The sequence below is a fragment of the Lontra canadensis genome, unplaced genomic scaffold (assembly GCF_010015895.1).
Source record: "Lontra canadensis isolate GAN:19392208 unplaced genomic scaffold, GSC_riverotter_1.0 scaffold240, whole genome shotgun sequence".
Classification (NCBI taxonomy): Eukaryota; Metazoa; Chordata; class Mammalia; order Carnivora; family Mustelidae; genus Lontra; species Lontra canadensis.
In genome coordinates, this window is record NW_022631234.1 from 469,469 (window position 1) to 613,647 (window position 144,179).

General features: G+C 41.6%; 1 protein-coding gene and 4 pseudogenes across 1 annotated transcript; 2 read left to right on the forward strand and 3 right to left on the reverse strand.

Annotated features, from left to right (window-relative positions):
• Window positions 1-14,266: 14,266 nt before the first annotated feature.
• LOC116862402 lies at window positions 14,267-15,242 on the forward strand (annotated as a pseudogene).
• A 3,887-nt stretch (window positions 15,243-19,129) lies between these two features.
• Window positions 19,130-30,857, reverse strand: LOC116862403 (annotated as a pseudogene).
• A 1,438-nt stretch (window positions 30,858-32,295) lies between these two features.
• LOC116862413 (butyrophilin-like protein 1) lies at window positions 32,296-46,481 on the reverse strand. The gene is made up of 9 exons (XM_032849693.1): window positions 46,273-46,481; window positions 44,172-44,519; window positions 40,820-41,101; window positions 40,505-40,705; window positions 40,231-40,251; window positions 40,112-40,138; window positions 36,872-36,898; window positions 33,462-33,488; window positions 32,296-33,057 (listed from the first exon to the last, which is right to left on the reverse strand). Exons 1-9 carry the CDS (start codon window positions 46,400-46,402, stop codon window positions 32,390-32,392), a joined length of 1,731 nt encoding a protein of 576 aa, XP_032705584.1. The 5' UTR covers window positions 46,403-46,481; the 3' UTR covers window positions 32,296-32,389.
• An 8,403-nt stretch (window positions 46,482-54,884) lies between these two features.
• LOC116862404 lies at window positions 54,885-61,081 on the reverse strand (annotated as a pseudogene).
• Window positions 61,082-87,726: 26,645 nt separating this feature from the next.
• Window positions 87,727-97,258, forward strand: LOC116862405 (annotated as a pseudogene).
• The last annotated feature ends 46,921 nt before the right edge of the window (window positions 97,259-144,179 follow it).

A 144,179-nucleotide genomic window follows, 5' to 3' on the forward strand; every position in this document is an offset into this window, starting at 1 on the left:
GTACCACCTTTTTAAAAGCCAAGTTGAGCATCTAGGCTTTCTACCAGTAACTAAAACTAATTGAATTTAAGCTAGAAAATTACTAACATTTTCAGTTTGGTCAAATTAGTTAATTTAATTAAAATGTGACTGAATCAGTTGTGAAGCTAGAATGATCTTTTTATAGAACTTGTGTTGGTAGAACATCAATTCCTATTTTTGTCCAGCTGATTTCAAAATAGCAATGATAATACAGTAACCCTGAGCTTCTAAATAGACATTTTACTGAAAAAGATACAGGAAATAGAAAATTTTACTACTCTGTTCATTCCTGTTTTTGCATTATAAATAATAACCTGATGCTAATAAAATTTGTCATTAAGGGACCATTAGGGAAGAAACAAATAAGTATGGCTTATGACTTGATAGCTGTAGGATATCATTTTAGTAGCTGAAAGTGTCCTAGGTCTTTTTTATATTAAGAATATAAGTATACTTAAAATATGACTTCTAACCTTTTGAAATGTGTGAGAGGTGAAAAGAAATGGGGTCACTTATGTTGAGATGTTTTAAAATGGAGCCCAAGGCCATTAAGGAGGTGGGTCTTACCCATGTCATCACTGGGTGGAAAAATGAACTTTTGAAGAAGGCCAAACTGGGAATATGCCAGGGGCTCTGTAGGAACATCTGCAACTTGCAGCAATAATGGACTTTTGCTCAATGATGGCTCTAGCCATCAGAGAACCAATTCTGTTTAGCTGAGATTAGGTTCCTACCACCAACACCAATCATAACTATTTTTAACAACGTATATAAGCATTCCCTGTTGTTGTAAAAACCCTCATTTTTTTGTTCCCTAGTGTGACACAATTTGGGTTACTAACTGAATTGATGTTCCTGAATTGCAATTCTAAGACCCCAAATAAGGGCTTTTGTTTTATTTCAATTTTGCTTCTTTTTACAAGTGACGAGGGGTAGTTACTAAAGCAAGGTATTATTACATCCAAGTTTTAACTGCAAATAATGAGTTATTGGGTGCTCTAAGAGGATGCTAACCATCCTGGAGAATTGTTACCTTAGACATCTGCTCTACTGTGGATGAGAGACAAAGGAAATGTATGTCTTCCTCCTTTCCAAGCATATACCTGGAGGTGTTGAATGGATAGGAAAAGAGCTGCCACTCTTCTGTAATACAGTGTCCACACACCCTAGGCCCACTGCAAGATTTATTATCAGTGATGTCAGATCTGCAAGGGGCTGAAAATAGTCCCTATATTTTCAGGGGGACAGAATACTTTGTCGAGATGAGTAAGCCTGTTTAGTGTTTTCCAATTATGCCTCAAAATGCTTATACACCACTCTGTTGGGTCTTTGAGCACAAGGGTCCTTTGTTGTAGTATGCAGTGAGGGAGTGGACATGTATGGAAAATAACATTGTGGCTTTACACAGAATTACATGCAGAGAGTCAAAAGAATGATGTTTATCGTAAGTCTATAGCAACATTATGGCAATAATGTAGGCTTACAGTCCTTTGACTTGCCTTCCTTTTAAAGTATCCCCCTGATCTCTTCTCAGTACCCTGGTTTCCCAGGCACAAAAGTGAATCCAGTCTCACTAGGAAGCTGCTCCCTCCACGTCTCATCTGTCCGTGACTCTATAGAAGTGTCAGTTCCAGCAACTACCTTTTCTCCTAGTAGTGATGCTCTGCATCTTTAGAGCTTTTCTTTATCGTTAGAGCTGAAGAAAATCCCCGTGCTGGAGGACCCATTCATACAGTGGTGTGAAGGTGCTCTGGGTGTTCCATAATAGTTGCTGCTGAGAACAGTGATGGTTTGTTTGTTTGTTTTGGTTTGGTGTTTTGAGAGAGAGGGAACATGGAGGCAGTGAGAGACAGAGGGAGAGAGAGAATCCTAAGCTGGCTCAATACCCACCATGGAACCACCACAGGCCTCCATCTCACAACCTGGAACATTATGACCTGTGTTGAAATCAAGAGTCAGATGCTTAACCAACTGAGCAACCCACGTGCCCTAAGATCTTGATAGTTCTGATCAATCATTATTTGTTGCTGAAGGAGATTTGGATTGGTTGGACTGTCAATACCTGATGTGAAATTGGAAACTTGTGTTTATGAACACTAAGACGGTGGATGTGTGTTCAGTGGATGGTGACTTAGTTTATGTAAATACAGGGAAGGGAAAGCTGTGTTGCACAATGTGTGAACCAAGGCTTTAGAGTATATGGAGTCTTTCTACTGTCGACACCAAACATATTGAGCAAGATCTGTTCAATTCACTATGTATGATATAAGTCACCTCCTCTTCTTGCATGGATTATAGAATTTGCATTGTGGGGAGGGAGGCAAGATGTCAGAAGAGTAGGGGACCTCATTTTATCTGGTCCCCTGAATTTAGGTAGATAACTATCAAATCATTCTGAACTCCTATGAATTCAAACTGAGATGTAAGGAAAGAATTGCTGTAAGATATAAGGAAAGAATTTGCTACAAACCAAAAAGTGACCATTTTTTGCAAAGTAGGAGGTCCAGAGAATCTGAGGGGATATCTCAGAAGATAATCAGTAAAGGGAAGTAACCTCTGTAAACTGTCTACTAGAAAGTGATATAGCTCCAGAGCCCAATAATAGAACCTTTATAAATCTGCTCCAATGAAAGACAACCGTGCCTGAAAGGTGCTCAGTTTGCAAGCAGGGCAGAATCCTAGGTGTGACAGTGTGGTCTTAGAATCTCCAGGGTCACAGAAAGAACAGGGGTGCATGAGCAGACAGAGTTCCTAAGCTTTAGAATGAAGAAGGCAGTGAGGGTCAGCAAACCCAGGGGAGGACCCTCAACTCGGTTCGCCATAAAACATGAACTGCAGCATGATCCGGTGGTAGCACTCCGGTAGGCGTCCTGCAAAGGAGAGAAAAGTTGCAGCCCCGTGACTTCCTCTAGCAGGGATGTCATGGGAGTGTGCACAATTGGGCAATCCCTCAGAGTGTAGGGGTATGCAAAGGACAGAAAACTTGTAGCCATATGCCTTCCCCAGGAAGGACAGCATGGAGGGGTGACCACTCTCTGTGTGGGGACCCTACAAAGGACAGAAATTCAGGGAGCTTTTGCATTCTGCTGGGAGGATCCGTGCAAGCACACACCACAGGAGTCTTTAGACTTTGGCACACACAAAAGTGAAGACCACTTATCCCTACGGGTTTAGTGAAGAGAGGGAACTGCCATCTCTCGGCACCAGGACTCAAGATCGGGCAAGGCCTTATTTGTTTTCATCCTCTAGAGAGATGCAGAACACCTATGGGGAACAGAAGCCACATAGAGCAATCAGGAGCAGCTCAGCCCAAGTCCGGGCCCTTGACAAGGGGCTGTGCAACTCTGCCCAGGCAAAGGCACCTGAGATTCAACGCAGCAGGCCCCTTCCCCAGAAGACCAGATGAAACAACTGGGAATACCAAGTTTACAGAGCACACAGGACTGCAAAACTCTAGGACTAGAGGAAAATAATATAGAGAATTTAAGGTGTTTTCTTTTTTTTTTCATGATTTGGTTATCTTTCATTAAAAACTTTTCCTTTTCTTTTTTCTGTTATTTCCTTTTTCAATTCGTTTCTTACTTTATTGACTCTTTGTTTTTGTCTTTTTTTTTAAAGGCAGACTGCCATGTGCAGAGCCTCATTTGGGTGTGTCTGGGGTATTGGAAGCTTGACTACCCTATGTTCTCCTACAAATGAACCTAGAGAGCTTGTTTGGAGGTCTAGCAGGTACTCGTATATGCTTGACCCAAGATGGTCCTCTCCTCTTTCGGGGAAGGTCATCCTCTTTGACTGAGTGCACAGCTTTGGGAGGGATGTACATGGAGTGGTGAGGGAGGAAGTGGACACCCGCCAGCAGCCAGATCAGCTGAATCAATCCTGGCGAACATTGGGGTGACAGATGTTGCAGTCAGATCGCCCTCACATCTTTAAGTCTTTTTTAATGAACATATAATGTATTATTTCTTTCAGGGGTACAGGCCTGTGATTCATCAGTCTTAACACAATTCATATCACTCACCATAGCACATAACCTCCCCAATGTCCATCACCCAGTCATCTTATCTCTCCCAGTGTCCACCACTCCAGGAACCCTCAGTTTTTTCCTGAGATTAAAAGGCTTTTATGGTTTGTCTCCCTCACTGGTTTCATCCCATTTCATTTCATTTTTTTCCTCTCATCCCCCATGATCCTCTGCCTTGTTTCTCAAAATCCGCACATCAGCAAGATAATATGATAGTTGTCTTTCTCTGATTGACTTATATCTCTTAGCACAATACCCCCTAGTTCCAGCCATGTCATTGCAAATGGCAAGATTTCCTCTTTTTTTTGGCTGCGTAATATTGTAGTGTGTGTGTGTGTGTGTGTGTGTGTGTGTGTGCCTGTGTGTAGATATAGATAGATAGATAGATATAGATAGATATAGATATAGATGATATAGATATAAACGTATCAATCACATCTTCTTTATCCATTCTTCTGTTGATGGACATCTAGGACCTTTCCCTAGTTTGGTATTGTGGGCATTGCTGTTATAAACATCGGGGTGCATGTGCCCCTTTGGATAACTACGTTTGTATCTTTGGGGTAAATACCCAGTAGTGCGATTGCTGGGTTAGAGGGTAACTCTATTTTCAACTTTTTGAGGATCCTCCATACTGTTTGCCAGAGTGGCCGCACCAGCTTGCATTCCCACCAACAGTGTAGGACGGTTCCCCTTTTTCTACATCCTCGCCAACATCTGTTTATTCCTAAATTGTTAATTTTAGCCATTTTTGACTGGTATTAAGTGGTATTTCATTGTGGTTTTGAATTGCATTTCCTTGATGCCAAAGGATGTTGAGCATTTCTTCATGTGTTTGTTGGCCATTTGGATGTCTTCTTTGTAGTTCCTTCACCTCCTTGGTTAGGTTTTTTGAAAGGTATCTTCTGGTTTTTGGTGCTACTGTAAATGGAATTGATTCCTTAAATTCTCTTTCTACAGTTACATTGTTAATGTATAGGAAAGCAACTGATTTCTCTGCATTGATTTTGTATCTTGTCGTATTACTGAATTGCTGTATGAGTTCTAGTAATTTGGGAGTAGAGTCTTTTGGGTTTTCCATATAAAGTATCATGTCATCTGTGAAGAGAGAAAGTTTGACTTTTTCTTTCCCATTTCAATACCTTTTCTTTCTTTTTGTTGTCTGATTGCTGAGGCTGGGACTTCTAGTACTATGTTGAACAACAGTGGGGATAGTGGGCATCCTTCTTGTGTTCCTGATCTTAAGGGAAAGGCTCTCAGCTTTTCCCCATTGAGAATGATATTCTTTGTGGGCTTTTTGTAAATGTTTTTTTATAAAATTGAGGAATGTTTCCTCTATCCCCATACTCTGAAGAGTTTCAATCAGGAAAGGATGCTGTATTTTGTCAAATGCTTTTTCTGCACCAATTGAGAGAACCATATGGTTCCTCTCTCTCCTCTAATTAACGTGTTCTATTACATTGATTTGCCAACGTTGAACCACTCTTGCATCCCAGGGATAAATCTGACCTGGTCCTGATGGATAATCTCTTAATGTACTGTTTGTAATGGACTCTTTTTAGGCATTGTTGGATCCTGTTAGGTAGGATCTTTTTGAAAATCTTGACACCCATATTCATCAGGGATGTGGGTCTGAAATTCTTCTTTTTGATGGGGTCTTTGCCTGGTTTGGGGATCAAGGCAATGCTGGGCTCACAGAATAAGTCTGGAAGCTTTCCTTCTGTTTCTATGTTTTGAAACAGCTTTAGGAGAACAGGTGTTATTTCTTCTTTGAATGTTTGGTAGAATTCCACAGGGAATCCATCATGTCCTGGACTCTTGTTTTTTGGGAGGTTTTTGATCACTGCTTCAACCTTGTTACTGGTTATGGGTCTATTCAGGTTGTCAATTTCTGCCTGTTTCTGTCTTGGTAGTTCATAGGTTTCCAGGAAGGCATCCATTTCTTCCACATTGCTTACTTTATTGGCATATGTTTGTTGATAATAATCTCTAATAATTGTTTCTATTTCCTTGGTGTTCATTGTGATCATCCCCTGTCATTCATAATATTATTCATTTGGGTCCTTTCTCTGTTCTTTTGGATAAATCTGGCCAGTGGTTTATTGATCTTATTAATTTTTTCAAAGAACCATTTTCTAGTTTTGTTGATCTGCTCTTGGCATTTCTGGTTTCTAATTCATTGACCCCTCCTCTAATCTTAATTAGTTCTCTTCTCGTGTGTGCCTTAGGCTTCATTTGTTATTTTTTCTTCAGTTCCTTAAGGTGTAGAGTTAGGTGGTAAATTTGGGATTTTTTCTATTTTTCTGAGGCTTGGTTGGCTATGTATTTCCCCCTTAATACTGCCTTTGCCATATCCCATAGGTTTTATAATGATGTGTTTTCATTCTCATTGGTTTCCATGAATTGTTTAAGTTCTTCTTTGATTTCCTGGTTGACGCAAACATTCTTGAGTAGGATGATATTTAGCTTCCAAGTGTTTGAATTTTTTCCAAACTTTTTCTTGTGGTACAGTTCCAGTTTCAAAGAAAGCATTGTGGTCTGAGAATATGCAGGAAATCATCTCAGTGTTTCAGTATGGGTTGAGACCTGATTTGTGACCCAGTATGTGGTCTATTCTGGAGAAAGTTCTATGTGTGCCTGAGAAGAATGAGTATTCTGTTGTTTCAGAGGAATGTTCTGTATATATCTATGAGGTTCATCTGGTGCAGTGTGTCATTCAAGGCTCTTGTTTCTTCTTTGATTTTCTGCTTAGATGATCTGTCTATTGCTGAGAGTTGAGTGTTAAGGTCTCCTACTATTAAGGTGTTATTATCTATCTATCTATCTATCTTTTTTTTTTTTTTTTTGGTAACATTTGGCTTATGTAGTTGGCTGCTCCCATGTTGGGGGCATAAATATTTACAATTGTTAGATCCTCTTGTTGGATGGACGCTTTATGAATAATATATTGCCCTTCTGTATCTTTAACTACAGTCCTTATCTTAAAATCTAATTTGTTTGATATGAGAATTGTTACCTCAGCTTTCTTTTGAGGTCTGATTGCATGAACAATGGTTATCAATCCCTTCACTTTTGATCTAGATGTATCTTTAAGTTCAACATGAGTCTCTTATAGAAAGCATATGGATGGGTCCTTTTTATCCAATCTGCAACCCTGTGCCATTTTATGGGAGCATTTAGGGCGTTCATGTTGAAAGTGATTATTGAAAGATGGGATTTTATTTTCATCATGCTGCCTGTCCTTGTTTCTGTAGATTGTCTCTGTATATTTCTGTTCTATATCACTCTTGGGGACTTTCTCCTTTTATCAAATTGTCCTTACTATTTCTTGCAGGGCTGGCTTAGTGGTCACATATTCTTTCAGTTTCTGCCTGTCCTGGAAGCTCTTTGTTGCTCCATCTGTTCTGAATCACAGCCTTGCTGAATAAAGTATTCTTGGCTGCATGTTTGTGCCACCAAGACCATGAGTGATCCCAGTCTGGGTGGGTGAGGTGGCAGCTGTAGAAGCTGCCTTGTTAAAGGCCAGCCCCCCAGATCCACAGGCAGAGGTCCTCACAAGAGCCTGTCCTGGTCCAGCAATTTCCCCTTAAGCTCCTGGATTCTGTTTGAATGCTGTTACATTGGGCACTTCCTGTCCCACCACCACCCCTCTGAAAACTATCACTAGTCCCTAGGGGCAGGATGTTTTTGCACTGGGATATTATTTTACTTCCCAGTGGGTAGCTTCTGTTGGGCCCCTCCCCCTTCTGTTTATCCTCTGATATTGGTCTTCACAATCACAACTCCATCCTTTGTACCTCATGACTGAAGGTCGTCTGTCCCCATAAAGATCCAGACATATAATCTTACATCTCAGGCTGATACCATGGGTGTTCACACAGCTAGGTAGATATACAGCTAAAATCAGGGCATTAGTTGAAATGGAGTCCCCTACTCCTCTGCCATTTTGCCTCCCTCTATCATGATGGCATTTTGACAGGGATTGCATTAAATGTGTAGTTCGCTTTAAGTAGCACAGACACATTAACAATATTTGTTCTTCCAATCCATGAGCGTGAAATTTCTTTTCATTTTTTTGTGTATTCCTCAATTTTTTTAAGTCTTTTTCTACTTTCATTTTTCAGGTTTACATTTTATCAATATATTCTGCCTTTTTGGCTTCCTTTCACTGTATTCATTTAATTTTTGTGTGTATATAAGTTTTGCTTTCTTTACAATTTTGGGATTTAGTGTCTTCTAGCAAATAGACTAAAATACACCCAGGACAAGTGGATCATCCCATTTTGTCCATCTGGGAAATTACATTGTCTTACATTGTCTGTTCTTCCTCTCTTTTCTTCCTTTCTTTCTTTCTTCTTCTTCTTCTTCTTCTTCTTCTTCTTCTTCTTCTTCTTCTTCTTCTACTTCTTCTTTTTTTGGTTTTGACTTCTTTGGATTTGTCTGGTGTGTATTTCACATGGGTCATGGTTTTTTTTTTTTTATTTATTTCACTTGTTCACCCATTCTTCTCTGAACAAAATGACTAGAAGGAGGAATTCACAACAAAAGAAAGAACTAGAGTTAATGCAGTCATGGATCTAATCAATATTCATATAAGTAAAGTGTTGGAGATGGAATTCAGGATAATAAGTATAACGTTACTAGCTGGGCCTGAATAAAAGAACAAAAGACACTAGATAGTCTCATAGTGCAGAAATGAAATCCAATCAGGCCTAAATTTAAAATGCTTTAACTAAGATGCAGTCTAAACTGGATGTTGGATGAGCTAGGGTAAATGAGGCAGAAGAGAGAGTAAGTCACATAGAAGACAAGTTGATGGAAAGGAAAGAACTTGAGGAAAGGAGAGAACAACTAATGGACCATTAGGGGAGACTTTGAGAAATCAGCAATGCCATCAAATGAAACAATGCTTAGATTTTGGGAGTCCCTGAGAGAGAAGAAAGAGAAAGAGAGGGCCAGAAGGTATATTTAAGTAAATTATAGCTGAGAACTTCCCTAATCTGGTGAAGGAAACAGGTATTCAAGTCCAAGAGGTAGAGAGGACCCTCCCAAAATCAATAAAAATAGATCCACACCCTAACATGTAATAGTGAAGCTTGCAAATTTCAGAGATGAAAGCAAAATCCTGAAAGCAGCTCAAGACAAAAGGTTCTTAACCTACAATGGTAGAAACACTAGGCTAGCAACAAAGCTACCTTAATGCAACAGAATACACGTTCTTCTCACTTGCACATGGAACATTCTCCAAAGAGATCACATCCTGGGTCACCAATCAAGTCTCAAGCTTACCAAAAGACTGGATTAATTCCCTGCATGTTTTCAGACAACAATGATCTTGAATTCAATCACAGGAGGAAATTTGGAAGGAAATGAAACACTTGGAGGTTAAAGAGCATCCTACTAAAGAATGAAGGGTCAACCAGGAAATTAAAGAACTTTAAAAATTCATGAAAACTAATGAGAATGAAAACACACTGTTCAAACCTTTTGGAAATAGCAAAAGCAGTCTTAAGAGGGAGCTGTATTTCAATACAAGCGTCTCTCAAAAATTAGAAAAGTCTCAAATACACAAGCTCTCCTTACACCTAACAGAACTGGAGAAAGAATAGCAAATATGGCTTAAACCAAGCAGGAGAAGAGAAATAATAAAGACTAGAGCTGAAATCAATGAAATAGAAACCAGAGGAATAGTAGAACAGATCAATGAAAGTAGAAGCTGGTTCACTGAAATAATTAATAAGATTGATAAACTCCCAGCCAGACTTTAAAAAAAGAAAAGAAAAAGGACCCTTGGGCACCTGGGTGGCTTAGTCAGTTAGGCACCTGCCTTCAGCTCAGGTCATGATCCCAGGGTCTTGGGACCGAGTTCCATATCAGGTTCCTGGCTTTGCAAGGAGTCTGCTTCTTCCTCTGCCCCTCCCCCCACTTGTTTTCTCTCTCGCTCACTTACATGCTCTCAATCACAGAAATGAATAAATAAAGCCAAATAAATTTGTTTAAAAGAAAAGAGAGGGGACTCAAATTAAGAAAACCATAGGTGAAAGAGGAGAGATCAAAACCAACACCAAGGAAATAGAAACAACTTTAAGAACATATTATAGCGGCTATATGCCAACCAGCAAGGAAATTGAAACAATAATCAAAAATATTTTGAAAAACAAGAATCCAGGGCCAGATGACTCTAGGGGAATTCTACCAAACATCTAAAGAAGAACTAATACCTACATTTCTGAAGCTGTTTAAAAAAAAAAAAAGAAACGGAAAGACATTTCCCAATCATTCCATGAGGCCAGTTAAACCTGGATCCCAGAACCAGATAAAGATCCCACCAAAGAGAGTTACTGACAAATATCCCTGATAAACATAGATACCAGAATTCTCACCAAGGTACTACTCAATAGGATGCAACAATACATTAAAAGGATTATTCACCATGACCAAGTGGGATTTATTCCTGTGATGCAAGGGTGGTTCAATGTTCACAAATCAATCAATGTGATAGATCACATAAATAAAAGACAAGAACCATATGATCCTTTCAGTTGATGCAGAAAAAGCATTTGATAAAATACAGCATTCTTTATTCATTAAAACTCTTCAAAATGTAGGGATAGAGGGAACATACATCAGTATCATTAAAGTCATCTATGAAAAGCCCGCAGAAAATATCATTCTCAATGGTAAGAAACTGAGAGTTTTTCCCTTAAGGTCAGGAACATGGCAGGGATGCCCAGTCTCACTACTATTGTTCAACATAGTACTAGAAGTCTTAGCCTCAGCAATCAGAAAACAAAAATAAATAAAGATCATTCAAATTGGCAAAGAAGAGGTCAAACTTTCTCTCTTCCCAGATGACATGGTACTTTATGTGGAAAACCCAAAAAACTCCACCCCAAAATTACAAGAACTCATACAGCAACTTAGCAACATGACAGGATACAAAATCAATGCATAGAAATCAGTTGCATTTCTATACATTAATAATGTGACTGAAGAAAGTGAACCACACACCATACACAAAAATAAACTCCAAATGGATGAAAGACCCAAATGTGAGGCAGGAATCCATGAAAATAGATAACAAAGGCAATAACCATCCAACCTTGGCCAGAGCAAGACATGTCTCTAAAGGCAAGAGAAACAAAAGTGAAAATGAACTATTGGGACACAAACTGAGGGTTGTGGAAGGGGAGGTTGGTTGCGGTATGGGGTAACTGGGTGATGGACATTAAGGAGGACACACGATGTGATGAGCACTGGGTGTATATGCAACTGATGAACCACTGAACACTGCATCAGAAACTAATGATGTACTATACGTTGGCTAATTGAATTCAAATTTTAACAAAATGCTTTCCCTGTGTTCAAAGATTTTTTTTTTACCATTGTCTCATCATTTTCATTATTTTTAAGTTTTTTATTATATGGAGAGGATATTTTTGTTTTTCATGTTTCCACTTTTTAGAGATATTTATTTATTTATATATATTTACCATTTTTTTATTCCCTTAGACTGCTTTGTTGAATCACTGTTTGTTTAGTATCATGTTGTATAGAGTCTACGTGTTTGTGTGTTTTCCAGTTTTTTTCTTGTGGTTGATTTCTAGTTACATACCATAGGGTTCAAGAACAGTTGCATGGTATGCTTTCAATCTTTTTAAATTTACTGAGGCTTGTTCTATGCCCTAACATGTGATATACTCTAGATGTTCCATATACACTGGAAGAAAATGTGTATTCTGTTGTTTTGGGATGGAATGGTCTGTATATATCTGTGTTGTCCACATGGTCTCATTTCTCATCCAAAGATATGATTTCCTTATTGATTTTCTGTCTTGATGATCTATCCATTGATGTAGTTTGGGGATAAAGCCCCCTACTCTTGCTGTGCCATATCATCTTGTCTCCTTATGTCCATTAATATTTGCTTTATGTATTTAGGTGCTTCAGTGTTGGGTGCATAGATATTTAGAATTGTTATATCTCCCTGTTGGATTTACCCCTTTGCATTATGTAATGTCTTTCTCTATCGCTCATTACAGTCTTTGTTTTATAATTCTGTTTTTTTCTGATATAAGCATTTCTTCTCTGGGTTGTTTTCATTTTGTTTTGATTTTGTTTGTTTGGTTATTTTTTTGATTCCAAACGCATGCATCTACGTTTTCCATACCTTAGCTTTTACTCTGCATGTATCTCTATATCTGAGATGATCTCTTCTGGACACCATACAGATAGGTCTTGCTTATTTATCCATTTTCTACCTTGTCATTTGATTAGAACATTTAGGTCCTTTACATTTAACGTAATTATTGACACGTATGTCCTTATTGAAATTTTGTTATTTGTTGTCTGGTTGTTTGTAGTTTTATGTTCCTGTCTCCTTATCTTCCTCTTTTCCTTTGTGATTGACGAGTTTCTGTAGTGTTGTTTGGCTTTCTCTTTTTTTAATTTTGTGTATCCACTACAGGTTTTAGGTTTGCCGTTACCCTGAAGTTCTTATATAATATCTGCGTTATAGCAGTGTATATTAATTGGACAGTCACTTTAGTCTAAACACATTCTTTACACATCCCTGGGTGGCTCAGATGGTTAAGCGTCTGTCTTCAGCTCATGTCTCATCCCAGGGTCCTGGGATCCAGCCCTACATCCAGCTCCCTGCTCAGCAGCCTGCTTCTCTCTCTCCCTCTGCCTGCTGCTCCCCCTTCTTGGCTCTCTCTCTTGCTCTCCCTGTCAAATAAAATAAATAAAAACTTTTAAAAATAAATACATTCTTTAAAAAAAAAACCTCTCTTCCTTTTTCCTTATCTCTTCCATATTTTATGTATATTCTATCATATTTACATATTTTTGTGTATTTTACATCTTTTTACTCATAACGTACTTATGCAATTTCTGGCCTCTCATTTTCCATTTCTTTCTTTCTTTCTTCCTTCCTTTCTTTCTTCCTTCCTTTCTTTCTTCTTTCTTTCTTTCTTTATTTATTTATTTATTTATTTATTTATCTATTTATTTGACAGACAGCAATCACAAGTAGGCAGAGAGGCAGGCAGAGAGAGAGAGAGGAGAAATCAGGCTCCCTGTGGAGCAGAGAGCCTGATGTGAGGCTCGATCCCAGGACCCTGGGACCATGACCTGAGCCAAAGGCAGAGGCTTTAACCCACTGATCCACCCAGGAGCCCCTCATTTTCCATTTTTAAAGGTCAGTTTCACATTTATTGTAAGACTGTTCTGGTGGTGATAAATTCCTTTAGCTTTCGTTTCTCTAGGAAGATGTTGATTTCTCTTTCAAATCGGAATGATAGTTTTGTCAAGTACATTCTTCTTGGTTGTAGTTCTTTTTTCCTTTCAGCACTTTGCATATATCATGCCACTCATTCTGGCTTGCAGAGAGCTTCGTTTATTTTGACACTGTTAAGATGAAGGGTTCACTGGGCTATCTTCTACTGCGGGGTAAAGTTTTTTCCTTGTCTGCTACCTGGAAAGATGTGGAATATGACAACACACACACACACACACACACACACACACACGGTCATAGTATTCTTTTGGCTTTTCAAAATTTTCCTTCCTCCTCTAACCAGCATTACTCTAGCTGGTGGGCTGAGTTTTGCCCTGGCAGCCTGCTATGAGCCGTCAAACGGTACAGTGGGAATTTCACCATACTCTGAGCCCACACATATGCCCCTCCGGTGAGCACAGCCCCTCCCAATAGATTCTCATCCTGTAACCGAAATATCAAAACAAAGGTGTCTCTGAGAATTCCTTAAGGAGCTCGTAAGAGTTGGAGCATGCTGATGTCCACCCAGAGGTCAGCTGCACAGTGCATGTGACAGTGGGCACCTGTCCCAGCACCGTCTGAGTAGGTGATCCACTCTACTTCTAACGTCTGAGATTCCAAGGAAAGTGAGGAGGCATCACTCCCACCAAAGCCCTGAGCTATATAAAGGCAAAGGACTCACACATAAGGAAAAAGACATTCTTATAGACACTTTATACTCATTAATTAACAATGACTAAATAAGAAATTAAAAGAAAAGCAAGTGCAGAGTAAGCTCCCCCCCGTAAGTGCCCCTGTATGCGGCAGGGGTGTGTCTCCTGGCAGGTCCCCCCAAGTAACCCTAGAAACCTGGGAAATCTGGCACAGATGCAGTCACAAACCGCACAGTTCTATCTTTTTCCTAGCGAGCTGTGAGCTGTCTGAGGGCCCTCTGGGGCGACACCATGGAAGTAGTTGAGGCCACCGCGGCTCAGTGGGAAACTCTGAAATTTAATGGCACTGGTTTGGGGGATGGCCAAGGTCAGGCGGTGCAGTCTCGGGGCTGTATACCTGTCCCAGGGTCACGGCCATCACTGCAGTCAGATGGGGTGTCCCCGGACACCAGACAGGCCACGGAGGTTCAGCCTGCCAGGGAGCAGCCACCTGAATTCACGCCACAGTCAAGGCTAAGACCTCCCCTAGGAGGGAACTGCATCACCGCACAAGAGCAGCAGACCCCGGACTCTCTAGAGACTTCAGACTCGGATTTGGACTTGTACAGTGAAACAGATTCGGGTAGTTCAAGCGCCTCCTCATTCTCATCATCTTCCTTTTGCATATTACTTCCTCCACCACTGTCAGGCAGAGAAGATGACTGACAAACTGAGAAGGAAAACAAGAATTTTCTTCTTAAAATAAAAGATGAATTACTCCATAATGAACTACCTTCTGTTGAAGAACTCACTATTATTCTGCGTGAAGATACTGATTTAAAGCCCCTTGGGATGGTTTCAAGTATTATTGAGAAATTGGTAATAATTCCATTTATGATTAACCTACCTCCAGTTAATGGAACTGTAATTATTATTATTTTTTTGAGACTATAATTTTTAAAAGCAATCAACAGGCAGCAGGAAAGATATTTGAGATATTTGAACCTGTTGCACATCCATTTATGTGTCATGGTTTAATTCTTCAGAGCACATTGAGAGTAAAGGTATGAAAATAAAGGACGCTATGTATTTTGCTCCATCAGTGAAAGACTTCACTCAGTACATATTAACAGAAATGCCCAGAGTGTCTCAATCGCATTCCTCAGTCCCTGCGATGTCAGTGAATCATTTGCAGAGAACAAGTGTGACCTGGAAGAATGTACTCATTCTCTCAAACCCATGTAGGTCAGGTCCATCCAAGGTCAAGGCTGAAATGGGCAAATCCTAGGGGGAGGGATGCGAGTGCCAAGTTATGGGAAAGGGCCTGGAGAACTGGCACTTTGGCCTCTCACCTTGCAAACATCAAGGGAGAGAGGCCTGGGGCAGAAAAAGCAAGGGAGACCCTGACCAACCCTGAGAGGCTGATTGGAATCAACCTGTGTCAGAGTCTCCGTCAGAGAAACTTATCTGCACAGGCTGGTCTGTAGGCTGAAACCATGAGGCCAGGATCCTGCTCTCTGCTGACCTTCACCAAATAATCAGGCCCACCATTCACCAGGTGCCATTTCACTCTGAACATTATGTACTTTATTTCAATAAATAATTTACTCTAATCCTCAGAAGAGAGTCTTTTCCTCATTTTAAATTTGAGAGACATAAGCTCAACAATAGGAGAGCACGTGTCAAGGGTCATTTGGTTGTGTGGCCAAATCCTACAGGAGCCAGGTCACCCCAAGCTCAGCTGAGTTCTAAACAGAGGGCATCAGATTGGGAGCATCAGCAATAGGAGTGCTCCAGAGATCAGACAGGCAGGAGGGGAGACAGAAATCATATTCAAACTTCTACTTTAAAAATGGAACTTCTATTAGAAAGCTTTGAACTTAACTCTCTTAAAATGTTGCTTGAATTTCTTTTTATAATCTGTATAATGTCTGTGCATATTTATTAGCTGCACATTGAAAATATATTCTGAAAGGAGTAGATGATCCAAAGAGTTCATTATTCTGCTTGTGTTTCTCCAGTGTTCCCAGCACCATTTCTTTTTTTTTTTTTTAAAGATTTTATTTATTTGACAGAGAGAGATCACAAGTAGAGAGAGAGAGAGAGGAGGAAGGAGGCTCCCTGTCTAGCAGAGAGCCTGATGTGGGACTCGATCCCAGGACCCTGAGATCATGACCTGGGCTGAAGGCAGAGGCTTAACCCACTGAGCCACCCAGGCAGCCCCCAGCACCATTTCTTGAAAGGACTATCCTTTTCATTGGGTGTTCTTGGCTTCCTTACCTATTATTGGTTGACCACATGTGTTGGGTTTTAATTCTGGACTCTCTATTCTGTTTTATTGGTTAATATGTTGTTTTTGTGCCATTACCATGTTGTATTCTGTTACTATGGCCTTGAGGTATGCTTTGAAATGAGGAAATGTGCTACCTCCAGCTTTGCTCTCTTTTTGCAGGATTGCTTTGGCTATTTGGAGTCTCCTATGCTTCCACACAAATTTCAGAATGATTTCTTCTATTTCTATAAAAAACGCCTTTGGTATTTTGATTGAGATCACATTGACTCTGTAATGGCTTTGTGTAATATGGTCATTTCAACAGTAATACTGTTCAATTCATGAACATGGGATGTGTTTCCATTTGTTTGTGTCTTTCAACTTCTTTCAGGAAAGGCTTGTAGTTTTCATTGTACGGGTCCTTCACTTCCCTGGTTTCTTATATTCCTATTTTGTTGCTTTTGATGCTGTTTTCATTTTCTGATGCTTCAACATTAGCGTACAAGGATGCCACTGATTTTTGTAAGTCAATTTGTAATATGTCATTTTATTGAATCATTGATTACTTTCAACAGATTTTTTTATTGACTCTTCAGATTTTTCTGTATGTAAGATGATATTTACAAAGAGTGACATTTTCACTTCTTCCTTCCTGATGTGGAAGGCTTTTATTTCTTTCTCTTGCCTAATTGCTCTATCTAGGTCTTCTGCTACTATATTGAATAGAGGTGGTGAGAGTGTCCTTCCTCGTTATGTTCCTGTTCTAAGAGGAAATGCTTTCATTTTTTCTTCATTAAGTAGGATGTTTGCTGTGGGTTTCCTGTAGGTGGCCTTTATTATGTAGAGGTATGCTCCTTCTATATCCAATCTATTAAGACTTTTATCATAAAAGAACAGTATATTTTGTCTAATTTCTTTGGACAACTTTTGAGATGATCATGTGATTTTTACCTTTCATTTTCTTGGTGTATTGAATTACACTTATTGATCTTTGTAGGTTCAACTACACTTGCATCCTACAGATAAATCCCATTTAGCCATGATGTCTAATTTTTTTAATGTATGAACTCAGTTTGATAACACTTTGCTGAGAATTTTTCCATCTGTATTCATCAAGGATACTGGTTTATTGCTTTTTTCTTGTGGTGGTATCCTTATTTGGTTTGCTATCAAAATAATACTGCCTTTGTAGAGTGAATTTGAAATTGTTGCCTCTTCCTTAACATTCTGGAAGAGTTTGAGGAGTATTGGTATTAATTTTCCACTGCATGTTCATTAGAATTCACTAGTGAAGCCATTTGACCATAAGGTTTTCTTTTGGGAGTTTTTGGGGTTTTGTTTTGTTTTTAAATTTTTTAATAAACATATAATGTATTATTAGCCCCAGGGGTACAGGTCTGCAAATCACCAGGTTGATACACTTCAAAGCATTCACCATATCACATATCCTCCCCAATGTTCATAACCCAACCACCCTCTCCCTACCCCCCGCCCCCAGTCACCCTCAGTTTGTTTTGTGGCAGTAAGAATCTCTTATGGTTTGTCTCCCTCCCGATCCCATCTTGTTTCATTTATTGTTTTCCTACCCTCCCAAGCCCCCCACATTGCATCTCCACTTCCCCATATCTGGGAGAGCATATGATAGTTGTCTTTCTCTGATTGAATTATTTCGCTAAGCATAAAACCCTCTAGTTCCACCACATCGTTGCAAATGGCAAGATTTCATTTTTCTTTAATGGCTGCATAGTATTCCATTGTGTATATATACCACACCTTCTTTATCCATTCATCTCTTGATGGACATCTAGGTTCTTTCCATAGTTTGGCTACTGGGGACATTGCTGCTATAAATATTTGTGTGCACGTGCCTCTTCGGATCACTACGTTTGTACCCTTAGGGTAAATACCCAGTCGTGCAATTGTTGGGTCATAAGGTAGCTCTATTTTCAACTTTTTGAGGAACCTCCATGCTGTTTTCCAGAGTGGTTGCACCAGCTTGCATTCCCATCAAGAGTGTAGGAGGGTTCCCCTTTCTCCACATCCTCGCCAGCATCTGTCAGGCACTCCAGCCAGGGCTGCCACAATCTCATTACAATAACCTGGGGAGGACTTTCCTGGGAGGATGATGTTGGGCCCTGAGCCATGGCAGAACAGAGGGTCAAGTTCTGGTGGTTGTGGGCATGGGGGTCCTGGAGGCCACTAGTTGGCCCCTTGTCCTCTAAAAATAAAGGCCCCTCAGAAAAGCTGGGGGGATCCAACACCAGGCTGGTTGATGGACTTCCATGCTAAACAGTTCCTGCTGCTGAGACAGAGTTTGTGCATGCCAGGGGACAAACAAGTCAGAGCAGCAGTCATCAAAGAGCACACTGTAAGGAAACTGGTTTCCCAGGTGGAAGTCCTTCACTGGCTGATGGTAAAAATGCTTGCTCATGCCCATTAAGCTGGGTGGGTATAGTGTTCTACAGTGTGGTGGACTTCTCAGGTTCTGCCCACCTGAAGGTGCTTTGAGCAGACCTGAGAGGACATTGCTGGATGCTATAGAGGCTTTGGGGTAGGTGCCTGGGGAGGCAGAACCAAATTTGGGGGGCTGTATGGGTATGGAGGCAGCCTCTGGTCAATGGACAATGTGCTGATATCCGGGGGACACCCTGAGTGATGCAGGACAAGGCAGGTGACATTGTTGTCAAAAACATTTTGGGTGGCTGCTCTTGGGTGTCAGCTGGGCCTTTGGGCAACCTCAGGCAGCTGAGGGGCACATGGTAGTGGCAGGAAGGGATTCCAGGTGAAGAACCTGGGTAGGGGGTTACCTAGCACAGGAGAGGAAGCAGAGGGGGAGGAATTGGAGGATGTGAGAACCAGAGCACTGATTGAGGAGGGAGAAGGCTGACAGTGAGGGATAGCTGTCAGAGCCTTGATGGGGGTGGGGCATGCTTCAAGAAGCCTAGGGGTTCAGATTGCTCAGGGAAGACCACAGGATGGGTAGCTGAGCAGGGAGTAACGTCCTGACTCATCATATCCCAAGCTTGGTCCAGGCACTGGCTCCCACTGATCCTGAGGTGGATCATGCTGTGTCTTAATTTGGAGGTACTGATGCCCTCACTCAGGCTGGGGTAGACTGTCTCCTCAGTGCCCGGAGGATGGGAAGTGCCAGGGGAAAGTGCAGGTTGGTGAGATCAGGCAAGGAGCTTCCTATGTTCGTGGCTGGTGGAAGGACAGGCACATTGGCAGGCTAGTCAGAGAGCACATGGTGCTCTGATTAACATCAGATAAGTGTTCATTGCAAGGAGTTCACAGGACTAAGATCAGGAAGAACATAAGAACAGCTTCCAAGCACGGCATGGCTTCAACAATTCTTTGTCATCTAACAAGTTCTCTTCAATAACAGGGACTTTGGAGTGCACTTTGCCATTCAGAAAACCTCCATGGTGGCTGTGCAGGATACTAGAAGAGGCGGGGCCTCGATAAGTGTCCTGAGGGCTGGAGTTCCTCACACTGGTGTGAAGGCAGAGTCAGTGCTTGTCCTATTCAGTCAGATGGTAGTAGAAAGCCCTGTCCCTTCTCTGCAGGGACATCGTCCCAGGGCACATCCTCCACCAGCTGGGCTCTGGGGGAAGAGACAAATAGGCAGGACCATAGGGAGCGATGTCTTTCTAACAGGGATAGTGATGGATGATGTAGTGGGGACGCCATTTTTCTGGAATCTCACTGTAACTGTTCCAAAGCTCCTGGTGCCCAGTGCTCCACAATGAATACAGAGGCAAGTTGAGGGGGCTCTTGGAACTCAGCCAGGTCAGAGCTCATCTGGTTATCAGTGGGCAGAGAACAACCATAAGGAGAGCTCCTTGTGTATGCCAGTCACAATGTGGGGGCCTGTAGGCCCCATGTGTTCCTCAACCCCAGGCTCTCTGGTGTCTGTGCCTCCCCTACAAGCCTGTCTTCCTGCCCTTCAGCCTCCACCTGTGCCTCTCAGATGACTAGACTGGACTGTTCAGGTTGTCTACATCTTCCTAAGTCAGTCTTGGTCAGTTGTGTGTTTCTAGGAATGGACCCATTTCTTTTAGATATATAATTTGTTGGTATGCAATTATTCATAGTCTTTCATGATTCTTTCATGTTTTCATATTCCTGTCCTATCCATTATAATAACCCTCTTTTATTTCTTCTTCTTTTATTATATTATATTAGTCACAGTACAGTACTATGTCTCTTTTTTTTTTCTTAGACTATCTAACTTTTTGCCAGTTTGTGTTCATCATCATCTAGAACCAGCTTTTAGTTTCATTGATCCTTTCGATTGTTTTTCTGGTCTCTATTTCATTTACTTCTGCTCTGATTTTTATTATTTCTTTCCTTTTGTTAACTTTGGGCTTAATTTGTTCCTCTTTTTCTAGTTCATTGAAGTGTAAAGGTAGATTGTTTATTTCAGATCTTTCTAATTTTTTTTGCTCTAAACTTCCTCTCTGCACTGCTTTTACTGCATCCCACAAACTTTGATATATTGTATTTTGATTTTCACTTACTTGAGACCATCATTTATTTCCCTTTTAATTTCCTCTTTGACCTATTGATTGTGTTTCAAACTCAGACAAGTTGAGTACCCAATGCCCAGTAAGCCAATGTCTGAGACGAGGGTTTTGAGGTAAATAAAGTTTCATTATCACAGCGAAAGAAAGTCCAGTGAGAAGACTGGCTATCATTCCCAAGGCTGCATTGCTCTCTGGAGGAAAAGAGACAGCCACTACTTGTTTGGGGAAGGAGGTGAATGTATGAGAGGAAGATGAGATTTCTGGAAACCTTGAGAGGGTGGGCCTTGAAACAATCTGAAGCTCTATATTGTTCTGGAAAATAAGACACCCCATTCAGGACCTGGAATGATCAGGTATGTCAGATAATTTGGAGACAAATGTTTCTTTCCACTCCCCATTAGGTTCCTGTAATCAGTGGGTAAACAGGGAGTAGGGGTAAAAAGCAAAGTAAATGATTGATCATGCATGAGGTTAAGAGATGCAAAAACGTCCTCAGTAGGGAATAAAATATGACATGCAGCTAAGGTAATACTGCAACTAATACAATATATTTCTGCATATGCTTTCAAGACTAGTCCAAGAACCAGGTGTCTGGCCTCAGTTATTTAAAATTTTGTCATCTCTTTCCCACATATTGTTAGGTCTTCTCAGTTTCCTCTTGTTCATTTTTACTTTCATACCAACGTGGTCAGAGAAGTTGGCTGATATGGTTTCAGTCTTCTTAATTTTCTTAAGATTTCTGGGTTCCATCAGGGGATCGATCCTGGAGAATGTTCAATGAGAAGAATATGCATTCCTCTGCAGCTGGAAAGAATGTTCTGCCAATGTCTGTCATTTTTTTCTGAAGTGTGGTTACATTCTGTTTCCTTGCTGATTCTCCATCTGGATGATCCATCCATTGTGGACGGTGGGGAATTAAGGTCCCTGCTCTTACTGGATTATTGTCTATTTCTCCCTTAAGATCTGCATTTGTTTAAAGTATTTCAATACTCAGGTGTTAAGCACATGTATTTACAACTGTTATATCTTCTTTTTAGCTTGAAGTCTATCTTGCCTGATGTACACATGGCTACACCTGCTTTCTTTTCAGTACCATTTTCTTGGGTTATCCACATCCATTCCTCCACTATAAACCTACATTTGTCCATTGTACAGCAAAAGACTCTATTGAAAGGATCACAAACTGGGGTCTATGTTTTTAATTTATCAAGGCACCCTCTGTCTTTTGATTGGTAAAGTCAATCCACTTATGTTTAAGTGATTATTGATACGTAAGGACTTACTATTGTCATTTTATCTTATCTTTTCTGGTTGCTTTCTATCTTTAATATTTCTTCTTCTTTGTGTTTCTGTCTACTTTTATCACTTGCTGGTTTTCCATGATGATTCCATACTTTCCCCCTTTTTAAGGTTCTCTCTGCTCTAGATCTCTAGATATTGTTTTGTCTTACCAGGAGTTTTGTATAAACTGTCTGATAGATTAAATGGTACTTTTCCTGCTGTTGGCAACTTTTCTTCATTTGCCTACATAGCAGTTCTCATTTTCCTCTACCCCTTTTACATTTTTTTGTTTTTGTTTTGTTTGTTTTTTTAATTTTTTAATTAATTTATTTTTTTTCAGCATAACAGTATTCAATGTTTTTGCACCACACCCAGTGCTCCATGCAATCTGTGCCCTCTCTAATACCCACCACCTGGTTCCCCCAACCTCCCGCCCCTCCGCCCCTTCAAAACCCTCAGATTGTTTTTCAGAGTCCATAGTCTCTCATGGTTCACCTCCCCTTCCAATTTCCCTCAACTCCCTTCTCCTCTCCATCTCCCCTTGTCCTCCATGCTATTTGTTATGCTCCACAAATAAGTGAAACCATATGATAATTGACTCTCTCTGCTTGACTTATTTCAGTCAGCATAATCTCTTCCAGTCCTGTCCATGTTGGTACAAAAGTTGGGTATTCATCCTTTCTGATGGAGGCATAATACTCCATAGTGCATATGGACCACATCTTCCTTATCCATTCATCCGTTGAAGGGCATCTTGGTTCTTTCCACAGTTTGGCGACCGTGGCCATTGCTGCTATGAACACTGAGGTACAGATGGTCCTTCTTTTCACTACATCTGTATCTTTGGGGTAAGTACCCAGTAGTGCAATGGCAGGGTCATAGGGATGCTCTATTTTTAATTTCTTAAGGAATCTCCACACTGTTCTCCAAAGTGGCTGCACCAACTTGCATTCCCACCAACAGTGTAAGAGGGTTCCCCTTTCTCCACATCCTCTCCAACACATGTTGTTTCCTGTCTTGCTAATTTTGGCCATTCTAACTGGTGTAAGGTGGTATCTCAATGTGGTTTTAATTTGAATCTCCCTGATGGCTAGTGATGATGAACATTTTTTCATGTGTCTGATATATTTTTAAAAGATTTTATTTATTTATTTTCAGAGAGACAGAGAGAGAGAGAGAGAGAGAGCACAAACAGGGCAATTGGGAGACAGAAAGAGAAGTGGGCTCCCCGCCGAGCAGGAAGCTAGATACGGGACTTGATCCCAGGACTCTGGGATCATGACCTGAGCTGAAGGCAGATGCTTAACCAACTGAGCAACCCAGGCATCCCCTGATCTTGTTTAAACTTGGGTTATAACTTCCTCATGTATGATGCATCCAGTCAATGGGATTTGTACTGACATAGGCACTATTGCCATTTCATACCTATGGTAGGCAAGTGGAGGTGCTGATTAGAAACATGGTAATATAATCACCTCTACCGGCTCAGCCTGACTTTGGACAGGAAGGGCAGTGCATCTGTCTTTGTTTGTTTGTTTTTAAATCGCATACACTAGTTGTTGCTATTTTTTTTTCATTTTCCATAGCTTTGGGAACTTAAACTATATATTAATATTTTAGTGTATAATTTAGTCTTTTTCTTCCATCAGATTTCTGAACCATTTTTTTAAGATTTTGCATTTAATTTTTTTTAAATTTTTTTATTTTTCCAGCGTAACAGTATTCATTATTTTTGCACCACACCCAGTGCTCCATGCAATCCGTGCCCTCTCCAATACCCACCACCTTGTTCCCCCAACCTCCCACCTCCCCCTTCAAAACCCTCAGATTGTTTTTCAGAGTCCATAATCTCTCATGGTTCACCTCCCCTTCCAATTTCCCTCAACTCCATTCTCTTCTCCATCTCCCCTTGTCCTCCATGCTGTATGTTATGCTCCACAAATAAGTGAAACCATATGATAATTGACTCTCTCTGCTTGACTTATTTCAGTCAGCATAATCTCTTCCAGTCCTGTCCATGTTGGTACAAAAGTTGGGTATTCTGGAGGGGATGACGGATTGCATGAAGCACTGGGTGTGGTGCAAAAACAAGGAATACTGTTATGCTGAAAAAAAAATTAAAAAAAAAAGTTGGGTATTCATCCTTTCTGATGGAGGCATAATACTCCATAGTGTATATGGACCACATCTTCCTTATTCATTCGTCCGTTGAAGGGCATCTTGGTTCTTTCCACAGTTTGGCGACCGTGGCCATTGCTGCTATAAACATTGGGGTACAGATGGCCCTTCCTTTCACTACATCTGTATCTTTGGGGTAAATACCCAGTAGTGCAATTGCAGGGTCATAGGGAAGCTCTATTTTTAATTTCTTGAGGAATCTCCACACTGTTCTCCAAAGTGGCTGCACCAACTTGCATTCCCACCAACAGTGTCAGAGGGTTCCCCTTTCTCCACATCCCCTCCAACACATGTTGTTTCCTGTCTTGCTAATTTTGGCCATTCTAACTGGTGTAAGGTGGTATCTCAATGTGGTTTTAATTTGAATCTCCCTGATGGCTAGTGATGATGAACATTTTTTCATGTGTCTGATAGCCATTTGTATGTCTTCATTGGAGAAGTGCCTGTTCATATCTTCTGCCCATTTTTTATATGATTGTCTGTTTTGTGCATGTTGAGTTTGAGGAGTTCTTTATAGATCCTGGATATCAACCTTTTGTCTGTACTGTTATTTTCAATTATATAAGCTAAGAAACCTAGATGAAATGGATGCATTCCTGGAAAACTATAAACTCCCAAAATTGGACCAGGAAGAAATTGACAACCTGAATAGACCGATATCTAGTAATGAGATTGAAGCAGTGATCAAAAATCTCCCAAAAAACAAGAGCCCAGGACCTGATGGATTCCCTGGGGAATTCTACCAAACTTTCAAAGAAGAAATAACACCTATTCTCCTGAAGCTGTTTCAAAAAATTGAAGCAGAAGGAAAACTTCCAGACTCTTTTTATGAAGCCAGCATTACCCTGATTCCCAAACCAGGCAAAGACCCTACCAGAAAGGAGAATTTCAGATCAATATCACTGATGAATATGGATGCTAAAATTCTAAACAAGATCCTAGCAAACAGGATCCAACAACACATTAAAAAGATTATCCACCATGACCAGGTGGGATTCATCCCTGGGCTACAAGGATGGTTCAATATTCACAAATCAAGCAATGTGATAGAACAAATCAATAGGAGAGCAGAGAAGAAACACATGGTCCTCTCAATTGATGCAGAAAAAGCATTTGACAAAATCCAGCATCTGTTCCTGATTAAAACTCTTCAAAGTATAGGGATAGAGGGAACATTCGTGAACTTCATAAAATCTATCTATGAAAGACCCACAGCAAATATGATCCTCAATGGGAAAAAGCTTGCAGCCTTCCCAATGAGATCAGGAACACGACAAGGATGCCCACTCTCACCACTCTTGTTCAACATAGTATTAGAAGTCCTAGCAACAGCAATCAGACAACAAAGAGAAATAAAAGGTATCCAAATTGGCAATGAAGAAGTCAAACTCTCTCTCTTCACAGATGACGTGATTCTTTATATGGAAAACCCAAAAGACTCCACCCCCAAACTACCTAAACTCATACAGCAATTCAGTAACATGGCAGGATAAAAAGTCAATGTACAGAAATCAGTGGCTTTCTTATACACTAACAATGAAAATACAGAAAAGGAAATTAGAGAATCCATTCCATTTACTGTAGCACCAAGAACCATAAGATACCTGGGAATAAACCTAACCAAAGTGGTAAAGGAACTGTACTCGAGGAACTACAGAACACTAATGAAAGAAATTGAAGAAGACCCAAAAAGTTGGAAGACCATTCCATGCTCTTGGATCAGAAGAATAAACACTGTTAAAATGTCTATACTGCCTACAGCAATCTATACTTTTAATGCCATTCCAATCAAAATTCCACCGGCATTTTTCAAAGAGCTGGAGCAAATAATCCTAAAATTTGTATGGAATCAAAAGAGACCCTGAATCACTAAGGAAATGTTGAAAAACAAAAATAAAACTGGGGGCATCACATTACCTGATTTCAAGCTTAACTACAAAGCTGTGATCCCCAAGACAACATGGTACTGGCATAAAAACAGACACATAGACCAGTGGAACAGAGTAGAGAGCCCAGATATGACCTTAAACTCTATGGTCAATTAATCTTTGACAAAACAGGAAAAAATATACAATGGAAAAAAGACAGTCTCTTCAATAAATGGTGCTGGGAAAACTGGATAGCTATATGCAGAAGATTGAAACTCGACCATTCTCTTACACCGTACACAAAGATAAACTAAAATGGATAAAAGATCTCAACGTGAGACAGGAATCCATCAGAATCCTAGAGGAGAACATAGGCAGTAACCTCTTCGATATCAGCCACAGCAACTTCTTTCAAGATATGTCTCCAAAGGCAAAGGAAACAAAAGCGAAGATGAACCTTTGGGACTTAATCAAGATCAAAAGCTTCTGCACAGCAAAGGAAACAGTCAAAAAAACAAAGAGGCAACCCATGGAATGGGAGAAGATATTTGCAAATGACAGTACAGAAAAAAGGTTGATACCCCCTTTTACATTTTTGCTGTCACAAACTCTTTTCCTGGTATGGGTTTGTTACCAACTGTAGTAGCTCTAGTTATTTTTAATAACTTTAACCATTGCTGTTTTCATTAAGTGTTTAATGCCCTATTCTAAAATAAGGTTACAGTGTCTGACTCTGTCTGCCAGCTTACTCAGCGTCTCTGTACCTTCATCTTTTCATTACAGTATTAAAGTTCCGCTCAATATGTCTTGGAGGTAGGACTAGTGGTGGGGAATTCCCTCAAGTTTTCTTTGTCTGGGAAAGTCTTTATTTCTCCTTCATGTCTGAAAGATAAATCCTGGATACAGATTTCTTGTCTGGGAATATTTATTTGTTAATGCTATGAGTACATCATTCCACTCTCTCCAGGTCTACAGAGTTTCTGCTGAGAAATCTGCTGATGATCTCTCCTATGGGGGCTCATTTTTATATTAATTTCTTTTATACTTTCAAGATTCCTTCTTTATCTTTGACATTTGACAGTGTCATCAGAAAGTGTCTTGGAGATGGTATTTTTGTATTGAGATAATAAGGTTATCTATTAACTTCACAGACTTCTATGTCCAGTTCTTTCCCCAGGATTGGGAAGTTCTGTGACAACACTTTTGTAATAACAGCTCTGCCCCTCTTCTCAGTCTCTTCTCCTTTTGATATACCCACTATGCTTAACTGACTCTCCTAATGGAAACTGGTAGCTCTTGCAGGATTTCTTCATTTTTTAAGCTTGTTTTTCTTAAGTAATCTCTACATGCAACTTAGGGCTCCTGGTCACAACCCAAAGATCAAAGGTCAGATGCTCCACTAACTGAAGCAGCCAGGCACCCCAGGGTTTCTTCACTTTAAAAAGTAATAATAAACCTTAGTTCTCTTCACTTCCACTTGAATCATTTCTAGATTCCACCTTTCAGACCATGTATTCTCCCTTCTACCTTATCTGCTCTATTTCAAATGTTTCTAATGCATTCTTCATCTCATTTACTGAGTTCAGCTCCAGAATTTCGGTTTAGTGCTCTTTTAGAAATTTGGTCTCTTTGGTAAAGTATTCCTTCTATCCATTCATTTTATTACTGAGTTCATTGAATTGCCTGATTCTCTTGTATCTTGTTGAATTCCGTTCTGGCCATTATTTTGAATTCTCTGTTACTTAAATCACAGTCTTCTGTAAATGTAGGTTTGGTGGCTGGAGAATTGTCATTTCTTTTAACGAAACCATATTACCATGATTTTTCTTGCTCTTTAATGAGATTTTCCTCTGCCAAATATTTTGAAGTAGCCAACACCTTTCGTATGTAGGCAAAAATCTGTTAATTATGATTCTAACAGTTCATGGGTGGGAGGTTAGAGGCCCTTCTTTAGTATTACAGCAGGTGGCAGAAGAGCACAAGTTTTTGCTTTCTCTTACCATAGTAGCCCTGGTAGCTCTATAGACCAGGCTCAAAGAAAAAAAAAAAAAAAAGGAGGAGGCTGGCAACTCTATGGGGGGCCAGTAGGTACTATGTCCCTCTAGTTTGGGGCATTCCCCACACTCCAGGAGGAGGATCCTCAAGTTCATGAGTCCCAGGGAGCTGGGAGCTCTCTTGCTGAACTCTCAGGGCAGACAGTGAATAAGTGTTTCTTCTTGTCTGCCTCCTTCCTTCCCTTGCCTTTTCTTTTCCCCCACCGCCCTCTCCTGGTCACAGATGTCCTACCTCAGAGGACCCTGCTCTGTGGCTTCACAGTTATGGGGTCCTTCAGTCATAGCCCAAAGGGACAAGTAGCCTTTCACTCACCCCTATCCATCCCCCACCTTCTTGACCCCAGGAATCACAGGTGAGCAATACCACCACTGTAAAAGCCAGGGTAACAGACCCCACCAAGATGCCTGGGCTCTGGTCTCCCTGAAGACCAATCCACACCCTCTCAGATGTAAACATGGATGGATCTCATTGGTGTCTCGTGTGCTGTCCAGAGGAACCTTTGTTGGGTTTTGGAACCCTACTAGTTGTAAACAGAAAGGGGGAGACAAAGGGAAAGACTCATTCTGCCATGATCCTGACCTCACTTCTCCCAGGAATGATGGTTTTAACCATTCTTTCTGGAATTACATGGGCAGCTGGTCCACTAGTTTCAAAAGATTCCTCTTTTTTGTGAGGATAATTCCTATCACATCCATACCTTCCTTTCCCCTCCATTTCAAAGGAAACATACCCATAGCCCATCTAAAAGGAATCCACTGCTGGGTATTTACCCCGAAGATACAGGTGTAGTGAAAAGAAGGGCCATCTGTACCCCAATGTTGATAGCAGCAATGGCCACGGTTGCCAAACTGTGGAAAGAACCAAGATGCCCTTCAATGGACGAATGGATAAGGAAGATGTGGTCCATATACACTATGGAATATTATGCCCCCATCAGAAAGGATGAATACCCAACTTTTGTAGCAACATGGATGGGACTGGAAGAGATTATGCTGAGTGAAATAAATCAAGCAGAGAGAGTCAATGATCATATGGTTTCACTTATTTGTGGAGCATAACAAATAGCATGGAGGACATGGAGAGTTAGGAGAAGGGAGTTGGGGGAAATTGGAAGGGGAGGTGAACAATGAGAGACTATGGACTCTGAAAAACAATCTGAAAGGTCTGAAGAGGTGGGGGGTGGGAGGTTGGGGGAACCAGGTGGTAGGTATTAGAGAGGTCATGGATTGCATGGAGCACTGGGTGTGGTACAAAAACAATGAATACTGTTATGCTGAAAATAAATTAAAAAAATGTTAAAAAAAATAAAAAAAATAAAAGGAATCCAGTGTCATTAAGCCACAAGGTAGACTGTAAGAGGAGATGAACATGTCAGATAAAATATTAACACATAGAGTATTTTAAAAAATATACAAAGATCCCAAAGAGTATATTTATGACTTTATTGTTGGGATAAATATTTTGATAAATTTGAAAATTCCTCTACCACCCTTTCCCACGTCCTTTGAGCAGTGCAATGCTCTCCCCCAACATACAGTTCAGTTTAGATGTTTGTATCGTGCAGTGTCTGGTCAGGAGGCAGAAACCACATCACTCATGTTAACAGGGAAAATTTGATAAAAGTATTATTAATAAGGACGTATTTAATTATGAAAGAGATAAAAGAAAGCTCTATGGAAACCAGAATTAGGAGATATAGGAAGCAGACTTTACATCTAGAGCTGAGGTAGAGCATCCAAAAGACGGAATACCTTTGAAAGAATAAGACTGACATTCTCTTTATTGGACAAGCTGGGACCAGAGTCCCCAGGAACGAAAGAAATTCACCAAGACGCTGCAGACCAAGCCTGTTGGGTAGGAAAACTCTCACTAGAGCACTGACAAGATTCCCTGGGAGGCAGCACTCTAGTACACAACCTGCTACAATGCCATACTCATTCACCCAAAGGCAAGGGAAACTAAGTCTTCTCCGGCCACTCTCAAGTCGCATCGTAAGGTCAAGGGGGAGACAACACCAAAAGTGGGACACCTAGGTGGCTCACTCAGTTAAATGTCTTCCTTCAGCTCAGGTCATGATCCCAGAGTCTGGGGATGGAGTCCTGCTTTGGGTTCTCTGCTCAGCTGGGAGTCTGCTTCTCTCTCTGCCTGCCACTCTCCCTGCTTGTGCGCACTCAATCTCTCTCTGACAAATACATAAATGAAACCTTTTTCTTAAAACACAAAAAGAAAAAAGCTTTTTCTCCTGCTATGTCTTGCTGTGTTTCCTCTGGTGCTATGTAGGAATTCAGTGTCTGCATAGACAAAATCTGACTTGCATACGCCTCCCTGGATGAGACTAATTGAAAAACAAAGGAGGAATGCCCAGAAATTTATGTCTCCATTGAAATTTCTTGGCTGAAAGTGGCCACATTCTTACGGCAGCTCAAAGATCTCATCTAGGAAGCAAATGTTTAAATTTCAAGGAGAAACAGGCACATGTGGTACTCATGTACTTCATGAACTCCTACCTCCTTGCCCTTACCACATGCTGTCCCATATATTACTGTCCTGACCATTAAGGCTACACTTTCTTCCTTGCTTTGTTCTTGCACATGCTGTATTGATATGACCCCAATGAAACTGGAGACAAAGCTTGGCTGGAGGCCTTTTGCCGCTAGAGTGTCTGGTCCCAGGCCTCTCCTTTCTCCAAGGAAGGTGTCTGGAGTAATCTTTTCATTCGCCATCTCAGAGTTTGCTGGCCAAACCCAACAGTGCACTAACTGACAAAGGCGGTGCCAAATGTGCCACATGGCAAAAAGGAAACATTTATGACTTCCAGTGTCAACAATTAGGGCACATACAGTGTATATTTGAATCAAAAGACAATGAATTGAAAAGGGGAAGATCTCACACTTTTAGTTCCTCAACTTCCACATACACCATTTACTCACATTGGAACTTGCATATAACAACACAACAACTCCACATTTTCACCCATCTACAGGGCTACACTTAAAAGTGAAAAAGTTCTCACTCTTTCCTCAAAATGGAATAAACAGGCAGTCTCAGGCATTGAATCAGTTATATTTATTCCTTAAGTCTAGCCACACTCATTTGACTATTCTGTTACCTAGAGATTACATTTAAAATATTACAATGGACAACTTGCATAAAATCACATTGGTAAGAAGGGAGAAGGAAAATAGATAATTAATACAAATGACACATCTACATGACAAGATAGAAAAATATGCAAAGGGACTCCAGTCCTTTCCCTATTTTTGGTCACAGGCAGGAATTGAGATCTGTGACCTCCTTCTTCCACTTCCAATTCTGTGTCTTCTCATCTCTCCCAGAACCACGACAGGTCGGTGTTCTCTACTTCAGGAGGCAATAAACCTTTATTCATCAAGGTCTGAGTCCTCAACAGTCTGCCTTCCTTCTGTTTCCTGTGGGTTCCATCCACCATTACAATTGAACTAGAAGTACTGAGAAGCCGTACATAGATCCTGGAACTGTGCTCATGATCAAAACTTTCTGCAATTCACCCAGGGTCTGAAAACACTCTTCTTCATTTATCTCTTTATTCTGGTAGCACTTCTGTTCTTTCCAACTGCTGTTGACTCACGAGGAAACCCAAACTCTCATTTTTCCATTCCCTGAATTAATGCAGCACCAGTATTTCAGAAAAAAACAAATATTTACTAAGGTTCGTTAAGATAAGTATGTCTCATCCATTCCGGAATAGGAAGCCTATACAATAGAATACTACACTCCACTCTTCTTCAAGTCTATTAGCCATACATTTCTTCAGAAATGTTCAGATGGACAATGTTTTTTAGTCAGAGTGCACATTTCCTAAATAGAGCTGGTAACCCACCCATAGTCTCTGGGTTCATCTGTACAGCTCAAACTATATAAAATAAAAACCATTTAATTCTTCAGAATAATTCAGACCTCATCTCATTTCATATCAAAACAATACAAAGGCTCCATGAAATAATGCTCATGATCAAAAGAAACATGACTTCCAATAGCACAATTCAGCCAACCCCAATACAGCTGAAAAAGTAAACATTTATCTTCTAATACCTGAGCATAAGGCATGAACCGACTATTCTCATAACCTCACCCCAGCAGTCTATACCCAGAAAAGAAGTCTATACCCAAAAAAATGCCACCCGGTCATTCAGGACTAACTTCAGAGGCTATTACCCCTGGGAATCTGCAGCTCCAGGAGGAGCCACCATGAGGAATCTGGGACAGTGTTGGAGCATTATGGGGACATAGCTTCAGGACCACAGGGGAGTAATGGAGATTCAGCCCCTGGGAGATCACCATCAACACCACAGCCTGAACTGAACCCTTGCACTGAGAGGCTCACAGGCTCCTCTGAAGAACAAAGAGGGTTGTTAATGGGTAAAGGGGTCTGCACAGGCCCACCTACCCTAGAGCAGATGGTCAGGGACACATCTCCTGACCTCAACCTGAAGTATGGAAACAGAGTCCCAGAGGAGGAAGCGAGAGAGAAGGAGAAAATGTGGGAACCATCAGTCATGTTGTAGAATGAGACATCCCCTTCCTTCAGGTCCAGGAAAACCCCTACCCTCTGGGGAATTGGCACAACGTGTTCTCCATTAGCAGGGTTGGAACAGAATCTACTTTCATACATCCCCACAATCCAGAACCCCTTTTCTGGGGATTCCTGGTACCAGCCTTTCCTCTCCACATCTCTCCTACAGACCCCCAGGGCCCACTCACTTCTTTCTGCATTCCTGATCTCCACCTCCCAGTAACAGCACCCTGATGTGATGCCTTCATGACCCAAGACACTATAGACTCCATCATCTGAGCACTTGGGCGATTCCTTGAAGGTCACACTAGTCTTGTCATCAGAGACAGCAAGCCTGGAATGGGCAGACTCTGGATCCAGACTGACAGTCACTGCAGAGACAGTTACCAATCATTCAAGGACTTGTCCTACACATAACAAGGCACACAACCACCACCCCACCCCCAGACACCTAGCTGCATGCAGGGAGGACTAAACCTCATGAGATGAGAGCCTTCTGGCTCAAGCACACAGCCTCTAACAGGAAGAAGAGTGATCTGGGGGGTTAGACATGTCACAGGGCACTTGATGGCCAGACAGGACACCAACACTAAAGAATACCCATTTATATCCAGTATCAGTCACACCCAGTAATCCCAGCCACATGACTTTCACCACCCCATCCCACCCCACCACCATTGATGATGCCAGCATCTGTATCACCACAGCAAGCTGAAGGAGATGTCAGCAGCCATGGGATAGCAGTAGGAGCTCCCAAACAATAGAAGTAACTCACAGGCCTGGATCTTCTCCTTCCGCCAATCTACAAGAAAACCACATTGCACAAATGTGAACAACAAATCATGAGGACTTGAGGAAACTGTACAGGCCAGTGTTGGTACCTATCTCTGAAATACACTGAACCAAGAGTTATAGGGGAAAATGTTTTGGAAGCATGCACCTGATGAATTTATTGTTCATGCACGTTTATTTTCTCTCTCTCACACTCTCCTTCCCTTTCTCTGTCTCTCTCTGCCCTCTCTGACACACACACACACACGCACACACACTCTCTCTCTCATACATCCACAGCCATCATGCTACACTGTTCCCATGAAACCGAGGCCATAAAGCTTAACACCACTGAGGGACTGGGTGCTTCTAAAAAGAAGGCTCTTTGCACAGATTTCATTATCAAAGTAAGCTTTCTCAATCCCTAGCCACACATCCATCCTGAAAACTAAGTTTTCTTTTGAGAAAGAACTGAGGAGATCAAAATTTCTGAGGCCTCCATTTACTTATAACGAACTGGCTGAACTGAACTTGCAGGTTGACTCAAAACCATGGTAGGGGCAATACAGCTGGGTGGAGCTGCACTTGGAGGATGACTCTCAGCCATGGGTGAGGAGAGCTCAGGACATGGCACCAGAGAAATCTTGCCCCATCCAGATGTAATGGAGAAAATTCAAGGAAGGAGAGAGAAGTTCAAAGTAAGAAATTAATGAATTTGCGTCCCTTTATCACGGAATATTGCAAGGAAAAACATCCCTGTGTGTAAGGGGAAACCCAAAAACATTGGTCTAGTCATCTGCTTCTCCTTATAATCACCTAGAGAGATCAAAAGCAGCAGGAGACACCACACATGATCAGCCCCCAAATATGGTTGTGTCCTATGTCCCAGAAACTGAATATGTTTTGGCAGAGAGGACTTTACAGATGTGAGTAAGATTAAGGAACTGGAGATTCGAATGGGGCAGGGATGGAATAACAATTTCTCCATAAACCTAGATGGAACCTCAAACCCAATTATCCTAAGGACCATATCAAGCTACCCTCTATAAAGTGAGGTCCTGAAATGAGCAAGAGAGGAATACAGGGACCCTGTCTCTCAGTGACGCAAAGTATGAACTCCTCCACCTTCATACTCCCCTTTGGGAAGAAGAAAGGAAGCTAACTGATCACAGCAAATGTATATCTGTCATAAGACCCTGAAAAGTCTGCATGGTAAAGCTGTTACCTCCAATAGGACAGAGACTCCAGAACAAAATTAGAATGATTATAAAATAAGAACAGGACACTTTCTTGAATATTTGCCAACAACATGGGACCCCTATTCTCCCACAGGTTTATTCAGATAAAGTAGTATGCCCAGCTCTGTTGATTTGCTTATACCAACAGATCACATGAAGTGGGTGGACATGTCACATTTTGAGAAAAGGGAACTTTACTTGTTCTTCACTAAGACATTAGCTGACAGCAAACTCTACATTTCTATATGACAACTGACACAGATTAGCAAAGAAGAGGAATCAGGAGGAGGAGAGGAAGGAAGAGGAGAAAGGGAGTTGGTGTTCTATTCTGAGACTCTACAGTGAACCCAGAGCTATGCTGTGCACTTCTGTCGACCAAACACATTCTTCACCTCATTTCCACAGCAAGCTGTTCATTAGAAATTATTCTTCCAATTTCATGAATAAGATCAGATCAGACATTTGGTCACATCACATTATGAGCCCACCAATGTGAAAGTGTTGATTCTATTGTAAGGGTATCTGTCCTTACAAAATAAAAAGAATGTATATAAGGTATACTTTGAAAAACAGCCATTTCAATCCAGCAGAGAATGGGGTGATGCTAAAAGAAGACTATTTAATCCACATTTTTAACTGATAAGTCCCAAGATTCAGTGAGGCTCTCTAAAGAGTTTTCCTCACACATCTGGTCCCCATAGATTCTTACACCCCTGACTCCTCCTTCTCTGTTCTCACAGGCTGTATCCCTCATCATAAATAGAAACAGCCAGGACAGAAAAGGCACATGTTATGGATTCAAACGGCCTAGATTCATAACCCACCCCAGTGCTAGAGGGTGCTCTGGATAACTTTCATTGCATTAGCAACACTAGCATCACACTCCTCCCCCCAACTACTAAGGCAAGGGTGAGATGGCCTCCTTATCTGAAGCAAATCCAGTTAGAAAATTACTTCCAATATTAAATATATATTTAATATTAAAATAAATATAAGTCTTTTCAGAAAACTCTCAGATGAGTATTAAGGAGTTTATTACTTTTTGCGCACCCAATAACTTGCATGTCCTTTGTGTACTTCCAGCTCTAACCACCATGGCTTTCATTTGTGGTCTCTCTTCTATCCAAAGCCACCCAAAGTATCTCTTCTACTCTCAGCCACCCAAAGTGTCTCTGAGAGGAATCACAGGCTCTCTACTTTCCTTCTCATCTCCACTCTTCTCCAACCAGCTATTCTTTCCCTGATTTATTCCCAAATTTTCTCTGGTAAACAATTTTCACTCCTCTGAGCTTCTCCTATTGAAATCCTCACACACTGTCCCTAATAAATCTAACCAGTACTGAGCCCATCAGGCTAACCCAGAATTCTCCTAAAAGGAGAGATAATGGTTGTGAACAACTATAAGTTACTGTCCTTTAAAAAATTAATTTCTTAATGCTATATACAAACATGTACATAAGATTTTGTATATAATGGCCAGTATCTCACAAACCCAGGACACCCTAAATATCCTGGAGGCTCTGGATCTGAGAATCAGAACAGCTGACCTAAAGATAACTACTTCCAAAACAACCATGGAGGTTTAGAGGAAGATACCTGGCTTGGATAAGGAGTCAGAGCATGTAGAAGCAAAAGGAAGACTATCTCATTCCAGAGAAACGGCAAAAAACAAACAAACAAAAAAAAACCAAAAACCAAAAACAAACAAACAAGCAACAAACCAGGAAAACCAAAGCAAGATTGAAAAGAGATAGGAATTTCAGGGTAAAATGGATTCAGAAAAAGGATCGCTTATGGAAAAACTGCATCCTAAGCAGGCAAGCATGATTTCTGAAATCTTCCAGAGACAGCAAATTCTGAAGTACACTGTCAATGCCATGGTCCAACTGCCCTTACAAATGACCACTCTGTTGTCACTGCACCAACAAAACTCTCTGTTGAACAAGGTGTGTCCAGAAGGTGTTGCTAATTCTAACAACAACCTACAGTAGAGGATGGGTCAGAATAGAGGCAGATCTGTGTTCCCATGGACAGTCCCTGCAGTCTTCAGAAGGACACAACAAACATAACAAGGAGATCAGGGACAACAACCCCATCCTGGTGTTGGGTCCAATGACAGAGAAGGTGGCACAGTGGAGGCTGGGGAAGTAAAGCCATGGGAAACTGAGTCACTTACCTGCATACAGTTTTGCCTTCTTCAGGGCTGAAAGGGAAGACACCCTGGTGAGACATGGGCCAGAACAAGTCTGCATATTATTGATCTACTGGCACTTGATTCCTCTCTGTGCTTCAGGTAACACTATAACAGAGTAAGGAGAGAGGCTAGAGAGGAGATACCCTTCTGACATGGGCAGACAATAGGATGTTCTGGGAGTTCCCTGGACCGCAGGTCAGAGAGTTGGCATTGCAGGCTGAGTTCCATGCCTGCCAGTTGCTGCTGTGTGACTTTTGCCAAGTTAGTGTCCTGAGTCTTAAAAACCACAACATTAAAATACAAACTCTGAGAAACAAACAGGGTTTTGGAAGGGAGAGGGGTGGGAGGTTGTGTGAGCCTGGTGGTGCATATTATGGAGGGCATGTGTTACATGGAGCCCTGGGTGTGCTGCATAAACAATGAATTCTGGAACACTGGAAAGAAATTAAAAAAAAATAAAAGATGTCAAGAGCTTCTGCACAGCAAAGGAAACAGTCAACAAAACAAAGAGGCAACCCATAGAATGGGAGAAAATATTCACAAATGACAGTATGGACAAAAGTTTGATATCCAGGATCTACAAAGAACTTCTTAAACTCAACACACACAAAACAGATAATCATGTCAAAAAATGGGCAGAAGACATGAACAGACACTTCTCCAATGAAGACATACAAATGGCTATCAGACACATGAAAAAATGTTCATCATCACTAGCCATCAGGGAGATTCAAATTAAAACCACATTGAGATACCACCTTATACCAGTTAGAATGGCGAAAGTTAACAAGACAGGAAACTACGTATGTTGGAGAGGATGTGGAGAAAGGGGAACCCTCTTACACTCTTCGTGGGAATGCAAATTGGTGCAGCCACTTTGGAGAACAGTGTGGAGATTCCTCAAGAAATTAAAAATAGAGCTTCCCTATGACCCTTCCATTGCACTACTGGGTATTTACCACAAAGATACAGATGGAGTGAAAAGAAGGGCCATCTGTATCCCAATGTTTATAGCAGCAATGGCCATGGTCGCCAAACTGTGGAAAGAACCAAGATGCCCTTCAGCGGACGAATGGATAAGGAAGATGTGGTCCATATGCACTATGGAGTATTATGCCTCCATCAGAAAGGATGAATACCCAACTTTTGTATTAACACAGAGGGGACTGGAAGAGATTATGCTGAGTGAAATAAGTCAAGCAGAGAGAGTCAATTATTATATGGTTTCACTTATTTGTGGAGCATAAGAAATACCATGGAGGACATGGGGAGATGGAGAGGAGAAGGGAGTTGAGGGAAATTGGAAGGGGAGAAGAACCATGAGAGACTATGGACTCTGAAAAACAATCTGAGGGTTTTGAAGGGGCGGGGTCTGAGAGGTTGGGGGAGCCAGGTGGTGGGTATTATGGAGGGCACATATTGCATGGAGCACTGGGTGTGGTGCATAAACAATGAATTCTGATACACTGAAAATAAATTATAAAAAAAAAAAGATGTTGTTTATCCCATACAGCTGAATTGGCATCTTTAGGATAAATAAATAAATAAATAAATAAATAAAGGATACATGTAGTTGAATAGTAAAACCTATTTGTGGAGCATAACAAATAGCATGGAGGACATGGGGAGTTAGGAGAAGGCATTTGGGGTAAATTGGAAGGGGAGGTGAACAATGAGAGACTATGGGCTCTGAAAGACAATCTGAAGGGTTTGAAGAGATGGGAGGGTGGAAGGTTGGGGGAACCAGGTGGTGGGTATTAGAGAGGACATGGACTGCATGGAGCACTGGGTGTGGTACATAAACAATGAATACTGTTATGCTGAAAATAAATTAAAAAAATGATTAAAAAAATCAAAAGCACTTTTAACTATTAAACTTCTATTCTCCTACAGACAAGAAGACTTAAGGTCAACCAAGAAAAACAATTTTAACCAGAAGAGACAAAATTAAAAAAATAAACAAATAAATTCAGCAGAGTTCAAAGAGACAAATGAAAATAACATAGAACTGAACGATTGATTATAACATTATAATCTAAGGTGAAGAAATTCTTAAGTTATTCATTCAATTTTATGCACACAAACATTGCAAGGCCAGTTATCTATATGCATTTGATTTTCTGAACAATAGAAGAGACACAACTTCTGTGGAAACACTGAACCCATAAGAGTCAGGTAGATCTCCTGGGGCCAGTGGAGAATAATTTTAATCTCTAAAGAAATGTCATGCTTAAAAAAAATTGGGAGGTACTTAGCATAAATACAGTCAACATCTAAATCTGTTTCTTCTCTTTTTATGGGGTCCAGCAGGATTCAACAATATGTCAAAACATGCATTTCAAATAAATTTTTGATAAAAAAAAAAGTATTCCTGCAAAGAACAATACACTATGTCCAACTATTCTTGATTACCAAAAGAAAATACATAATACTAACAAATTTCATCCACAGAATTTTTCTGAAATGAATCCCAAATCAATTGCATCCCAAAATAAAGAAATTTTCACATGGAAAGTAAAACACGCAAAATTTTTATTCCATCTGCTTTCAATTTGGTTTAAAGGTAAAAAATTATACAATGTATGAAAATATTTTAGGGAATAAAGTATACATTATTCCATGAATGTAAGAAATCATTATTACATCCTATGATTTCCAGGAAAGAGAGATATGGGAAATAACAGAAAGGGGCGATGAAATAAGGACTGGGATGTTAGGTGAGCTCTATGGTAAAAGTGGTCAGATGTTCTCAGAAAACACATCACTGGATCAGTAACAAATTATCCCATGACATTCCCACCCAAGCTCTGCCCAGTCCTCTACCCAACACTTTGTGATCTGTACCTCCAGAAACTGGAGAGAAAAGACTCTCCCACGATGGTGTTGTGTGGAGGGATCACAATCCTCAATTTAATGACCCCCATTTATTTATATAGTTTCTCTAAAATATTCCAGAGTATTCGTGTTGACTGAGAACCAGTTGCATTGAAAACTAAAAGCTACAAAGGCGGTGGGTAGATCAACCCAAGATGCATGACAGACTCCAGTGACCACCATCACTCCAGGTTTCAAAGCACCATGTGGGAAAAAATAGCCCAGATGGGGAAAGCCCATGGAGCAAGTTCTGCCTCCCACCAGTTTCCACTTGTCTCTGCATGAAACAGAGAGAGGACACTATGGCTTAGGGGCAAGAGATCCAAGGATATCCGGACAGTCACTCACCAGCCAGGTAAACAGATTTCCTCCAGTCTGAAAGGCAACACAGGAAACAGGTGAGCTAAGAACCAGAATATCTCCTACAAACGTGACACAGAAACTTCTGGGAAAAAGACACAACATACCAAGATCTGCCTGGAGTTCATCTGAAAAAAAAAAAAAAAGTGGAAAAATACACATAAACTCCCATCACTAAGAGCAGCAAAGACTGCACCTGGAAAACCCACAAGAGCATCTATATGTCTCCATGAAGATCTAACTCCAGACCCCTCGAGGCTCCACAGCCCTACCTGTCCTCTGTGGTCCTCCTCAGACCCTGCTCCTGGCCAAGGGCCTACTGTCTGCTTCTCCTCTGCACCAGTTTCCACACTTGTCTGCCTTGGCCCTGTCCTGCCTTACCTCTGGCTTTCAGTGCCTCCTCCTTTATCTGCTGGTCCTTCTCCTTGTCTCTGTGCAGTTTCTCCCATTCCTGCATCTCCTGGAGCTCTTCAGTATGTTCTCTCATGATGTAAAAGATAGCCCCAAGGTGTAGGAGCATCAGCACAGTCAGGATCACCATGAAAGCCAGCTTCCAGGGAGAACTCTGAGGGAAGAAGGGTTCTGTGCCCAGCCAGACACCTCATCAGGGCACTGCTCAAGATGGCCCAGCCCAGCATACACAGGGACCCCCAACCAGATAATCCCACCCTTCTAGGAATGGGAAGTAATACTGACCTGGGATGAAAATGGCCATTGCCTTCTCCTGGCCTAGGATAGGGTTGAGGACTGAGCAGGACACATTCCCTGAAGAGCTGTCCCTCACCACAAGAGTGGCCTCTATGGTGAAGAGCCCTTCAGCATCTTGGGCTTGGGTTTCAGAGAACGTCAGGAACTTCTCTCCACTGAGAGATCTCCACTGCACTTGGGGCTTTGGGAACCACCCCGAGACCATGCACACAACTCGGACCCCGTCCTCCGCTGGCCCTGTGATGTGCACTTGAGGGGCAGAGCCCACACCTGAAGAGAGAAGCTAGAGAGCACAAGGAGGCCACCCAGAGCCCAGGGATTCCAGCAGAAACTTCCTGTGCACAACTCCATGCACAGCACTGCATTTTGGGGGCTCTTTCGGGGGAGTGGTCCCTACAAGGATTAATGTAAGGGGTCCTGCCATGGAGAACAGAAGGAAGGAACATGGGGACCTGTGGCAGGCCCAGAGAGCAGGCTCTTCTCCCCAACCATGAGGGTGGGAATTCCATCACCCAGAGGGATAGAAGGAGAAATTTGGATCCAGGATCCATCCTTCTCTGCTCTTCTCAGCTCACACACTCTCCAGCGCATCTGCGGGCACACCCACTGCCACTCATTCATCACTTCTACCAACCTACATACCTCCTGAGCTCGCTCCCTAATATCCACATCTCTGGTTTAGCTGTGCCAGGATTCCTCACAGATGCTTCAGACTCAAATCCTGAACTAATTCATGTTTGGCCCCATCTGTGAGAGGATAATGATGAAAATATCCCCAACATTTCAGACTTCTTTACATCCAGTCAGCCCTCTGCCACCTATTGTTAATGCCTTCACACTCTGCTTCTGGGCTTCCTCCTGTGACTTGACTGAGCCACTGAGAGTTCAGAGAATGTGACTCTAGTAGAGGTTGGAAACTGCTTGAGCCATTGCCCTGTCCTCTGCCACAGGACAGACATCTTCAGGCTAGCGCAGCCTTTCCAGCTGAAGCTGTCCGAGATCAACCAATAGCCAGTTGGACAACACCAGCTGAGCAAACCCAGCCAAGGTCCACTGTCAGGACAAAATATATTAAAAGTACAAGTTTTATTGTCCCTGTTGAAAATAGGGAAAGAGAGCCCCTTCCCATTCTTTTCTTATAGAATTTACTTGAGGAAACTTGTGGTTCTGGGTATTTTCTCTCCTCTTTGAAATGTATATAAGTACTTTAAAAAAAAACAAAACAGAAACAAAAACAAATAGGCCTTTGGCAGCTCCATAACCTAAGAATGTGTTTCTCAAGGACCTGGGAACCCTCTCTTTGAACTGCTCACACCAGGGAAGACAGAAACCCTCTCTCCTCCTTCTCTGCCAGGGTAGGAGCCTAAACTCAGTGGGCACCATGATCCACGTATAAAATCACCACCCATCATCATAACGGGAGAATTGGTAAAAAACAAACAAACAAACAAACAAAAACCAAAAACCAAAAACCAAACAAACAAAAAAACCCCACTACTTTATCTTTTATTTGTCTGGGAAACTCTTCATTTCTCCTTATATTCTGAATGATCCCCTTGCTGGTTTCATGGCTACAGATTTTTTTTCCTTTTAGCACATTGAATATATCACACCACTCCATCTCCATTCTGGCCTGTAGAGTTTCTGTTGAAAATTCCACTGAGTATATGTGAAAGTGTTGAATCACTATATTGCACACCTGAAATGAATATAACACTCTATGTTAACTACTCTGGAATTTTTTTTTTTATTTTTACAATAGGTGAATTTGTTTTTCCTCAGGATAAAGCCAATTAGCTAGCTTACATGCTCACCCAATTTCCAAGCAAATATAAGGTGCACCATCTAGAACAAATGGTGTTGGCAAGTCCACCTACTTGAGGGCTCATAATTGTTGATCCGGAGAACATGTATGGAATGAGTTCTGTCTGAATATGGAAAAGATGAGATTTCTTCTGTCTTTGCATTTCTTGATAGAATCTCTGTGATGCACAGTGCATTGTAGTTAATGCTAATTTAATGATAAAAAGGATCTTTCTTCCTACTATCTTAGAAACAAGATTCTGGGTTGGAAGATTATGTTTTTAATTGTATTTCCCCTATGTGACTGAAGAATTATGAGTAAGACCTGTTAAGATTAGCCAAACACAGCCAGATGAGCAGAACTCCCTGAATGCCAGATGAAAAAATGCTCTTTGTTATTGGCCACTGAGATTTCTATGTTTGTGTTACACAGCATTATGGCACCAATCTGCAGCTTACACATAAAATCAATATTTCTACCACTAAACAATCAATTAAAAAAAAAACCTGTGAGTACCTGAAGTCCCTTGTCCCCAAATCTCCTCACTCAGCTGGGTGTACATCCAAACCTCTCTGATGCTGGAGTGCTCCTTTCCCACCACACTGCCTCTACATGAATGCAGGGGGTCATCCTTTCCACCCCATAACTACATCCAGGCCTCCAATGTTGCTCACCTTCCACACACCTTCCATTATAGGTGCTAAAGCAAACCTGCCCTCACACACCTCGCTCCACTGCTCTGTTTAAAATTCCCTCAGCCCTGCATCTAAACGACATAAGAGCACATGAAGCCTTTGATGGTCTGGTATTACCACCCCCACTACCCCACAAACGAAACTCCTATCCACTTCCTCCCCAATCCCACCATCTGCACCTGTCAGAGAGTACACAGTCCAGGCCCGGGACAATTCGGTTGATTGCTCAGATCCACAATCACCATGCTGTGTATGCCCTACACAGATCCATCAACCAGAAGGCCATTTCACAACACTGTCTGCTTCACTCAAATGTCTGCTCAAGTGTGCGTTACTCATGGGCTTCTCCTGATAAATCCCTTCTCTGCGCACCCGGACCTAGAACACCTCTATATTCCAGATAGTCACTTCTCACCACCCTCCCATTCACCTCCACACCAATCATGTGGCCTCTCTCTCTGCCCAGACTGACCAGCCACACTCCTCCCTCAGGTGTCTCACATGGGTTGTTCTTCTGCTTGGAACTCTCACCCCTAAAATATTTATTTGGCTAAATCTCTACTCACCATCATCTAACATTGTCTATATCCTATCTATTTGGTTATTTATTGTCTGTATAATATAAACTCTGCAGGGCAGGGACCTTTATTTGTTACACTGAGATATCCAGGTGCAGAGAACATAGCTGTCACATACCAGGAGTTCTATATATTTAAACTGAATAAATGAAGAGTGAAAGACCCACTTTCCCTCTTGTATAAATTGAGGGCTATTAATTTAGATGCTGAGGTGGCTCCGGATTCCAGTACTGCAGGTGAATAAATACCAATCAGCAACCCACCTGCCACCTTCAGTTCCAAACCGGCCTCTTCATAGAAGATTCCCTTTCTGAAGAAGCAGGTATACAGCCCGTTGTCAAAAGCCTGGACATTGTGGATGCGCACAGCAGCCTCCCCCTGGGTGAGGAAATCCTTCACCAGTGAGGTTCGCCCGCTGTACTGAGCCAACTGCTCTTCTCTCTGCTCCCGCTGGTTTTGATAGATGAACACTGCTTCTGAGAACTTGGAGCGGAACCACCGCAGCTCCATATTCTCCACATCCATGGCTGGGGACACAAGACATGGCAGCGTGATGTCTGCACCCAGCACTGCCACAATGGGTTCAGAGGGGCCAATCACCATAAACTCCTCTGTGGACACAGACATAGGAGTGAGAAAGCTCCATAGATGCAGGACAGGGAAGGAAACACACTGGCAGGAGGGAGGCCCTAACTGAGGGACTCAGCTGTCACAACTCCTAATGGGACAATTTTATCCTACAACAACTTTGAAATACACAAATGGTGTCAAAGAGACTCCTCAGCAGCCTGTGCTCCTGACTCTAGGCCCTTCCATGAAGGACTCTCTAACTTAGTAGGTCCAACCTTCCACAGGCATCACAATCACCAGGAAGACCTGTGAAACACAGACTGGTGGGCTCTACCCCCAGGCCTCCTGGTTCAGTAGGTCTGGAGTGGGTCCAAGAATGCATTTCTAAGGAGGTGGTGAGAAGCTGATACTGATGTCCCAGGGACCACACTCTGAAAACCACAGCTCTAACCTGCCTCCTCTTAGGACAGGACTGAAAACTCACCAAAGAACACTACTGTGGCCAGGTGGTAACATCCTATTCATTGCAGCACACCTGAAACTTTCCTACACCTGCTCCTAAATTTATCATTTCTGCCTATGTCTTTGTTCTCTGCTGAATTCTATGTGCACTAAAAACTAGACCTCATAGCTACTTCCATTAAAACCTGCCTTCACTCCATTGCTCCCAGGACCCAAATCACTACCTGTTCCCAAAGAAGGTTCATCCCACTGCCCCCAGCCCCTCGCAGGCCTTGGTATTCTGAGACCTGGTAGATATGTCACAGGAGGACACTTCTGCAAGACAAACCCCACCAGACAACCAAACACCGACTTCTCAGCTCCTGGCTGAGTCACTTTCTGTCTCACCTGGGGGATGACAATTACTAGTCTCCCTGTGACATCCTCTCTCTAGTCAATGTCTGTGAACCTTTAAACCTGGAACCAGAACCATGTCCCTCCTCTACCAAAGCCCTTCAGTGCTTCTGCAGTTGCCCAAGTGATCCCGAGCCCATTAAGGAAGACCCTCCCTGTTCTCTGATCCCCAACTCCTGCTTCTCTCCCCCTCATTCACTCTGCTCCTGCCAACACTCACCTCCTCTGCTCCTTGAACAAACAGGCACACCGCCAGCTTTGTCTGGCTGCTCCTCACTGTGGAGAACCTCTTTCCATGGGATCCAGACAGCCTCCTCCCCCCGCCTCCATGACTTTGTTCCCATCGCACTGCATACAGTGACCACCTTACGGAGCACTGCTGCCTGCCCACTTGCCATCCTGCAGCCCTGACTGCCCCACCTGCTCCACATCCTTGTCCCATGCTCTCCACTCCTCTAACAGACATAGATTGTATGGAGTTGTGGTATTTTGTACTCGCTGTCCCTGCCAGAATGTAAGCTCTATAAAGACAGAGACTGTCCGCTTTGTACACAGAGTAGCACCTAACATGTACTCAGTACCCTATAAATATTTATGAAATAGAAGTACCAGTAAACCCAGGAAACAAAAAGCCAATAAATCCAGGAAACCAAAAAATAAAGAGAAAATTATTTTCATACTATTCATAGTGAAGTTCACATTTTTTACTTCATAAGACACAAACTCATTAAAGAACTGTCATGTTCCCCTGCCCTTATTTTGCAGTTCTGGGATTCTTCTTATGTGTCTAATTTCAAATAGCAGTTGGGGCATCTCCAGAATCTATGTAGAGCCTGGATCTCCACCAATAGCCATCTGTCCTGATGGAGACAGTAGCAGAGTTCCGGGGACTCTCACCCACCCCAGGGAGACACAGGGAGGGGGAGGGGACACACTCACCTGCAGAGCCCCCAGCAGGCAGCTGGAAGAGGAGAAGCAGGGAGGAGAGATGGGAAAGCAAAGAGCCCCTGCAGCAATCCTCCATTTCCTCAGAGCTGGGGAGACACAGGGCAGGAGGCAGGTGACACATCCATAGAGGAAGCAGGGCCAGCTCAGAGCTCTGGGCCTCAGAGCAGACAGGAGGGCTCAGGGCTGGCAACAGTCCCCAGCAAGAGCACAGCCTTTCCTACTGCTCATTATGCTGATGAGGTGGGGGCTCCACAACCCTGATGCCAAGAAAGCCCTCCCAGTCCTTTGGAAACCTTCAGAGCCTGATCTGCCCATAGGACCAGACCCTTCTCGCCTCAGCACAGAGGCCTCCCCCATGTTTGCCTAAGTCACAGGCCAGCACAGAGGTCCAGGGATACAAGGTGTAGACTCAGGGCCCTCCCCATGAAGGACACACCAGCTCCTGTGTGCTGTTCTTCTGCTGCCCCCTAAATATGACCAGGGAATGACTAAGAAGCATGACAGTCAGACTGCGTCCTCCTCAAGGACACTGTGGCTCCCACCACATGCACGTTGATCTGGGGTCCTTTGATAGGTGAGTTCACACTGATTTTAGCTCCTGCCTCTTGAAGCCCTTTTCTGTTCAGGGCCAAGGACGTGGACTTGCTCATAGCTGAAGCCAGACAATTCCCCATGAACAGTTAATCCTCATCTTCTCTATCTTTGAGGAGTTTCTGACTCAGGATAAAGGATCCCAGCAGAGCAGTGGGAAGCACAGGATAAAATGAGACCTGGTCAAAAAGAAGGGCTTCAAACCACTGACTCTGAGGGGAGAGGGGGGCAGCCAGTGGTCCTGGGAAGGATAGATTCTGGGGCTGACTGCTAAGATCTCCTCCATACTAAGCCACCTGCTGTGGGAATCACCTGAGGCAAGTTTCTTGACCTGCTCTGCCCCAGGTCCTATCTGCAATATGGAGACAGTAATAAGATCTCATCCCACGGAATAAGAAGTATCCTATGAATGTATGTATGGAGAGTCAGTGCACATTAGAACAGTGCCTGTTCCTAGGAAAGCTACTGAATTGTCATTAAGTAAATAAGTAAAGTGGAGTCCCCACTGTAGTTGTCCTGGGTCATCTCAGAGCCTCATTATTATTCGCACCAGTCTCTGAGCACCCTCAGGATCTCGGCGTCCTCCTCCCAAGCATCTGCTCCCCACTTCCTCTTCTTGTCCAGCAACTGTCTTCCAAACCCACTTACCTGCTTGAAAACCTGGGGCTTCTGGAACGTCTCTAGCTCAGTACTGTGAGACCTCAGCCAGCCCCAAATCTGCTCTCAGAAATTGCACATGCGGTTCACTGCTTGAGTCCCAAACCCTGCTTCTAGATTCAATGTTGGTGCCACAGGCTCCTCTTGTAAGAGGCAGGTGGTTTCAGGAGAGCGGAGAAGCACAGCCTGGCACAGGTTGCAGAGGTCTCAGCTGAAACCGGGACCTGGGGCACTTAGCACTCCCAGACAGAAGAATCCTGCACTGACTCCTTCCACCATTTGAAAATGAAAGCTTACAAAATGCAACCCTAGCAGACTTTGCCCTGCCCTCTGGCCTGTGCACCCTAGTTATCAGGAAGGAAACAGCATGATCAGAGCCACAGAAAAAGGGCAGGTACAGATACACAGACCCACTCTGCAGGGGGACACAGAGACACAGACTCTGTAGTCCTTTGTTAAACAACTGCCACTCCCCAGGATGGCTAGCTTCTAGACCAGAAGTAAGGAGTGTGTGTGGCACAGCCAAGATTAAAAAAGCCTTATTCTTGGGGCTACTTGTACTTTGTGTTCACTACCAAAACTATTCTGTTGGTTGGTGAATGCTGTCAGCTGGTAAATGCTATGTGGCAGGAGCCTTTGAAATGCCCCAGTGTAGCTGCTTTGCTTTTCTTCACCAGAAGATGACCCAAGTGCTCCCCACAGCATGACAATGGAGGGGTTAAGCCTGAGCATCAGAGAATCTTCCAGGACCAGCTCCAGGACCCTGGCACTTCCCCAGCTGAATGGACAGCACCCTGTGGCTTCTTAATACTATAATATCACACAAGGCCTGGGTGGACCATTCAGCCCCTCCCTAACAGTGTGCACCAGGAAAGGTGGATTCCGTGTTCTCTGAGGAAACACTGTGGAGCACTAGGGCTTCCTTTCCAGCCCCTCCCTTCCTGACATTCCCCATCTCAGTAAAGGACAACTTGGTTCACCCAGTTATGCCTGCCAGAAACTGGAGGGTCATTCCACCACACTCTCCACTTTCCCATCCAGTCTGCTGCCAGTGCACCAGAAAGTTCAAGACTTTTCTCGGATTAATATCCATGGCTACCTTCTAGCTCCACACCCATCTCACTTCCCCCCTCACCCAGACACAGTTTCCCTGCTTCCCCATGGGTGTCCCCTGCCCACCTTCAGCCCGGCCCTCTCAAGTTCTTTTTCCATCCAAGGTTATAACCTCTCAGATCATCTTATATCAGCTCTTCTTCACCCCTTCCAGGGATCCTCCTGCTAAACCTCAGCCAGCCCCAGCTTTCTCTCTGACCTCATTCCACTGCTCCCAGTGCTCCCTCCTGGTCTGGCAGCATTCCTCCAGTTCAGGGAGATTTCCCAGCCTCAGGCCTTCTCACAAGCCCCTGGATGTTCCTGTTCTCTGTCATCCTCCAAACTGGTCACCATTCCAGTCTCACCTAAAGTGACCTCCCTCAGAGGGGCCTTCGACAACCTGCTCATCCCCATATGTGCCCCATACACATGCTTGTTGGGGTTTAGTGGTGCCCTGTTCTCCTCCACAGCCCTGATATGTGATCTGTGGAGTGTCCGTGGCATCCACAAAGGGAGGCACTGTGTGCCCTGGTCACGTGTCCAGCACACAGCAAACAGGAAACTTTGCCTGAGCTCATGGGCAGAGAAGTCACCTCAGCAGCACGTTGGCTTCTCTGTCCAATTTGGAAAACACTTCAGTCCACTGAGAAACAGGAAGACTTCACTCTGACCTAAACAAGTCAGCCACTGGGTGGAAGCAACAACTGCACGAACTTCCCCGCTCTTTTGTTCTTCCTACCCCAAACATATATGCGGCACCGGGCTAGAAAAATGTCAGACTCAACCACCTTGTTTGCTCCCTCAAGCCCGCCCAGTGCTCGGGTGTTCATGTGTTAAGCGACTGGTGTTAAGACACCAGTTTGGGCTAGAGCCTCCCTAGCCCCACTTCTGCCAGGTTGTTGTCATTATTGTCGTCATTCTATGGGTGAGGAAACCAATGTCTCAGAGTTCCACAACCATGCACCCAGCAAAGCCTCTCACAGCCTGTGTTCACTCTCAATTATTGTGAATGATCCACTCTATCTGTTTTCATGAAGCAAGGACTGATGGATCCGTTAGTGCATGGGAGTGGTTGGTTTCCACCCAGATGTCTGGTCTGAGATATTAAATTCTGGGCAAACCTGGGGCTTCTACATATACCTGAATACATCCCTCGTTATCATCCCCAAAGGTCTATTCTGCCAATATCTAATTAGACTCAGGAATATTGGGAAAATCCATCTCCAGTGGCGGGGGGGTGGGAAACAGACAAGGGCCAATATCATCCTCCAGGTCCACCCTCCACTGCCACCGCCAATCTCTGCCCAATGGGGAAATTCCTCAAGGCCTGTAAACATAGTGGAATTTTGCAAAAAGTCAGAGAGAAGAAAACCAAATGTTATTGAGTACCTACTAAGTGCCAGGAACTGCACTACAGAAGTTGTACTTATGACACTTCATTCTCACACATGCAGAGATGAAGGAAGACAGGAGTCCTGCCATCTAGTAACCTTTCATCCAGGACCTTCCCGGAGGAGGGAGGGCTGGAGCTGCAGGGACACGGCTCCCCACACCCTCACACACCCCAGTCCTCAAGCCCAGCCCAGCCCCAGCTCCACACAACTCAGGGTGAAAGAGGAACAGGAAGGGGACCTTGGACTCAGACATGGCCCAGCATGACTGGGCCATGAAAGCTTATCTCCCCTGAATGCAGCCTCTGGATCCCATGTTGGGAGAAGAGGGGAAGGAAAGACAAATCACAGGGAAGATTTTCCTGACGGACGCTGGAAGGACACCTGAAGACGGTGCAGGAAGAACACCACACAGCTGGCTTCACTGCCCTCCCCCTGCTCAGCAGGCTCAAATTCCAGCTGTTTTATCCACAAACACTGTTCATTGTCCATGAATGATTTTTCTTGCTCAAAATAAATTATCCTGATGGAAGTAGGATTAATATTATACTTTCTACTTTCACAGCCATATAATACATCTTATGTTTAGTTGTTTCAAGTTCTTCTGAGCAGTTCCAGAAAACATGCCATAAAACACAGGCTCCGGTAAAATGAAGTGTGATTTCACAATGTACCAGTTGGAGGAAAGGATTAAACCCACTTATTACAGACATCCAATAAAACAATGTTTTATTTAGGTTTGGTGGCGGGAGAACTATCATTTTCTTTTAGCAAGATCATGTCACCATGATTTTTCATGGTCTTTCATGAGATTTTCCTCCACCAAATCATTTGAAGTAGCCAACACCTTTTTCATGTAGGTCAAGATTTATTAACTTGAATTCTAACAGTTCACAGATGGGCAGTTAGAGACCCTTTGTTAGTATTACAGCAGGTGGCAGAATAGCACAAGTGTTTGGTTTCTCTTCCCAGAGCAGCCCTGATGGTTTAGACCAGGCTCAATATAAAGAAAAAATAGGGGGCTGGCAACCGACTAGGGGCAGCATGTACTAAACCCCTGGGCTTGGGGCGTGCCCTACACTCCAGGAGGAGGATCCCCAAGTTCAAGAGTCCCACGGAGCAGGGAGTTCTCCTGCTGAACTCTCGGGGCAGACACTGCATAAAGTGTTTCTTCTTCTCTGCCTGCTTCCCTTGCCTTTTCCTTTCACTCACTGTCCCCTCCTGGTCAAAGATGTCCTACCTCAGAGGACCCTGCTCTGTGGCTTCATAGGTAGGGGGTCCTCCAGGACAGCCCACAGGGACCAGTAGCCTTTCACTCACTCCTTTTCACCCCAGCCTTCTTGGCCACAGGAGTTATGGGTGAGTGTTACCACTACTGTAAAAGCCCGGGTAACAGGCCCCACCAAGCTGCCTGGCCTCTGGTTTCCCTGAAGACCAATCCACACCCTCTCAGATGTAAACATGGATGGATCTCTTTGGCGTCTCATGTGCTGTCCAGAGGAACCTTTGTTGGGTTTTGGAATCCTACTAGTTGTAAACAGAAAGGGGTAGACAAATGGAGGACTCATTCTGCCATGATGCTAACCTCACTCCTCCCAAGAATGATGGTTTTAACCATTCTTTCTGGAATTACATGGGCAGCTGGTCCACTAGTTTCAAAAGATTCCTCTTTTTTGTGTGGATAATTCCTATCACATCCATACCTTCCTTTCCCCTCCATTTCAAAGGAAACATACCCATAGCCCATCTAAAAGGAATCCAGTGTCATAAAGCCACAAGGTATCTGAAGGAGGAGATGAACATTTCAGAAAATATATTAACATATACAGTATTTAAAATACATACAAAGATCCCAAAGAGTGCATTTATGACTTTATTGTTGGGGCAAACATTTTGATAAATTTGAAAATTCCTCCATTACATTTTCCCACGTACACTGAGCAGTGCAATGCCCTCCTCCAAGATACAGTTCAGTTTATCTATTTGTATTATGCAGTGTCCGATCAGGATGCAGAAACCACATCACTCATTTTAACATGGAAAATTTGATATAAAGAATTATTATTATTATTATTTTTAAAGATTTTGTTTTTTATTTGTGAGAGAGAGAAAATGAGAGAGAAAGATCATGAGAGGGGTGAGGGGTAGAGAGAGACGTAGACTCCCCACCAAGCAGGGAGCCCAATGTGGGACTAGATCCTTGGACTCCAGGATCCTGACCTGAGTCGAAGGCAGTTGCTTAACCAACTGAGCCACACAGGTGCCCTGATATAAAGAATTATTAAGCGACGGTTTTAACTATGAAAGAAGTAAAAGAAAGCTCTAAGGAAACCGGAAGTAGGAGATACAGGAAGTAGATGCTACCTCTTAAAACAGAAGACATTTGAGAGAATAAGTCTGATGCTCTGTTTATCGGAGAAGGTGGAACTGGGGTCGTCACGTAGGGAAAGAAGTTCACCAACATGCCGCAGACCAAGGCTCCTGGGCAGGAAAACTCTCACTAGAGAACTGGCAAGAGTCCCTGGGAGGCAGCCTTCTAGAACTGCTACAATGCCATACTCATTTACCTAAAGGCCAGAGAAGCTAGGTCTTCTCCAGGCCACTGGCAGTAACATGGTAAGATAAAGGGGTGAAAACACTGAGAGTGGGATGTCTGGGTGGCTCCATGGGTTAAGCAACTGACTTCGGCTCAGGTCATGATCCCTGAGTCCTGGGAGCAAATCCTGCATGGGGCTCCTTGCTCAGTGGGGAGCCTGCTTTTCCCTCTGCCTGCCACTCCCCCTGCTTATGCTTGCTCACTCTCTCTCTCTGACAAGTAAATAAATAAAGTCTCTTTGAAAACATAGCAAAAGAATAAGAAAGCTTTGTCCCCAGCTACGTCTTGTCATATTCCTCTGGTGCCCGCTAGGAATTCACAGTGCCGAGACAGCCAAAATCTGACTTGTATAGGCCTCCATGGATGAAACCAACTGAAAAAGGAGGAATGCCCAGAACGCTGGCCTCCTTCGAAGATTCTTGGCTGAAACTGGCCAGATTCTTATTGCTGCTCAAAGCTCTCATCTAGGGAGTAAATATTTAAATTTCAAGGAGAAATAGGCACATGTGGTGCTCATGTACTTCATGAACTTCTAGCCTCCTTGCCCTTACCACACGCTGTCCCATATATTACTGCCTGACCATTAAGGCTACACTTTCCTCCTTGTTTTGTGGTTGCTCTGGGTGTATTGATATGACCTTAATGAAGTGGGGACAAAGCTTGGCCTGGTGGCCTTTTGCCACTAGAGCGTCTGTCCCCAGGCCTCTCCTTTCTCCTACAAAGGTGTCTGGAGTAATATTTTCATTTGCTGTCTCAGGGTTTTCTGGCCAAACCCAACAGTGCACTAACTGACGAAGGTGGTGCCAAGTGTGCCACATGGCAAAAATGAAACGTTTATGACATCCAGTATCAACAAGCAGGGCACATAGAGGGTAGATTTGAATCTAAAGGCAAAGAACGGATGATGGGCAGATTTCACACCTCTAGATCCTCAGCTTCCCCATATACCATTTTACTCATACTGGAACTTCCATATAACAACATAACAACTCCACCTTATCACCCATCTACATGGCTACACCTACAAGTGAAAAACTTTTCACTCTTTCCCCAAAATGGAAAAGACAGGCATTCCCAAGCATTGAATTGAACAGTTATATTTAGTTTCTTAAGTCCAGCCACAATCATTTGATTATTCTGTTACCTAGAGATTACATTTGAAATATCACCATGGACAACTTGTGTAAATCACACTGGTAAGAAGAAGGAAGAATGAAAATACATAATTAATACAAATGACCTGACAAGAAAGAAAAAAATATACAAAACTACTACAGTCCTTTTCCTACTTTTGGTTACAGTCAGGAACTGAGATCTGTGGCTTCCTTCTTCCATGTCTGATTCTGTGTATTCTCATCTCTCCCAGAACCACAGCAAGTCACAGTCCTGTAACTTGGAAGTGGATACACATTCATTCCTGAAGGTCTGAGTCCTCAATAGTCTGGCTTCCTTGTGTTTCCTGTGATTTCCATCTACCTTTACAATTGGACTAGAAGTACTGAGAAGCAGTACATAGATCCTGGAACTGTGCTCATGGTCAAAGCTTTCTTTAATTCATCTGGGGTCTGAAAACGCTCTTCTTCATTCACATCTTTATTCTGGTAGCAGTTCTGTTCTCTCCAACTGCTGTTGACTCACAAGGGAACCCAAATTCTCATCTTCCCATCCCTGAATTAATGCAGCACTAGTATTTCACAAATAACAGATATATACAAAGGTTCATTAAGATAAGTACGTCTCATCCATCCCAGAATAGGAAAGATATACAATAGAATATTACACTCCACTCCTCTTAAAGTCCATCAGCCATACATTTCTTCAGAAATGTTTAGAAAGACAACATCTCTAGTCAGAATGCACATTTCCTAAAATAAAGCTGATGACTCACTCATAGCCTCTGGGTTTATCTGCACAACACAAACTGCATAAAATAAACACCCTTTAATTTGTCAGAGTAATTCAGACCTCATCTCATTTCATATCAAAACAATATAAAGATTCCACAAAATAATTTTCATGACCAAAAGAAACACGACTTCCAATAGCAAAATTCAGCCTATCCCATATAAGCTCAAAAAGTCAACATTTATCTTCTAATACCTGAGCTTAAGGCATGAACTGACTATGCTCATAACCACACCCCAGCAGTCTACACCCAGAAGAGAAGGGCAAGACACCAGGTCTTCCAGGACTAACTTCAGAGGCTATTACCCTTGGGAGTCTGCAGCTTCAGGAGGAGCCACCACGAGGAACAGTGTTGGAGCAGTGTTGGAGCATTATGGGGACATAGCGTCAGGGCCACAGGGGAGTAATGGAGATTCAGCCCCTAGGAGAGCGCCATCAACACCACAGCCTGAACTGAACCCTTGCCCACAATCTCCTCTGAAGAACAAGGTTGGTTGTTAAGGGGTACAGGGGTCTTCACAGACCCACCCACCCCAGGGCAGAGGACAGGGACACATCTCTTGACCTCAACCTGAAGTATGGAAAGAGTCCCAGATGAGGAAGAGAGAGGGAAGGAGAAAAGGTGGGAACCACCAGTCATGTTGTAGAATGAGACGTCCCCTTCATTCAGGTCCAGGAAAACCCCTACCCTCTGGGGAATTGGCACAAGTTCTGCATTATCAGGGAGGGAACAGAGTATATTTGCATACATCCAAACAACCCAGATGCCCTTTTCTGGGGATTCCTTCTACCAGCCCTTCCTCTCCACATCTCTCCTACAGATCCCCAGAGCCCACCCACTTCTGTCTCCATTCCTGATCTCCACCACCCAGTAACAGTGCCCTGATTGATGCCCTCCTGATCTAAGATGCTACACTGTTTTTCTGGGTCCTTAGTTGTATCCTTCCAGGTCACACAAGACTTTTCATCAGACACAGCAAGATTTGGATCTGCAGACCCCAGATCCAGAGTGACAGACACTGCAGAGACAATTGCCAATCATTTGAGTTCTCCCCTTGCCCTATAACAAGGCACACATCAACCACCCTCACCACCAGACACCTAGATGCATGTGGGCAGGGTTAAACCTCCTGAGATGAGAATCTTGTGACTCAAGAACACACCCCACCCACCAGGAGAAGTAACTAAGGACTGATCCAGAATTTTGATATGTCACAGGCATTTGAGGACAAGACTGGACTCCAACACTGAAGGGTATTTTTTTAGTATCCCATATCATCCACACCCACCAACCCACCTATGTGACTTTCACCACCCCATCTTCACCCACCACCACTGATGGGGCCAACATCTGTGTCACAACAGCAAGTTGAGGAGAGGTCAGCCACCCTGGAGCAGCAGTAGGAGGACCCAGAAAGAACTCAAAGTAAGTCACAAGTCAGGAACTTCTCCTTCCACCAATCTACAAAAGAACCACATGTTTCTTGTTAAGGCTTTGAGAAGTCTGAACACATTGGGGTCTATATCTAGTTTTCTGAAATACACTGATGCAAGAGTTACAGGGAACTATCTTTTGGAAACATTCCCTGATGCATTTATTTCTGACACGCGCATGCGTGCACACATACACACACACAGCCATCATGCTACAGCCTTTCCATAAAAGCCAAGCCATAAAGCTTAACACCACTGAGAGGCTGTATAACAACCTGAAAAGAAGAATCTATGACCAGATTTCACTCAAATTATGTTTTCTCAAATCTTAGCCACATATCCTTCATGAAAGCTAGGTTTTCTTGAAAAGAATGGGGGAGATCAAAATACAAGTACACAAGGCATAATTTAAAACACATACTTTAAAACACTGACCACTGCAAGAGTTAGTTAAGCATCTGGCTCCTGATTTGGGCTCAGGTCATAATTTTACAGTGGTTGGATCCAGCCCCCCTTCAGACTCCAGATTCAGCATGGAATCAGCTTGAGATTTTCAATACTCCACCCACTCCAATGGCTCTAAATAAATAAATACATACATACAATCTTTTTGTAAAGATTTAATTTATTTGAGAGAGAGACAGAAATAGTGAGAGACAGCAAGAGCAGGGAGGAGAGGGAGCAGCAGAGTCTCCACTGAGCAGGGAGCCCAGTTTGGGGCTCAATCCAAGGACTCTAGGGTCATGAACTGAGCCAAAGGCAGCTGCTTAAGAAACTGAGCCACCCAGGGGCCCCTATAATCTTTTTTTTTAATTCAAAAAAAAAAAGAAAAAAAAAAACTTGGACAGAGCCAAGATGTCCTTCAACAGATGAATATATAAAGAAGGTGTGGTTCATATAAATAATGGAATATTATTCAGCCATCAGAAAGGATGAATACCCACCATTTGCATTTACCTGGATGGAACTGGAGGGGATTATGCTAAGTGAAACAAGTCAAGCACACAAAGATCATATGGTTTCACTCATATGTGCAACAGAAGGAATAGCATGAAAGACATTATGGGAAGGAAGTGAAAACTGAAGTGAGGGAATAAGAGAGGGAGACAAACTTTGAGGGACTATGGACTCCAAGAAAGCATCTGAGGATTTCAGAAGGGTGGGGGTGGGAGGATGGGGTAGCCTGGTGATAGGTATTAAGGAGGGGATGTGCTGTGATGAGCACTGCATGGTAAATGCAAATAATGAATCACAGAACTCTAAACTAATGATGTACTGTATGATGACTAACACAACATAATAAAAAAATATTTTACTAGTATGCTTCATGGGAAAAATATTTTTAAATAAATAAATAAATAAGTAAATAAATTAAATAAGTCATGCAGATCAATTCAGCAGAGAAAGGGGAGATGCTAAATATGATTATTTGATCATCATTTTTCATATATATCCCAAGAATCAGCAAGGCTCTCTAAGGAGCCTCACATCTAAACCCCTGGTTTCCTTCACCTCTGGCTTCCCCTTCTCTGTTCTCACAGTTTATATCCCTGATCATAAGTAGAAACAGTCAAAAAGAAAAAGCATATATTACACAGGTTCAAAGCCCCAGATTCTTAACCTACCCTGGTACTAAAGGAACGTCTCGATAACTTTTCATTGCTTTAGGATCCCCAGACCACTCTCCTGTCCCCACACCACTGGAAGATCAAGATGATCTCATTATAACCAGAGGCAAATCTGGTTACATGACTACTTTCAAACAGCTTAAAACAGGTATAAGTCCTCTCAGAAATCTCTCAAACAGGTATCAGGAGTTTATTACTTTTCATACATGCAAATAACTTGCACACCCTCTTGTATACTGCCCACTCAAACCACCACAGCTGTGATTTGGGGTCTCACTTCTACCACTCTTATCTGCCCATAATCTCTCCAAAGGAATCTCAGGCTCTCTACTTTCCTTCTCAGCTCCTTCTCTTTTCCTAACACATTTTTCCTTCCCTGATTTGAACTCCACTTTTTCCTAGTAAAGAATTTTAACTCTTCTAGGTTTCTCCTTTTGCATCTTCACACTTTGCCTCCAAAAAACCCAACCAAATTAAGCCCATTATGTAAGAGCAATATTCTCCTGAAAGGAAAGATAATGCTTGAAACAATTATCAGTAGCTGTTTTTAAAAACACATACATATCACATATCTTAATGTTAAATATTTAATATATAATATATATTTAATAATATAATATGATTATAATATATATATATAAGTTATTGCTCTTCTTACACAACAATATACAAAAGGTATTGTATATAATTGCAGGTGGTTCACAGACCCCAACCTCAGGAATCTATAAATATCGTGGTGGCTCTGCATCTCAGATTCAGATCACCTGCTCTAAATTATTTAATTCCTCAACACCTAAGGAGGCTTAAATGAAGAAACCCAGTTCCAACAGGGAGTCAGAGAATGAGAAAGCAAAATAAAGACCAATATGCCAGAGGTCTAGCAAGAAACAGGAAAATCAAAACCAGAGGGAAAAAAAAAAGTGGGAATTTCAGGGGAAATTGGATACAGAACCAAGATTCTACCTAGGAAGACCTGAGTCCTAAGCAGGCAAGCTTGATTTCTGAAGTCCTCTACACACAACAGTTTCTGATTTATAAAGTCACAATCCTGTTCCAGACTCTCTTTATAAATAACCTCTCTGTTGTCAATATACCAATTAAACGTATGAATAGAGCAGTGGATTCAAAGTGTTTTGGTAACCCTAAGAGTGAGCTGCAGTAGAGAATGGGTCAGAATGGAGACAGACCTGTCATTCCAAGGATAGTCCTTACAGTCTTAAGAGAAAGAAGCCAAAAGTGAAAAGGGGAGCATGGACACCAACTCCATCCTGGTGTAGGGTCTGTGACATAGAAGGTGGCTGAGTTGAGCCTGGGGAGATAAGGTAACAGGAAACTGAGTAGCTTACCTGCCTACAAATGTGCCTTCCTCCAGACTGAAAGGGAACACACCCTGGAGAGACCTCAGTCAGAACAAGCCTGCTCAACATTCATCTACTGACCCTTGCCTCCCCTCTGGGCTACAGGTGACACTGCAGAGTGGGGAAATGCTGGAAAGGAAATGACCTCCTGCCAGGTGCTGACATACACTGTATAAAAAATTACAGGGATAAAATATATAAAATTCCATAAGTATAAAAACATCATTACTATACCTGGTGATATTGAACACAGAGATATTTGAGAAATAACCCAAAAGGAGAGATAATTTCATGCCGGGGTTTGAGGTGAACTCTGGGAAAACAGTGGTCAATCCTTCTCAGATAACACAATCACTATTTGGGGGCATTGACAGCTCATTCCACTCATTCCACCCATTCTCACACATAGTCTGTCCAGTCCTCTACCCATCACTTTGTGATCACAACTTCTAGGAAGTTGTGTGGGACTGTGTGTGGGACTGTGTGGGAAGTTGTGTGGGTCTGTGAACCACCTATAATTATATACAATACCTTTTTTATATTGTGGAGAAAACTAGAGAAAACACACTCCCTGGTTGGTATTATGGAGCTAAGGTCACACTCCTATCCTTAGTGACCCCATTAATTTATATAGTTATTTTCCTGAAATCTCAGAGCAGCTGGCTTCTGGATTCCAAGTGTTGACAGAACTAGTTGGACTGAAGGCTAAAGAGCTAGCAATATGGCACATAGGTCAGCATTGGAATAAACCCAAGATGCACGACAGACTCCAGGAACCACCATCACCCCCGGGTTCCCAAGAACTGGGTGGGAAACAGTGGCTTGGATTGGAGAAAGCTCATGGAACAGGGTTCTTCCTCCCAGCAGCTTCTGCCCCTGAGAAGGGTCCACATGTTTCTGCCTGAAACAAGGAGACGGGACACCTTGACTTAGGTGGAACAAAAAACCCAAGGACACCTGGACAGTCACTCACCAGTCAGATAAATAGATTTCCTCCAGTCTGAAAGGCAACACAGGAAACAGGTGAGCTAAGAACCAGAATGTCTCCTTCAAAGAAGACACAGAAACTTCTAGAGAAAAAGCAGAACTTACCGAGATCTGCTTGGAGTTCATCTGAAAGAGAGTGAGAAATAAGCATGAAGACCCATCTCTAAGAACAGCAAAGATTGCACCTGACAAACCCACAATTGTACATGTCAGTATCCTAGAAGTTATAGCTCCAGATCCAACGAGCCTCCACAGCTCCATGTCCTCTCTGGACCTCCTTAGCCACTTGCCCCAGGGCAAGGGCCCTCTGTCCACTTTTCCCTGCACCAGCTGCCACACTCACAGACTGTGGCCACTGCCCTGCCTTACCTCTGGCTTTCAATGCCTCCTCCTTTGCCCACTGGTCCTCCTCCTTTTCTCTATGGTGTTTCTCCTATTCCTTCATCTCCTGGCACTTAGCAGTTTGTTCTCCCTTGTTGTAGTAGGCAGTCCCAAAGAATAAGAATATCAACAAGGTCAGGATCACCATGAGGGCTGACATCCAGGGAGAAGTCTGGGGAAAGAAGTCCTCTGTGTCCGGTCAAACACACAGTCAGGGGCACAGCCCAGAACAGTCCACCCAGAGTTACTAAAAGAGTAAGAATATCAACAAGGTCAGGATCATCCAGGGAGAAGTCCAGGGAAAGAAGTCCTCTGTGTCCAGCCATACACACAGTCAGGGGCACAGCCCAGTACAGTCCACGCAGCACACCCAGGGATGCCCAGTCCCTCCCTATGGCCCTACCTGGAGAGGGAAACCACACGGACCTGGGAAAAAAATGACAATTGCTTTCTCTTGGCTCAGGATTGGGTTAGAAAGGGAGCAGGTCACATTCTCCGAAGAGCTATGTTTCACCACCAGTGCAGCCTCCACACTGAAGAGCCCTTCAGCATTTTGGGCAATGGTCTCAGAGAATGTCAGGAACTTCTCTCCACTGAGGGCTATCCACCACACCTGGGGCTTTGAGAACCACCCCAATGTCTTACATACCACTTGGATCCCGTCCTCCCCGGCCCTGCGATGTGAACTTGAGGGGCAGAGTTCACGCCTGCAAGAAAGAAGCTGGAGGGTACAAAAGGTCTCCCAGAGCCCAGGGATGCAAGCAAAGCCTTCCGGTGCATACCACCAGGGGCAGCATTTCATTCTGGGGTCTCCACTGGGGAGTGATCATGGCAGAACAAAGCAGGGGTGCTACCACAGAAAACAAACAGAAGGAGCATGGGGACCTGTGGTAGGCACAGAAGGCAGGGCTCTTCTCCCCAAACATGAGGGTGGGAAGTCCATTGTACAGAGTAACAGAAGGAGGAATTTGCTCTCAGATTCCATCTTTCTCTGCTCTTCTCACCTCACACACTCTCCAGGTCATCTGCACACCCACTGCCACTTGGTACATCACTTCACCTTCAATAAATCTAGCTACCTCCTGAGGAACCTACCTAATATCCACATCCGTGAGGGTTACCTCTGCCTGAATTCCTCACAGATGCTTCAGACTCAAATCCTGAACAGGTTCATACTTGGTCCCATCTTTGATAGCCTGTTGATGAAAACATTCCAATCCTTCAGCCTTTCTTACATCCATCTCACCCTGGGCCACATACTGTTAGTGCCTTCACACAGTGCTTCTAGGCTCCATCATGTGACTCGACTCAGCCACTGAGAGTTCAGGGAATATGACTCCAGCAGTGGTTGGAAACGACTTTTGCCATTTGCCTTGCCCTCTCCCATAAAAAGGACATGCTCAGGCTAGCACTGCCTTTCTAGCTAAAGTTGTCCTAGACCAGCCAAGAGCCAGCTAAACAAAACCCATGTGAGCAAACCCAGTCAAGGTCCACTGTCAGGACAAATAAAAATTAAGGCAAAGAGGCTTAATTTTCCCTGTTGAAAATAAGGGAAGAGAGTCCCTTCCTTTTTTTTTTTCCATTATTTATTGAGAAAACGTGTGACTGTGGGTGCTTTCTCTCCTCTTTGAAATGTACGTAAGTCCCTTGAAGAACACAGATAGGCCTTTTGCCAGCTTTGTGGTCCAGGGATGTCTTTCTCAAATATCTGGGAACCTTGTCTTTGAACGGCTCACTCAAGAAAGACAACACCCCTCTCTCCTCCTTCCTGTGCCAGGGTATGGGCCTAACCTCAGTGGCACCAGGATCCTCCTGTAAAACCACTTCCTGTTATAAAAATGGGAGAATTTGTTTTTCTTCTGGATGAGGTCAACTACCTAACATAGATGGTCACCTAATTACTATGTAAATCTAGGGTGAACTGTTTGTGACAGATGGTGCTGTCATGTCCACTTACTTGAGAGCTAGTAACCATCTATCCTGAGAACATATGTGTAATGAGCTGTGTCTGCATGGCTATGGAAAAGAGTGATTTTCTCTGTCTTTGCATCTCTTCAAAGACTGAATATGATGCACATCACATTTTGGTAAATCTAATTCTATAATAAAAGGGTTTTCTTCCCCACTATCTCTGTGAAGGAGATTTCTCAGAGATTTCCTTTTAATTATATTTCCCCAATATGACCAAAGATGCATGAGCAAGCCCAGTTAAGAGTAGCCGAATACTGCTCCAAATGGCTAACAGACACAAGAAAAAATGTTCAACATCACTAGCCATCAGGGAAATAAATATCAAAACAACATTGAGGGGTGCCTGTGTGGCTCACTGGGTTAAGCCTCTACCTTTGGTTCAGTTCATGATTTCAGGGTGTTAGGATCCAGCCCTGCACCGGGATTTCTGCTCAGTGGGGAGCCTGCTTCCCCCCACCCCCGCCGCCTGCTCCTCTGCCTACCTGTGATCTCTCTCTCTGTCCAATAAATAAATAAAATCTTAAAAAATACCACATTGAGATATTACTTTGCATCAGGTAGAATGGCAAAGATTAACAAGGTAGTAAACAACAAATCTTGACAGGATGTGGAGAAAGGGGAACCCTCTGACACTGTTGGTAGGAATGCAAGTTGGAGCAGCCACTTGGGAAAATAGTGTGCCAATTCCTCAAAAAATTAAAAATAGAGCTATCCTATGACCCTGAAATTGCACTACTGGGTATGTACACCAAAAATACAGATGTAGTGAAATGAAGCCAATATTCATAGCAGTAATGTCCACAACAGCCAAACTGTTGAAGGAGCTGAGATGCCTTCAACAGATGAATGGATGAAGAAGAAGTGATTCATATATAAGTGGAATACTACTCAGCCATCAGAAGGATGAATATTCACCATTTGCACTGACATGGATGAAACTGGAGGGGATTATGCTAAGTGAAATTAGTCAAGAAGAGAGAGACAATTATATGGTTTCACTCATATATGCAACATAAGGAATAGCATAGAAGACATTAAGGGAAGGAAGGGAAACCTGAAGGGGGGAAATCAGAGGTGGAGATGAACCATGAAAGATTATGAACTCTGGGAAACAATCTGAGGGTTTCAGAGGGGAGAGGGTGGGACGATGGGTATTATGGAGGGGATGTGTTGTGATAAGCACTGGGTGTTGTATACAAATAATAAATCACCGAACATTACATCAAAAACTAATGACGTACTATCTGTACTCAAGGAACTCGAGGAACTGTAGAACACTCATGAAAGAAGTTGAAGAAGACACAAAAATGGGAAAAGCATTCCATGCTCATTGTTAAAATGTCTATACTGCCTAGTGCAATTTATACTTTCAATGCCATCCTGATCAAAATTCCAGCAACATTTTTCAAAGAGCTTGAACAAACAATCCTAAAATTTGTATGGAACCAGAAGAGACCCTGAATTGCTAAGGAAATGTTGAAAAAGAAAAACAAAACTGGGGGCATCACGTTGCCTGAATTCAAGCTTTACTACAAAGCTGTGATCACCAAGACGGCATGCTACTGGCATAAAAACAGACACATAGACGAGTGGAACAGAGTAGAGAGCCAAGATATGGACCCACAACTCTATGATCAACTAATCTTTGAGAAAGCAAGAAAAAATATCCAGTGGAAAAAAGACAGTCTCTTCAATAAATGGTGCTGGGAAAATTGGATAGCTATGTGTAGCAGAATGAAACTCGACCATTCTCTTACACATACACAAAGATAAACTTGAAATGGACAAAAGACCTAAACATGAGGCAGGAAATCTATCAAAATCCTAGAGGAGAACATAGGCAGTTAACTCTTTGACATCGATCACAGCAACTTCTTTCAAGACATGTCTCCAAAGGCACAGGTAACAAAAGTGAAAATGACCTTTTGGGACTTCATCAAGATTAAAAGCTTCTGCACAGCAAAGGAAACAGTCAACAAAACAAAGAGGCAACCCACAGAATGGGAAAAGACATTCGCAAATGACATTACAGACAAAGGGCTGATATCCTCTTGTTCATTTTTACCTTCATACCATCGTGGTCAATGAAGTTGGTTGATATGCTTTCAGTCTTCTTAAACTGCTACAATTTCTGTGCTCCATCATATGAGATAACATGGGAAATACTTCATGTGCGTGTGAGAGGAATATACATCCGTTGTTGGACAGAATGTTCTGTAAATATGTCTTTTTTTATTTTTAAAAGGTTTTATTTATTTATTTGACAGAGATCACAAGTAGGCAGAGAGGCAGGCAGAGAGAGAGGGAGAGGGAAGCAGGCTCCCTGCTGAGCTGAGAGCCCAATGTGGGACTCAATCCCAGGACCCTGAGATCATGACCTGAGCCAAAGGCAGCGGCTTAACGCACCCAGGCGCCCCTGTAAATATGTCTAAAATGTGGTTTCATTCCAATGTTTCCTTGTTGCTTTTTTTGTTTGTTTTGTTGTTGTTTTTGTTGTTTGTCTGAACATTCCATCCATTGTTGACAGTGGGGTGTTGAGGTCCCATACTATTTCCTCTGTTATGTCTTGCTGTTTCCCCTCTGGTGACCCCTATACTGACCAAGGCTAACAGTATTCCACATGACAAAAATGAAATTGTTATGGGATCCAGCACCAGTATCAACAAGTAGGGCAAAAAACAGGGTAGATTTGAATCCAAAAGGCAATAAGTTGATAATGGGCACAGTCTGTACCTTTATTTCCTCAGCTTCCACATGCAGCATTTTACCCACATTGGAAGTTTCATATAACAACACAACAAATCCACATTTTCACCATCTACAAAGTTACACTTACAAATGAAGAAGTTCTCTCTTTCTCCAAAATGAAACACACATTGAATCCAACACTGTTATATTATTTACTCCTCAAGTTGAGTCAAAATCCCTTTGACTATTCTGTTATGTAGAGACAATATTTTAAATACCACCACCAGCAACCTGAATAAAATCATACTCATAAAAGGAAGAGACAGGAATAATGTAGATATTAAAGACAAATAACACATCTACATGATAAGAAGGAGAAAATATGCAGAGCTTCTACAGTTCTTTTTCAGTTATTGGTCACATGCAGGAACTGGTATCTATGAATTCCATCTTCCACTTCTAATTCTGTGTCTTCTCATTTCTCCTGGAACCATAGCAGGTCAACGTTCTCTACCTTGGAAGTGAACACACCTTCATTCCTGAAGGTCTGAGTCCTCAATAGTCTGGTTTCCTTTTGTTTGCTATAGTTTTCTATCCACCTTTACCATTGGAGTTGGACATACTGAGAGACAGTACAGTGTTCAAGGTCAAAGCTTTCTGTAGTTCACTGGGGGTTTAAAATTCTCTTCTTCATTCACATCTTAATTCTTGTAGCAGTTCTGTTCTTTCCAACTGGTGTTGGCACACCAGGGAATTCAGACCCACAACCTTCATTCCCTGAAGTAACTAGCACAAGTTTCACAAGTAATAGACAGGTAAGTGTGTTTCATCCATCCCAGCATAGGGAGTATATAAAGTAGAATATTAGACTGCTCTCCTCTTAAGCCATCAACCATCATTTCCCCAGAAATTTTTGGAAGACTAATGCCTCTGGTTAGAGTGCACATTTCCCAAAATAGAGCGGGAGACCCACCCATAGCCTCTGGGTCCTCTGCACACCTCAAGCTGTGTTTAATTTGCAGAGTCATTCAGCCATTATCTCCTTCATATCCAAGCAGCATAAATGCTCCATGAAAAAACAAACACACACACACACCCTAAAAAGGAAAAAAAAAAAAAGACAAGCACAAAAGACTCAACTACAGAGAACAAACTGGTGGTTGGTGGGTGACAGATGGGTGAAATATGTGAAGGGGATTATGATGTACACTTACCATGATGAGAACTGAGACATGTATAGAATTGTTGAATCACTATATGGTACACTTGAAACTAATCTAACCCTGTACATTAACTGTACTGGAATTTAGAAAACATTTTTTTAAAATATAAATAAATAAGTAATAAGAAACTCTAGGACACTTTATAAATTAAATTTTTGCTGAATTTACATAGGGACACTGATAATATAAATGAATTATAAATGATGATTAAAAATGTTTTTAAAATAAATAATTTTCATTATCAAAAGAAACATGACCTCGTGTAGTAAAATTCAGCCTACCCCAAATCAGCTCAAACAAGAGTCAACTTTTATCTTCTGCTATCTGAGCATAAGGTATGAACTAACTATTCTCAACTACACCAGGAGTCTGTATCCAGAGCAGGAGTTCAGGACACCAGCTCACTCAGAACCAGCCTCAATCCTTTTGCTTCAGGGAGTCTGAAGCTCCAGTAAGAACCACCATGAGGGGTCTGAGACTATGTTGGTTCCTAAGGGGGATATAACTTTGGGCTACAAGAGAGTAATGGAGATTTGGCTCCCTGGGAAGCACCATCAATACCAGAGCCTGGGCTGAACCCCTGCCCTGAAAGTTTCACAGTCTTTTCCAGAGAAGGAGAAAGCACAGGGTCCTCCCCAGGCCCACCCACCACAGAGAAGATGGTCAGGGACACATCTCTTGACCTAGACATGATGTATAGAAACAGACAGGGGCTCCTGGGTGGCTCAGTGGGTTAAAGCCTCTGCCTTCGGCACAGTTCATGATCCCAGGGTCCTGGGATTGAGCCCTGCATCAGGCTCTCTGCTCACCTGGGGGCCTGCTGCCTCCTCTCTCTGCCTGCCTCTCTGCCTACTTGTTATCTCTGTCAAATAAATAAAATCCTAAAAAAAAAAATAGAAACAGCCAGCCAGTGGGGGAAGCTAAAGGGAAGGAGAAAATGCGGAAGCCATCAGTCATATTATAAAAGGAGACATCACCTTTGTTGAGGTCCAGAAAAACCCCTACCCTATGGAGAACTTGCACAAGGATTAGTTGAGTCACAGTGATGGTACAGGCATAATATATATTGGCATATTGTCCACAGTCCAGAACCCCTTTTCTGGGAACTCTTGTGCCAGACCTACTTCTTCACATATTCCCTACAGACCCCCAGAGCCCACTCATTTCTGTCTCCACTGATTTTCACCTCCCAGTAACATCACTGTGATGTTTAGAGATCACAGTCCAGGATGCTGGGTCTCTCCTGTATCCTCAAATGTATCCATCCAGATCATATTAGTCTTTTTATCAGACACAGCAAGGTCAGGATATGCAGAATCTGGATCCAGACACTGCATAGAGAGTTGCCAATCATGCAAGGCCTTCCCCTGCCCTATAAGAAGGCACACAAGCACCACCACCCAAGACACCTAGCTGCAGGGAGGGCTAAAACTTCTGAGATTAGAGCCTTGTGACTCAAGCCCATAGCCCTCCAAACAAGAGAAGTAATCATGAGACTGATTAGGGGGTTAGATATGTCACAGGACACTTGAGGATCAGACGATACTCCATGGACTGAAGGATATCTCTTTAGCATCCAATATCACTCACACCCACCAATCCCAGCTACATGACTTTCACTGCCCCATCTGAGCCCACCACCATTGATGGTGCCAGCATCTGTATCATCACAGCAAACTGAAGGAGATGTCAGCAGCCATCAGGCAGCAGTAGAAGCACTCAGAAAGAAATCAAAGTAACTCACAGGCCTGGAACTTCTCCTTCTGCCAATCTACAAGGGAAACACATCTCCCAAAAGTGAACAAATACTAGAGATTTGAGGAGACTGTACACATCAATGTCAATATCTAGGCATCTGAAATACAGTGATGCAAGGGTTACAGGGAAATATACTTTGGAAACATTCCACCGATTTATTTCTTTTACACACACACACACACACACACACACACACAAACACACACACACTTGGAGCCATCTTGCTACACCCTTCCCAGGAAATCCAGGCCATAAAACTTAACACCACTGAGAGGTTGGGTAACAATCTGAAAATAAGATTCTATCCCCAGATTTCACTATCAAATTATGCTTTCTTAATCCCTAGCTACACATCCACCCTGAAAGCAAAGTTTTCTTGAGAAAGAATTGGAGAGATCTAAATTACTGAGGTCTCTGAGGTGTCTGGGTTGTTCAGTCAGTTAAGCACCTGACTCTTGATTTCTGCTCAGGTCGTGATTTCAAAGAGTCATGGATCAAGCTCTGTGTTGGGCTCTACATTTGGTGGGGAGTCTTCTTGACCATTCTCTTTCTGTGTCTCCTTCTGCCCCTCCTCCCACTCATTTTGTCTGTCTCTCTAAAATAAATAAATAAATCTCCTTAAAAATTCTTGAGACCTCCATTTATTTAACCGATTGAACTGATTTTGTAGGTTGACTCAAAGCCATAATAGAGACAATGCTGCTTGGTGGAGCTGCACTTGGAGGATGATTATCAGCCATGGGTGAGGAGAACTCAGGATACTCCATTAGAGAAATCTTGCCCAGTCAGGAGGCAATAGACAGATTTCAAGGAAGGTAGAGAAAGAAGTTCAAGGCAGGAATGACATACATCCAGTGAGAGGTCAGACACTAATGAATTTGCTTCTTTTTTTAATGGAGTATTGGGAGGAATATCACCACTATATATATGGGGAAACCCAAAAGTATTGGGTTTACTCATCTACTTCTGTCTGTAATAACTCACAGAGATCAAAAGCACCAGTAGACACATTATGTGGTAGGTTTCAGATATGGCCATGTCCAATGCCCGAGAAAGTATGAAATTGTTTCAGGTATGAACGTGAGATGGAGTTGGGACAGAGGGAGAAAACAATGTCCTCAAACACCTAAATGGAACTGCAAACCCAAGTGTCCTATGGACCAGATCAAGTTACCCTCTGTATGTTGAGGTCCTGAATTGAGCAAGAGGAGAGCACAGGGACCTCCTCCTCCAATGGCCCAAGGACACATAAACTCTTTTTTTTAAATTTTTTTAAAGATTTTATTTATTTATTTGACAGAGAGAGATCACAAGTAGGCAGAGAGGCAGGCAGAGAGAGAGGAGGAAGCAGGTTCCCTGCGAAGCAGAGAGCCTGATGCGGGACTCGATCCCAGGACCCTGAGATCATGACCTGAGCTGAAGGCAGAGACTTAACCCAATGAGCCACCCAGGCGCCCACATAAACTCTTTCAACATTCATACTCCCTTTTGGGGAGGCAAAGGAAGCTAACCGATCAAAGCAAAACTTACATATGTCAGAAGACTGAAATGTCAGCAGTGGGAGAGCTGTTACTTGCAATAGAGCAGAGACTCTGGAACAAATTTAGAACATTCATAAAAATAAGGAGATGACATTTTCTTGACCATTTGGGATGTAATTCTGTGACCACCATTCCCACTTACACAGATTTATTCAGATAAATGGGCTTTTCTGTCTGTGTTGATTTGCTTGATGGAAACAGATCACTTAATATGGGCTGACCCTTGTGACCCTTTGAGAAAAAGAAACTTTGTTTACTTATTCTTCACCAAGAGATTAGTTGACACTCAACAAACACATTTCTATATAAATACTGACACGGGTTAGCAAAGAAGAGGAAACAGGAGGAGAAGGAGAAGGAAAAGGAAAAAGGGAGTTGGCATTCCATTCTGAGACTCTACAATGCATCCAGAGCTATGCTATGCATTTCAGTGGCTTAAGTGCATTCTTCACTTCATTTCCACAGCAAGTCTTTCATTATGATTCATTTTTTCCAATTTCGTGAATAAGATGAGATCAGATATTAGTCCACCTCACACTATGAGCCCATCAATGTGAAAATGTTGATTCTACTGTAAGGGTGTCTGTCCTGACAAAATAAACAGGTATACAAAGTTCACATTATTTTCCCCCATAGGCTTCTTTTTCTTTCCAAGTTTTTATTTAAATTCCAGTTAGTTACCATACAGTGTAGTATTAGTTTCAAGTGTAGATTTAGTGACTCATCACTTACATACAACACCTAGTGCTCATCACAAGTGCCCTCTTTAATCTCTGTCCCTCATCTAGCCCATCCCCCACCCATGCCCCTCCAGTAATCCTCAATTTCTTCTCTAGAGTTAAGAGTCTGTTACAAGGTATAATTTGAAACACATGCACTTCAGTTCAATAGAGAAGGGAGAGATGCTGAAAGACTAGTTGATCCCCATTTTTAACAAATAAATCCCAAAAATCAATGAGGCTCTCTGAAGGGGTTTCCTCATACATCTGGCCCCCAGGCCTCCTTCACCCATGGCTCCCCCTTCTCTGCTGTCACAGTCATTATTCCTGATCGTGAACACAAACAGCCAAACACAAAAGACCACATGTTACATAGGTTCAAATGACCCAGAACTTAACCCACCCCATTGTTAAAGGATGCTCTGGATAAACTTTCGTTGCATTAGGATCACCCTGATCACACTCTGGTCCCACTCCTAATTTCACTAGAAGGTTGAGATGGTCTCATTATCAGAAGCAAACTCAATTAGATGATTAAAATAAATATAAGTCTTTTTAGAAATGTCTCAGACAGATGTCAGGAGTTTATTACTTTTCAGATACCCAAATATCCAAATACACCCTCGGTGTACTTCCCACTTTATCCACCGTGACTGTGATTTCTGGTCTCTCTTCCACTGCTCTGAACCACCCAAAATCTCTCCAAGAGGAATCACAGGATCTCTACTTTCCTTCTTATCTGTTTCTCTCTTCCCTACCAGCTTTCCTTTCCCTAATTTCCTCCCCACTTTCTGTGGTAAACAATTCTCACTCCTCATAGTGAGATGTGTTTAGATATGTCTGTCCTTCTACAAACTTCACACATTGCTCCTAATAAACCCAAACAAGGTGGAGCCCATCAGTCAAGTGCAATATTCTCCTAAAAGGAAGGACAATGGTTGGGAACAATCATTAGTGGATGTTTTTTGAAATCTATACATATCATCTATTATGTTATATATTAACAATATACTATAGATTACAGTGTAATATATTTTAATATATGTTATTTCACCTGCTACACAAACATATATACAAGATTTTGTATATAATGAGGGTGGTTCAGAGATCCCACCCCCAGGAATCCATAACTGTCGTGGAGGTTCTGGATCTCAGATTCAGATCAACTTCTCTAAAGCATTTAATTCCATTTAAAGGAAGAAACCCAGCTTGGACATGGAGTCAGAGCATGAGGAAGGGAAATGGAGAACATCCCAGAGGACCAGCAAGAAGCAGGGAACCCAAACTTAGATTTATGAAAAGTAGGAATTTCAGGGTAAAATGGATTCAGGACCAAGAATCCACTTAAGAAGATCTAAGTACTAAGCAGGCAAACATGATTTCTGAAATCTTCTAGATATGGGAATTTCTAATCTATACAATCACTATCCTTTTCCAGACTCTCCTTATAAATGACCTCTTTATTGACATTGAACAAACTAAAATAATCATTTAAAAAGGTGTGTTCAGGGAGAGACAAGATGGCGGGGAAGTAGGAGGAGGTGCTGTTTCAACCTATACCCTAAAGTGAGCTGATGACCTACTAAAGAACTCCCATCACCCATGAAATCAGCCTGAGATCAGAATTATACACGTCTGGATCTCTACAGGGCAGAAGACACCAGTGGGCAGTTAAAGCAGAGTGGGAACATTGGACTGATATCAAAAGATAAACAAAAGGGGGAAGGAGCCACCAGAGGTGACCCAATGGAAAGTAATACCCCAATACGAGAGTGCCCTGCGTCTGGGGACCAGCATTAACTTGGAGTCTGGTTGAAAGCACTCAAAAAGAGCAAAGGATCATGGGGGGAAAGTGTGGGAATTGGGGCGGTTAGGGACAGCTGCTTAAGTCTCTGGACCCAGGACAGCCATTCCTGGCACTGAGCCAGAGAGAGTGTAGCGGAGAAGCCAGGTCTTGGTCCCTGAGCCACCAGCGTGCCTGAGAACGCATGGGGTCTGGCTCCTGTGAGGGGCTGGGAGCCTCGCCAGCCAGGAGAACACCTCGCCATTCTATCGGAGCCAGAGACACGTGCGCCCCACACCCTCCCCTGAGAGAGGTGCGCACAGCGCCAGCCCGGTGCTCTCGGACTGGAAAGACCGGGCACTCCCAGCCTGGGCCAGCGGGAAAATCTCAGTGTGCGATCACTTCTTGGAACCTCTCTGGTGGTCTGGAGCTGCCCAGACAGCTGCCGCTGTCGTGGTTTTGGGTACTGTGTCCCCAGGGACTGTGACTTGGAACCTGCTCTGCCAGCGGCCAAAGGGGAACTTAATGTGCTCTGGAGACCCAGAGGGGAACAGACTGAGACTACTCTCTGAGACGGAGGTTGGGGTGCAGTTTGTTTTTCTCTAAATCTCCAAAAACCATCAAAAGCTGTCAAAAGTGAGAGAAAAGAAACGAACAAACATAAAAACCTCCAGAGAACAAAAGCCTGAAAAACCGGTTTCCTCAGAGCCCACCCCCTTGAGGATGACAAGAGAACAACCACCACTACTTCATAGATACAACTTTTGTTTTTGATTCGTTCCCACGAATCTGGTTCTTTTTTTTTTTAATAGGTATTTTTTTAACCTACTTACTATCACAGTGAGATGTCCAGTACATCAAATTCCATAATAACCTTTTAACCTGAACTTTTTGATACATATACCCGTGTTTTTCTTTTGCTTTTCTATTTTTTAATTTTTTTTCAATTTTAGTTCAGTTTAGTTTATTTTCTTATTTTTATTTTTATTTTTCAATATTCATATAGAGTTAAACTTCAAGGTAATCCCTTTTCCCCAACCAATGTTACCCCTATAGGTAAACCAATTTTTAAAACCCCTTTATCTTAGGAAAGTTGAGTCCTTTAACAAAGATATCAAGATACATCCAGGAAGAATCAAAATAAACTTCCTCACCCACAATGAGAATTTATAACCACTCTCTCATCTTTTTCTTCCACCACTGTTTCTGTGTATTTATATTTGTTCTGATAGTATATAAATCTTATACTCGGGGTTCTTTTTGATGAAGTTCTTCCTTTTTTTTTTTTTTTTGCTTTTATATATATATATATATATATATATATATATATATAATTTTTTTCTCTTGTCATATACTTTTATCAGTCTTTTTGTTTGTCTGTTTTTGTTTGTATACTTTGTAAATCTTACCTTGGGGCCCATTTGGGCTGAGCCTTCTCTTTTATCTTCTCTCTCTCTTTTTTTTTTTCCTGTCTCTCTCTCTCTCTTTCTCTATCTCTCTCTTTTTTCCTTTTTATTTTCTTTTTTCTCTGATTTGGGTGTGAAATCCTGATTGCTCAGAAGCATTCCAGGGTGCACATTAACTGCACCACGGTGGATACATCCAGCTACATCCGTTCAGACAACTCTCACCAAAATGACTAGGAGGAGGAATGCCCAACAGAAGAAAAATACAGAGGATGGGCCTTCTGCAACAGATCTAACGGCTATCAACATAGAAATATGTCGGAAAGGGAATTCAGGCTAACAATTATCCAGGCAATAGCTAGGTTAGAGAAAGCCATGGATGACCAAACGGAATTGATTAGGGCCGAGCTGAAAGCGACCAGACAGGATGTTCACAATGTTCTCAATGAGTTCCAATCTAATCTAAATTCTCTAAAAGCTAGGGTAATTGAGACAGAAGATAGAATTAGTGATCTAGAGGACAAAAAGATAGAGAGAAAGGATCAGGAGGAAGCCTGGAACAAACAGCTTAGAAACCATGAAAACAGAATCAGGGAAATAAATGATGACATGAAATATTCCAACGTCAGAATTATTGGAATCCCTGAAGGGGAGGAGAAAGAAAGAAGTCTAGAAGATATAGTGGAACAAGTTCTTCATGAAAATTTTCCCAATCTCGTGAATGGAACCAGCATTCATGTACTAGTGGCAGAATGGTTCCCCCCCCAAGACTATAGATTCCAAAAAAACCATTAAGGCAACTGATAGTAAAATTGAGAAATCATAACTGTAGATACAATCTCTTGAAAGCCGCTAGGACAAAGAAGCTCCTTAGGCACAGAGGAAAGCCCATCAGAATAATGTCAGACCTGTCCACAGAAACCTGGCAGGCCAGAAAGGACTGGCAAGATATATTCAGGGTACTAAATGAGAAGAACATGCAGCCAAGAATACTTTATCCAGCAAGACTGACATCCAAAATAGATGGAGAGATAAAGAGTTTCCAAGACCGGCAAGGCTAAAAGACTATGCAACCACCAAGTCAACACTGCAGGAAATATTAAGGGGGGGTTCTATAAAAGAGGAAAAATCCTAAGAATAGCATTGAACAGAAATATAGAGACAATCTACAGAAAGAAAGACTTCAAAGGTAACACGATGTCAATAAAAACGTATCTATCAATAAGCAATCTCAATGTGAATGGCCTAAATACACCCATAAAATGGCACAGGGTTGCAGATTGGATAAAGTGACAGGACCCATCCATATGTTGTCTACAAGAGATCCAGTTAGAACCTAAGGATACACCCAGACTGAAAGTGAAGGGATGGAGAAGCATCTTTCATGCCAATGGGCCTCAAAAGGAGGCCAGGGTAGCAATTCTCATATCAGATAAATTAGATTTTGAATTAAAGACTGTAGTCCAAGATACAGAAGGACACTACATCCTTCTTAGAGGGACTATCAACCAAGATGATCTAACAATTGTAAATATCTATGCCCCCAATATGGCAGCAGCCAATTACATAAGAAAACTGTTAATCAAGATAAAAAGCCATATTGATATAAATACATTAATAGTAGGAGATCTTAACACACCTCTCTCAGTAATAGACAGATCATCCAAGCAGAAAATCAAGAAAGAAACAAGAGCATTGAATGACACATTGAACCAGATGGACCTCATAGATATATACAGAACATTCCACCCTAAAACAACAGAATACTCATTCTTCTCAAGTGCACAGGGAACCTTCTCAAGAATAGACCACATACTGGGTCACAAATCAGGACTCAACCGATACCAAAAGACTGAGATTATTCCCTGCATATTCTCAGATCACAATGCTTTGGAACTGGAGCTCAATCACAGGGAAAAATTGGAAAAAACTCAAACACCTGGAAGCTAAAGACCACCTTGTTTAAGAATGCTTGGATCAACCAGGAAATCAAAGAAGAACTGAAACAATTCATGGAAACCAATGAGAATGAAGACACTTTGATCTAAAACCTATGGGATACAGCAAAGGCGGTCCTAAGGGGGAAATACATAGCCATCCAAGCCTCCCTCAAAAAAATTGAAAAATCCAGAATACACCAGCTGTCTCTACACCTTAAAGAACTGGAAAATCAACAACAAATCAAACCAACTCCACACATAAGAAGGGAAATAATCAAGATTAGAGCAGATATCAATGAGGTAGAAACTAGAGATACAGTAGAACGTATCAATGAAACTAGAAGCTGGTTTTTTGAAAGAATCAATAAGATCAATAAACCAAGGCCACACTAATCCAAAAGAAAAGGGAGAAAGCTCAAATTAATAAAATGATGAATGAAAAGGAAGAGATCACAACTAACACCAGGGAATTAAAATCATCAGAAGTTATTATCAACAGTTATATGCCAATAAGTTAAGCAACCTAGATGAAATGGATGCATTCCTGCAAAACTATAAACTCCCAAAATTGAACCAGGAAGAAATTGACAACATGAATAGACCGATATCTAGTAACGAGATTGAAGCAGTGATCAAAAACCTCCCAGAAAACAAGATCTCAGGACCTGACATATTTCCTGGGGAATTCTACCAGACTTTCAAAGAAGAAATACCACCTATTCTCCTGAAGCTGTTTCAAAAGATTGAAACAGAAGGAAAACTTCCAGACTCTTTCTATGAAGCCAGCATTACCCTGATCCCCAAACCAGGCAAAGACCCCACCAAAAAGGAGAATTTCAGACCAATATCACTGATGAATATGGATGCTAAGATTCTCACCAAGATCCTAGCAAACAGGATCCAACAGCACATTAAAAAGAATATCCACCATGACCAGGTGGGATTCATCCCTGGGTTACAAGGATGGTTCAACATTCGCAAATCAATCAATGTGTTAGAACAAATCAATAAGAGAAGAGAGAAGAACCACATAGTCCTCTCAATTGATGCAGAAAAAGCATTTGACAAAATCCAGCATCCGTTCCTGATTAAAAAGCTTCAAAGTATAAGGATAGAGGAACATTCCTGAACTTCATAAAATCTATCTATGAAAGACCCACAGCAAATATCATCCTCAATGGGTAAAAGCTCACAGCCTTTCCGTTGAGTTCAGGAATATGACAAGGATGCCCACTCTCACCACTCTTGTTCAACGTAGTATTAGAAGTCCTAGCAACAACAATCAGACAACAAAGAGAAATAAAATGTATCCAGATTGGTAATGAAGAAGTCAAACTCTCTCTCTTCACAGGTGATATGATACTTTATATGAAAAACGCAAAAGAATCCACCTCCAAACTACTGGAACTCATACGGAAATTCAGTAATGTGGCAGGATGTAAAGTCAATGTACAGAAATCAGTTGCTTTCTAACCATGACAATACAGAAAGGGAAATGAGAGAATCAATTCCATTTACTATAGCACCAAGAACTATAAGATGCCTGGGAATAAACCTAACCAAAGAGGTAAAGGATCTGTACTTGAGGAACTACAGAACACTCATGAAAGAAATTGAAGAAGAAACAAAAAGATGGAAGACCATTCCATGCTCTTGGATCGGAAGAATAAACATTAAAATGTCTATATTGTCTAGAACAATCTATACTTTGAATGTCATTCTGATCAAAATTCCACTGGTATTTTCCAAAGAGCTTCAGCAAATAATCCTAAAATTTGTATGGAACCAGAAGAGACCCCGAATTGCTAAGGAAATGTTGAAAAAGAAAAACAAAACTGGGGGCATCATGTTCCCTATTTCACGTTTTACTACAAAGCTGTGATCACCAAACAGACACATAGACCAGTGGAACAGAGTAGAGTCCAGTCATGAACCCTCAACTCTATGGTTAAATAATCTTCGACAAAAAATATACAGTGGAAAAAATATACAGTGGAAAAAAGACAGTCTCTTCAAAAAATGGTGCTGGGAAAATTGGACAGCTATATGTAGAAGAATGAAACTCGACCATCTCTTATACCATACACAAAGATAAACTCGAATTGGGTAAAAGACCTTAATTTGAGAAAGGAATCCATCAGAATCCTAGAGAAGAACAAAGGCAGTCGACCTCCTCAACATGGGCCACAGTAACTTCTTTCAAGGTATATCTTCAAAGGCAAAGGAAACAAAAGTGAAAATGAAGCTTTGGGACTTCATCAAGATCAAAACCTTCTGCACAGCAAAGGAAACAGTCAAAAATGAAGAGGCAACTCATGAAATGGGAGAAGATATTCGCAAATGGCAATACAGACCAAGGGCTGATATCCAGGATATATAAAGAACTTCTCAAACTCAACACAAACAAAACAGATAATCATGTCAAAAAATAGGCAGAAGACATGAACAGACACTTCTCCAATGAAGACATACAAATGGTTATAAGACACATGAAAAAATGTACATCATCACTAGCCATCAAGGAAATTCAAATTAAAACCACATTGAGATACCACCTTACATCAGTTAGAATGGCCAAAATTAGCGAGACAGGAAACAACCTATGTTGGAGAGGATGTGGAGAAAGGTGAACCCTCTTACACTCTTAGTTGGGAATGTAAGTTGGTGCAGCCACTTTGGAGAACAGTGTGGAGATTCCTTAAGAAATTAAAAATAGAACTTCCCTATGACCCTGCAATTGCACTACTGGTTATTTACCCCAAAGATACAGATGTAGTGAAAAGAAGGGCCATCTGTACCCCAATGTTTATAGCAGCAATGGCCACGGTCGCCAAACTGTGGAAAGAACCAAGATGCCCTTCAGTGGACAAATGGATAAAGAAGATATGGTCCATATGCACTATGGAGTATTATGCCTCCATCAGAAAGGATGAATACCCAACTTTTGTATCAACATGGACAGGACTGGAAGAGAGTATGCTGAGTGAAATAAGTCAAGCAGAGAGAGTCAATGATCATATGGTTTCACTTATTTGTGGATCATAACAAATAACATGGAGGACATGGGTAGATGGAGAGGAGAAGGGAGTTGAGGGAAATTGGAAGGGAAGATGAACCATGAGAGACTATGGACTCTGAAAAACAATCTGAGGATTTTGAAGGGGCGGGGAGTGGGAGGTTGGGTGAGCCACATGATGGGTATTACGGAGGGCACGTATTGCATGGAGCACTGGGGTGTCATGCATAAGCATTGAATTCTTTTACACTGAAAAGAAATTTAAAAAAACTCGTTTATGAGAGCTCAAAAAGTCATTAAAAAACATATTTTTCAATTTTATTACAAGCTTTAAAATATGGGAGTAATTTGCAAAAAATCTATCTGCTAATTTCAGCCCAGGGTGAATATTTTACAAACAAACTAAGAATCACTACAGGCAAACATCAGTGCAACAAAGTAGTACAATTTACAAACCCAGGTCACACACTTACTAACAAACTCACTAATCATGGTAAGGGGAAGTGCCAAAGTCCAGCTGATGCCCCAGTTAAATCACAAAGAATCCTTTCTTAATATTCATTTGTTAATCCATTCATTAGTCAATTAGTATTTTTTAAAACTTTTCTTAACTTTTTATTGAAATATAACACACATATATAAAAGTATACAAGTCACAAGTTTTACAGCTCACTGAATTATCCCAAAATAAACACACTTTGGTGACCACCATCTAGACCAAGCACCTTTGAAATACCGTACGTCTCCCCAAATCATCACTGTCCTGATTAGTATATCTTGATTTTTAAGTTTCATACAAATGGAATTATGTAATATTGTGTGTCATGCTTGCTTTATGGTAGTCCATTGTTTGAATATACCACATTTCTTTGTCCTACTGTTTTTGGAATGTGGAGTGTGTCCAGTTTGAGACAATTATGAATAATGTTATTGCAGGCATTCTTGTGTGTGTCTTCTGGTGCACATGCGATTGCATTTTCTGGGGGCACGCCTAGTTCTGGAATCGCTGGGTATGCCAGTGTTTAACTGTATAGCAAATGCGGACAGTGCTCAGAAATAGTCTACATTCACACCCCATCAAGGCTTCAGAAAGCTGCTTCACATCCTGGTCAGCTTTGTAGTTTTGACCACTCTGGTGGTGCTCAGGGCCATCTCCTCATGCTTCCAGTATGTTTCCCTAAAAGGGAGGTGGAGCATCTGTCCACCAGTCAGTAGGCCTTTCTGCTGCCCTCATTAGTACTTTCTAGCCTCTTGGCCATTTTTTTAAGTTTGGGTTGCCAATCTTTATTTCTCACTGATTTGGATCATTCTTTATATATCTGGATGTGAGTCCTTTGCCAGTTATATGTATTATAACCACCATCTCCCACTCTGGGCCTGGCCTTTTCGTTGTCTTAATGTGCTTTTTTATGAAAAGAAGTTTTTAATTTCAATGTTATCCACCTCATCAATCTTTTTTTTATGGTTGATGCTTTTTGTGTCCTGTTTAAGAAATCTGCTCCTATCCTAAAATTTTATTTTCTTTTAAAGATTTTTTTAAAGATTTTATTTGACAGACAGAGATCACAAGTAGACAGAGAGGCAGGCAGAGAGAGGAGGAAACAGGCTCCCCGAGGAGCAGACAGCCAGATTCCTGCTCAATCCCAGGACCTTGGGATCATGACCTGAGCTGAAGGCAGAGGCTTAAACCCACTGAGCCACCCAGGTGCCCCCCCTTTCCTAAAATTTTAATACCCTTCTCCTATTTTGCCCATTCCTCCCACCTTCTCCCTTCTGAAAACCACCAAATTTTTCTCTGTGCCTATGAAGTCTCTTTATCTTTCAAGCAACAGATATTCTTGAGTGGTGATTATAAGCCAGACACTGATCTAGTGCTGGGAATATAGTGATGAATGAGAAATACATAAACACTGCCCACATCTAGTATGGAGGACATGAAATAAATAATTGAATACCTACTTTGTTATTAAAAAAAAAGGAAAGGAAAGGAAAGAAAAGAAAAGAAACTTTGCCTTCTGTGAGGGCAGAAAAACATGCAAACAATTCTGATTTAAGAAATTTGCATAGAAGCAGAAAATGCTAGAGCCTTTACTGCAAATCAAATTGAAAACATTCAACTTATTACATTCAATCCAAGGAGTGCCAAATATTAAATTGAAACAAAGGGAGGACTCAAATAATAAACTTCCAGGTATGCAACTAAAAGAGGCCGAGAATTTCAGGTGTGGAAATTAGGTGTAGGCAGACTCTTTAAAAACATTAGTTTATATTCTTTAATTTTTATACAAGGCAGGTATTTCTGCAGTGTTTAGATTTTACAAGGACATCATAAGGTCTCAGGGTCTCTTTTCAAAGTCATTCTCAAATACTCTTGATTTTTGGTTGGCAGCAATGACATCTTTACAAGTCAATACCTTTTCAGATACACAGGCGACAAAATCCCACTTTTTGTCTGGTCCGACTTAATGTCTGTTTATAGAATGACTTGACATTAAATCAATCCATGGCTTAACTGGCACAGAAGATACTATTTCCTGGACATGTCCACATTTTGTTCCCATCTCCTCAGCATGAACTGTCTCTCAATCATTTCTCCTTCACTTTCCATACCCCATCAAAGTCTCCAGTGGATCCCGGAAAGTTGCACAGTTGTCCACACTGGAAGCTCTACTATTGCTTATCTCCAGCTGCTCCTGCTGGGAGCCAAAGCAACAGTTTCTTGTGAAGAATTGTACAAACAGTAATTATTTATAAATTCATTTTTGTGCAGTTTCACGTATTTTAAAACCTGGTGTAGAGGGCGCTTTCAGGGAGTAGGCTTGAGCCCTGGAACTCTGAGTAAGGAAGAAGGGCTTGCGGTGACCGCCAGGCTGAAGGCAAACAGGTACATCAGGAAACCCATCTCTAAACAGCCAGAAACCCTAGCTTCTGAACAATGGGCTACTTATGGCTGGGCACAGGTACCAAAAAAGAAAAATTCCCTATGTTTCCATACCTCTTCACTCCCCCACTTCCCTGTAGCCCTACCAACACTGCCCCCTGGCCAACAATATCTCCTTTGCTGTCCTGCCCGATGCTCCCTTACAGCGTATCCCATAAACTTGTATTTCCTGTGTCTTGCCTTGGCCGAATTCATTCACCACCGGAGCTGCCAGTCCCACACCAGGACTTCTACAACACTGCTCTCCAGAGTCTTTTCTGGAGGGTAATAGAATATACAGCAGCACAAAATTACACTTTATTTCCACAGGAAGAAAAAGGTTTAGCATAGATAATAATTGTGTGCTTCTAGTAAATTGTAATAAAAAAATTAAATGCCTCAGAACCCTGAATTTTTATCAGCCCTGCATTTTCCTGTTAGAAGAAAACCTCAAAGAAGTCACGGTTGCAGGAGGGAGGTGGGGTGGGCAGATGGGCCAAAAAGGTGAAGAGAGGGAGATAGGCTCCCAGTTAGATGGTAGTTACACTCATGGTGAGCATAGCATAATGTTTAACTTGTGAATCACTATGTTGTACACCTGAAATGAATGTATCATTGTCAAGTATACTCAAATTAAAAAATTAATAAAAATTTAGAATAAATTAAACTTTACTTTATTTCATAAAAACCCACTTTTAATAAGTGGGTTTAATTCTTTCCACCAACTGGCACATTATAAAATCACAATTCATTTTATCTTAGCCCTAGTTTTCTGGCTTTCTCTGAAACGGCTTCAAAGGCCTGAACCTGAAGCAACTAAACATCAGAGAGGGGGGCAACCATAAGAGATTCTTAACTAAAGGAAACAAATAGAAGGTTGCTGAAGGGGAGGGGAGTGTGAGGGGGGAGAGGTAAGTGAATGTTGGGCATTAAGGGTAACACTTGATGTAATGAGCCCTGGGTGTTATATGCAATTTATGAATTACTAAATTCTATCTTTGAAATTAATAATATACTATATGTCAATAATTGAATTAAAACAAATATTGGAGGGGGAGATGAACCATGAGAGACAGTGGACTCTGAGAAACTAACTGAGGGTTTTGGAGGGGACGGGGAGTGGGGGTTTGGGTGAGCCTGGTGGTGGGTATTGTGGAGGGCTCATACTGCATGGAGCACTGGGTGTGGTGCATAAACAATGAATTCTGGAACACTGAAAAGAAATTAAAAAAATATAAAAATTTAAAAAAAAGAATTGTTATATGGCTGTTAAAGTAGATAGTATAATATTAACTCAATTATCATCAGAATAATCTATATTTAGAGCAAGAAAAGTCATTCATGGTCAGTGAACAGTGTTTGTAGATGAAACAGCCAGAATGTAAGCCTGATGAGCTGGAGGAGGCAAGGAGTTTGCTCTTTTGTTTCCTTTCCAAGTTGTCTTCAGATATCCTCCCACTGTCCTTCAGGAAAGTCTTCCCTGTACTTTGTCATTCCTTCCTCTCCCCTTTCAACATAGGGTCCAAGGAAGAGAATGCAGGGGAATAAACTTTCAGCCCCTATCATCTGCATCATTGCTGGGTCCAAGGTCCCCTTCCTCTTCCTCTTTCACCCTGCATTGTATGGAGTTGGGGGCTGGGCTGGGCTGGGCTTGAGGACTGGGGTGTGTAGGGGTGTGGGGGCAGTGTTACTGCAGCTCCAGCCCTCCCTCCTCTGGAAAGTTCCTGCATGAAATTACTAGATGGCAGGACTGATGTCTTCAACTCTGTTTGCATGTGTGAGAATCATGTTTTGTGAATACAACTTGTGTAGCTTTGTTCCTGGCACTTAGGAGGTACTCAATAAAATAAGGCTTTCTTCCCTGTGTCTTTTTTTAAATAGGATATTTAAAAAAATGTTTGTTTATTTATTTAATTGACAGAGAGAGAGAGAGCACAAGTAGGTAGAGAGGCTCAGTGGGGAGCCCAATGCTGGGCTGGATCCCAGTGCCCCGGGAACGTGACCTGAGACAAAGGAAGACACTTAACTGACTGAGCCACCCAGGTGCCCATTCCCTGTGTCTTTTAATAATATTCCCCTAATGTCTTAGGCCTTGAGGAGTCTCCCTGTGGGGCAGCGAGTGGTCAGGACAGTGGGGGATGATCCTGGAAGTAAATATTGGCTCTGGTTCATCCCATATCCTTTTTAATTAAGGATTTCCCCAATATTCCTGAGTCTAAGTGTATATTGTCAGAATGGATGTTTGAGGATGACAACATGGGATGCTTTCAGATATATCCAGAAGTCCTGGTACTGCCCAGAATATCTCAGTCTAGACATCCTGGCAGAGAACTATCACTCCCATGCATCATGGGTCTGTCAGTTCTTGCTTCCTGAAAATAAAAATAGTGGATCATTCAGAACAATTGAGAGTGAAAAGGCTGGGAGAGGTTTTGCTGGGTGTGTGGTTGTGAAACTGAGAGATTAAGGTTTCCTCATCTGTAGAATGAAGACAGTAGTGACAGGAAGCTGGCAGAAGTGTGGCCATGGAGTCCCAGCCCAAACTAGTGTTTTAACACCAGTCACACATGAACACCTGATTACTGGGCAGGCTTGAGGGAGCAAACAAAGGTCAGGTGTGAAATATCAGTTTCTATTCTGGTGATGCTTCAGTGTTGCATATATGTTTGGGGTAGGAAGAAAAAAAGAGTGGTGGAGATGGTGGAATTGCTGTATCCACCCAGGGTCTGACTTGTTTAGGTCAGAGTTAACAGTTTTTGTGTTTGTCAGTGAACTGAAATGTTTTCCAAATTTGGACAGGGCTGGGTAGCCAATGTGCTGCTGAAATGACTCCTCTGCACATGAGCCCAAGCAAAGTTTCCTGAGTGCTGTGTGCTAGACACGTGACCAGGGCACACAGTGCCTCCCTTTGTGGATGCCACAGACAGTTCACAGAAGAACACACATCAGGATTGTGGAGGAGAACAGGGTGCCACTAAACCCCCAACAAACACGTGTATGGGGCACATGTGGGGATGAGCAGGTTGGTGAAGGCCCCACTGAGGAAGATAATATCAGGCAAGATTGCAATGGTAACCAGTTTGAGGGATGAGAGAGAGAGAGGGAGAAACATTCAGTGGCTTGTGAGAAGGCCTGAGGCTGGGGAAGCTCCATGAACTGGAGGAACTCACCCAGGCTAGTGAGCAACCAACTGGGTAAGTGATGGATGATGTCAGAGACAAAGACAGGACCTGAGAGCCATTTATGAGAGGGGGATCTCTCTCATCTCATTAGCAGGGGATCCCTTGAAGGGATGAGGAGACCTAACATAAGCTGACTTGAGAGGATCATGACCTTGGAGTGAAAATGAATGTGAGTAAAATCCTGATTGCTTAGTTCCCTATGAGAGGATGGGGACAGGGGAGAGAATAGGAAATGACTACTAATGGTTACAGGAATTGATTTTGGTTGTGATGAAAATGTTGTAAATCTAAGTTAAGATAATGGTTGTACAAGCCTCGGAGTATATAAAATCTGTGACATTGGTGAAAGCACACGCTATGGGCCTTCATTAAAAAAAAAGAAAAGAAAAGAAAATGAGTTTGAGGAGGTGGAGCTGGAGGTGGTAGGGATACTCATCAGGAAACAGAGACCCCCAGTTTGGATCAGGGAGGACACAAGAGTGTTGTAGGTCGGTGCTGGCAGTGAATATGAATTTGAGAAACTCTTGAACTTTCTAGTATGTTGGAAGTAGACTAAGAATGTGGAGTGTCAGGAATGTGCTTCGTTTCTGGCAGACATAACTGGGTGAAGCCAGTTGTCCTTTACTGAGATGAGGAAGTGCAGCAAGGGAGGGACTGGAGAAGAAGCCCTAGTGCTCCATGGTTTTTCTTCAGAGGCCAGAGAATCCACATTTCCTGGTGCAGAATGTGACCTGTCAGGGAGGGGCTGTGTGATAATACAGTATTAAGCAGCCATAGAGCACTGTGCATTTACTTCTGCAGGGACAGTTTCCTGAATGATGCTAATGCCCAATACTAAATTGCCTGTTGCCAGGTTGTGGGATGATGTGGGTGGTCTCCTGGTGAAGAAAGGCAAAACAGCTACACTGGTGGATCCATGATACACCCACAGACATGGTATCATCTTAGTAGTGAACAGTTAGGTGACCAGGAGAGTAGTAGTTGTCCAATAAATGGTTGCTAAGTCTGTGTCTCTGTGTGTCCTCCTGCAGAATGGGTCAGTGTACCTGTGCTTGTCCTGTTTCTGTGGCTCTGATCATGCTTTTTCCTTCCTGATAACTAGGGTGCACCATCCAGAGGGCAGGGCAGAGTCTGCAGGGCAGATTCTCCTATCTGGAAGTGCTTAGTGCCTCAGTTCCCTGTTTCAGGAGAGACCCCTGCAACTTGTGCCAGGCTCTCCCTCTCCACTCATCTGGGAACCACTACCTCTCAGACAAGAGAAGCCAGCATCACCCATATTGGACCTGGAAGCAGGGTGTGGGGCTCAGAGCAGCAAAATGCTGAGGCAATCTGAGAGCAGATTTGGGGTCAAATGAGATCTTGCACTGTTGAGTTAGAGATGCTTATGAAGTCCCTGGTTTTCAAGCAGGTGAGTGGGTTCTGAAGATACTTGTTTGGCAACAAGAGTAAAGCTCAGAGCTGTTGGCTGTGGGGAGGAGGCTGAGATCATGGTAGGGTTAGAGGTGGAGGTGCTGGATAATAATGGGGGCAGCATTTGACTTATTTATTTAATGACATTTCTGTAGCATTCCCAGGACCAGGTACTGTTCTAATGACATAATTTCATAGGATGCATATACATATTGAGAGGATTCTGCTTATACCTTGGGGTATACCTTATACTCTTACTATCCCCATTTTGCAGATGAGGCACAGCAGATTAAGAAACTTGTTGAAGAAAGTCACACAGAAAGTGGCTGTGAGTGGAGGAGATGTCAGCAGTCCAGAATCTGTCCTTTAAGACCACTGACTGCCTCCCATATATAAGTGGTGTGAAGCCCTTCTTTCTGAGCGGGGCTCATTTCACCCTCTGCTGCTCCTGCTCTGCTGGGATCCTTTATCCTGAGGCAGAAGCTCCTCAAGGATATAGAGGATGACTTTTGTGGACGCATCTTGGAAAATTGACTGGGCATTGGCTGTGTGAATGGCCAGGGCCTTGTGAAGTTCAGGTGAACTGAACAAGCAAAGGACCCCAGGACAATGTGCATGTGGTGGGAGCCACAATTTCCTTGAGGAGGATGCAGTCTGACTCTCATACTTCTCAATCATTCCCTGGTTATAATTAGGGGGCAGCAGAAGAACAGCAAAGAAGAGCTTGTTGTGTTCTTCATGGAGAGGGACCTGAGTCTATGCCCTGTGTCTCTGGGCATCTGTGGTGGCCTGTGACTCATGCAGACATGGAGGAGACCCCTGTGCTGAGGCAGCAAAGGTCTGGTCCTGTGGGCAGAGCAGGCTGGGATCGTTTCCAAAGGGCTGGGTGGGCAGGTAGTGAGATGGGAATGAAGCATGTTGGAGGCAGTGTGTCATCCTGTAAGGATCCCCCAGGATTGAGGGATTCTATCATGCAGAACAAACAGAGCAAAGTTGGAAGTGTTCTTCTTTGTTCAGGAAGCCAAGGAAATAAGTGTTGGCTATAGCAGAGTGACGGAGAGGGAGAGAAGCAGGGGTTGGGGGGTCAGAGAGCAGTGGCAGGTCATCCCTATAGGGCCTATGGACCATGTGGGGAACTGTGGAGCCATTGCAGGGCTTTGAGCAGAGGAGGGACATGGTTTTGCTTGTGGATTGAGTCATGCACATAGGAGAGAATAGTCACAGGGAGTATAGTCACTCTCATCTGAGTGAGACATATAGTGAGTCAGCCAAAGTTGAGTAGCACAAGAGGTGAGAAGTCACTCTTTTGAGGTCCAGCATGGGTGTTTCTTGGAGAAGTGTCCTGTCATGACATGTCCATCAGTTCTCAGAAGACCAGAGACTGAGGGGGTGGCAGCAGTGAAGTGAAGTGAACCTTTTGTTGTAAGAAGTCGTGATTTGCATCCTATAGGTGATGGAGTGGGGACAGGCTTTAACAGAAATAGCTGTGGACTCTAGGTTTAGTGCAAATGTAATTCACCAGAGTACTAAGATATGGGGATAAATATCTAACTTAGGAGTAGGTGTGGGTAAGTTCCTGAGTTGGCTGAATGAGCAGAGAGTTCCCACCTAGGCCACAGGTGTTTTGTGGTCAGTTTTCAGTCCTGTCCCAAGAGGAGGCAGGTTAGAGCTGTGGATCTGAGTGTGGTCCCTGGAACATTAGTAACAGAGTCCCCACCATCCCCTTAGAAATACATATTCTTAGACCCACCTCAAAACTACTGAACCAAGAGCTCTGGGGGTGGACCCCAGCCGTATGTGTTTCACAAGACTTCCTGGTGATTCTGATGCCTGTGGAAAGTTGGAACTACTGAGTTAGAGATTCCTTCATGGAAGGGCCTGGAGTCAGGAGCACGGGCTGCTGTGGGAGTCTTTTTGACATCATTGCTGGGTCTCAAGTATGTGGTAAGAGGATCTTGCCCAGGTACAGAGTGGTAAAAGCTGAGTTCTTCAGGTCAAGACCTCCTAACTGACTCTTACCCCCACTTTTCTGGACCTCCCACCTGACAGTGTGTTCCCTTCCCTGTCCTGCATCTCTCTTGCTTTCTCACCTTTATGTCTGTGTCCACAGAGGAGTTCGTGTTGATTGGCTCCTCAGAACCCACTGTGGCAGTGCTGGGTGGGGTCATAATGCTGCCATGTCATGTGTTCCCGGCCATGAATGTGGAGAACATGGAGTTGTGGTGGTTCCGCTCAAATTTCTCAGAAGCAGTGTTCATCTATCAAAACCAGTGGGAGCAGAGAGAGGTGCAGTTGGGCCCAGTACACAGGGCGGACTTCACTGGTGAAGGAATTCCTCACCTGGGGAGAGACCATCCTGCACATCCACAAGGTTCAGGCTTTCGACAACGGGCTATATAACTGCTTCTTTAGAAAGGGAAGCTTCTGTGAATCTGCCAGTTTGGAACTGAAGGGGGTAGGTGGGTCATTGATCTATATTTAGTGTGCTGTAGTATTGGAGCTGGGAACAAACTTGGGGCCAAGTAAATCAGTCCCTCATTTTACAGCCAAAGGAAAGGAGGTGTCTTCACTTATTCATTAATTCAGTGTGCATATAGAATCCCCATGAAGTGTCAGCTCCCCTTCTGGGTACCTGGGGGTATTACTGAACCAAACCATGATCCTTGCTCTGTAGAGTTTATTTTCTAAAAGCAACAAAAGTGTAAACAGTTGGGTTATAGAGGGTGTTAGGTAGTGGTGAGTAGGCATTTGGAGAAGTGGATATCTGGGGGTGAGAGTTCCAAGCATAAGAAAGCTATGTGATATAACCGATTTAGGCATGTGGCAGGTGTGTTGGGCACACAGGGAGGCCACATGGTTAGTGAGAGTGAATAGTGGGGTGGGGAGAAGTGAGAATCCTGGCATAAACAGGTGTTTCTGGACCAGGTGCACAGAGAAGAGACTGATCAGGAAACTTTCATGAGCAGCACATACTTGAGAAGGTACTTGGGATCACCAGTCTCTTCCAAAGGGCCTTTCTGGTTTGTGGTCTGGACTATGAGGGGCACAGAGAGCATGGTGATTGTGGTTATGAAGAGTTAACCATAACTAGGGCTGGAGTGTGTGTTCCCAGGGGAGTGCAGGAGTGGAAACTGGGGAGAAATGGACAGCTGTTTAGTGGGGGAGAGACATATGTGAGAGTATAGAAGGCTTTTTGTGCTGTGTAACAGAGTTTGAATGTAGAGGTGAGGAAATTTTGAACAGAATGATGTAGGGTGGAGGTTTGCTTTGACTGTGTGAGGGAGGATAGATGGAAGTTGAGGAGACTGAAGGCATGAACGTAGTTACACAGAGGAAGGTTGGCTGTCTGATTTCATGTGGGGGCTCTGGGGTGGGAGATATTTGGCTTCAGACTGGTTTGGAAACGAGACACAAATGAGTCAGTAGATTTGGTGATAGGTGAAGGGGGGAAAGGGGACTACAGAGAATCCTAGGGTTTCTCTTTTGCCAATTGTTTAACTGTAGTAGAAATATTGATAATTATAAGTTATTTCCTAATTGTCATGATGCTGTGTAACACAAAGTGCAGAGCTCTCAGTGGCAGATAGCTAGTTATTTAACTTGGGCATTAAGTGAATTTAGCTAGTCTAGGCTGTGTTTGGCTTCTTCTTTTTCTCTTAATTTTTCCAGTTTTATATATATATTTTTAATTTAAATTCAATTAGCCAACATATACTACATCATTAATTGCAGATGTAGAGTTCAATAAGTCATCAGCTGCATATAACACCCAGTGCTCATGTAGTTGGCTGCTCTTTTTTTATTATGTTAGTTACCATATAGTACATCATTAGTTTTTAAAAAATGCAATATTTTATTTAACCCAATATATCCAAAATGTTAACATTTTTCAACACATAATCATTTTCTTTTAAATTAAAAAAATTTTTTTTCAGTGTTCCAAGATTTATTGTTTATGCACCACACCCAGTGTTCCACGTGCCCTCCATAATATCCAACAGCAGGGTCACCTAACTCCCCATACTCCTCCCCTCCAAAACCCTTAGTTTTTTTCTTAGAGTCCACAGTCTCTCATGGTTCATCTCCCCCTCCGTTTTCCCCCAACTCACTTCTCCTCTCTAACTCCCAATGTCCTCCCTGTTATTCCTTATGCCCCGCAAGTAAGTGAAACCATATGATAATTGATTCTCTCTGCTTGACTTATTTCACTCAGCATAATCTCTTCCAGGCCATGTTGATACAAAAGTTGGACATTCATATTTCTGATGGAGGCATAATACTCCATTGTGTATATGGACCACATCTTCTTTATCCATTCATCTGTTGAAGGGCATCTTGTCTCTCTCCACAGTTTGGCGACTGTGGCCATTGCTGCTACGAACATTGGGGAACAAATGGCCCTTCTTTTCACTACATCTGTATCTTTGGGGTAAATACCCAGTAGTGCAATTGCAGGGTCATAGTGTAGCTCTATTTTTAATTTCCTAAGGAATCTCCACACTGTTTTCCAAGGTGGCTGCACCAACTTACATTCCCACCAACAATGTCAGAGGGTTTCCCTGTCTCCACATCCTCTCCAACAGTTTTTGGTTATTGTTTTATTAATTTTGTCCATTCTAACTGATGTAAGGTGGTATCTCAATGTGATTTTGATTTGAATTTCCCTGATAGTTAATGATGATGAACATTTTTTCATGTGTCTTATAGCCATTTGTATGTCTCCCTTGGAGAAGTGTCTGTTCATGTCTTCTGACCATTTTTTGACATGATTATTTGTTTTGTGTGTGTTGAGTTTGAGGAGTTCTTTATAGATCTTGGATATCAGCCTTTTGTCTATACTGTCATTTGCGAATATCTCTCCCATTCCCTGGGTTGCCTCTTCATTTTGTTGACTGTTTCTTTTGTTGTGCAGAAGATTTTGATCTCAACGAAGTCCCAAAAGTTCATTTTCGCTTTTGTTTCCTTTGCCTTTGGAGACGTATCTTGAAAGAATTTACTGTGGCCAATGTCCAAGAGTTTACTGCCTATGTTTTCCTCTATGAATCTGATGGATTCCTGCCTCACGTTGAGGTCTTTTATCCATTTCAAGCTTATCTTGTGAATAGTGTAAGAGAATGGTTGAGTTTCATTCTTCTACATCTAGCTGTCCAATTTTCCCAGGACCATTTATTGAAGAGACTTTTTTCCCACTGTATATTTTTCCTGTTTTCTTGAAGATTAGTCAATCATAAGGTTGTGGGTCTATATCTGGGGTCTCTACTCTGTTCCACTGGTCTATGTGTCTGTTTTTGTGCCAGTATCATGCTGTTTTGGTGACCACAGCTTTGTAGTAAAGCTTGAAATCAGGCAACATGATGCCCCCAGTTTTGTTTTTCTTTTTCAACATTTCCTTAGCAATTCGGGGTCTCTTCTGGTTCCATACAAATTTTAGGATTGTTTGCTACAGCTCTTTGAAAAATACCAGTGGAATTTTGATCGGAATGGCATTGAAAGTATAGATTGCTCTAGGCAATATAGACATTTTAACAATGTTTATTCTTCCAATCCATGGGCATAGAATGCTTTTCCCATTTTTGTGTCTTCTTCAACTTCTTTCATGAGTGTTCTATAGTTCCTCAAGTACGGATAGTACATCATTAGTTTTTGATGTAAAGTTCAGTGATTTATTATTTGTATACAACACCTAGTGCTTATCACAACACATCCCCTCCATAATACTCATCACTGGGCTAAACCATCCTCCCACCCTCTTCCCTCTGAAACCCTCAGATTGTTTCCCAGAGTCCATAGTCTCTCATGGTTCATCTCCAACTCTGATTTCCCCCCTTCAGGTTTCCCTTCCTTCCCCTAATGTCTTCCATGCTATTCCTTATGTTGCACATATGAGTGAAACCATATAATTGTCTTTCTTTTCTTGACTTATTTCACTTAGCATAATCTCCTCCAGTTTCATCCATGTCAGTGCAAATGGTGAGTATTCATACTTTCTGATGGCTGAGTAGTATTCCACTTATATATGAATCACTTCTTTTTCATCCATTCATCTGTTGAAGTTTCTGTGTCTTCTTTGAAGGAGACATTCTGGTTCTTAGCTCACCTGTTTCCTGTGTTGCCTTTCAGACTGGAGGAAATCTGTTTATCTGACCAGTAAGTGACTGTCCAGGTGTCCTTGGGTCTTTTGTTCCACCTAAGTCAAGGTGTCCCCTCTCCTTGTTTCAGGCAGAAACATGTGGACCCTTCTCTGGGGCAGAAACAGAAGCTGGTGGAGGGAAAAACTCTGTTCCTTGAGCTTTCTCCAATCTAGGCCACTGTTTCCTACCCAGTTCTTGGGAACCAGGGGGTGATGGTGGTTCCTGGAGTCTGTTGTGCATCTTGGGTTTATTCCAATGCTGACCTATGTGCCATATTGCTAGCTCTTTTGCCTTCAGTCCAACTAATTCTGTCAGCACTTGGAATCCAAAAGCCAGCTTCTCTGAGATTTCAGGAAAAGAACTATATAAATTAACGTGGTCACTAAGGATAAGAGTGTGACCTTAGCTCCATAATACCAACCAGGGAGAGTGTGTTTTCTCCAGTTCCTGGAAGTTGTGATCACAAAGTGATGGGTAGAGGACTGGACAGACTATGTGTGAGAATGGGTGGAATGAGCTGTCAATGCCCCCAAACAGTGATTGTGTTATCTGAGAAGGATTGACCACTGTTTCCCCAGAGTTCACCTCAAACCCCGGCATGAAATTATCTCTCCTTTTGGGTTATTTCTCAAATATCTCTGTGTTCAAAATCACCAGGTATAGTAATGATTTTTTATACTTATGGAATTTTATATATTTTATCCCTGTAATTTTTTATACAGTGTATGTCAGCACCTGGCAGGAAGTCATTTCCTGTCCAACCTCTCCCCACTCTGCAGTTAGTGTCACCTATAGCCCAGAGGGGAGGCAAGGGTCAGTAGATGAATGCTGAACAGACTTGTTCTGACTGAGGTCTCACCAGCATGTGTTCTCTTTCATTCTGGAGGAAGGCATATATCTATGCAGGTATGCTACTCAGTTTCCTGTTACTGTATCTCCCCTGGGTCAAATCGGCCACCTTCTATGTATCAGACCCTACAATAGGATGGGGTTGGTGTCCATGCTCCCCTTGTCACTTTTGTCTTCTTTCTCTTAAGACAGTAAGGACTATCCTTGGAATGAGAATTCTGCCTCCATTCTGACCCATTCTCTGCTGCAGGTCACTGTTGGGGTTACCAACACCCTCTGAAACCACTGCTCAATTCATACTTTTAATTGTTGCATTGACAACAGAGAGGTTATTTATAAGGAGAGCCTTTATAAATCAGAAACTGTTGTATGTAGAGGATTTCAGAAATCAAGCTTGCCTGCTTAGGACTCATGTCTTCCTAGGTGGATTCTTGATTGTGAATCCAGTTTTCCCTGAAATTCCCACTTTTTTTTTTTCCCTCTGGTTTTGATTTTCCTGTTTCTTGCTAGACCTCTGGCATATTGGTCTTTATTTTGCTTTCTCATTCTCTGACTCCCTGTTGGAACTGGGTTTCTTCATTTAAGCCTCCTTAGGTGTTGAGGAATTAAATAATTTAGAGCAGGTGATCTGAATCTGAGATGCAGAGCCACCACGATATTTATAGATTCCTGAGGTTGGGGTCTGTGAACCACCTGCAATTATATACAATACCTTTTGTATATTGTTGTGTAAGAAGAGCAATAACTTATATATATATATTATAATCATATTATATTATTAAATATATATTATATATTAAATATTTAACATTAAGATATGTGATATGTATGTGTTTTTAAAAACAGCTACTGATAATTGTTTCAAGCATTATCTTTCCTTTCAGGAGAATATTGCTCTTACATAATGGGCTTAATTTGGTTGGGTTTTTTGGAGGCAAAGTGTGAAGATGCAAAAGGAGAAACCTAGAAGAGTTAAAATTCTTTACTAGGAAAAAGTGGAGTTCAAATCAGGGAAGGAAAAATGTGTTAGGAAAAGAGAAGGAGCTGAGAAGGAAAGTAGAGAGCCTGAGATTCCTTTGGAGAGATTATGGGCAGATAAGAGTGGTAGAAGTGAGACCCCAAATCACAGCTGTGGTGGTTTGAGTGGGCAGTATACAAGAGGGTGTGCAAGTTATTTGCATGTATGAAAAGTAATAAACTCCTGATACCTGTTTGAGAGATTTCTGAGAGGACTTATACCTGTTTTAAGCTGTTTGAAAGTAGTCATGTAACCAGATTTGCCTCTGGTTATAATGAGATCATCTTGATCTTCCAGTGGTGTGGGGACAGGAGAGTGGTCTGGGGATCCTAAAGCAATGAAAAGTTATCGAGACGTTCCTTTAGTACTGGGGTAGGTTAAGAATCTGGGGCCTTTGAACTTGTGTAATATGTGCTTTTTATTTTTGGCTGTTTTTATTTATGATCAGGGATATAAATTGTGAGAACAGAGAAGGGGAAGCCAGAGGTGAAGGAAACCAGGGGTCCAGATATGTAAGGCTCCTTAGAGAGCCTCGCTTGGGATATATATGAAAAATGATGATAAGGGACACCTGGGTAGCTCAGTGGGTTAAAGCCTCTGCCTTGGGCTCAGGTCGTGATCCCAAAGTCCTGGTATCGAGCCCCACATCAGGCTTTCTTCTCCGCAGGGAGTCTACTTCCTCCTTTCCCTCTGCCTGCCTCTCTGCCTACTTGTGATCTCTGTCTGTCAAATAAATAAATAAAAATCTTTAAAAAAATGATGATCAAATAATCATATTTAGCATCTCCCCCTTCTCTGCTGAATTGATGTGCATGATATATTTAATTAATTAATTAATTTTAAAATATTTTTTCTCATGAAGCATACTGATAAAATATTTATTATGTTATGTTAGTCATCATACAGTACATCATTAGTTTATTGTTCCATGATTCATTATTTGCATTTAACATGCAGTGCTCATCACAACACATCCCCTCCTTAATACCTATCACCAGGCTACCCCATCCTCCCACCCCCACCCTTTTAAAATCCTCAGATGGTTTCTTGGAGTCCATAATCTCTCTTAGTATCTCCCTCTCTTATTCCCCACACCCCTGCTTCAGTTTTCCCTTCCTTCCCCTAATGTCTTCCATGCTATTCTTTATGTTGCACATATGAGTTAAACCATATGATCTTTGTCTGCTTGACTTATTCACCTAGCATAATCCCCTCCAGTTCCATCCAGGTCAATGCAAATGGTGGGTATTCATCCTTTCTGATGGCTGAATAATATTTCATTGTATATATGAACCACATCTTCTTTATATATTCATCTGTTGAAGGACATCTCGGCTCCTTCCACATTTTGGCTATTTTTCCTGAGTTAAAAAAATATATTTTAGGGGCCTGTGAGTGGCTCAGTTTCTTAAGAAGCTGCTTTTGGTTCAGGTCATGACCCCAGGTCCTTGGATCAAGCCCCACATTGGGCTCCCTGCTTAGTGGAGACACTGCTTCTCCCTCTCCTCCCTGCTCTTGCTGCCTCTTTCTAGCCATTGGAGTGGGTGGAGTGGTGGAATGTTGAAAATCTCAAGCAGATTCCTTGCTGAATCTGGAGCCTAATCAGGGGCTGGATCCAACCACTCTGAGATTATGACCCAAGCTCAAATCAGGAGCCAGATGCTTAACTGACTGTTGCAGGTGCCAGTGTTTTAAAGTATGTGTGTGTGTGTGTGTGTGTTTTTAAGATTTTATTTATTTATTTGAGAGAGAGAGAGAGAATGAGAGACAGAGATCATGAGAGGAGAGAGGTCAGTGGGAGAAACAGACTCTCTGGCAATCAGAGAGCCTGATGTGGGACTTGATCCCAGACTCCAGGATCATGACCTGAGCAGAAGGCAGTTGCTTAACCAACTGAGCCACCCAGGAGCCCTAAAGTATGTGTTTTAAAGTATGCCTTGTGTACTTGTATTTTGATCTCCCCCATTTGTTTCAAGAAAACCTAGCTTTCATGATGGATATGTGGCTAAGGATTGAGAAAACAATTTGAGTGAAATCTGGGCATAGATTCTTCTTTTGAGGTTGTTACACAGGTGTGTTAAGCTTTATGGCTTGACTTTTATGGGAAGGCTGTAGCATCATGGCTGTGTGTGTGTGTGTGTGTGTGTGTGTGTGTGTGTATGTATGAGCGCGTGCACACGTGTAAGAAATAAACGCATCAGGGAATGTTTCCAAAAGATATTTCCCTGTAACTCTTGCATCAGTGTATTTCAGAAAACTAGATATAGACCCTAATGTGTTCAGACTTCTCAAAGCCTTAACAAGAAACATGTGGTTCTTTTGTAGATTGGTGGAAGGAAAAGTTCCTGACTTGTGACTTACTTTGAGTTCTTTCTGGGTCCTCCTACTGCTGCTCCAGGGTGGCTGACCTCTCCTCAGCTTGCTGTGGTGACACAGATGTTGGCCCCATCAGTGGTGGTGGGTTTAGATGGGGTGGTGAAAATCATATAGGTGGGTTGGTGGGTGTGGATGATATTGGATGTTAAGAGATACCGTTCAGTTTGGAGTCCAGTCTTGTCCTCCTGGATCAGTCTTTAGTTACTTCTCCTTGTTGGTGGGGTGTGTGCTTGAATCACAAGATTCTAATCTCAGGATGCTTAACCCTGCCCACATGCATCTAGTAGTCTGGTGGTGGGGGTGGTTAATGTGTGCCTTGTTATAGGGCAAGGGAGACCTCAAATGATTGGCAATTGTCTCTGCAGTGTCTGTCACTCTGGATCCAGGGTCTGCAGATCCAAACCTTGCTGTTTCTAATGAAAAGTCTTGTGTGACCTGGAAGGATACAACTAAGGACCCAGGAAAACACTGTAGCATCTTAAGTCAGGAAGGCATCACATCAGGGCGCTGTGTCTGGGTGGTGGATATCAGGAATGGAGACAGAAGTGAATGGTCTCTGGGTGTCTGTAGAAGAGATGTAGAGAGGACATACTGGTACCAAGAGTGCCCAGAAGGGGGGTTCTGGGCTGTGGGAGTATATTTGCAAAATTACTGTGCATATTCCAACTTTGTGATTCTGCTATTCTGTAGACAAGTTCCTCACATGGTGGGGGTTTTCCTGGATATTGAGGAGGAGATGTCTCCTTCTACAATATGACTGATGACTCCCATACATTCTTCTTCCCTCTAGCTTCCTCCTCTGGGACTCTGTTTCCATACTTGATGTAGAAGTCAGGAGACATGTCCCTCACCATCTGCTCTGTGGTGGGTGGGCCTGCAGATACCCCTGTGCCCCTTCCTTCTCCTTTGGAGGATCCTATGAGCCTCTCAGGGCAAGGGCTCAGGTCAGGCTCTGATGTTGATGGTGCTCTTCCAGGGGCTGAATCTCCATTACTCCCCTGCAGCCCTGAAGTTATGTTCCCATAGGACCCCAACACTGTCCCAGATTCCTCATGGTGGCTCTTTCTGGAGTTGCAGACACCCTGGGTCAAATCTTCTGGGTAGGTCCTGGATGACCTGGTGTCTTGCCCTCCTGGTTATAAGAATAGTCAGTTCACACCTTATGCTCATGTAGGAGAAGTTAAAAGTTAACTGTTGTTTGTGCTGATTTGGAGTACATTGAATTTTCCTATTGGAAGTCATATTTGTTTTGGTAATAAAAATTATTTCATGGAGTCTTTATATTGTTTCTATATGAAAGGAGGTGAAGGCTGAATGACTGCAGAATTACATGGTGTTTGTTTTATCTAGCTTGAGTTGTGTAGATGAACCCAGAGGCAACAGAAATTTTCCAATTTCTATTTTGGAAAATCTACACTCTGGCCAGAGACATTGGCCATCCAAAAATTTCTGGAGAAATGGATGGGTGATGACTTTAAAAACAGATAATCTAATATTTTATTGTATAAACTTCCTATTCTGAAATAGATGAGAGACACTTATCATATCTTAGTAAATTTCTGTTACTTTGAAAAACTAGTGTTGTGTTAAATCAAGGAATGAAGGATGAGGATCTGGGTTTCCCTTTTGTGTCAACACCAGTTGGAAAGAACAGAACTGCTACCAGAATAAAGTGTTCATGGTGAAGAGAATTTTCAGATGCCAGGTGAACTGAAGAAAGCATTGATCATGAGCACGGTTCCAGGATCTATATACTGCCTCTCAGTACTTCCAATCCAATGATAAGGGTATCAACTACACATGTATAAGGAAGCCAGACTACTTAGGACTCAGCCTTTCATGCACAAAGGTGTATTTACTCCACAGGTAGAGAATTCTGATCTGCTATGCTTCTGGGAGAGATGAGAAGACACAGAATTATAAATGGAAGAAGGAAGTCACAGATATCATTTTCTGCCTGTGACCCATGAAAAGGCTGTAGTAAGGACTGCATATTTTTTTCTTTCTTGTCATAAGATGTGTTTATTTGTATTTATGATCATTTTCTTCCTCTCTCTTCTTACCCTTATGATTTTATTCAAGTTGTTGATGGATATATTTAAAACAGAGCCTCTACAGGAAACCATCAAAATTCTATAGGAGAACACAGGCAGAAGACTCTTTGATCATCTCCAGAGGCAAGGAGTACAAAAGCAAAAATGAGCTGTTGGGACTTCACCCAGATAAAAAGTTTGTCACAGCAAAGGAAACCATCAACAAAGCTAAAAAAACAGAATGGGAGAAGCTATTTGGAAATGATAAACTTGCTAACAGGTTTTATCCAGAATCTGTAAAGAAGATATTAAACACAACAAATATGAACTAAATAATCCAGTTAAGAAATGGGTAGAAGATACGAATAGGCACTTTTTTCAAAGACATCCAGATGGCTAACAGACACAAGAAAAGGTGCTCAACATCATTCACATGAGGAAATACAAATCAAAACCACAACTAGATACCACCCCGATAGTTCAGAATGGCCAAAATTCATGACACAAGAGACAATAGGTATTGGCAATGATGTGCAGGAAAGGGAATCCTCTTTCACTGTTTGTGGGAATGAAAACTGGTGCAGCCACTCTGGAGAAAAGTATGGTATTTCCAAAAAAGCTAAAAATGGATCTACCACAAGATTTAGCTATTACACAACTAGGTATTTAGCCAAACTATGGAAAGAGCCCAAATGCCTGTTGACTGTTGGGTAGCAAAGAAGGTGTGGTATATATATAAGGGTAAACATGATGAAGGGATGGGATATGACATAAGGACGAAATTTAAAAAAAATTCTAAAAAAGGAATTGATAAGATATTGGTTGGGAGAATAAAGAATAAGAAAGTGGAGAGTATTTGCTAGGCTGGAGACTAGAACAAAGCCCTGTGCTAGATTTAGGGTATATTTTGATCTACTAGAAGAAGTTGTATCCCATTTTTTTTTTTTAGAAGAGAAAACCCTATGTGTATACAAAAAATAAAGTTAGATACAATCAAGGATAAAATATGAGTATAATAATGAAGGTTCAAAAAATATTTTTATGAAAGATATTGTTAAGATAAACTAGTTAAAAAAACATTAAAAGAGGAAAGAGTAAACGTTTAAAAAATTAGCATAAGAAAAAAATTAAATTAAAAAAATTAACTTTGCAAGTCTAAAGAATCATGGGGAGAAAGCCATGAGTTCCATACTTTGCTTTCTCCTCCCCTGGAATTCCTTTGTTTTCCTTGGTAAGTGAACTTGGTCTTGGCTGGATTTCTTGTTGATCTTCTCTGGGAAGAGCCTGTTGTAGTGATTCTCAAGTGTCTTTGCCTGAGGCGGAATTGTCCCACCCTTACCAGGGGCCAGGCTAAGTAATCTGCTCGGGTTCGCTTTTGGGAACTTTTGTTCCCTGCATGCTTTCCATAGAGTTCCAGAGGACAGGAATGAAAATGGCGGACTCCCAATCTCTGGCCCAGAGGATCCAAGAGCTCAGGGCCCCACTCCTCAGTGCGCCCTCAGAGAAAAGCACTCAATCACTCCCATCTCCCTGGCTTCCAGCTGCACTCCGAGCTCATCCAGCATGTGACGAAGCATCTCTGTCTCTGGGAAACAGCCCTGCCTGGAGTCTCCAAACCCTGCAGATCCCTGTGCTCTTCCAGGGTGGTCTCCCTGGATCTTGTGGGGTCCCTGCTCACAGAGAAGTGGCCTGTGCCATGGATCACAATTTAAGGTACCCTGAGTTGAGAGCTCACTCCTCAACTCTGTCTCTATAGCCAGCTTCCCCCCTCTAATACCTGTGAGCTCTGCAACACTCAGACACCCTTGATCCTTCTGTGACCCCATGGGACCTGAGACCATGCTGTCCCTTCGTGGGCTTCACCCTGGCTTAGCCTCTGGAATGATGTCCCTCAGTGGAGCAGACCTTTAAAAGTTCTGATTTTGTGCTCCGTTGCTCTGCCACTTGCAGGGAGCCAGCCCCACCCCCCGCAGTCTATCTTCCCATTGGTTTGGATTCATTTCTCCACTGGTCCTACCTTTCAGAAAGTGGTCACTTTTCTGTTTCTAGAATTGCTGCTCTTCTTCTCTTTGATCTCCTTTTGGATTTGTAGGTGTTCAGAATGGTTTGATAAGCTACCTAGCTGATGTCCTGCTACCTGATGTCATCTCAGCCTGCTACTTCTCTGTCATCTTGACTCCTCCCCCATTTATTTCTTTGACAGAGAGAGAGCACACAACCAGGTAGAAGGAGAGGAGAAGCAGACTCCCCACTGAGCAGAGAGCCTGCTGTTGAGGTTGATCCCAGGGCCTTGGGATCATGACCTGAGCCAAAGGCAGATGCTTAACCAACTGAGCCATCCAGGCACCCAAAAATTTCCTGAGGATTTTATCGAACTTCCCAAAGTCTTGAGTCATAAATGAAATCTTCTTGACTAATTAGGCTTGCTTATATGGTATGTTAAGTTATTTGGGAAGGATTGTCAAACAAATAATGGTAAGCTTTGCCTTATGTTGTATGGGTAAATGCTATAATAGTTCTAGAAATTATATGAAATTCCAAAAGTTTTATTATGTTCTGTATAAGGTCATCACTTCACATTCTAATTATTAAAGCATCACGTGTCATAACAATAACCAAATTTTTTGATCAGCTATATTATAATGAACTATCATACCAGATGTTTAAACATGTTCATTTTTAAGTTTATCCTTTTATAGTTATTATTCTGATGTTCTTGCAGAACATATTTTGTCCTGAAGAGGACTTTTAACAAACATATGATGTTTTGGGGTGCTTGGGTGGCTCAGTTGGTTAAGTTTTTGCCTTTCAGCTCAGACCATGATCCCAGGGTCCTGGGATTGAGCCCTGAGTCACATTGCATTGGGCTTCTTGCTCAGTGGGGAGTCTGCTTATCCCTCTCCCTCTTCTGCCCTCCCTGTTTGTTCTCTCTCTCTCACTCTTGCTCTCTCAAATAAATAATATATTTTTTAAATGATGTTTTGATATCTTTAAAACCATAAAAGTAAAATTGGTAAGAATTTCTGGAAGGAAAAAGCTGCATTCAAACTGAAGAATAAGTAATGTCACCACTTAGACCCTCCGACCTGGCCTTTGCTACCCATTTGCTCATACTCACTGACCTCTTTTTACATTTTTCCCTAAGCTCTTCTTTCCAGTTTTTCCATTAACTCAAATGAAACCTGAAACCACCTGCAGGTAATGGTGACTCTCCTGACAAGCCTGCCCTGACAAGACCTCTCACAGGCCCAGATCACCTAGACTTTTTGAGCTAAATATGACTCATCCTTTGAGATGGACCATGGAGTGAACTTTGGAATGACCTACAATAACCTTTACCTCTTTATTATACTAAAATATCTACCCAAGGCGAGGCCTCAGCCTCATTTACATAACATATAATGTATGTACGGGCATGTTTCCTTAAGGAGCATGTGTGACTTTATGCCTGCCTATACATAGGATGACAATGCTTCCCTATCTAAATATTCATCCTAATCTTAAACAAAAGGAACCCATTCACCCTCTCTGATGTAGTCATGGCTTTGGAAGCCATTCCCTGTGATCTCCTTATTTTCTACAAATAAAAGTTTTCTTTGTGAGAAAACTCAACCTGGTACAGTTTCTGACTCATCAAGGAGTAAATTCATGTTGGTTCAATTACAGTAACATCGACTAAATGAATTGAGGAAGATGATTATAGTTTTTGTGATGCTTGTTTGAAATATTTTGGGTATTGAACAAATATTTGTTCAACCAGAGTAAGGAAACTTTCTTTATTTGAGAGTGAGAGAGTGAGCACATGAGTGGAGTGAAGGGGCAGAGGGAGAGGAAGATGCAGACTCTCCACTGAGCCAGAAGCCCAACATGGGGCACAATTCCAGGACTCCAGGATCATGACCTGAGCTGAAGGCAGAAGCTTATCTGATTGAGCTACCCAGGAGCCCCAGGAAACTTTCTCTTAAGATATCCATGATTATACAGGAATATGATAAAATATTCCTTTGTGAACAAATAAAGCATTTAATTTGTCTCTATACCTAAACCCCCCAAATTCAGAAACTCTCAGTGAATATTCTTTATTTCATGGCAATTTTTTATTTGTGTAAGTTCAATAAGAATCTGTTCTCCCTGTAACAGGAAACATTGGTTATTTTACCAAGGCTTTGACTTCCAGTCATATTTGAGGTAATGAGGTTGACTTTATGAAGCCAATAGAACCCCTTGGAAATGTTGACCTGATAACTTGCTTACAGAGTTCTTGGAAGCTTACAGGATGAGTAAAGAATGTCATTTTCTGGCAGGTGCAATAACCTCAGGATATTTTTGGGGACCTCAAGAAGAGGAATTCTTCCAAATCTACAGGTATTGCAAGCATGTGTTTGGCTTGGTTTTTGGTCTTGAAAAGCAATTAAAAGTTCAATCTAGAGATTCCCCATAAATACTTCCAGCAAAGCAGATTTTACTTTATTATTTTTTTATCAATTTTTTGGATATTTTTTAAATTTAATTTTATTTTTTCAGTGTTCCAATATTCATTGTTTATGCACTATACCCAGTGCTCCATGCAATATGTGCCCTCCTTAATACCCACCACCAGGATCACCTAACCCCCATCCCCCTCCCCTCCAAAACCCTCAGTTTGTTTCTCAGAGTCCACAGTCTCTCCTGGTTCATATACCCCTCTGATTTCCCCCAATTCACTTTTCTTTTCCTTCTCCTAATGTCCTCCATGTTATTCCTTATGCTTCACAAATAAGTGAAACCATATGATAAATGACTCTCTCTGTTTGGCTTATTTCACTCAGCATAATCTCTTCTAGTCCCATCCATGTTGATACAAAGGTTGGGTATTCATCCTTTCTGATGGAGGCATAATACTCCATAGTGTATATGAACCACATCTTCCTTATCTATTCATCCGTTGAAGGGCATGTTGATTCTTTCCACAGTTTGGTGACCGTGGCCATTTCTGCTATGAACTTTGGGGTACAGATGGCCCTTCTTTTCACTACATCTGTATCTTTGGGGTAAATACCTAGTAGTGTAATTGCAGGATCATAGGGAAGCTCTATTTTTAATTTCTTAAGGAATCGCCACACTGTTCTCCAAAGTGGCTGCACCAACTTGCATTCCCACCAACAATGTCAGAGGGTTCCCCTTTCTCCACATCCTCTCCAACACTTGTTGTTTCCTATCTTGTTAATTTTGTCCGTTCTAACTGATGTAAGGTGGTATTTCAATGTGGTTTTGATTTGAATCTCCCTATGGCTAGTGATGATGAACATTTTTTCATGTGTCTATTAGCCATTTGTAGTCTTCTTTGGAGAAGTGTGTGTTCATGTCTTCTCCCCATTTTTTTTGACATGATTATCTGTGTTTTGTTTGTTGAGTTTGAGGAGTTTTTATAGATCTTGGATATTAGCCCTTTGTCTGGAGTGTCATTTGCGAATATCTTCTCCCATTTTGTGGGTTGCCTCTTTGTTTTGTTGACTGTTTCCTTTGCTGTGCAGAAGATTTTGATCTTGATGAAGTCCCAAAGCCTCAATTTTGCTTTTGTTTCCTTTGCCTTTGAAGATATATCTTGAAAGAATTTGCTGTGGCTGATGTCAAAGAGGTTACTGCCTCTGTTCTCCTCTAGGATAGCAAAGCAGATTTTAAAAGGTTTATATGACCAATAACTACTCTTGCTTAGCTTATGTAAATAATTAAGCCAAGTTTGTTAAAATTGGACTTGTTTATCAAATGCATTAATATTGATTTTGTTATATTTAGTAAAGAGGGTGATTATAGAGAAAAAATGTTTCAATATTGCATCTCTATAAATACTAGATTTTAATAATCTTTATTATAAAGTAGACTAGATCCTGAATTCTTCTGGCATCCTCAAATATCTGTCTATAGGTCTCCAAATTAAGGTTCCCAGTCTTCTTTCATTCTCTTAACATCATTAAAAACTAAAATTTCCCTTTTCCCTAAATTCCCCAAAACTGATGCTGGGCAACTTGAGGTCAGCTTCAGAGAAATTGCCACAAAACCCACGTCCAGACAATCCTCTGTGCCTATTACTCTACCAGCCATTCAAAAGGATCAATAGAGACATTTGAATTATAAGCCAGAGAAACCCATTTGATTCCTGCTGTCTGTTCCCACTCTATCTGAGGATGCTTCAAGGTTGACATCTGAAGAATCTTCTCACTGGCAGCACTCAAGATTCAGACACTGGGTGTGTCATTTGCTCCAAGAATTAATCTATATTTTTATTTTGTTTCCATATTAATTACCTGATTGTTTGCTAAACAAAACAGAATCTACATGATGGGTAGCAGCACCTGCTACACAAAGTGTTAAATGATACTCAAAATGTCATTACATTATTAAACACTGAAGTTACACAGATGTGCAAAGCACTTTTACAACATTGAATGGCCTTGGGTATTTTGACAGCTGCACAGGCTGGTACATGTACCATTATAAAACAGAATGTAGTGTATATTTTCCAAATTATCACATGTATCACAAATGTAACAGGATTTCTAAAAGATATGAGTACTCAGATAGATCCTTTACATGATCCCTCCCTCTCCTTTAATGATTGGTTGAACTCCTGGAACGGAGGAGAATTTTGGTCAACTATCAAAGGTCATTTTCATGTGCTTCTTTTTTTCATAATAATATTAACCTTATTTTGTTGTCTTTTCTTGTGTCTGCTCGGTGCTAGGATTCTTTCACTGCCATAACTTCTAGCTGATAGGTTTTCCTTTCTACTGAAAGAGATTCATATATGTCATCTACCTTGGATTCATTCAAATGCCTCTGCCTTTCATACTCCCATATATAAATTCCCACTGACCAATATTGGCCCATAGGTAGGGACCTCTCTACACCCCTGTTCAGCAAGAAGAAGTTACAGAAGATAAAACCTTCTAGCCTAAGCAACCCTAAAGAATTAAGGGTCAAATTGTTCAAGGGAGAAAATGATGAGGAGAACAAAGGCAAGAGAAATGTAGATAAAATTATATTTCCTTACAGCTTGCAATCCATTGATACATACCTGAGACAAGCAGAATGTGACATTCCTTAAGGAATTCATGGCTGATTTAATGTTGATGTTTTGCTAGACTTAAAGTGACCTTATCTTGACAATAGCCAGAGCTCAGGATCCCATACGTCCTCTTAACATACAGAAAAGTCTTTAGAGACTTCCCTTATCTTTACCCCCAATTAAGAAATAGCTAATCAGTTTCACCTCTGCGTGACAGGTCAGTTCTTTTTGCCCGTGGATCCTCTCCCCATGCTATAATAATAGCAGCTTTTTGCACAAAAATGTCTCAGGAAATCTTTGTCAACAGTTGTCTTGGTGGCCACATATCAAGTTTGAATTAGGATGCCTCCTCTTCTTATTCCTTTCGTTTCCCTGGCTGATCTCAGAAATGGCTTCAGTTGATAGCTCCACAGATGACTGAAATTTATATCTTTGGCTCAGATCTCTCTGAGAGTCTTACTTCTTGATCCAATAGTCAAGTTGATATTTCCTCTCGCATACTACAAAGGCAGGCACATTAAAATCAATATGTACAAAATAGAACCCGCTCTCAAATCTATCCATTTCTATCTCCACTGCCACCACCAAGATACCTTCATCTTTCATATAGGTGCTCATAGTAACATCTGAATTGGGTCTTCTTTTTTTTTTAATGATTTTATTTATTTATTTGACAGAGATCACAAGTACACAGAGAGGTGGCAGAGAGAGAGGGGGAGGCAGACTCCCTGCTGAGCAGAGAGCCCAATGCGGGACTTGAACCCAGGACCCTGAGATCATGACATGAGCCAAAGGCAGAGGCTTTAACCCACGGAGCCACCCAGGTGCCCCTGAATTGGGTCTTCTTGTGTCACCTTGACCCTTCTTCAGACTGTCATCTTGCAGCAAAAGTGATTTTTGTTGTTGTTGAAAATGCAAATCCAATCAAGTCTCATTAAAAAACTTTCTGTACCTCTTTGATTAGGTTTATTCCCAGGTATCTTATGGTTCTTGGTGCTATAGTAAGTGGAATCAATTCTCTAATTTCCCTTTCTGTGTTTTCATGGTTAGTGTATAAGAAAGGAACTGATTTCTGTACATTGACTTTGTATCCTGCCACATTACTGAATTTCCGTACGAGTTCTAGTAGTTTGGAGGTGGAGTCTTTTGGGGTTTCCATATAAAGTATCATGGCATCTGTGAAGAGAGAGAGTTTGACTTCTTCATTGACAATCTGGATACCTTTTATTTCTCTTTATTGTCTGATTGCTGTTGCGAGGACTTCTAATACTATGTTGAACAAGAGTGGTGAGAGTGGGAATCCTTGTCGTGTTCCTGACCTCAATGGGAAGGCTGTAAGCTTTTCCCCATTGAGGATGATACTCACTGTGTGTTTTTCATAGATAGCATTTATGAAGTTAAAGAATGTTCCCTCTATCCTTATACTTGGAATCATTTTAATCAGAAAGGGATGCTGTATCTCGTCAAATGCTTTTTCTGCATCAATTGAGAGGACCATGTGTTTCTTCTCTCTTCTCTTATTGATTTGTTCTATTACATTGATTGATTTGCGAATGTTGAACCATCCTTGAAACTCGGGGATGAATCGCACCTGGTCATGGTGCATAATCTTTTTAATATGCTATCGGATCCTATTTGCTAGAATGTTGTTGATAATCTTAGCATCCATATTCATCAGTGATATTGGTCTGAAATTCTCCTTTTTGGTGGGGTCTTTGCCTGGTTTGGGGATCAGGGTAATGCTGGCTTCATAAAAAGTGTCTGGAAGTTTTCCTTCTGCTTCAATTTTTTTAAACAGCTTCAGGATAATAGGCGTTATTTCTTCTTTAAATGTTTGGTAGAATTCTGCAGGGAATCTGTCAGGTCCTGGGCTCTTGTTTTTTTTGGGAGGTTTTTGATCACTGCTTCAATCTTGTTACTAGATGTTGTTCTATACAGGTTGTCAATTTCTTCCTGGTTCAATTTTGGAAGTTTATAGTTTTCCAGGAATGCATCCACTTCATCTAGGTTGCTTAACTTATTGGCATATAACTGTTGATAATAATTTCTGATGACTGTTTCTATTTCCTTGGTGTTAGTTGTGATCTCTCCTTTTTCACTCATAATTTTATTAATTTGGGACTTCTCTCTTTTCTTTTGGATTAGTTTGGCCAATGGCTTATCGATCTTATTCTTTTAGAAAACCAGCTTCTAGTTTCATTGATGCATTCTACTGTATCTCTAGTTTCTATCTCATTGATCTCTGCTCTAATCTTGATTATTTCCCTTCTTGTGTGTGGGGTTGGCTTAATTTGTTGTTGATTCTCTAGTTCTTTAAGGTGTAAAGACAGCTGGTGTATTCTGGATATTTCAATTTTTTTGAAGGAGGCTTGGATGGCTATGTATTTCCCCTTTAGAACCACCTTTGCTGTATCCCACAGGTTTTGAACTGAAGTGTCTTCATTCTCATTGGTTTCCATGAATTGTTTAAGGTCTTCTTTGATTTCCTGGTTGATCCAAGTATTCTTAAGCAAGGTGGTCTTTAGCTTCCAGGTGTTTGAATTCCTTCCAAACTTTTCCTTGTGGTTGAGCTCCAGTTTCAAAACAATTTGATCTGAGAATATGGAGGGAATAATCTCATTCTTTTGATATCAGTTGAGCTCTGATTTGTGACCCAGTCTGTGGTCTATCCTGGAGAAGGTTCCTTGTGCGCTCGAGAAGAATGAGTATTCTGCTGTTTTAGGGTGAAATGTTCTTTATATATCTATGAGGTCCATCTGGTCCAGTGTGTCATTCAATGCTCTTGTTTCTTTATTGATTTTCTGCTTCGATGATCTGTCTATTACTGAGAGTGGCGTCTTAAGATCTCCTACTATTAATGTATTCATATCAATATGACTCTTTATCTTGATTAACAGTTGTCTTATGTATTTGGCTGCTCCCATATTGGGGCATAAATATTTAAAATTGTTATATCTTCTTGGTGGATAGTCCCTTTAAGAATTATGTAGTGTCCTGGGGCGCCTGAGTGGCTCAGTGGGTTAAGCCTTTGCCTTTGGCTCAGGTGATGATCTCAGGGTCTTGGAATCGAGCCCCACATCAAGCTCTCTGCTCAGTGGGGAGCCTGCTTCCTCCTTTCTCTCTCTCTCTGCCTTCCTCTCTGCCTACTTGTGATCTCCCTCTCTGTCAAATAAAATCTTAAAAAAAAGAATTATGGTATCTCTGACTACAGTCTTTAGTTTAAAATCTAATTTATCTGATATAAAAATTGCTATCCCAGCCTTCTTTTGAGGCTCACTGGCATGAAAGATGCTTCTCCATCCCTTCACTTTCAGTCTCAATGTATCCTTAGGTTCAAAATGGGCCTCTTGTAGACAATATATGGATGGTTCCTGTCATTTTGTCCAATCTGCCACCCTATGTTGTTTTATGGGCACATTTAGGTCATTCACATTAAGATTGATTATTGAGAAATACATTTTTATTGACATCGTGTTACCTGTGAAGTCTTTGTTTCTATAGATTGTCTCCATATATTTCTGTTCAATGATATTCTTAGGATTTCAATGATATTCTTAGGATTTTTCTTCTTTTATAGAACCACCCTTAATATTTCCTGCAGCGTCAGCTTGGTGGTCACATATTCTTTTAAACTTTGCCGGTCTTGGAAGCTCTTCATTTCTCCATCCATTTTGAATATCAGTCTTGCTGGATAAAGTATTCTTGGCTGCATGTTCTTCTCATTTAGTGCCCTGCATATGTCTTGCCAGCCCTTTCTGGCTTGCCAGGTTTCTGTGGACAGGTCTGATGTTATTCTGATGGGCTTTCCTCTGTATGTAAGGAACTTCTTTGCCTTAGCTGCTTTCAAGAGCTCCTGTCTACAATTATGATTCATCATTTCCACTATCAGTTGTCTCGAGGTCTTTCTAGATTCTATGATCTCGTGGGGATGCCTTTCTGCCTCTAGGACACAAATGCTGTTTCCATTCGTCAGATTGGGAAAATTTTCATGGAGAATTTGTTCAACTGTATCTTCTAGTCTTCCTTCTTTCTCCTCCCCCTCAGGGATTCCAATAATTCTGACGTTGGTACATTTCATGGTGTCATTTATTTCCCTAATTCTGCTAATTCTTGTTGCTGTTCCCATTCCCATTTGTGTTTAGCCAAACCTTCTCTGACTTTTGCCATCGATTCTCAGACTATTCCTGAGTGGTCAGTGAAGAAGGCAGCACATAACCCCCCTTGTTATAAGAAGACTAGGTCTATTCCCCTTTTGTTTTGAAGGACAACCTCAGACAAAGATGTTAGGGAATATTGGAGGTGGGAAATAGAGGTTTTTATCCATTCTATGTCTAGATCGATTGCTGCTCTGAGACCGTTATAGTGGGAATTCTGTACGGCAAGTGAAGCAATACCTGCCCCCGCTCCTGCTAACCCAATTCCCAACAGTGTGGTGATGGTGATAGCTGAGATGGGCTCTCTTTTATCTCGTCTGTGGGTAACTGCATTGAACCATTGAAGTACCTATTCATCTGAGTGATAGATAATTTTAGGAAGTAGCTGAACTAGCACACAGAAACCCTTTGTCTTATTTAGAACCTGACCATGAAAGCAGGGGGTTAGGCCTGCAGAACATGCCCACCAACCATCTTGAGGAGGTAGGTGGCAGTCTAGGCTAGATATAGGTCTTGTATCATTACATAGGGACTGGTATTGGGGTGAGGGGTTGCCTATACAGAGTCCCTGATTGTAAAGTGAGCCCTGAGTCTTTTGACGCCATCTACAGGCGTTAGGGTCAGAGATTGTGTTATACTGACCCAACATCACGATTCCCTCATAGATGGGAGGCTGGATGTCATAGCATAGTAAGCAAGATTGGCTAAGATTGGGCTTGGTTGCACTGAGGAACCTGTAAGTTTGGAACATCAGGTCCCAAAGTGGATGCTGAGAGGGGCTGAGGAAGGGAGGATCTTGTGGGAATGAGATTGGGATGGGAGTGATTGTGTCTGCATCAAGGGTGTTATTGGACGCAGATGGCATGGTAGGTACAGAGGAGGGGAGATAGGAGTTATCTGAGGTTTGGGCGGAAGAGGTGCTAGCACAGGGTTTGGACCTAAGGCAATTGGGTTAGTTTCCCTGACCAGGAGTCTCACAGTAAACAGGGTTCCAGAGTAGTTTTTTTCCCATCTTGAGCCATCTCTGGAAGTCAAATAGTTTCTAAGACCCCAGGTAAGTCCCATGTGCCATTTTGTATCTAGTTTGACGGCCTCAGTGAAATTTAGGGTGATCGGATTATAGGTTTTAGAGCCAGGGTTGTCTTTTACCTGTGATGTATAGGTTTGAATTTTTTGAAAGGTGTGGTTTCTTTTAAGGGTAATTAAATCATCTTTGTAGGGGGCCATCCACCAAATTTCGCCATTGGAGACACAGCTCCAGCTGGCACAGTAAAAGTGGGAGGGGACCCCACACTGTCTTGCCTGGCTTCCTTTAAGTTATCCTGGGCAAACATAGAAATACTGTTTCTGCAAAAACCATGGTTGGATCGGGCAATGGCCGCATGTGTCCTCCACATGGAGTATCTGTAACAAGTCAAAGGTCAAGTCAGGAAACCAAGCTTGTAGTGGGGCAGTTTTTGAGAGGGAATATACAATTTCTCCTCTAGAAACATCTATCACCTGCCAGGTTAGGTTAAGTGTTCAGTGGGGGTTGGTTCTGGCATGAAGAGGACCTAGTATAAGCAAGATTAGTGAGGTAAGTGAGAACGGCACAGTCTTAGTTTTAGGGGATTGTCCTTGTTTATTTGGTTGGCTTTTCCATTCTAGAACAAAGTCCTTGAGAATGGCGTGTGGGTCAGCTCGCTGGACGTGGATGTAGTGGACCCAGGGAGTAATCCCGTCAACCTTGAGAGCTGTGGGAGTGGTCAGGATCATGATGTAGGGTCCCTTCCAACGTGGTTGAAGTGTCTGGTGTTGGTGTCTCCGGACGTACACCCAGTCACCCAGCTGATATCGATGGGGGTCTGGGGGTGGCCCAGTCTCGTAGAGGGCCCTCAGCTTAGGCCACACCTGTTTATGGGTTCATTGTAACATTTAGAGGGAGAAAAGGGGTTGGTGATCATCAAACTCAGCAAGCACCTCAGGTTTTAAATTGGGAATAATAGGTGGAGGAATACCAAACACGATCTCATAGGGAGTAAGTCCCATCTTATGTGGGGAGTTTCATACCCTATATAGGACGAAGGGGAAGAGAGTCACCCAGTCCCCGCCAGTATCCAGGGGTAATTTAGTTAGGGTCTCCTTTAATGTTCTTTTCATCCTCTCTACCTGTCCTGAGCTTTGGGGCCTGTATGCACAATGTAATTTCCAATCTGCCCCAAGTACTAGTGCCAGTCCCTGTGTTACCTTAGAGACAAATCCTGGTCTGTTGTCTGATCCAATCTTAATGGGAAAACCATACCTCAGAAAGATGTCTTCCAGTAGTTTCTTGGTCACGGTCTGTGCTCTTTCATGTTTGGTGGGAAATGCCTCTGTCCATACTGAAAAAGTATCTACAAACTCTAGCATATACCTGTATCCATATTTTCCAGGTTTTACCTCAGTGAAGTCCACTTCCCAGTAGGCTCCTGGGCGGTCCCCCAGGAGCTGGGTGTCTGGGTTAGATCCATGGGGAGTGGCATTAGTTAACTTACATGCATGGCAGCTTGCCACAATCTGTTCGATCTTTGATCGGGAGTCTTTGATGGTGATCTTTGCATGTCGCACCAAGTCTTCCATTTTTTTTTGTTCCCATGTGGGTACTCTTATGCATTTTGGATAGGACTTGCTGTCCCAGTTCCTTTGGTAGGATTATGCTGCAATCTGCAGCTCTCCACCAGCCACGTAAGCATTGCATCATGGGCAGACACCTAATCCATTGTAAGTCTGAGTCAGTGTAGTTGGGGCTGCCTGGCAAGTTCGGTGCCCTGGGATCAGGCCGTGTGGTCACTAAGACATGGGCCACCAAAAGAGCTGCCTCTTTTACCTTTAAGTTGGCTAGCTGGTTTCCACTGGCCACTGGCGTGTCTGCTTTTTGGTATCCCAGACAATGGATAATGGCCAGTGAGTTAGGCAGCCAGAGGGTCCTTAGGAACTCAAGGATTTCTACCTTGTTTTTAATAGTCTTTCCTTCTGCTGTTAAGAGCCCCCTTTCTCTATAAATGGCTCCGTGGATGTGGGCTGTGGCAAAGGCGTACCTGCTATCAATATAGATGTTTATCCACTTGCCTGCTCCCATTGTTAGTGCCTTGGTTAGTGCAATCAGTTCTGCACGTTGGGCAGATGTCCCAGCAGCCAATGGTTCTGCCCAGTCTCTGTCTCTGTGGTCACAGCTGCCCCCCGCATACCTGATTCCTTCCCGGACAAAGCTGCAGTCGTGTGTATACCAGGTGTCATCTGCATTCAGCAGTGGTTGGTCCTGGAGATCGGCTCTGACTCCGTGCACCTGAGTCAGGATTTCTTGGCAGTCATGTAAGGGGGGTTCCCAGTCAGGGTTAGGGAGCAGTGTCCCTGGGTTTAGGGTTGTTGGTGCCTGGAACAAAATTCTGGTAGGGTTCAAAAGCAAGCCCTGGTAATGGGTCAAGTGGGCATTGATGATCCATCAGTCTGGGGGTTGTTAAGTACCCCTTCAATGGCATGTGACATATAGTGACATATAGTTCCTGCCCCATAGCCAGCTTATCTGCATCCTTAACCATGGTGGCCACTGCAGCAATAATTTTTACATGGAGGTCATCCAGCAGCCATGGCATCTAATTTCTTTGAGAGGTAGCCCAATGGTCTCTTCCAGGGGCCTATGTATTGAATTAGGACTCCCTTTGCCACCCCTTCCTTTTCATCCACATAAAGGTGGAAGAGCTTAATCAGATCAGGCAGCCCGAGTGCTGGGGCCAAAAACAAGGCTTGCTTAAGGTCATTTAAGGATTTGTTCATGGCCTCAGTCCATACAAAGTCCTGTTTTTGTTTTGTGGCCTCGTAAAGTGGCCTAGCTATGTCAGTGAAACCAGAGATCCACAATCATAGAACCCAGCTGACCCCAAGAATTCATGCACCGGTGAACATTTCAAGGCTGTGGGATCCTCATGACGCTCTCCTTCCGTGCATCTGTTAACCATCTTTGTCCATTTTTCTATTTGTTCCTCCGTTCTGCAGATCTGGGTCTTCTTAGCTGAAGCCCAGTATCCCAGAGTTGCTATCGCTTGGAGCAAATCCTTGGTGCCTTGTGGGCATGTTTCCTGGTCCTCTGCTGCCAACAGGATATTATCTACCTATTGTAATAGAGTCAGATTAGGGTGCTTGGCACAGAACTCACCTAAGTCTTCATGCAGTGCCTCGTCAAAGATGGTGGGCGAATTCTTGAATCCTTGCGCAGTCGAGTCCAGGTGAGTTGGATATCAACATCATTGATCAACATCATTTAACAACATCATTGATATCATCATTGATAATAATGATCAACATCATTGATAACATCAATATCAAATGTTATTGATGCCTTTCTCCGGGCCCGCCCATTCAAAAGCGAAGAGGTCTTGGCTCTTTGGGGCCAAGGGCAAGCTGAAAAAGGCATCCTTTAGGTCTAGCACTGTGTACCAAGTCTTGTCTGGGGGCAAGGTGGAGAGGAGATTATAGGGGTTTGGGACCATAGGGTGTATGTCCATCACCCATCGGTTAACTTCCCTCAAGTCCTGGACCGATCTATAATCATTAGAGTGTGGCTTTCACACCGGCAGCAGGGGAGTGTTCCATGCTGACTGACAATGTTGCAGTATGCCCGAGTCTAGCGGTCGCTGGATGTGAGGGGTGATCCCTGTCCATGCTGTGAGAGGCATGGGGTATTGTCAGACCCTGACTGGATCTTCCCCTGCTTTAGTTCAATGTATATATCTGGCCGGTGTTGGGTTAGTCCCATTCCCCCAGTTTCTGCCCACGCTTGGGGAAACTCCTGCAACCGGTGGTCAATGTCAGTCATTGGTATTGGGGGCATTTGGTGAAGATGATATTCGTTCTCGAGGGTCATGACAAGCACCTGGATCAGGTGCCCTTCTTTATCCAGAATTTTTGTCCCTTTAGGGTGGAAACTAATTTGGGCTCCCATCTTGGTGAGTAAGTCCCGGCCTAACAAGGGGTAAGGGCTCTCAGGGATGACCATGAAGGAGTGGGATACCCAGCCCATGCAGAAATCCACCATTCTTCGGGTAGTCCATGAATATTGTTTAGTGCCTGTGGGCCCCTGTACCCATGAGGCCTTATTTGTCAATTTCCCTTGAGGTTGTAGCAAGACAGAGTGCTGTGCCCTGGTGTCTACTAGGAATTTAATTGGTTTCACCTCCACTTTTAAGGGTTACCCTGGGCTCGGGGAGGGGTGCCAAACCCCGACCCCCCTAGTCATCTAAATCTTCGACCTCCAAGATAGTAGCAGAGGCCTTTGGTCTTTTGTTGGGGCAATCCTTTACCCAGTGGCCTTCTTCCTTGCAATAAACACATTGGTTTTTATTCAGTTTGGGGCATTCTCGATGGGGGCCATCCTCCTTACCTGCTCCTGAAGCCAACTTCTTGAGACGTCTCTGTTTTTCATGTGGGTCATCCGTGGTTGTGGCCAGTAGGATCTTAGCCAGGTTCTGGGTCTGTCAGTCATTTATCTTAGCCTGTTGTTCCTCCAGGCTCTCTCTGTTATTGTAGACTCTTTCTGCCACTACTATCAGATCCTGTAGGCTCTTTCCTCCTAGTCTTTCTATCCTCTGCAGTTTCCTTTTAATGTCTGGAGCAGTTTGGTTAACAAAACCATAACATTGGAAGCTTTGGTTTCTGGGGCTTCAGGATTCATAGGGGTATACTGTCTGAACACCTCTATGATCCTTTCTAGGAATGCCACCAGACTCTCCTCTTTACCCTGTCTTACATCATATACCTTGGCCAGATTGGTGGGTTTGAGTGCTTCAGCCTTGAGACCTGCCATAAGAGTCTGGCGGTAGACCCGGAACCTCTCCTTACCTTCAGCTGAATTGTAGTCCCAAGTGGGGCGAGACAAGGGGAAATCTGCATTTATGAGATCGGGGTTCTGAGTTGGCTGTCTGTCATCACCCAGGATGGACCTTCGGGCTTCCACCTGGATCCTTCCTCTTTCCTCAGTGGTAAAAAGAACCTGCAAGAGCTGCTGACAGTCATTCCAGGTGGGCTGGTGGGTGAAAAGAATAGTATCCAAAAGACGAATAAGATCCTTCGGGTTATCGGAGAACTTTGCATGTTGGATTCTCCAGTTGTATAAATCACTAGTAGAGAATGGCCAATATAACATCAGCTGTCCCCCCATTTCATCGGGGGGGGGGTCCCATGGTGTGGAGGGGAAGGAGAGTGGAATCGGCTGGTCCCAGGTTTGGGGTTGGGCTGGCTGATGGGTCCGTCAATGTGTCCCTGCTGCTGGCCCATGCATGTTGGCCCCTCATCTGGGAGGAGGAGTGGCACTCCCTTGGCAGCCCCTGGTGCTTCTATTGGAGGGGCAGATGGGTGGGGGGAAACCTGGTAGGGTGGTGGAAGAATCAGGTCCTCCATGAAAGTGTCCTGAAGGACCGGGTAAAGAGGAGTCTTTGGTATGGACTCCACTTCCTTGTCAGACTTAGGAGTTGGGTTCCACAGGGCTAGAATCTTGGATGTAAGTCCTGCTTTGGGAGGGAGAAAAGGTTCTCGATCATGTTCTGCCAGACCAGGATATAAGGCACTTGGTCAGGGTGGCCATGTGGTTTTTCTCTGAAGATGTCAGCCTTAACCTGTAAAACAATAGGCAGTTGAAAAGTTCCCTCCTGGGGCCAACCAACATTAAAGGATGGCCATTCAGACATGCAGAAAGTTCAAAACTTTCCCTTTTGTATGTCCATGCTCAAGTTATGAGCTCTTTCCCTGACGTCCGGGAAGTGGTCAACCATCAGAGACAGAGGGGTCATCTGTGTCTGTCTCATTGAGTCCTCAGTCCACACCAAGACAAAGACACCAATGACAATTAACAAGAACACACTCACACAGACAAAATCCGGCGCGGCTATGAAGAAAAAACTGAAAGTAAGTTGAGGGGTGGTCCAACCACAACAGCAGCCAAATCTCCTCACAGATGAGGACTTTGTCCTCCGGGTGGGGGCAAGAGACGATTCCCAAGACGCCAGGTCGACCACCCACCAGCGCGTCCACTTAAGCCAATGTTGACCCAGATATAGCTTGGAATTCCTACAGGTAAAAATGCAGATTGGAGCTCCCAGAAAGCATGTGTGCAAACAGGTAAAAATGAGTGCAATCACCAGCTGGTGCAGGACCCTCTGGGTCGGGGTCCTGGGGGTCTCTCAGATCCGGGACGAGCCCCCAAATGTTATCCTCAAGTTTCAAGCCCGAGAGACGACCAAAGAGCCAACTCTGATAACAAACACAGAGGGTTTTATTTGGATTCGAGTCCAGGCTCACTGGACTGTCACCGGCACAGCGGCACAGGAGTGAGAGCCCCAGACCTGCCAAGCAAGGGGTTTTTATGTGTGGTTGCCAGAAGCTTGCAGGGGTCGGGGGGAAGTGGAGAAATTTCAGACTTCCCTGCAGTAAGCTGATTAGCTGTTGCTGGGGTGTTTGCAGGGTTGGGTATAGCAGTTTTTCCTGTAACAAGAGTTCAGCCCCTGGTCACAGGGGCCTGAGATGGCTATTTAAATTAAGATGTCTGTACTTGTGTTAAAACTAAACTTGAGGTGGAATGGCCTTAATTTTCTTGGCCTCCACAGCTCTGCTGGCTGGTGAGGCTCCCTCACCCTCATGGGCACTGCCACCCAGATGCTCTCAGGTGTACCAGTGGCTCAGGGACCAAGACTCTTTCTGGCTCATTGCCAGCGGTGGCTGTCCTGGGTCAGCAGGCTTAAGCCCCTGTCCCTAACCGCCCAATTCCCCCAATTTCCCCCTATAATCCTTTGCTCTTTTTGAGTGCTTTCAACAAGACTCCAAGTTAATGCTGGTCCCCTATCACAGGGCACTCTCATATTGGGGTATCACTTTCCAGTGGGTCACTTCTAGTGGCTCCCTCCCCTTTTGTTTATGTTCTGATATCAGTCCGATGTTCCCACTCTGCTTTACCTTCCCACTGGTGTCTTCTGCCGTGGTAGAGATCCAGAAGTATATAATTCTAATCTCAGGCTGATTTCATGGGTGATCAGAGTTCTTTGGTAGGTAATCAGCTCACTTTAGGGGACAGGTTGAAACAGGGCCTCCTCCTACTTCTCCACCATCTTGTCCCCCTCTGGTGGATAATCTTTTTAAGGTACTCTTTGATCCCATTAGCTAGGATCTTGTTGAGAATCTTAGCATTCATATTCATCAGGGATATTGGTCTGAAATTCCCCTAAGAGGTCAAAGATCTATACTCAAGGATTTACAGAACACTCATGAAAGAAATTGAAGAAGACACAAAAGGATGGAAGACCATTCCATCTCATGGATTGAATAATAAACATTGTTAAAATGTCTCTACTGCCTAGAGCAATCTATACTTTGAATGCCATTCCAATCAAAATTCCACTGGTATTTTTCAAAGAGCTGTAGCAAACAATCCTAAAATTTGTATGGAACCAGAAGAGACCCCGAATTGCTAAGGAAATGTTGAAAAAGAAAAACAAAACGGGGGCATCATGTTGCCTGATTTCAAACTTTACTACAAAAGCTGTGATCACCAAGACAGCATGGTACTGGCACATAAACAGACACATAGACCAGTGGAACAGAGTAGAGAGTTCAGACATGGACCCTCAACTCTATGGTTAAATAATCTTCGACAAAGCAGGAAAAAATATGCAGTGGAAAAAAAGACAGTCTCTTCAATAAATGGTGCTGCAAAAATTGGACCACTATATGTAGAAGAATGAAACTCGACCATCTCTTACACCATACACAAAGATAAACTCGAATTGGGTAAAAGACCTTAACGTGTGAAAGGAATCCATCAGAATCCTAGAGAAGAACAAAGGCAGTCGACCTCTTCAACATCAGCCACAGTAACTTCTTTCAAGATATATCTTCAAAGGCAAAGGAAACAAAAGCGAAAATGAAGCTTTGGGACTTCATCAAGATCAAAACCTTCTGCACAATAAAGGAAACAGTCAACAAAATGAAGAGGCAACTCACAAAATGGGAGAAGATATTCGCAAATGACAATACAGACCAAGGGCTGATATCCAGGATCTATAAAGAACTTCTCAAACTCAACACACACAAAACAGATAATCATGTCAAAAAATAGGCAGAAGACATGAACAGACACTTCTCCAAAGAAGACACACAAATGGTTATCAGACACATGAAAAAATGTTCATCATCAGTAGCCATCAGGAAGATTCAAATCAAAATCACATTGAGATGCCACCTTACATCAGTTAGAATGACCAAAATTAACAGGAAAGGAAAAAACGTGTGTTGGAGATGATGTGGAGAAAGGGGAACCTTCTGAAACTGTTGGTGGTAATGAAAGTTGGTGCAACAACCTTGGAAAACAGTGTGCAAAGTCCTTAGGAAATTAAAAATATAGCTTCCCTACAACTCTGCAATTGCACTACTGAGTATTTATTCCAAAGGTAGAGATGTAGTGAAAAGAAGGGCCACCTCTACCCCAATGTTCATAGCAGCAATGGCCACAGTGGCCAAACTGTGGAAAGAACCAAGATGCCCTTCAATGGACGAATAGATAAAGAAGATATGGTCTGTATATACAGTGGATTATTATGCCTCCATCAGAAAGGATGAATACCCAACTTTTGTATCAACATGGACGGGACTGGAAAAGATTATGCTGAGTGAAACAAGTCAAACAGAGAGAGTAATTTATCATATGGTTTCACTTATTTGTAGAGCATAAGGAATAACATGGAGGACATGGGGAGACTGGGAGAAAGGGTTTGGGGGAAATTGGAGGGGAGAGGAACCATGAGAGACTGTGGACTCTGAGAAACAAACTGAGGGTTTTGGAGGGGTGGGGGTGCAATGTTGGCTGATCCTGGTGGTAGGTATTATGGAGGGCAGGTATTGCATGGAGCACTGGGTGTGCTGCATAAACAGTGAATTCTAGAGCACTAAAAAGAAATTAAAAAAATAAAAATTAAAAAAATAAGCATAATGTTTAGACCTAGAAATTGTCTATGAACTTAATAGAATTTTTTTTTATTTTACCAATATAAAATCAAATACTAATAAAAAATATTTTATTAAAAAATCCTTTCTGTAGTTTCTCAATTAATCAAAGATGAGAGACAAAATTTAACATATCTTAAAAGGCTCTACATGGTGTGGCTTCTGGTCTGCTTCTTCAGATTTTTTTTTTTTTTAATGTTTCTTTTGTGTTGATCTGGGTGTACAAGTCTTCTGCCAGTCTCTGTTACTGAGAATCTTTGCTCAAATAAAGATGCCTTTGCACTGCTATCCTCCCAGTGTAGTATACTGTTTCCTTCCCTTTTTTTTTTTTAATGATTCCTACTCCTCTTTTAGCTCTCAATTGAAGCAGTATTTAAGATTAAATATTCCTTAACCTGACTCACTAGCTAATGATCTTCTTATTGCAGGTCATTTTCACAATGATTCTTGTTACGTTTAGTGGCTAAAATTATTTTAATTCTTTTAGGCAGTTATTTCCATGCCTTTTGGCGCCCAGCCCCAAATAAGGGCACCTAGATAAGGCAGGAAGACTCAGCACTCCTGGTGAGCAGAAAGGGAGGTGGGGGATGGTGCTGGGCTTTATAAGGTCTCCACTAGCCATCCCTGCCAGCAAAACCAGCCCTGGCTTTCCTATTGCTTCATGTGTGACCCCATCCCTAAGTCCCAGCCTTTCACCAGCTTCACTTCACTCTCCCCTCTTTATACTACACCCTCTCATGCTGCCAGTTGTTACTGGCCTGACCCTCTGAAGTCAGATGACCTCTCATAGAAGTTTCTGCCTGTCAATCTGACCACTTTTAAAGATTTTATTTTAGAGAGAGAGAGAGAATGAGCAGGGAGGAGCAAAGGGGAAGGGAGAGGGAGGGAGAATCTGAGGCAGACTCCACACAGTGCAGAGCCCTATCTGGATGTGGATCCTAGAGGTCTGGGAGATTAAGTCCTGAGCCAAAGCCAAGAATAAGACATTTAACTGACTGAGCCACTCATGTGCCCTTCAATCTGAACTTTAAAAAACCAAACCAGAAGCCTCTGCCTGTCAATCTGACCTTTTAGAAACTTATCAAACTGCTAGAGCAGAAAAAAAATTGAGGATGACACCTGGATAAGTTTGAGTCAGAAAGTGCTAGAACTGCTGGACAGCTACCTCAATGTCATTATACTGTTAAAACCCCACTCTATTCATCTCAAGCCCTCATAAAAAGAACTCTCCCCTGTTTCCAGAGATAAGGCTTTGGAAATTATAACTAGAGATCTCTTATTTATAAAACTAAAAATGACTTTGAGCAGGAAATATACCTCATGTTGGCTTTGTCTATAAGTTATCATCTATCCCTGACCTGTGCTTAGCTTCCCCTCCATCTTTTATGCCTGACCACTATCTTATCCACACTTCCCTATTCTTAAAAAGAAATGCCATTATAAGTGCAGTTTCATGTGCTTATGATTGGATTAATATCTTTCCCACTAGAATAAGTTCCATGAGAGCATAAGCCATACTTAATAGTGCCCACCAGGGTGGTGCCTGGTATGTAATAAGTGATTGGTCAATGAATCAATTCAAATGGGGGGTGTGTGTGAAATATGCAGCTCAAACTATAGCCTTGGACCTCACAGAATTTTAAGAAATCTACATTGGCTTTATGTTATCATGGCTAATGTAAAAGTTTCTCAATTTAATATAGTATCATAATTATTTCAGCTATAGTGTGAAGACATTACATCCCAACAGTATCTTTTTAATGAACATATAAAAAAAGCAGTGTTTCAGTATGAATTATTTTTTTTTGTTTAAAATGTTATACATTTATTTTGCAAAATATAGTGTGTCTAAACAAAGAAAAAGAAAAATAGTGAAAAATCACCAGAATCTCATCATAAAGAGGGTCATTGTTAAAGAAGATGTGGTGTATATATACATTGGAATACAACTCATTCATCAAAAAGTGAAATCTTGCTATTTGCAATGATGTTGATGGAACTAGAGCGTATTACTCTAAGCAAAATAAATCAATCAGAGAAAGACAATGATCTCACTGATATGTGGAATTTAAGAAACAAAGCAGAGGATCCATAGGGGAAGAGAGGAAAAAATAAAACAAGATGAAACCAGAGAGGGAGAGTTTTTATCTGTTCCCTATGAAATAAATGAAATGAAAACTGAAGTCTCCCCAGAACTCTAGTTTCTTATTCCAACCTTATTTTCTTCTTGGAGGAAGCATTTGTCAAATTTCATCATTTAGATCCCACCATTTGTCATAATTTTTCACAATATCTAAATAGAATTTATGCTATTTTATACTTATTTTTTAATTGACTCACCTTAATATCATCTTAATCTATAATTTCAAAAATCATGAGCTTGATAGGCTGGATATATTATTTTCATTCACATAAAAGTAAATATTAACTATTCATATTAAAATGTTTACTGGGGGCCACCTGGAATCATCTTCTACATCAGCGGGGTCCTCATCCGCCATTGTGTCCTTATCCTTGGGGAGATTTGCTGTATGCAGGTTCTCTGTTTTACTCTCTTCCTTTATAATAGACTTTCTATGTCCTAAATTTTTTTCTCTCTCACTCCTTTCCTAGTCCATTCAATTTCATAAACACTGTGGTAGGCACTGAAGATGGAGATCATGGTAAGACACGGATCTTCCTTCAAGGAGTTTATACTCTGGTAGAGGAATTACTAATTCAGGTATCTCAAACAATATACAAAACCTACCTATCTTCTTTTGATGCCCAGCTCAAATTCTACTGCCTATGAAAGTCTTTCTTGTATTACCCCCAAACAAAGAGGCTTTCCTTTTCTGAATTTTTCCTGTTGTATTTATTGCTCTGAATTGATATTTCTATTTTTAACATGGCTTATTCTTCCCATTTATGTTTCTCCTATTGATAAAGATATTTTGCATACCTTTATGGATGTTACACTTACTAGAGACTACCTAAACAGCTATTTGGTTAGACAGGAAAACACCAAACTTTTTGAGAAAATATAGATGTGAATTTCTTTAATCAGACTTTTATTTAATTTTTATTTAGTTGTATTTTCCTGACAATGATACAACATGAACATACATTTTGAAAAACTCACATTTGGCAGCTGAAGTTTGAAACTGAGAGATCTAAAAATAAGCAATTTCTGAAGGATATTTTGCCAGATTACAAGCAAAGGAACAGAAAATTTGTGATTAAAAAGAATGTAAGGAATGTATTATTTTAATCTCTATCATAGAAGATGGGGATTTAGGTTTTTGAAGTTTATGTGTTGGAGCAAAATTATTCAATTCTGTTTTGTTAGTTTATGAAATGTGGAGTTTTTCTCAATGAGACCCTTTTCTTACTGCCCATTTTCTTTCCCTTGCCTTCTTTTGGGTCCATGTTCTTGTCCTCTTTAGCCACCTTTATTTTATCCTTTTTTTTCATAGAATCTCCTTTCATATCCTTGTCTTCTGTCTTGTCTTCACCTCTCTTCTTGTCTTTCTCCTCTGTCCTGTCATCATCCTCCTTTATGTCCTCATCTCCATTCTTGTCTCTGTTCTCTGTCCTGTCCTCATCTCCCTCATTGTCATTGTTTTCATGCTCCTTTATTTCCTCATCTTCATTCTTGTCCTTGTCGTCATCCTCCTTTATGTCCTCATATCCAATCTTATCCCTGTCCTCTCTCCTGTCCTTATCTTCATTCTTGTCCTTGTCCTCATCTTCCTTTATGTCCTCATTTTCATTATTTTCTTTGTCCTCCTCTATGTCCTCATCTCTATTCTTGTCCCTGTCCTCTGTCCTCTCTTCATCTCCTTTATTGTCCTTGTCCTCCTCCTCCTTTCTCTCATCTACCTTTGTGTCCCTGTCTTCTGTCTTGTCTTCACCCCCTTTTGTGTTCTTGTCCTCTTTCCTGTCTTCATTTCCCTTATTGTCCTTGTCCTCATCCTTCTTTATGCCCTCATCTCCCTTCTTGTCCCTGTCCTCTGTCTTGTCTTCATCTCCCTTTGTGTCCTTGTCCTCTGTCTTATCCTCATGTCCTTTCTTGACCTTATCCTTTTTGTTCTTTTCCTTCTCCTTGTATTTATTCTCCTTTAAGTCTTTATCTTCCTTCTTGTCTTTATCCTCCATGTTCTCATCTCTGTTATTTTTCATGCTTACCCTTTCTTCTTCTTCACCTTTATATTTTTCACCACCTCCATCCTTTAATTGCCCCTTACCTATTTTCTTTTCCTTGTCCATGTCTTTCTCAATATCTTTTCTTTTGTCTCTTTTTACTCTTCTCTCTTCTTTACTCTGAGTTTTCTCAGGATGCTTTTCAACTTTCATTCCAGTTTTCTGTTTTTGTCTCTTTTCATAAGTCTCAGGGCCACTTACTTCTCCCTTATGTTGGTATTTAGGACCATTTTGGCTATTTTGGTATGGGACTATCTGAATTCTCAAATGAATATCCTGTTTTGGGGTATTTTTTCTTGATTCTGTAGTCCTACTTTTTACTTCTGTTTCTGAATCTTCTTTCAAATTATCTGAAAATATAATAGATAATGTAATAAAATGCATAACTCATATCTTAGTTTTTTTCTATTGTCAACTTTAGTTACCAAACACTTTTACTTTGCTTTAAGTTTGAAATAATCTATTTGTTTTCCCAATAATATAAAATTTTTGAAGTTGTACACATATGAAGGTTTAGATAAGAGGTTCTTGAAATACGACTCTTCAGGAACTGAACTGAAAAAAAGGGAAAAATATAACACAAAAAAATAGTAATTCTCAGTAGACTAGGACTGAGGTGTATGATTAAAATAGAAATGTAATATGAAAAGGATAACCTCCTCTGAGAAAATTATATTATTAAATAATATTTATAATTCCTTAAGGAAACTCCATCTCCCTTTGAGTGATAAAGAGAACTGTTAAGCTGTCAATCTGAGAGAAAATGAGGCTGGAACTTTCTTTAGCTACATTGTAGATTTTCAGGAAGTCTGGTGTTTTGTTTTGTTTTGTTTACTTTTTTATTTTTGTTTGTTTTGTTTTTGAAACATTTATTTTCTAAAGAGCGTACAAGGTGAAAATTCAATAAAAATATGTCAATATTTTACTCATACACACCTTCATAGCATGATCTCTTGTCAAGCAAACTACACATGACTCTCAGGATATACAAATTGTTTTTTTGGGGGGGGCATAAAACAAATGCAATTAAATTAGTCATTTTGTCTTGTTTTGTTTTTAATTTTTTTAACTTATTTTCAGCATGACAGTATTCATTGTTTTTGCACCACACCCAGTGCTCCATGCAATCCGTGCCCTCTCCAATACCCACCACCTGGTTCCCAGGAAGTCTGTTTTAAAAGTAACTTAGAGAGGGGAAGATCAAGATGGCAGAGAAGTAGCAGGCTGAGATGACATCAGGTAGCAGGAGATCAGATAGATAGTTTATCAAACCATTCTGAACACCTACAAATTCAACAGGAGATTGAAGAGAAGAGCAAGGATTCTAGAAACAGAAAATCAACCACTTTCTGAAAGGTAGGACCAGAAGAGAAATGAATCCAAACTGATGGGAAGATAGACTGTGGGGGGTAGGGCTGGATCCCTGCAAGTGGCAGAGCAACGGAGCACAAAATCAGAACATTTAAAAGTCTGCTCCACTGAGGGACATCACTCCAGAGGCTAAGCCAGGATAAAGCCCATGTAGGGACAGCATGGTCTCAGGTCCTGAAGGATCCAGGGTGTCTGAGTGTTGCAGAGCTCACAGGTATTAGAGCAGAGAAGATGCGTATAGAGACAGAGTTGAGGAGTGAGCTCTCAACTCAGGGTACATTAAATTGTGATCCATGCATGCATGGAAGACAAGGGGAGTCGGAGAGGAGAGGGGAGTTGGGGAGGCTGGAAGGGGAGGTGAACCATAAGAGACTATGGACTCTGAGAAACAATCTGGGGGGTTTGAAGGGGCGGGAGTGGGAGGTTGGGGGAACCAGGTGGTGGGTATTGGAAAGGGCATGGATTGCATGGAGCACTGGGTGTGGTGCAAAAACAGGGAATACTGTTATGCTGAAAAAAAAAATAAATTATTTTTAAGAAAAGAGAAAAAAATTGTGATCCATGGCACAGGCCACTTCTCCGTGAGCAGGGACCCCACAAGATCCAGGGAGACCACCCTGGAAGAGCACAACTAACCCAAAGAAATACAAACAAGTATAAGAACATATTATGAGCAAATATATGCCAGCAAATTTGACAATCTGGAAGAAATGGATGCATTCCTAGAGACATTTAAACTACCACAACTGTACCAAGAAGAAACAGAAAACCTGAACAGACCCATAACCAGTAAGGAGATTGAAGCAGTCATCAAAAATCTCCTAAAAAACAAGAGCCAAGGGCCAGACGGCTTCCCAGGGGAATTCTACCAGACACTTAAAGAAGAATTAATTCCTATTCTCCTGAAACTGTTGCAAAAAAAAAAAAAAATAGAAATGGAAGGGAAACTTCCAAACTCATTTTATGAGGCCAGCATCACCTTGACCCCAACACCAGACAAGGATCCTATCAAAAAAGATAATTATAGACCAATATCCTTGATGAACACAGATGTGAAAATTCTCACCAAAACACTAGCCAATAGGATCCAACAGTCCATTACAAGGATTGTTCACCACGACCAAGTGGGATTTATTCCAGGGCTGCAAGGTTGGTTCAACATCCGCAAATCAATCAATGTGATACAATGCATTAATAAAAGAAAGAACAGGAACCATATGATACTCTCAATAGATGCTGAAAATGTATTTGACAAAGCACAGCATCCTTTCCTCACCGAAACTCTTCAAAGTGTATGGATAGAGGCTACATAACCTCAAAATCATCAAAATCATCAAAGCCATCTATGAAAAACCCACCACAAATATTCTCAATGGAAAAAAACTGAGAGCTTTTCTGCTAAGGTCAGGAACACGGCAGGGATGTCCATTATCACCACTGCTATTCAACATAGTACTAGAAGTCCTAGCCTCAGCAATCAGACAACAAAAAGAAATTAAAGTCATCCAAATCAACAAAGAATAAGTCAATCACTCTTTATGGATGATATGATATTATATGTGGAAATCCCAAAAGACTCCACTCCAAAACTGCTAGAACTTGTACAGGAATTCATTAAAGTGTCAGGATATAAAATCAATGCCCAGAAATCAGTTGCATTTCTTTACACCAACAACAAGACAGAAGAAAGAGAAATTAAGGAGTCAATCCCATTTACAATTGCACCCCAAACCATAAGATACCTAGGAATAAACCTAACCAAAGAGGCAAAGATCTGTACTCAGAAAATTATAATGTGCTCATGAAAGAAATTGAGGAAGACACAAAGAGATGGAAAAATGTTCAATGCTCATGGATTGGAAGAACAAATATTTTGAAAATGTCTATGAGACCTAAAGCAATCTACACATTTAAGGCAATCCTTTTCACAATCCCATCCATTTTTTCAAAGAAATGGAACAAATTATTCTAATTTATATGGAACCAGAAAAGACCTCAAATAACCAGAGGAATGTTGAAAAAAGAAAGCCAAAGTTGGTGGCATCACAATTCCAGACTTCAAGCTCTATTACAAAGCTGTCATCAGCAAGACAGTATGGTACTGGCACAGAAACAGACACATCGATCAATGGAACAGAATAGAGAGCCCAGAAATAGACCCTCAACTCTATGGTCAACGCACCTTCGACAAAGCAGGAAAGAATGTCCAGTAGAAAAATGACAGTCTCTTCAACAAATGGTGTTGGGAAAATTGGACAGCCACATGCAGAAAAATGAAACTGGACCATTTCCTTACACCACACATGAAAATAGACTCAAAATGGATGAAGGACCTCAATGTGAGAAAGGAATCCATCAAAATATTTGAGGAGAAGGCAGGCAGCAACCTCATCCACCTCAGCTGCAGCAACTTCTTCCTAGGAACATCGCCAAAGGCAAGGGAAGCAAGGGCAAAAATGAACTATTGGGACTTCATCAAGATCAAAAGCTTTTGCACAGCAAAGGAAACAGTCAACAAAACCAAAAGACACCTGACAGAATGGGAGAAGATATTTGCAAATGACATATCAGATAAAAGGCTAGTATCCAAAATCTATAAAGAACTTATCAAACTCAACACCCAAAGAACAAATAATCCAGTCAAGAAATGGGCAGAGAACATGAACAGACATTTCTGCAAAGAAGACATCCAGATGGCCAACAGACACATGAAAACGTGTTCCACATCACTCTGCATCAGGGCAATACAAATCAAAACCACAAGGAGATACCACCTCTCACCAGTCAGAATGGCTAAAATTAACACATCAGGAAATGACAGATGCTGGGGAGGATATGGAGAAAGGGGAACCCTCCTACACTGTTGGTGGGAATGCAAGCTGGTGCAGCCACTCTGGAAAACAGCATGGACGTTCCTCAGAAAGTTGAAAATAGAGCTACCCTGTGACCCAGCAATAGCACTACTGGGTATTTACCCTAAAGATACAAATGTAGTGATCCAAAGGGGCATGTGAACCTGAATGTTTATAGCAGCAATGTACACAATAGTCAAACTATGGAAAGAACCTAGATGTCCATCACAGATGAATGGATATAGAAGATGAGGTATACATATATAATGGAATACTATGCAGCCATCAAAAGAAATGAAATCTTGCCATTTGTGACAATGTGGATGGAATTAGAGGGTATTATGTTTATCGAAATAAGTCAATCAGAGAAAGACAGCTATCATATGATCTCCCTGATACGAGAAAGTCGAGAAGCAACATGGTGGGGGGGTTGGAGTTAGAAAGGAATAAATGAAACAGGATGGGATCAGGAGGGAGACAAACCATAAGAGACTCTTAATCTCACAAAACAAACTGAGGGTTGCTGGGGGAAGGGGGGTTGAGAGAGGGTGGTGGGGTTATGGACATTGGGGAGGGTATGTGCTACGGTGAGTGCTGTGAAGTGTGTAAACCTGGTGTCTCACAGACCTGTACCCCTGGGGCTAATAATACATTATATGATAATAAATAATTTTTTTTAAGAATCAATTACAGAATTTTATTTAGCTTTGTAGATTCAACAACGTAAATATAGAAAATTTATTTATTGGTTAGTTTAGAAAAATATTAATTAGGGGAACAATTCTTGGAAATTATTTTAACATATTACATTAGTATATTAATAAACTATTTACCACATTTAGGCCTCTGGACTCTTCCTAGGTAGTAATAATATTATGCAACTTAGTTATAAATATATTACTACAAACTAATTCTTTTGTCTTATTTTTTGGGGGGAAATAAAAAGTTTTATATCATGAGCTCAAACATATAATTTATTTATTTAGACTCACTTAACTTTCCTCAGGGAATACCCATGCACATTGTTTCTTTACTAACATTAGTAGTTTTTATCAATTCTCATACAATTTTGTTAACTAATAAATCTGGATAGTTATATTTCATTTGTAAATGAGTACTAAGCTTTAATGTTTCACCAATTATTTATTCTTTCAAATTTCTGTAGTGTAAATTAACTGTACATGTTCTTTGACCTTTGTTAATAATAAAATGAGTATTCACCTATCCTGCTGAGATTCATTAAAAAAACATATATATGACAAAAATGCACCGCGAGGGCATTATGCTAAATGAAATAAGGCAGACAGAGAAAAACAAATATGGTATGAATTCACTTATATATGGAATCAAGAAAAAAAAAGAAAAAGCAAACAACAACTAAAATACAGGTTCATCCATACAGAGAACAGATTGGTGGTTGCCAGAGATGAGAATGGCGGGGTGGATAAAAAGGATGAAGGAAGTCAAAAGGTACCAACTTCCAGCTATAAAATAAATATTTCATGTGAATGTAATGTACAAATGGCAACTTAAGTTAATATTTAAGTTAATAATGCTCTATCCTGGGGTGCTTGGATGGCTCAGTCAGGAAGTATCTGCCATCAGTTCAGGTAATGATCTCAGGGTCCTGGGATCAACCCTCACAGTGGGCTTTCTGCTCACCAGTGTGTCTGCTTTTTCCTCATGTTCTCTCTCTCTTTTTGTTCATGTTCTCTCTCTCATTTGTTCACTCTCTCTCAAATAAATAAAAATTTAAAAATCTTTTAAAAAGGGGTGACAAGATGGCGGGGAAGTAGGAGGAGGTGCCTTTTCAACCTGTACCCTAAAGTGATCTGATTACCTACCAAAGAACTCTGATCACCCATGAAATCAGCCTGAGATCAGAATTATACACATCCAGATCTCTACAGGGGCAGAAGATGCCAGTGGGCAGGTAAAGCAGAGTGGGAAAGGCGGACTGATATTGAAAGATAAACAAAAGGGGGAGGGAGCCACCAGAGGTGACAGGTTGGAAAGTAATACCCCTAATACGAGTGAGAGTGCCCTGCGTCTGGGGACCAGCATTAACTTGGAGACTGGTTGAAAGCACTCCAAAAAAGCAAAAAATCATGGGGGGGAAATTGTGGGAATTGGGATGGCTAGGGAAGGGGCTTAAGTCCCCGGTCCCAGGACAGCCTCCCCTGGCGCTGAGCCAGAGAGAGTGTGGGAGAGAAACCAGGTCTTGGTCCCTGAGCCGCCAGCGCGCCCAAGATTGCGTGGGTTCTGGCCCCTGTGAGGGGATGGGAGCCACGCCAGACGGCAGAACGTGCGAGCCCTGCTACAGAGCCTGAGATGCGCGCGCCCCTCATCCTCCCCTGAGAGAGGTACAAAGGCCCAGCTGGCGCTCTTTGACACGTGCCATTGTTTCAGAGCCCAAGACCCGTGCCCCAAACTCTCCCCTGAGAGAGGTGCGCGAAGGCCCAGCCTGGTGGTATCAGACCTGTGCCCTGTTCTCAGAGCCTGAGATGCATGCGCGACGCACAGCCTCCCCTGAAAGAGGTGCGCACAAGCCTGGTGCTCTTAGACCCAGAAAGACCAGGCACTCCCAGCCCCCAACAGCGGGAAAATCTCAGTGTGTGATCGCTGCTTGGAACCTTTCTGGTGGTCTGGAGCTGCCCAAACAGCTGCCCTTGCTTTGGTTTTGGGTATAAGCAGAAGATCCTGCATCCCCAGGGACCGCGACTCGGAACCTGATCTGCCAGTGGCCAAGGGGGGATTTATATGGGCTCTGCAACACCCACAGAAGAACAGACTGAGGCTTCTCTCTGAGAGGGAGGTCAGGGTGCAGTTTGCTTTCCTCTAAACCTACAAAAACCATCAAAAGCGGTTAAGGCGAGAGGAAAAAAAAAAAGTGTAGAAACATAAACCTCCAGAGAACAAAAGCCTGAAAAAACCGGTTTCCTCAGAGCCCACCCCCTTGAGGGGTACTGGAGGACTTAACTCAGGGAACATCATTGACTGAAAACCCACGTGGCAGGCCCCTCCCCAAGAAAACCAACCAGGAAAGAAAGAAAAAAAAAAGACTACAAGAGAACCACCACCACTACTTCATAGGACAACTTTTATTTTTAAATTTTCCCACTATTCTGGCTCATTTTTTTATATAGATAATTTTTAACCTATTTACCATCACAGCGAGCTGTCCAGTACATCAAATTCCATAATAACCTTCTAACCTGAACTTTTTGATACATACACCTGTGTTTTTCTTTTGCATTTCTATTTTTTGAATTTTTTTAAATTTTAGTTTAGTTTAGTCTAGTTTATTCCTTTTTTATTTTTATTTTCTAATATTCATATAGAGTTAAACTTCAAAGTAATCCCCTTTCCCCAATCAATACTACCCCTATAGGTAAACCAATTTTTAATCCCCCTTTAGCCTAGGAAAGTTGAGTCCTTTAACAAAGATATCAAGATACATCCAGGAAGAATCAAAACAACCTTCCTCGCCCACACTGAGAATTTATAACCACTCTCCCATCTTTTTCTTCCACCAGTGTTTCTGTGTTATTGTGTTTGTCCTGATAGTATATAAATCTTACACTTGGGGTTCTTTTCGACAAGGTTCTTCTTTTATTTGCATATATATATACATTTCCCCTTGTTATATACTTTTATCAGTCTTTTTGTTTGTCTATTTTTGTTTGTATACCTCATAAATCTTACCTTGGGGTCCATTTGGGTTGAACCTTCTCTTTCATCTTCCCTTTCTTTCCTGTCTCTCTCTCTTTCTTTTTTTTTTTTTCTTTTTCTTTTCTTTTTTCTCTCATTTGGGTGGGGAATCCTGATTGCTCAGAAGTGTTCCAGGGTGCACCCAGACTGCACCACGGTCGACACAACCAGCTACATCTGTTCAGTCATCTCTCACCAAAATGACTAGGAGGTGGAATGCCCAACAGAAGAAAAATACAGAGGATGGACCTTCTGCAACAGAGCTAATGGCTATCAACATAGACAATATGTCGGAAAGAGAATTCAGGCCAACAATTATCCAGGCAATAGCTAGGCTAGAGAAAGCCATGGATGACCAAACGGAATTGATTAGGGCCGAGCTGAAAGCGACCAGACAGGATGTTCACAATGTTAGGGCAGAGCTAAAAGCTACCAGGGCTGAGGTTCACAATGCTCTCGATGAGTTCCAATCTAATCTAAATTCTCTCAAAGCTAGGGTAAATGAGACAGAAGATAGAATTAGTGATCTGGAAGACAACAGATAGAGAGAAAAGATCAAGATGAAGCCTGGAACAAACAGCTTAGAAACCATGAAAACAGAATCAGGGAAATAAATGACACCATGAAATGTTCCAACGTCAGAATTATTGGAATCCCTAAAGGGGAGGAGAAAGAAAGAAGTCTAGAAGATATAATGGAACAAGTCCTTCATGCAAATTTTCCCAATCTCGTTAATGGAACCAGCGTTCATGTACTAGAGGCCAAACGGTCTCCACCCAAGATTATAGATTCCAGAAAAACATCAAGGCACCTGATAGTCAAACTGAGGAATCATAATTGTGGGTATAATCTCTTGAAAGCCGCTAGGACAAAGAGGTTCCTTACTTACAGAGGAAAGCCCATCAGAATATCGTCAGACCTGTCCACAGAGACCTGGCAAGCCAGAAAGGGCTGGCAAGATATATTCAGGGTACAAAATGAGAAGAACATGCAGCCAAGAATACTTTATCCAGCAAGACTGACATTCAAAATGGATGGGAGATAAAGAGTTTCCAACACCGGCAAGGCTTAAAAGACTATGCAACCACCAAGCCAACACTGCAGGAAATATTAAGGGGGGTTCTATAAAAGAGGAAAAATCCTAAGAATAGCATTGAACAGAAATACAGAGACAATCTACAGAAAGAAAGACTTCAAAGGTAACACGATATCAATAAAAACGTATCTATCAATAATCACTCTCAATGTGAATGGCCTAAATGCGCCCATAAAACGGCACAGGGTTGCAGATTGGATAAAATGACAGGACCCATCCATATGTTGTCTACAAGAGACCCATTTCGAACCTAAAGATACACCCAGACTGAAAGTGAAGGGATAGAGAAGCATCTTTCATGCCAATGGGCCTCAAAAGAAGGCCGGGGTAGCAATTCTCATATCAGATAAATTAGATTTTGAATTAAAGACTGTAGTCCAAGATACAGAAGGACACTACATCATTCTTAAAGGGACTATTCACCAAGATGACCTAACAACTGTAAATATCTATGCCCCCAATATGGGAGCAGCCAATTACATAAGAAAACTGTTAATCAAGATAAAGAGTCATATTGATAGGAATACATTAATAGTAGGAGATCTTAACACACCTCTCTCAGAAATAGATCATCGAAGCAGAAAATCAATAAAGAAACAAGAGCATTGAATGACACATTGGACCAGATGGACCTCATAGATATATACAGAACATTCCACCCTAAAACAACAGAATACTCATTCTTCTCAAGTGCACATGGAACCTTCTCAAGAATAGACCACATACTGGGTCACAAATCAGGACTCAACCGATACCAAAAGACTGAGATGATTCCCTGCATATTCTCAGATCACAATGCTTTGAAACTGGAGCTCAATCACAAGGAAAAGTTCCGAAGGAACTCAAACACCGGGAAGCTAAAGACCACCTTGCTTAAGAGTGCTTGGATCAACCAGGAGATCAAAGAAGAACTGAAACAATTCATGGAAACCAATGAGAATGAAGACACTTCAATCCAAAACCTATGGGATACAGCAAAGGCGGTCCTAAGGGGGAAATACATAGCCATTCAAGCCTCCCTCAAAAAAATTGAAAAATCCAGAACACAGCAGCTGTCTCTACACCTTAAAGAACTGGAGAGTCAACAACAAATCAAACCAACTCCACACATAAGAAGGGAAATAATCAAGATTAGAGCTGAGATCAATGAGGTAGAAACCAGAGATACAGTAGAACGTATCAATGAAACTAGAAGCTGGTTTTTAGAAAGGATCAATAAGATCGATAAACCATTGGCCACACTAATCCAAAAGAAAAGAGAGAAAGCCCAAATTAATAAAATTATGAATGAAAAGGGAGAGATCACAACCAACACCAAAGAAGTAGAAACAATCATCAGAAGTTATTATCAACAGTTATATGCCAATAAGCTAAGCAACCTCGATGAAATGGATGCATTCCTGGAAAACTATAAACTCCCAAAATTGAGCCAGGAAGAAATCGACAACCTAAAAAGACCGATATCTAGTAACGAGATTGAAGCAGTGATCAAAAACATCCCAAAGAACAAGAGCCCAGGACCTGACAGATTCCCTGGGGAATTCTACCAAACTTTCAAAGAAGAAATAACACCTATTCTCCTGAAGCTGTTTCAAAAAATTGAAGCAGATGGAAAACTTCCAGACTCTTTCTTGAAGCCAGCATTACCCTGAACCCCAAACCAGGCAAAGACCCTACCAAAAAGGAGAATTTCAGACCAATATCACTGATGAATATGGATGCTAAGATTCTCAACAAGATCCTAGCAAACAGGATCTAACAGCACATTAAAAATATTATCCACCATGACCAGGTGGGATTCATTCCTGGGCTACAAGGATGGTTCAACATTCGCAAATCAATCAATGTCATAGAACAAATTAATAAGAAAAGAGAGAAGAACCACATGGTCCTCTCAATTGATGCAGAAAAAGCATTTGACAAAATCCAGCATCCGTTCCTGATTAAAACGCTTCAAAGTATAGGGATAGAGGGAACATTCCTGAACTTCATCAAATCTACCTATGAAAAACCCACAGCAAATATCATCCTCAATGGGAAAAAGCTTGCAGCCTTCCTGTTGAGATCAGGAACATGACAAGGATGCCCACTCTCACCACTCCTGTTCAACATAGTATTAGAAGTCCTAGCAACAGCAATCAGACAACAAAGAGAAATAAAATGTATCCAAATTGGCAATGAAACAGTCAAACTCTCTCTCTTCGCAGATGACATGATTCTTTATATGGAAAACCCCAAAGACTCCACCCCCAAACTACTAGAACTCATACAGCAATTCAGTAACGTGGCGGGATACAAAGTCAATGTATAGAAATCAGTGGCTTTCTTATACACTAACAATGAAAACACTAAAAGGGAAATGAGAGAATTGATTCCATTTACTATAGCACCAAGAACCATAAGATACCTGGGACTAAACCTAACCAAAGAGGTAAAGGATCTGTACTCGAGGAACTACAGAACACTCATGAAAGAAATTGAAGAAGACACAAAAAGATGGAAGACCATTCCATGCTCTTGGATCAGAAGAATAAACATTGTTAAAATGTCTATACTGCCTAGAGCAATCTACACTTTTAATGCCATTCCAATCAAAATCCCACCGCTATTCTTCAAAGAGATGGAGCAAATAATCGAAAAATTTGTATGGAACCAGAAGAGACCCTGAATCGCTAAGGAAGTGTTGAAAAACAATAATAAAACTGGGGGCATCACGTTACCTGATTTCAAGCTTTACTACAAAGCTGTGATCCCCAAGACAGCATGGTACTGGCATAAAAACAGACACATAGAACAGTGGTACAGAGTAGAGAGCCCAGATATGGACCCTCAACTCTATGGTCAGTTAATCTTCAACAAAACAGGAAAAAATATACAGTGGAAAAAAGTCTCTTCAATAAATGGTGCTGGGAAAACTGGGCAGCTATATGTAGAAGAATGAAACTCAACCATTCTCTTACACCATACACAAAGATAAACTCAAAATGGATAAAAGACCTCAACATGAGACAGGAATCCATCAGAATCCTAGAGGAGAACACAGGCAGTAATCTCTTCGATATCAGCCACAGCAACTTCTTTCAAGATATGTCTCCAAAGGCAAAGGAATCAAAAGCAAAAATAAACTTTTGGGACTTCAGCAAAATCAAAAGCTTCTGCACAGCAAAGGAAACAGTCAAGAAAACAAAGAGGCAACCCACAGAATGGGAGAAGATATTTGCAAATGACAGTACAGACAAAAGATTGATATCCAGGATCTATAAAGAACTCCTCAAACTCAACACACACAAAACAGATAATCATATCAAAAAATGGGGAGAAGATCTGAACAGACACTTCTCCAATGAAGACATCCAAATGGCTATCAGACACATGAAAAAATGTTCATCATCACTAGCCATCAGGGAGATTCAAATTAAAACCACATTGAGATACCACCTTACACCAGTTAGAATGGCCAAAATTAGCAAGACTGGAAACAATGTGTGTTGGAGGGGATGTGGAGAAAGGGGAACCCTCTTCCACTGTTGGTGGGAATGCAAGTTGGTGCAGCCTCTTTGGAGAACAGTGTGGAGATTCCTCAAGAAATTAAAAATAGAACTTCCCTATGACCCTTCCATTGCACTACTGGGTATTTACCCCAAAGATACAGATGTAGTGAAAAGAAGGGCCATCTGTGCCCCAATGTTTATAGCAGCAATGGCCACGGTTGCCAAACTGTGGAAAGAACCAAGATGCCCTTCAACGGATGAATGGATAAGGAAGATGTGGTCCATATACACTGTGGAGTTTATGCCTCCATCAGAAAGGATGAATACCCAACTTTTGTAGCAACATGGGTGGGACTGGAAGAGATTATGCTGAGTGAAATAAGTCAAGCAGAGAGAGTCAATTATCATATGGTTTCACTTATTTGTGGAGCATAACAAATAGCATGGAGGACATGGGGAGTTAGGAGAGGGGAGTTGGGGGGAATTGGAAGGGAGGTGAACAATGAGAGACTATGGACTCTGAAAAACAATCTGAAGGGTTTGTAGAGGTGGGGGAGTGGGAGGTTGGGGGAACCAGGTGGTGGGTATTATAGAGGGCACAGATTGCATGGAGCACTGAGTGTGGTACAAAAACAATGAATACTGTTATGCTGAAAATAAATTTTTAAAAAAGTTAAAAAAGAGAAATATTACCTACAATTACACTATTTAAAATTAACCACTTAACATTTTTATGTATATCCTTCTTTTCTTTTTTCCTTACCCATGATGTAAGATTTACTAATAAAATATATACATAAAAAATCTTTAAAAAATAATAATACTCTATTATGTATTTGCAAGTTGCTATAAGAGTAGATTGCAAAATTTCAGATCACAAGAAAAAATTGTAACTATCTATGGTGACAAATGTTAACAAGACTTATTGCAGTGATCATTTCACAAAATATACATATACCAAATCACTATGTTGTACACCTAAAATTAATCAAATGTTGTATGTCAGTTATGTCTCAAAAAATATATATGTAAATTTGTTCTTCATCCCTACCTCCTAGCTCATCAGTCTCCTGGCTCCCAAAAGCCTTCTTGATCTCTAAGAGCAATGAAAACATCTTCTGTTATATTTATTATTTATTACTTTATGTATAATTATAAATTTATTATTTCTCTTGTCCTCAGTTCCTGAAAACACTTCAGTACCATAATAATCAAATAGGTGTCTTGGTATTCACGATAATCTCCATTCCAATGTAACTGGGTTTAGGCTAATGAATTGACCTTTGGAAAATGCAAAGGATAATGGCTGGTTGCCAGAGGGACCAACCTTGAATAGAAACTTCCAACCGAAATTTTGGTCCACTGTTGATTTCTGTGGAGGGGTTGAGGTTGAATCTATCACCAGTGTCCAAAGATTTAGTCAATCATGTCTTTATAATGAAGCATTCATAAAAGCTCAAACAGAGGTGTTTTGGAGAGCTTTTCAGGTTGGGAAACCAGAATGCTTCCACATATCTTCATACTGGGCTCCAAGCTCCAGGAGGACAGATGCTCTTTTGTTTGGAACTTCTCCCTACTTCTTTATCTGCTTTTTGCTTTGAATCCTCTAATATTCTTTGTAGTAAACCAGTAATCTGGTGAATAAACAGGTTTTCTGAGTTCTCTGATCCTGTCAAACAAATTAGTTGAATCTAAGGGAGGGTTTGTGGAAACTTCCCATTTGTAGGAAGTCCTTCAGATGTACAGAAAACAACCTGGACTTTTGACTGGCATTTGAGTGGGGGCAGTCTTGTGGGACTGAACATTTTATTTGTGTTATCTGATGCTATCTCAGGGAAGATAGTGTCAGAATTTAGTTGAATTGTAGAACATCCTGCTGGTGTTCAGAGACTTGCTTGTTGAAGTGGGAACCTCTCCCCAACATGGGAAATTTTGTATAGAACCAAAGAGTGCTTTGTGGAATTACAATAGTATTGCCCTGTCACGCTAAACACTTTTTCCTAATATGTTGCTTTGATTCTAATTATTTCTTTTGCTGGTATTCTTCTTAGGTTCATAGAAAAAACTTGCTCTGTTAATTTAGAGAAGACTGAGTTGTCTTCCAGGAGACCATTTCAATATATATTTTCTTGTTGCAGTGTTGGGACCCTTACAAGAAATTAGATAATTTAATTTCCCTTCTCTCTTGATTGTTGGATCTAAATTTTGCCTATCTATAAATATTATGTTGGGTTCTGTTTTAGTATTGGCAGAAATTTTAAATTACAAGTAGAATAACATTTATCTCAATATATAATTATTTTGCATCATTTGGTCATCATGACAGTGAGAAATAATGAGAAATATGATTGTTGAGGTTTTTCTCAGTTGAAACTAATAATGGCAGTTGTTATTAAAAGTGGCTTACACCCTCTGCAGATTTGGAAAAAGAACCTAATGATGGGCAGTGTGGGTCTTTTAAAAAAGATAAATGAGGAAATAAATAAATGAATTTTATCTTTATGGAAAACTGTAACAAAGAATTTAATGAAAGCTTGTAAATCAGAACAAAACTGTTATTCTTGCAATTTGCAGAGAATGCTCCCGTGAAGAGAAATCAAGGAATTTTCAGAAGAGATGAGACCGCAAGGAGTAAAAAGTCATTTTAAGACTTGAGGCATCTTGGAAATCTCATGTTCTTTCATTTCAGAAGAACTTTGTGGAGTCATGCGGAGTCATGACTCTGTGGTGTCATGAAAGAGAAAATGAAATATTTCATGGTATAATATTATTACATTTAAACTTTAGATCTTTTTCATCACCTTCTACTTTTTTTTTTAAACCTGGACTTTCCTTCTCTGTATAAATTCCTCTGCTATTTTGCTGTAAAAAGAATTTTATTTGTTGTGTGGTATATGTTGTTTTAGTTAATTAGTTCTGGCAGACTCTTAGGAACTTCCAAAACTGCTCATTATGAAGAGGTTAACATTGTAGAAGAAAAAAAGTTAAATTGATATTTGTAAGGTTTTAGAAGATAAACTTTGGCCTTCCATATAATTCTCAGACTTAGCATCATGCTGTAGTACATAACTTAAGTTATAATAATGCTGATTATATATTTATTGTTTTCTTTCTTTGGTCACTATGCCCCTGCCCCCATAAAATTGTAAGAAGTTCCATGAGGACAGGTGTCATGGCTGTTTCACTTGGTAATATCACTGTGCCTGTTATGTAATGAGTCCTAAATCGATGCTCAATGAGAGAGAACAATGTGGACTAGGGCCCTGGAGTTATAAATACACTGGAGCTATAGATAATTGCAGTGAACATTGGAGTTACAGATGTGGAAGAGGTTTCTCAGGCAACTGGGGAAGTAAACAGTCTTATGAGAGAGCTCTGAGGAACACAAGCACTTGAGAAAGTGGAAGAGAATATGAGTAACAGTGAGATTGATACAGAACAAGAGAGGTGGGAGGGGAAAAAAGGAGAGTCCAATGTGGTGTCAGGGGGGAAAGAGTGCTTTAAGAAACAAGGAGTGGATACCAAACGAGATTATTTAGAGGGGAAATGAAGAATAAAAACATGAAATGGATTTACTAAGGATGGATCACGTTGGCTTTGTGTGGTAAATGGAGATGGAAGTCAGTTGGTGGTAGGCAGAGAAGTGAATGTTGAAATAGTAGAGGTAAGGAGTAAGGACAACTGATGAAGTTTAGCTATGATGTAGAGGAGAAGGGCATGACTGGGTTGGAGGAGGTGGGTAGGTCATAGAAAGATTAAAAAATTTGTATAATGATGTTGACATGTTTAAAGGTGAATGGATTGAATCCAACAGAAGGGAGAATTTGAAGATATGGAAAGGTGACATTTCAGGTCAGCATGTCCTCTTAGTGGGCAAAATGGCATGGAATATAGAACCCAGTGAAGGAGTTGATTTTTGAGAGGTAGACTATTTCTATCCTTGTAATTGGAAGAGAGAAATAAATGTATTTCACTTGCAGATTATTTGGTGGTAGAAACTGAGGGATAATATCTGATGTTTTAAAATTTCTCTGAAGTATGAGGCCCAGAATTTACTAAGAGTATAGTAGTGGTATAAGGTTTTTTGTTTGTTTGTTTTTTAGCATGACTTTGTTTTTGAAATCTTCTATAGATAATGGGAGAGCAAGTTGATTAAGGAAATATAGAATAATTGTGATACAACTTCTAGTATTCATCTGAGGTTAGAGTCTATGCATGAATTAAATTGTGTTACTGCTGTGTATGGTTATATGATATTTTCTAGCAGAACAATGCAATTCATTTGTAACTGTGCAGAGAAGATGTTTGTATTGATCCATGAGGTAATTTTGTCAATCTCTTATGATGTAAGAATAATGGGTCAGGGGTATTGAAGATTTTCTCCTATAAGTTGTTAAGGGACTAATCATGTAATTTAATTGGGAGAGAAAGGGACTGAAGCCCCAAGAATGTTAAACAACAGTGGAGAAATTAGAGTGGTCATGAAACTGAAGACATTAAAAATTCATAACTGGTGCTGTAGTGATAAACCTAGAAGGTTAGTGTCTCAGAAGTGTGATGCTTAGGGACAATGAGAATATCCAAAGGTAGCCATATGAAAGGGTGTCCAAAGTGGAGATTAGCATTCCTTTGTAATGTGGATGTCTGTCTTGAGAGTTGGGAGTATTGGCGGAGTCATCCACCTGCATCTGATTTAGTATGTTCACTGAACTTTCAAGGGAAAGGGAAACAGTGGATCTTTTACCAGTCAGGGAATGATTTGATTCATTTTCAGGTCTGGATGTGATATTCACTACTTCCTGGAGTATTTAGTTTATCTATATTTTTCCCCCTACTCTTGGCCTCCTTCTGTATATCTTACCTTAATTCTGCCCCTTGTATACTAAATAAGCATCGCTTATATTCTGCTTCTCTGATATCATGGTGAAGCCCATATGCTTTTCTTTGAGGTCTGGTCTACCTACAAGCTGGTCATCTAATTCCATATGTTCTTCCTGTAAGCTTCCATGTAGAGAAAAGGAAACTCATGCACTGTTAAGAATGTAAATTGGCACCATCGTTATGGAAAACAGTGTGGTACTTCCTCAAAAATTGAAACTAGAACTACCATGTGATTCAGCAACCCCCTGCCCTTTCTGGATATATATCTGAAAAAGATGAAACCAGAATCTTGAGGACATGTCTGCATTCCAATGTCCAATGTAGAATTATTCACAATAGCCAAGATACAGAACAACTTAAATGTCCTTTGACAGATGAATGGTAAAGAAAATGTATATGTATACAATGGAATGTTATTCAGCCATAAAAAGAAAGGAAATCCTACTATTTTTGACAATGGATGAATCTGAAGGGCATTATGCTAAGTGAAATCAGCCAGACAGAACAAGACAAATGCTACATGCTATTACTTATATGTGAAAACTAAAAGAAACAAAAAAGAGTCTATTTTTAGAAATAGTGAATAGAATCATGGTTGCTGGGACTGGGGAGAGGGAAAAATGGGGAGATGTAGGTCAAAGTGTACAAGCTTTCAGTTATAAGAAAAATAAGTTCTGATGATATAATGTACCACATGGTGATGACTAGAGTTAATGATATGATTTTGATATTGAATACTTTGAAAGTTGGTAAGATTCGATTTTAAACATTCTTTTTTGTTGTTGTTTTATTTTTTCAGTGTTCCAAGAGTCATTGTTTATGCACCACACGCACAGCTCCATGTAACATGTGTCCTCCTTAATAACTACCACCAGGCTCACCCATCTCCCCACCCCCTTTCTCTCCAAAACCCTCAGTTTGTTTCTCAGGGTACATAGTCTCTCATGCTTCATGTCCCTCTGTTTTCCCCCAATTCACTTTCCCTTTCCTTCTCCTAATGTCCTCCATTCTATTCCTTATGCTCCACAAGTGAAACCATATGATAATTGACTCTCTGATTGACTAATTTCACTCAAATGATAACCAAGATCTATAAAGAACTCAAACTCAACCCCCCAAAAATAGATATCATGTCAAAAAATGGGCAGAAGACATGAACAGACACTTCTCCAAAGAAGACATACAAATGCCAACAGACACATGAAAAAATGTTCATCATCACTAGCCACCAGGGAAATTCAAATCAAAACCAAATTGAGATACCACCTTACACCAGTTAGAATGGCCAAAATTAACAGGATAGGAAACAACTTGTGTTGGAGAGGATGTGGAGAAAGGGGAACCTTCTGACACTGTTGGTGGGAATGCAAGTTGGCGCAGCCACTTTGAAAAACAATGTGGATATTCCTCAAGAAATTAAAAATAGAGCTTCCCTATGACCCTGCAATTGCACTACTGGGTATTTACCCCAAAGATACAGATGTAATGAAAAGAAGGGCCATCTGTACCCCAATGTTCATAGCAGGAATGGCCACAATTGCCAAAATGTGGAACGAGCCAAGACACACTTCAACAGATGAATGAATAAAAAAGATATGGGCCATATATGCAATGGAATATTATGTCTCCATCAGAAAGGATGAATACCCAACTTTTGTATCAACATGGATGGGACTGGAGGAGATTATGTGGAGTGAAATAAAATTTTAAACATTCTTATCACACACAAAAAGAGTTAAGTGTGAGGTTAAGTGTGGACATGTTAATTATCTTGATCTTGGTAATCATTTACAGTCTTGGTAATCATTCACAATGTTTATGTATATCAAATCATCATGTTATACATTTTAAGTATATACAATTATATTTGCCAATTATTTCTCAATAAAGTTGAGGAAAATTTTTTAAAATAAACCTCTAATTGTGTTTTATATATAATTTTTATAAGGCTAAGACTTACGTTATAGTCTATTATGTCCTTCTTAATTAGGCCTCACACACTTCCCTGTCCCATTCACTCCAGCTCCATATTGAGGATCAGAGGAAGATTAAATTCTGAGGATTTTTGAGATCTTTTTATTTATAAAATCTTACTGAATATTTTTTCTTTCTGAGTTAAGATAGGAGTTAGGTATTGACTGACTTCCTGGATATATATCCTGCTCATTATCTACCAAATCTGATAGGTTTCTGATCAACAGTTGTTTGGACATTTTGTATTCTTTTAAGGTGTATTTATTTATTTATATTTTTATTTATTTTTTTGTGTGGAGAAGGGGAAACCCTCTTTAAAGGTGTATCACTTCAGGGCTGTTTACATTGTTAATGATGCTGATGCTGTGCGATTTTGAAGTCTGCTTTCCCAAAGTTCACACATCTGATAACTTTTAACTGTGTCTCCCTTATTTATCACAAAATCTAAGTTCAGGTGATCTTTTGCTAAAATTTTAATTGTTTTCTTTTATTAATACCACCCACTTGGTTTGTATAAATAAGGCTGGGAGTAGTACTCCTATTTGATTTTTTACCCACGGTAAGATGATTAAAGTCAGTTTGAATTTGTTTAACTTTGTTGTTTCTATTTTCTTACCCCATTTACTTTTATTTTCTACTCTTTAAACAATTTGTTTGTTTAAACAATTTAAAGAATTATTTGTTAACTTATTATTGAGCAACACATTTTCCTCTTTTTAATCTTCCAACAGGATTCTTATGAAATGATATACAAACAGTACAAACACTTCTGCCATGGTTATTTATAGCTTTATGTCCTGGCCAAAAAGTTCTTTATGGGCTGTGTACCATACTTGGTGTCAAGATTGGAGAAAACTGTGGTGATATTCTCATTTCATCACCTACCTGCTGTAGTGGCCCCTCTGTGATACCCCTGCTATGTGAGAAGTTTATGACTAGGACTCATTATTGAAAGGGAACCTGTTACTTTCCCTAATCACCTATTTTTATCTTTGACCAACTCATATTCATTTTTTATTTCTGGCCTCTCAAATATTCTCTCTCTTTTCAAATGTTGGTTCTTTTCTATATAGATTCCAGTCTACTTTATTTATTTATTTATTTATTTATTTATTTATTTATTTTGAAAGTTGTTCTTGCCTGTTTTGATGAATA

What these genes read in the sequence shown, in the direction of transcription:
- LOC116862413 (XM_032849693.1), bottom strand. Translation starts at nt 46,402, where the DNA reads ATGTGTCACCTGCCTCCTGCCCTGTGTCTCCCCAGCTCTGAGGAAATG. An exon ending in TGAACTCCAGGCAGATCTTG is followed by an intron (nt 40,139 to 40,230) that starts GTATGTTGTGTC and finishes GTTGCCTTTCAG; the next exon opens with ACTGGAGGAAATCTGTTTAC. An exon ending in GAAATCTGTTTACCTGGCTG is followed by an intron (nt 36,899 to 40,111) that starts GTGAGTGACTGT and finishes CTTCCCTTTCAG; the next exon opens with CCCTGAAGAAGGCAAAACTG.